Source organism: Euprymna scolopes, chromosome 42 (genome assembly GCF_053919585.1).
Source record: "Euprymna scolopes isolate OS-2025 chromosome 42, ASM5391958v1, whole genome shotgun sequence".
NCBI classification, from domain to species: domain Eukaryota; kingdom Metazoa; phylum Mollusca; class Cephalopoda; order Sepiida; family Sepiolidae; genus Euprymna; species Euprymna scolopes.
The window spans coordinates 48,145,138-48,270,137 of NC_136523.1; the positions used below are offsets into that span (position 1 = coordinate 48,145,138).

General features: G+C 34.3%; 3 protein-coding genes and 1 pseudogene across 6 annotated transcripts in view; 2 read left to right on the forward strand and 2 right to left on the reverse strand.

Moving 5' to 3' along the window:
* Positions 1 to 12,204: 12,204 nt before the first annotated feature.
* Positions 12,205 to 48,941, forward strand: LOC145267092 (uncharacterized). Of its 3 annotated transcripts, none has more exons than XR_013864823.1 (3): positions 12,205 to 12,359; positions 35,663 to 41,502; positions 48,765 to 48,941. XR_013864823.1 is itself a non-coding variant. In XM_080123088.1 (3 exons), the coding sequence occupies exon 2, from the start codon at positions 36,172 to 36,174 to the stop codon at positions 37,183 to 37,185; it is 1,014 nt and encodes a 337-aa protein (XP_079979214.1). In that variant the 5' UTR covers positions 12,205 to 12,359; positions 35,663 to 36,171; the 3' UTR covers positions 37,186 to 37,213; positions 48,765 to 48,941. The 3 variants fall into 3 exon arrangements, 2 of the variants coding, with proteins under 2 accessions (XP_079979214.1, XP_079979213.1); XM_080123088.1 differs by having other exon boundaries at positions 35,663 to 37,213; XM_080123087.1 differs by having other exon boundaries at positions 35,663 to 37,093.
* A 7,481-nt stretch (positions 48,942 to 56,422) lies between these two features.
* Positions 56,423 to 58,365, forward strand: LOC145267214 (calcineurin B homologous protein 1 pseudogene; annotated as a pseudogene). Its single transcript, XR_013864837.1, has one exon. The product of XR_013864837.1 is annotated as a calcineurin B homologous protein 1 pseudogene (transcript).
* A 14,695-nt stretch (positions 58,366 to 73,060) lies between these two features.
* On the reverse strand, positions 73,061 to 89,692 carry LOC145267093 (uncharacterized). The gene is made up of 2 exons (XM_080123089.1): positions 89,583 to 89,692; positions 73,061 to 74,786 (listed from the first exon to the last, which is right to left on the reverse strand). Exon 2 carries the CDS (start codon positions 74,754 to 74,756, stop codon positions 74,037 to 74,039), a length of 720 nt encoding a protein of 239 aa, XP_079979215.1. The 5' UTR covers positions 74,757 to 74,786; positions 89,583 to 89,692; the 3' UTR covers positions 73,061 to 74,036.
* A 33,140-nt stretch (positions 89,693 to 122,832) lies between these two features.
* The window catches only part of LOC145267095 (uncharacterized), a 39,847-nt gene continuing 37,679 nt past the window's right edge, over positions 122,833 to 125,000 (reverse strand). The window contains exon 2 of the mRNA XM_080123092.1: positions 122,833 to 123,864. Coding sequence (XP_079979218.1) covers positions 122,884 to 123,864 — 981 coding nt within the window. The 3' untranslated portion in view covers positions 122,833 to 122,883. The remainder of the gene's footprint in view (positions 123,865 to 125,000) is intronic.

The following is a 125,000-nucleotide window of genomic DNA, read 5'->3' on the forward strand; positions in this document are numbered from 1 at the left end:
ACCATAAGGGGAGGTAATCAGCGATAATTTTGACAGTTTTCACGTGCATTAGAATTGTTTGCCCTTGTCCACTGATTCGTTGATCGTACTGTTACGCTTTTTTCACCCTCAGGAGTAATTTTAATTGTCTTCAATCAAAAAAGTACTACTTCAGAAAATTACATGATTTTTTGAATTTTTCATCTTCGTCCCGTGACTGGTACGTACAGTGTCAGAAACTGACATTAATAATGCGTGATAAAAAATTGAATAATTCGACCTCCTATCTTTCCAAGCTTATAACTACTTGAAAAATGTAGTTCAAACCCTATTTTTTTTTCAATTAAAGGAGCAAAGGCCAATTTTTTTAAAAAAAATAACAGGTTTAATAGAAAATTATGCAATATTTATTTTTTTAAATCGGTTTTCTTTAAAAAAGATTTAAAGAAAATCAACGTATTTTAACTTGCTTTGATAAAATATATGTATATATAAATGGCAAAAAATCACTGACCTATAAAAAAATACTATTCAATGGGTAGTTCCATTCTTCATTGTTAAGAATTTATCTATATTTATATTTTAAATTCTATGTATTTTTTAAATAAAAGAATTTTTTTAAACAACTATTTGAAAATCCCACCATTACGTAAGCAGTATTACGGTGTTTAGCCAAACGCCGAACCGGTGTTTCTTTTTGTTTTGAACTATGGATGAACAGAAGGACGTAAAAACCACACGTTCACGTTAGCTGTCTAGCCTTGTGCATGAAGAAATTTGTGTCTCCATAGTTGAAAACTAGTCACATTTTACTTATAAGTTTTTGCCTTTAAAAAAAAAAAAAACAGTCAAAGAATTTTTTTTTTCTTTTCTCAAAGAAATACATGTGTTTTGATTTAATATATTTTATTTCCACTTTATGGAGTGAATCTTTTTTTAATATCTAAAAAAAAAAAAAAAAACTTTGAATGAAATAGAAAAAAATTTTCTTAATAAAACGAAACTTTCTGTGCAAGGTTTCACTTAAAAAAAAAATCAACGTGGTTTTAAAAAAAGGTTTAAGTTTGGACTTTACAGGTAAATTTACAAATAACTATTTTTTTGTTTTTAAATTAGCTTATTTTATTTATTGATCTTTTATCTTCAATTTGTAATATATAAATTTGAGGTGAGCAAATTAATTTCAAAATTGGGGGAGGGGGTTAAAAATAAAACTCTTGTCTAAAATATTATATTCAGTTTATTGGAAAGAGCATAAAATTTCACACTGAACCTGAAAATATCGTAAAAATTGGACCAATAGAAAAATTTTGATAGATTTTTAAAGTGAAAAATTTGGAAAAAAACTAATTTGTAAAATATTGCTTTCTTTACGTAAACAAAATGGCTGCATGAAGGGAGGTGCAGGCAACTTTGTAAACACTGTTTTTTTAAACAATAAAAAAATAATATTTCTATTATTTTTTAAACAATTTGAATAGTTTATTTTGGAAGTATATTCCATAAAGAAAATAATAATACAACTTATTAATCCTCATCTCAAAAATTCAGAAACATGGTTAACTTTGTTAAAAAATATCACTTGAGTTGAATACCTGTGACTAAGGGATCACTTTTGAATTTGATATTCCTTAGAAATTTTCTCTTTTGAAGAAAGCCAGTTGATCCCACTCAGGATACATGCCACAATAGGAGGAAAAATTGGAGGAGGAGATAGAGAATGGTTCATTTCTATTGCTCAGGGGAAGAAGAGCATTCCCTTATGAAATTTCCTATTTACATTTCCACATGATTGGTGACATCTATTGGGTGGATTTCTATCAGTATTAAAATTTTTTGATTTTTGAGCAATTATCAAGACTCTCCAGATGACCATTTAATGCCAGCCATTTTTTTTTTTCTTGTTTTTACTTAACACTCGGCATTACTTGTGTTTCAGTGTAAATAAATGCTTTAAGTAAAAACACAAACTTATCCAGGCTGGTAAAAATGTAATATAGTTTGCATTTGGTAACATTTATTTGTTATATATTTGCCTTTTTGACCATTTTTTTGTTTCTTTTAGCTATACTGGAAAATACCCCCCCCCCCCTCCATAAAACACAAAACCAAAGACATTTACTCTTATTTATTTATTTTTTTTATGTTTAAGCTTATATATAATTGAAAAAATTTGGAATAATGGTGTGTTTGTGTGTGTGTATATATACTCACAAGGGGTGGGTGCTTCTTCCGGTCATAAAATGTTTAAATATGATATTTTAATTTGTTCAGATTTTGTATATATTATTATAGTCGTAATTTCAAAAGTAAAAAAAAAAACAAAGTATTTAGGTGCCATCAGCTAGAATCGAAAGCAAAACTGTAGCATTCAAAGCTAGTGAAGTTACAACTGTACCAATGTGACATGCATATGAACTGATTAAAAATTTAAAAAATCTAAAATGAATGTACAAAATTGATAACGATTTTTTTCAATTTTGACTCATTTTTTTTTTTGGCCCCTTAAAAACTATTTTAACTGATTAAAGACTCATAAAAGAACGGTCCATAAAAAAAAAATCCAATCATTTGAGGCCCCTAGCGCCGCTCTGCGACTTTTAGTTTTGGAAGACTTAGTTTGAAAATATGGAGACAGACAGACATATAGCCTTTTATATATTAGATTAGTAAAACAAGACACTTGGTATATAAGTTGAAACATCTCAAAATGTTTTTTTGAGAAATCTCCTGCCTAACAAGACATTTACTCGTTTTATTATATTTAACTCTGCTCCGTCTGCCTGCTTCCCACCTGACTACAACTTGGATGTGTTCAAGTCCAACGTTAACAAATTCCTAGTGAACTGCCCCCTTAAGTAAACACTTCATCAAATCTCCACACTAACGTAATGTACTTGCAATAACCCTTATCCCTGAGTGGCTTCCGGGCCTTGATAAGTGGTGACCACTGTGTGTAAAAAAAAAAAAAAAATTAAAAAAAATAAGCAACCCACTTTAAAAAGAGAAATTATGAGTTTTTTATATTTTATTCGCAGTTTTTTGTTAGGGGTGTCAAAAATTCCCAAAAAATTCTGACACACCTAGTACATCAATACAGATATTTTTGTATTTTCTTTCATTTTAAATGTCGCCATAAGTACCAATCTGAATAAGCACTTGGAACAATATTCTAATTTTGGTGCTTGTGCATCTATGTTACTGTGCAATTTTCTTTTTTGAATAGTACTTTCAAGCTAAATTCAATTTTTACGGTATTTTTCTTTATTAAATTGCTAGGTGAAAGTACAGAATAGTTACAAACACCCTTCCTTCCACATGTTAAGAATGGCTTTCTGAATGATAACGTTATTATTTCAGTATGGTAACAAATACACAAGTATTATAATTTTTCTTTAAACAAAAAATTCGAGTAAATGTAAGAAAAATAATTTTTTATATATATTTATTTACTTTTATGGATATAATTTTTTTTTTTTTCAAATAAATGTGTAGCGTGGCTGTTACACTTTAACCGTGTTGTTATATTTCAAGCACTTGAGCCCACACGTTGTCTGGCACCGTCGCAGGACAAGCAAACAAGGAAAGACATAAAAAATACGACATGTTTTTTTGGTGAATACAGAAAGCATTTATTCCAGTTATTTCCAACAATGCACTTCACCCCACAGCGCATTTGTTCTACCCCACGCATGAGTCAAAACACCACTAGTCGCTTCATTTGCTCAACTACGTGCCCTCTTTTTTTCTTTTTTGTTTTCTTTTTCTCCTTTTTCTTCCCATGACGTCAGCATGTGCACACTTGCTTACTTTGAGTACCGTTAACACGGTTGCTGCTGCTAATATTTTCACTAGTCAGCTATCCTACGGCTGCTGCTGATTTTGTTCAGCAATGCTTAGTCACAATAGGAGTGAACTGCTTCATTATATATATATATATGTTTACTTTGATATTTTGATGAATGTTTAGTAGTTCCAAAAAATGAATAAATAAATATTTAAAAACAATATATTTTTTAATTATGCTACAAAAAAACATATTTATTTGAATAAAAAAACGATTTAAAAAAAATAAAATTATCTATCATATTTACTTTTTGCTTATTTTTATTTTTTTTTTTTTTACATTAAATGAAGTAACTGAAAAAAACTTTTTTATGTTTGGGAAAAAAAAGTAGTCTCATCTTTCTTTTCTTCACTTAACGTCTCAAATTATCGTATGAAAAAAAAACAAAAAAAAATCTCTTGGTAAAATAGAGTTACTTCCCTTTGTCGAATCAGCATTGTTTTTTACATGGAAGTCACCACTTATCAAGGCCCAGAAGCAACTCAGGGATAAGGGTTATTGCGTGTACAGTAATCAATGGAATAGTATCGTAGTAATCGTTAGTAATGGAGATTTGATAAAGTGCCTTACTTAAGGGGGCGGTTAATCAGGAATTTGTTTATGTTGGACTTGAAGTTGTAGTCAGGTGGGAAACAGGCAGAAGAAGCTTTGTTCATGGAATCTACGTTTTGGTTTTGGCACAGTTAAGGAGTGGGGAAAATTTTTGACAGTGGTTTCAGCTAGATGGGTGTTTATCGTGAAAGATTGTGAAGGAGGACCAGAGATTGGAGCTCAGACGAGCACTTGCCATGTAAGTAACGATAAAACAAAGACAGGCTCGCAACGTCTCTTCTGTGAGAGAGAGGTTGCAGGAAAGAGAAAAGGGCATCCCCACTAGGCCACGAAGTCTATTTTGTACTCTGTCAAGGCAGGATAGGCTGTTTTTAGCAGCTTCTGCCCAAATGTTACAGCAGTACGCCATCCTTTACGTACTTGGCTTTTATATAGATAGAGAATTGCAGCAGCAGTGAGATATCTTCTGAAATGGTAGAAGGATCCTACCATTTTTCCAACGACCTTGGCAGCAGACTTGATGTACGTGTTTCATTTCAGGTCAGGGGTATAGGTCAATCCCAGAAGCTTATCAAAACAAAGCGCCTCCCCTAGATGGGAGCCATCTATTTCAATTGGTGCCAGATGGAGATCAGAGCGTTGATGATGTTAAGATAAGAGCTTATCACCTAAATTCTTAAATATAGGGCATACTGATGAGGTTTTCCAGAGTGTGGGGAAGCACTTCTCCTTAAAGCAACGCTTAAACAGTTTTGTAAGTATGGGGGCAAGTTCTGGTTAAAGCTTTTTCAAAGCAGTGTTGTTTTAGGTGAAATTTCATAACTCTTTCCCCACGAAAATTTTTTAAAATTAAAATAAAAGAAATTTTTTATCATGTACGTGTAGCAAAAATGTAGTCAAAAATCAAAATACATAAACTCGTTTGTACACTCATAGTCTGTGCATGAACACATGTCTAAGGAAATGGCAGAAACACTAGAGGAAGACCTTCAATCTGTAGTGAAATGGGGACAAAAATGGATGGTCACATTCAATGCTGCCAAGACTAAGCTTGTTTCCTTCAATAATTACAAGAAAACTTCTCTACCACCAATAGCAATAGGTAAAAACACATTCCTTCAAACTCCTCGGCCTAACATTCATAGGGAACATGAGTTGAAACAGATACATTGAGAGCATTGCCAAGAACGCTGGCTCTCTCTACCGTGCTAGAAAACTACTTACGCCTGAAAGTATCCTGTACCTCTATAAGGCCACCGTTAGCCCATGTATAGAGTACTGTTGTCACATTTGGGATGGTGCATCTGCTATTAGTCTTACTCCTGGACAGGATTCAAAAGAGAGTCGCCTACCTGATAGGTCCTGAACTGTCATCTAAGCTTCTGCATTTGTCCCATCGATGAAATGTTGCATTCCTCTGCCTGTTCTGCAAGTACTTTAATGGTGAATGCTCGGAAAAACTACAAGCACTTGTACTCACTCGATGTGAATACCCCAACAAACCCGATAAGCAGCTAAATCCCACCCCTTCATAGTAGAGATCCCTAGGTGTGAGAAAGCCTTCTACTGCAATAGTTTCTTCCCCATAATTGCTAGACTTTGGTACTCCCTTCCGGGATTCTGCTTTCCCAACTGTACTGACATGCAGAAGTTCAACTTTAATGTGAACAGACATCTTGCTGCTCATCTTCCTTCATAATATCCCTCCAGCTTATGCCCCCGATAGTAGCTCCCTACTTCAAAGTGGTACTGTGCCTTATTCGAGGTGAAAATGATAAAAATATTGTTGTTTTTTTTTGTTTTTTTTTTTCAACCCAGCAGAAAACATTCTGAATTTATTTTAAAAGATCTTTCTAGAAGCCACCTAAACACTTTAAAAAGCCAGTTGACTCAAGTCTACGGAGCGGTGTCATTGGGCACTCCTTTTTTGGGTGCCCATCTCTGGAGCATCCATTTCCACTTACATACACATAAACATTAGCGAAAACACAGACACACACACAACTCATTGACTCATTATCGTCTGTCAATTTTTATAAACTTATTTCAGCAATAATATAAACTTTATTCATTGAAATATTTCTAATTCGAAATCAAATGAATATTGACTCTTATAAACAACTTTCAATGAAATATAATTTATATAAATGAACAGGGAAGTTTTGATTACAGTGTGGGGTACGATTTTGCTTACAAATTTTTTTTTACCCTGTAAAGCTCTTAATAGATCGATTCAGACTTCTTCAAAGTCTCAGCTAATGAATCTCTCTTGTTTTTACAAGAACTCTAAAAATATTCATGAATATTCCATGTTTTTCCTATTGCTGTAAACCTTCCAATTTAAACAAATCAAAATGCATAAATGTGTTCATACACATGCCGTCCACGCATACACTATCCTTAATAAAAACAAATAATTATATTTTGGACCAATCAGAAGATTTTCTGAATTTATTTGTGAAGGTCTTTCTGGGTAAAAGCCAGATTTTTCTTCAATAAACCAGTGAAACCCAGTTGACCTGAAGCTGCGAATCGCTGTTGCTGGGCGGTCCTCTCTGCATCATTTCTCCCACTCTCACACACAAACATAAACGAACACACAACTCATTGAGACACACACATCTCATTGACGTATTATCGGCTGCAAAATCTGCAAATCTGTATGCACTTTATTCATTGAAATATTGTAATGTTATGACCCTTTTAGGCTGTGATCATAGCGTAGTATCTGTTAACTGTGGCAAGCGGGATCAAGGGTCAAAACATTATTATTATTGTTATTGTAATATTATTAATTGACTTGAGCGATGGATGGTTACTGGATCAGTTATTATGATTAGAAGAATAAACAATTAAATTGGGGAATAAATGATTGACGTGTGAATCGCAAAAGGAATGTGAAAATAGAAAATAGATGTAAACATTATTTTGGGGTTTGAATAAACAAATACCTAGATGTGGACATTAGGTTGGAGACACGTAATTAGGTGACGTAAGAGAACACGTGATGTAGTTAGTTTTGGAGAGATTCAAAAAGTTGAGATTTGACCACCAATGCGGACAGATGTCTAGACAGGGGTGGACAGACAGCTAGGGAGTGAGCTGCAAGAATAGAAAATGTAGACGAACTGCAGATCCTGTGAAAACCATTTGAGACAACTGTAATAAATTTATATTATAAAAATATAAAGAGTTGTTTTATGCTTTCACAAGTAAGAACAGATGTCTCAATTGGTTGGTGCTGATCACTTCATAGTTCGTCACGGAGCAGCGGGAAGGAAAAAAGGTATGAACCATATATTATTCTTATTAAATATGAACTGTAAAAATATCCCCTGTGATAAGTCTGATACAACATGGCTCAGTTTACATGTCAATATCATGTCCACTTGGCTAGACAACATACATACGATTTATACGTTTATTATCTGTCTGTTAAAAGAACAATATCTCACATCCACTAGATAACACATGACACGTTTTAATATATCTCTTTGTTAATATAATCTCCTACAATATTCAACAATATCCAATCCTTTTCACTGAACTCCATATTAACTCTTATAAACATTTAAATGATATATTTATTTTAGTTGGAATCCATTACTGAGATGAGTTTTATTTATTAATTTTATTTATTGCAGACTATTATCCTCATCTTTTCTTAGTTGCTGTTGTACAACGTTTCGGCCAACAATTCCTCAGGCCTTAGTCAGGTGGTAACCGCAACGGGATAGGAACTCTGAATCTCCTGACTGCATCCACTGCAATTACTGCCTTCCATAGTTGTTGTCGTCTCCCTACGTTTTGGCCAAGTAAGTCTCTGGTCGGCTTTGGCTAGGATTGAAACCGCTATCTTCAGACAATTCTCACCTGGAATCGTAGAGATTCAATGTCTCTATCCACTGCACCACGGGCCCCGAGGGGCAATCAAGGTTGAATTTTTTGGTCTTATAAATCTACGTTTATTTATTATCTGATCTTCCATAGTCAGGTCCGTACCGAATGGTATACATATTATTTAATTGGAATTTATTATTGAGATGAGTATGATTTATTAATTTATTTATTGCGGACTAGTATCCTCATCTTTAAATGAATTTACTTCCATGGCAAGTGTTCGTCTGAGCTCCAATCTCTGGTCCCCTCTCACGAATCTTTCATGATAAGCACCCGTCTAGCTGAAAACACTGTCAAAAATTTTCCCCACTCTTTATCTGTGCCTAAATCAAAACGTAGATTCCATGAACAAAGCTTCTTTCTTAGAAGTGCACGCCTGTGGAACTCTGTTCCGTTTGCCTGTTTCCCACCTGACTACAACCTGGATGTCTTCAAGCCCAACATAAACAAATTCCTGATGAACCGCCCCCTTAAGACACTTTATCAAATCTCCAATACTAACGTACTGTACACGCAATAACCCTTATCCCTGAGTGGCTTCCGGGCCTTGATAAGTGATGACTACCTTGTAAAAAAGAAAAAAAAAATGAATTATAATTTATTAAATTGAGCAAAGAAGTTTTGAATACGATTTACTTGCCCCCTGAAACACAAGGCTTTTAATCGATCCAGACTTCTTCCAACGTCGCAGCTAATGAAACCCTTTGATTTTACAAAATTTCTTAAAATATTCACAAACATTCTGCTTTTCTTTTACTGCCAAACTTTCCATTTTAAATATACATAAATGATCTATTTTGTAAGTATAAGCCTTCTTAACTCATTATTTTGTTTTGTTTCCCATATAACAATGTCTATCATATTTTGTTTTTTTTTTCTCACATTTGATTTTAAAACCTGCAAACGTTTTTCACTGAAAATATTTCTCTGAATCCGACTCATCCCAAAAATACTTCTCCTATTACAAAACACTCTAAAGTAACACCTCCAAACTGGCGTGAAACACATTCTCTGCTAGTATATATATATAAAAGCGACCTTGTCTGTCTGTCAAAGGAACAGTCTCTACAAAACATCTGTCAATTTCTGGTCTACATATTGGAAACTTGATATATAGGGAATTTGGACTTGTGGAACAAATTCTGGTTTGGTTTTAGCCGGTAAAAATAGCTGTTAAGCGGTCAAAAGTGAAAAAAAAAACTGAAATTTGGCAGGCGTAAGTTGACTAAACATGTACCTTCTACGCATGCGCAAATATACATTTATATGTTAAAGTCGGTTCATTTTTTTTTTACTATTAATCTGATGATTAGCACAAACGTTAACAACTAAAGTAAATGTTAACAACTAAATGTTTTGGTTTCGATTCTAGCTGATGGCACCCAAGTCATATTTTATTTTTTAACTTTTAAAATCACTACTATATATTGGGTACAATATAATAATCAATAGAGAATTGACGTTATAATAATAAATATGAAATCTGCATAAATTAAAATATTATATTTAAATGTATTTTATGACCGGGCAACACCAGGGTGAGACACTGGATATGATATAATAATAGTATGGAGCAATCACCGAAATTAAGCAATGTTGAGCCTGGCCAGTACCAAATGGGTGACCATTTGGGAAGGCTAGGTGCTATATGTACATTCTGGGAAGGTTGTGCATGGGACCAGCACCCTCGCCCCGAAAACAGAACTCGCTGCAAAAGCATCTACAAAGTTGTAGATGGCCTATGCCCCTCCAGTAAGTCTGGGAGGATGGACCGCCTAGAACTACACAGAAGAAGTAGTACCCCGCAATCAACAGAGAACAGGAATGGTCTAGACTCTTTTAAATGTGGAGCTAGGGGGAGCTGGTTTTGTTGCCTATACTGTAAAATGCACACAAGTTGCCTTAGAGGAGATGAATCAAGTTCTATTTAAAGAACAGGAAAGTATTTTTGGTGCTTATGCAGTTTATGGACCACAGTGCTTTTCAGGTAGGATTTTCAAGTTTTACTATATCTATGGATAATATCATATTGGCTCTATAATAATAATAAATACCAAACCTGCATAAATTAAAACATCATATTTAACCAGATTTTATGACCGGGCAACGCCGAGTTATTTGCTAGTTAATAAATAAATACTGAAAATCTAATTACAATTGGTTGATTTTCTGAAGTTTGGTGAAACTGAAGGGAGGGATGAAAATGTTTTTAAATTATGGGGATCGACCATTCATTTTGTCTATAATTGTTATTAATTATAGATTTGGATTCTATATTTGTACTGACCTGTGTGCCCGGCGTTGCCCGGGTGTTTGGAGGTGTCTGTTGAGCAAAAAAAGAAAAAAAAGTGGTAGTAGGCAGGCAGACTAGAATCCATGCCGCAAAGGAAGAAAAGAATGTGCAAAAAAAAATGTGACGTGTTTACTGTTGCGCTCATCGCCAAACCAGAAGTGACTTAGGTTTAAATTAAGGCTAGACAATCGAAAAGAGGGGCTGACTTTCGAAAATATTGTCAAAAAAAAAGCGACCTCTCCCTGTAGAAAAGTGCTCAGTTTAGGGTGAAGGAAGTAATGTTTTTGGCCAATTTTTCAATATTTGTCGTCCGAAGGGTCAAGCTTTCAAAACGATACTGATCTCGTGAAAATCCGTCGCCTCTGTCAAAAGTTTTTGCAAGACATACATACATAAATACATACATACATTTAAACAGACAAGGTGAGATTTATATCATAGATTATATATTTGCAGATATTTGGACTTTATATATTATTTTTGGATCACAAAAACCAGAAAATAAATTTCTATCCTTCAGTCAATTTACTTTAAATTTATTATTGTTATTATTATTTGTACTCAGTAGGAGTTCTCACACAGGTCATCATTAGAGATTGCTCACTGACAATAACTGGTGATGTTCCCTGGAGTCTGGATGGCAACAAGTCTCCCCAGATTTCCAGTACTCTCCACCTCTTTCAATAACTTTTGCAAATGAATTTACATTATTGCAACAGCCACTTGCCATTGACTTCTTGCTAGCAATGACGATTGATCATCATTGGGATTTGAGTGGCATTAGTCATCTTTGCACTGATCCAGTGGAAGTCTGGTTCGTGCTTTCTCTTCTCAGTCTTTCCGTTCTCATCAACTATTTTGTGTGGTGCCAGTTGATGCCAGCGCTTAATATTTTTTCGGGGGTGGGGGATATTATTATTATCATTATTATCATTATTATTATTATTAGTAGTAGTAGTAGTAGTCTCCTCATCCAATTATAATAATAATAATAATAATAATTATAATAATAATAATAATAATAATTATAATAACAATAATAATAATAATAATAATTATAATAATAATAATAATAAAGCTTTTTATGGTTTCATTTAAGTCTATGGGTCTAATAATATATATATATATTTTTTTAATAGCCTTTATGGTTTTATGCAAATCTAATAATTTACGCACCTAAAATGTACATTTACCGCAAGTTTGTTGAGTTAGTACAGAAAAAAGAGCGGTTTTGTTATAATCATTTCGACCCAAAATAATCGCTTAAAACTAGAAAATTAAACAAAATACTAGTAAAACATCACATTTTCGCACGATTGATGACATTTACTGGATGGTTTTCTATCCGTATTTTGTTTAATTTTCGATTTTTGAGCGATTACATGGATGTAACGGGACCGCAGTTTTTTGTTAGTTTTTATTCAACACTACTTTTCTTTCAAAGTAAATGAACGCTTTAAAATAAGTTAAAACATAGCAAAATTTATCTAGAAAGGCAGAGGAGTATTTTATCTTGCCTTTGGTATCATTCTAACATTTATTTATTTATTTATTTATTTTACGTCCATTTTTATGTTGGCTATTGTATAAAATGCCCAAATACACATACCTGCCTAACGTTAGGGATTTTCGTATTAGGAACGTTAACTTGGGTTTTAATCGGATTTTATTTTCATAAGGAACGAATTCTTCGTGTACACCGGTGACTGGAATTTCTTTGTTCTCTTTCGACGTTGTGGTCGAAATTTCGAACTTTCAACTATTTATCGAACCGTGAATATTTTAAGGGTGAGTAAATAATTAGTTCTTATTATTTATTTGTTTAAGATATCGAAAATTTATGTCTGGTAGGGTAGTCTGTGGAAGGGCAGAATCAAAAGCAATAAGTAAAACGAATAATAGTGCTCAATTTCTTTTAGCAACAAGAAGTCTTCCCCCTCCCTCTCCTGTATAAAATTTAGATTTTTTTTTTTTTTTAATTTAAAAAAAAATTCGGTTAATTCTCTATTTTAGTCACGTTTATTAGTTAGAGTGAAGTGGATTTCGACATTTTCCCTACAAACAACTTATTATTTACTTAGACAACGTAAAAGACAATAACATTTCAAAGTTACAACGGTCGTTCCTCATACACGTGAAACGACCTCGACCGGAAAAATCAGGTTGCCATCTTATATATACAAGTCCGGACACTTTTGCAATATAGAGAACAAAATGAAAAATGATAAAAACAAAGGTGCTTGTTAAGATACAGTCGACGGATCGATTTTTTTTTTTTTTTTTTTTTTCTGTTTGCCCATGCATGGCGTATTGTTGCCACATCTGGACAGGTGCATATCTACCAATAGCCTCCTCGCTCCTAGACAGGGTTCAAAAAAAGAGTCGTCAACCTAATAGGTCCTGAACTATCAACTAAACTCCAACCTCTGTCTCATCACAGAAACGTGGCATCCTTGTGCCCGTTTTACAAGTATTTCAATAGCAAGTGCTCTGACGAAGTCCAAAAAGCACTGGTACCCCCTCGACGACAATACGCTTGAGAAACTCAACGAGCAGCAAAATCGTACCCCACACTGTAGAGCTCCCCTCCCTAGATGCCGTAAAAGCTTTGGGTTTGTTTTACTATACACAGAGATTCGAAAAAGTTGAAAAAAAATAAATGTTACCAAAGGCAAGATAAGTTATTTTTCTACCTAACTGGAAATTGTTTTAGTGTTTTATTTAATTAAATATATTTTATTTAATGTCAAATGTTTATTCGACTCAAAAGTGTTTCCAGATGTATTTGAAAAATACAAATGGCGGCGGACTCTGTGTTGAACACGTTAAGTTTGAGAAAATTAGTAAAAAAAAAAACTAAAGAAAAAAAAAACGAATATTTGTCAGCCTATGTCACGGTTATTGAGTGAGTTCCTAGCAGTATTTTGTATAGTTTTTTAGTTTTAACTCATTTTTCCCAAACTTAACGTGTTCAACACGGAGTCCGCCGGCTTGCCGCCATTTGTACTTTTCAAATACATCGGTAAACACTGTTTTTCGAGCCGAATAAACATTTTACATTAAATAAAAACACTAAAAAATTATCCAGTTTGGTAGAAAAGTAACTTATCTTGCCTTTTGATAACATTTGTTTTGTTTTTTTTTGTTTTTTTTTTACAACAAACCCAAAGCTTTTACTCGGATAGCTTTTTACCTCGGACTGTTGCAGTTTCGGTTACTTTTGTATTTTAGTCACATAAATTATTTTGATTTGGTTGGTTGTTTTTGTTTTATGGCATATCAACCCTTTTCAGGTTATTTAATGCCAAATCCAAAGATTTTGAAGAAAATTTTTTTAATAGAATATATTTGTTGTTTTAAAATCGGTTTCTATTTAACCCATAGTTGGGACCCTACAGGTACGACCACTCCGGGTCAGAGTGGACCTGGGAGCAATGACAATTAAAGGGTGGCTCCACACTCCCCAAAGCCCGCAAGCTGCGGCCTCACCACTGGATATAGTTTAAGGTCATATCCAGAATCATTAAATTATTTTGAATGAAGTGGATTGCGACATTTTCCCTGGAAACAACTTATTATTTGTTTCAACATTTCAAAGACGTAAGTTACAACGAGTTGTTCCTCACAGTACACGTGAAACGATCTCGACCGGGAAAATATAGCTGGCATCTTTTATTGGTTGGGTCATTTATGCAGTATAGTCAACCAAACGGAAAAGTGATAAAAACAAATTGTACCGCGCACTATTTTTTTAAAAAAATTTTCAAGTTAAATCCAAGTTTTACGATATTTTTTTGGGTGCTTAAAGAGGCGACAGATTTTTTTAAATATGTCCTTTTAAGCAAAATGGTCTTTGTTAAGATAGTCGACAGATCGATTTTTTTAAATATGTGGTTTTAAGCAAAAACAGTACTTACTTGTCATGTCGAAAATATTAATCTATCCAAAATTTACGAACATTCATCAAGTAGAACTGCTATTATGTTTTAGTAAAAGAATTTTTTTTTTAATCTATCGCTATAGGTTAAAAAAAAAGTATGGCGTCCATTACTGTAGCGAAAAGAGAGATAAGTATATCCTTTGTATTCGCAATCTTCAAGGTGTTCACGTCTAGGGAAAATGCAATTTCCTCCAATTTTCCGTAAAAATTATTTTTAACTATAAATTTTCTCCTCGATGAATTTTTATAATTTTGAATATATTTCTATTTTCGCCATGACAGGTAAGTACTGATTTTTTTTTAAACCACATATTTAAAAAAAAAATCAATCTGACGGCTCCAACTTAACAAGCACCAAAAGAATATTATTTACTGAATTGTCATGTCGAAAATAGTAATATTACAAAAATTCATCGAGCAGAACTGTTATTTTTGTTTTTAGTTTTAAAAAAATATATTGCTATCATGTTAACCGATGTAATATGCGTTCTGAGTTATGCCCCCTATTTTTGCGATCTTTACCGTCTACTCTAAAACATTACGAAAAATCAATTTTCCGTAAAAATTACTTGTAATATTCTACGCGATGAATTTTTGATATACTATTTTCGACATGACAATTAAGTATTTTCGTGTTTTTTTCTTAAAAGGACATTTAAAAAAAATCGGTCTCCACTCTTTATACAAGCAGAAGCACCCATTTTATTTTATTTTTATTTTTTTTACTCGTTAGGTGAAAGTACAGAATAGTTACAACCCCCTCCCCCCTCTCTCTCTCTCTCTCTCTCTGTTAATAATGCCTTTCTAAATAATAACGTTATTTCAGCACGGTAACATAAGTCCATAAATACCTTAAATGTTACCAAAGTCAAAATAAGTTATTCTTCTTCCTGGGTAAGTTTGTTTTGTGTGTGTGTGTGTGCACGCGCATGCGCTCTAACTTACTTTAAAGTGTTTATTTACTTTGGAAACAAAAGTAGTGCCGAGTCTTAAGTTAGAACAATTTTTTTTTTTTTTTAATGATTGCCATGAGGTGGCCATACAAAGAGTCTCGATATTCGCTCAAAAATCGAAAAAGTATTGGCGCTTACACTATCAGAACGAAATTTCGGAAATGTAAAACTGAATTTCACATGAAAACAATTGTATCTACGTATTCCTCGTATTTTTAAGATAATTATATCCAAAAATTACGAAAATTGATAAGGTAGATGAATATTTATTATAGAAAATAGAATTTGAAGAACACGATCGTATTGTCTTGAGACACAGGGTGGTTCAAAAGGGAGGTCATTTTCTGATTCGATTTATTTTATAAAAACAAGATGGCCGCAATTTTTTACTTGCTAACACGATTAAAGTTTTTTTTTTTTTTAATAATTCAGTAATATATTCAGGTAATTTCGACTGCATAATTTGGAAGTTAACTTTGTAATTTATCAGAATTGACAACAAAAAGAATCAGTAGAAACCATTGTTTTTTATCGGAAAATTCCAAATTCGTTCTGATAGTGTAGAAGCGCCAAAGTATTTTGTTTAAGTTTCTATTTTTGAATGATTATCGAGACCCTCCGGATCATGTCGGCTATTTTTTTTTTATTGTTCTAATTTAAGACTTAGTACTACTTGTTTCAAGCTAAATAAACGCTCTCGAATAAATTAAAACACCAAAAAAATGGCACTTCTGCATTACACGGACGGCACCATTGTTAGGGGACGATAACTCCAATTTCTTCTTAGTCAAATAACACGGCAACAAACAAGATTTTTTTCCACAACACTAAAATATTTGCGTAAGAAAATATAATTTTAACAAAACAATTTTTTAATTAAAGCAACATTGGAATTTTGGTCAATTTTTACGACGTGCCCCAGCGTATTATAAGCACTCTAACCCAACCTCTCCATGTTAAGAACGGCTTTCGGAATAAACACCCCTAAACCTCATAAGCCATTCTTAACATGGAGAGGTGGGGGGGTTATAATACGCTGGGGCATGTCGTAAAAATTGACCGAAATGTTTTTCCGAAACATTTTTTTGAATTAAAGTAAAATTGTCGCTGTAATAAAATATAGTTTTACTTATTTATTTATTTTATATTTATTTATTTATTTTTTTTTTTTGTGGCACCTGTTGAAGGGTCAACAAAGTTTTATAGCTTTAATTTTTTAAATAAATAAACTCGGTCGATTTATTGTCACTTTTGAATCGGGTTAAAAACTTTACAAGGGATAAATTTATCATCCTCTGTTCTTTGACCGAGAATAATCGCCACCTGGCGACAGTTTAGTGAAACGCACAAAATAAAAATGGTGCCGTCCTTGTAATGCGGAAGTACTAAAAATTTATCTAGGTAGATAAAAGAGTAACTTATCTGACCTTTGGTAGCAGTTATTTATTTATTTACTTATTTACCAAGCTTTCGTTTTGTTGTCGGTATTTATTCCTCTCCCACTGTGAGAACTGACATAAAGGTCAGAAAGCAGGATTGAAAAAGTCAGTGCCTAAGAGGTGCATTCTGACCCTGTAAAAGATACCGTGCCGTGGGGTATTTTTATATTAACTACAACTTTCCGTTCACATTCATCACAGTTAAATTTGGGGCTGATTAGTAGTTTACCAGATATGAAAACGTGTGTTATCCAACGTAAAAGCTGATGTAATTCCTGGCAGCCATTTTGTTTTCACAACCGAAAAATAACATCCACCCCACCCTCCCATGTTAAGAACGGCTTTTGGAATAAACACCCTATTTTTTCATTTTTTGAGATGGCGGGGAATATTTTCTTTGCCGCCTTCTTCGGTTGCACGCATGCGCATTACTAACTACTCGGTTGTGAAAACAAAATGGCTGCCAGGGATTGCATTAACTTTTACGTTGAATATCCTATGTGTCCATATCTCCTAAACGACTAATCAGCCCAAATTTAACCGTGATATTCGTTGTCAGCATACCGGAAAACCTATAAAAGTCTACATTTCGAATGTGAATGGTGATTGGTGAGCACGTGGGCAGCCCCGTCAGCATTTCTCGGAAGATTAGCAGCAATAAACTAACCCGTTCTCAAAAAAAGGCAAAGCCAGGGAGGGTGGACCTCCTAGAATTACACAGAACTAGTAGTACTCCGCACAATCAACAGAGAACAGGAATGGTCTAGACTCTTTTAAATTTTTTTTTTTTTTGGGGGGGGGGGGAGCTGGTTTTGTTGCCTATACTGCAAAATGCACACAAGTTGCCTTAGAGGAGATGAATCAAGTTCTACTTAAATAACAGGAAAGTATTTTTGGTACTTATGCAGTTTACGGACCGTAGCGCTTTTCAGATAGGATTTTCAAGTTTTACTATATCTTTTGTTGGCGGACCTGAAGAATCTTGCCCCCCTCTATTTTTTTAATTTTCATTCTTTCTTAATATTTTTTACAGCGAATTATTATTGAATGTACACTAGTCTACCAGATTATCAAAGGAAATGAAAAAAAAAATCAATATTTAAATATTTGTAGGGTGTGCTCAGTTTCTAATCCAACGTTCTACTAAATCGGTCACTCATTTTAAAACCACTCGACGTTTTTTTTTTTTTTTTTTTAGGCAAAATTGAGGGAATTTAGTCATTTTCTTTAAGCATTTTAGCCGTTTTTAAAGAAAAAAAAAAACAGGCTAACTTATTTTTTTGAAATTCGAAATTTTGCCTAAAAACATCGAGTTGTTCCAGAATGGATAATCAATTTACTAGAACATTGCATTAGAAACTGAGCAATCCCTACAAATATTTAAATATTGACTTTTTTTTTAACCAAGATAGCCACCAGCAATAACATAAGAAATGACATTGCTTTAACCGGAAAACTGCTTATTGGGCCCGCAACAAAAGGAGGATGGACCTGTAAATTCAGCCTTGTTCGTTTGTCTGTCCGCACTTTTCTCAATGACTACACCGTGGAATTTTTTGAAATTTTGCACAAACATTAAACATGATATGAGTAAAAAAAATAACTGAACAGATTTTCCAGGAAAAGTACGGTTGCCCCCCCCCTATGCGATATTCGTTTTCAGCATACTTGAAAACCTACAAAAGTCGTTATTTTGAAGGAAAATGTTAAGGTGGAAACCAGGTAATATTAACCAACTATTCTGTGCTTTAACCTAACATTAACAATATAATCTTTTGGCTAGGAGCAAAGTGTGGTATCTGTTCTAATGCTGCACTCCACCTTTTCTGTCCTCAATCAGTGGAGGAGAAATCCTTCATGACTGAGACAATTTAAATTTTTGTTCCTGTCCAGAGGGCCCCTTTTTGGGGAGCTGGATTTTCGCCACATTAAAAATCAACCTTGTGTCTAACTCTGCCCTCATGGGCAGGCAAGTAAATAGGAACAATATAATAAACAAAAGAATTGAATTTAACGTGAAAATCTTATCGAAAAAAAATAGCACAGTCTATAAACTGCACAAATACCAATTTCTCTTACCATTTAATTATGAATGTTCTCAACTTGTTAAAGATGGTGACTATATTTTTCCGATCGAACCCTCTCCATCTCAGCATGTGACGCTTATGCAGAAACATGCAATAATTTAAAGTACTGTAGAAGAGCCATGTATGACTTAGGTTTAAATACTGTTGCCATATTTGGGCAGGAGCTGAAGCCTCCTATCCTGCCTTGACAGAGTTCAAAATAGACTTCATAGCCTCATAGGAGATACCCTTTTCTCTTCTCTGCAATCTCTCTCCCACAGAAAAAATAAAAGTTGCGAGCCTGTCCCTGCTCTGACTATTTTCATGACAAGTGCTCATCTGAGCTTCAATCTATGGTCCCCTCTTGTCTAGTTAAAACAACTATCAATAATTCCCCTCCCCTTTGTATGTGCCTAAACCTAAACGTGTATTCCATGAACAAAGCTTCTTTTTTTTAGAACTGCCTCTGTTCCGTTTGCCTGCTTCCCAGCTGACTACAATATGGTTGTTTTCAAGTCCAATGTGAACAAGTTCTTAATGAGCCATCCCCTGAAGTAATCCAATTTTCCACTACTAACAATTACTACGATATTGTTCCATTGACTGCCATACACTCATTAACCCTTATTCTCGAGTGGCCACCTGGCCTTGAGAAGAGGTGTGACGCCTTTGCAAAAAAATAAAATAAAAATAAAAAATTATTTTTTTACTTAAAAAAAAAAAAAAGTTTGAAAATAATACTGAAATCCGTTTCACTTTGAATAATTTACATGACTGAACTAGGCATTTATCATAAATTGAGGATCTCTAAACCCCCCCCCCCCAACCTCCACTGCAAAAATGAGATTCTACTGGATTTTTTTTTTTTTTTTCTTTTAGGGGTAGGGAATACTGAGTCTCATTTTCACTACATTTTAGTTGATGTAACCTCCGACTTCTTCGGGTTTATCTCGTCTAGCTCAGGAATCTGCACGGAATTTCAAACAGAACCCTTTCTTATTTAACAGAGGTAGGATTTTCTTATTACGTCAACCATGACTGAGTAGGAGTGTCATCCATACTGAGAATTGAACCTTCAACCCCTAGAAGAGTGTAACTTACCACTGAACTTTATCCACTAAGTTACAGGTCCGCAAATTCTGTGCAGATTTCAGAGTTCGACAGAAAAATTTCCGAATGCAACAATATATATCTGAAGAAGGTTGGAGGTTACATCGACCGAAACGTTGTGAAAATAGCACTCAAGATCTAAACAGCAATCCAAATAATACAAATTATCAATCCTCATCACAAAAATGCCTTCCTGCAGTGATTTAGTCCACAATACATTGTAGTCTACATTGCACTAGAGAGAACCTAGTGTTGATTTTATAAAATAATGGCTTGAATTAAAGGTTAAAATGCAAGAGTCAAATATCATCTCTCAATTGTGCTCCAAACAGAAACATTTATTTCGAACGTGCCCCTGTCATATCAAAGAACCTACTGTTTTTATATGTTGGGTCTTTTGGCTTGTGTGATAATAAAATTTCTCAAATGCACTTGTGATGTTACGCTGTGTAAGATGTTAACTTTGGTCAAAATCGCCTGTTCCTTTTATTGGATTATCGATACAAGACCTAGCTAAGAACACTGCCAGACATGTAAAGTACCTTCATGTGAAATTTCATAAAAGTCGGCCCAGCCATTTTCGAGTCTATAGGGAATGAACTCACACACACACACACAAAGTTCCTTTTCTATAATAATAGAGGTAGACATTACCAAATGTTTTTTTTTGGGGGGAGGGGGGGCTAAAAACAGTAAACAATAAAAAAAATAATTGGTTCATTTAAAAATTAGTCAGCATCAGTGAAAACAATCTCACAAAAAATAAACTTCGTAGCCTCGTATGAGATGTCCTTTTCTCTTCTCTGCAACCTCGATCTCACAGAAGAGATGTTGCTAGTTTGTCTCTACTTTATCGTTATTTTCATGGCAAGTGCTTGACTGAGCTTCAATCTTTGGTCCCTCCTCGCCAAACTTTCACAAGAAACACACATCTAGCTGAAAACACTATCAATAATTCCCCCCACTCTTTATCTGTGCCTAAACCAAAGCATACATTCCATGAACAAAGCTTCTTTCTTAGAACTGCACGCCTGTGGAACTGTCTCTCGTTTTCCTGCTTTTCAGCTGACTACAATCTGATTGTCTTCAAGTCCAACGTTAACAAGTTCTTGATGAGCCGTTCCACTTAAATTAACAAATTTACCGAATTTCCATTACTAACGATAACTATATTGTCCAATTTGACTACTGTTACACTCTTAACCCTTATCCTCAAGTGGTCTATGGGCCTTGATAAGTGGTGATTCCTATGTAAAAAAAAAAAAAAAAAAAAAGCATCTTCCATAATGCTATACCTAACACTAAGTCCTGGTGGCAATAGACTCTTCCCATCCACAAAAATTAATGGTTGTACTTAGGATTTAAGTAAAACAGTTACATGTTTAACTATTATCTGGTCAAAAAGTGGGTGATCATTTTATATTAAATTTATATGCGAAACTAATTCGCCACTATAAATTCTTTTTTTTTTTTCTCAAAGTTTTATGTGTTCACATGTAATCGCCTAATAAAAGTATAATTTAATTTTTCTTTGGTAACAGCAATGTGCTGTACATTACTTTTTGGAAGAGTAAGCACAAAAAACTTATCCATGTAAGGAGAAAAATAACTTATCTTGCCTTTGGCACATAAGTACATAATGTTTTCACCTGAAATGTGTTCGTTTACAAGTTTATTAATCTACATGAGGAGGCCTTCAGAGCATTAATAAAATCAAGTTTATAACCCCCATCTGGTTTATTAGTATTAAAATATGTCCTCAAATAATATGACAAACGAACTAACATTTAACAAGCAAACACACAATTTTAGTAATAAGTAGTATAAATAGTTCGGGGTTTTTTTTCACTCTTTATTGATGTATATGTGTCTCTTTGTTTCTTTCTCTATTCATATGTATAAACTATTTAGTAGTAAGTAGTATAGACAGTCTTTTATCATTCTTTCGTTGACTTAGAATGAGTGCTTCATGCCAAATTGATGGTTGAATATTCAATTTGTGCTCATTTTTGCAATAATTGTATCAAATAGATACCATAACAGTTCACTGCACCTTATAGCAAAAATCCATTCAAAATTTCAGTAGTTTTGAAGAACAAATAGAACAGACAGAGAAACAGATAAAGAGGATATAATACTCCTGTATAGTGAAATAATAAAGTGAAGACCAGGCAGTTTACCCATTTAGGTAAAAGAAAAATCTGATCCTCACTCCCTAGACCAGTAGATTCATTAGTTATCGCTGTTGATTGATTCTGTAAAACAAAGATGGCAGCAGGAGATCCAGTCGGCAAAGAATCAATGTAGTCCTGATCAGTCCACCTCCCCCCCCCTTTCACAGGGGCACCTTTGTGGCCTTCGTGCCAAGATCAAAGTGTAGTATCTGTTCCGGCAGATGCTGCACTTAAGATAATTTGTACCAGTCAATGGAGGGGAAACCCTCTATACTGGGACAATTATTATTTTTGGTAACCAGAGTGACCCCTTTTAGGGGAGCTGGTTTTTACCTCACATTAAAAACGGCCTTGTGCCTAATTTGCTCAGTGGGGGAGCAAATAAACACCATCTGTTCCGGCAGATGCTGCAATCAAAGACCATTGCCCTTGTGGCAATCTTTTGATCCATGTAGGGGCAACCCTTTTCACCAAATGGACTTCATTATCCATCTCCCATTTCCCACCTCCCGGGAGGTGGTCCCCTTTTCCCTTTCTCCTCCTCCCCTCTCTCCACATTAAAAAACGACCTTGTGCCTAATTTGTTCAGTGGGGAAGCAAATAAATCCAGTCCTGATCAGAAGTGGTTTTCATTTCAAAATGGAGACTGATAGTGAACTGACTGGAATCCAAAATTCAATATTTTTATAATGAGGTCAGGGGCTTCTTATGGGTTGATTGTCTTAACACGTAGTTATAAATAAGATCATCCAAGTCCTGGGAGTCATGCCCTAACATTTAGCAAAAACATTTTAACAATCTTTCTAGTTTCTCCCTAGGAATGAAAGACAAAACTACTCGTCTTTATATAAGTTATAAACATTCATATTTGCCCTCAACCGTCTCCACAATCGTGGAGTAGCTAGCTTTGAGAGCAAATTGATCATATGCTTTCTGACCATCTCTTGGTCAACATTCACATCTGTGGAGATGTCAGTGTTCACAATGTCGAAGGGCTAGTCCACTGAAACGAAACAGATGACGAAGGGAGATTTTGTTATGCTTTCTTTCTTGTTTATGGCTTAACGCAGATTTTTAATGAACCACTGGGATACCCAATGCTGCTGGACAGTTTGCAAGTCTTTTAGATCCTTTTTAACAACATGCCATTTTTTTTTTTTTTTTTTAACATAGGCATCACTGTTATATACTGGGTGATATGGCCGTGACGTCTATTTTGTTAGCACCGTCTATATTCTAGCTATCCGAGATTTTTTAATATCTCGATAGATAGAGAGATAGTTTGTTTGTGCATATATGCATATGTTGTTGTCTTGTCTAGTGAATGGAATCACCGCTGTTCATCTATCTATGAATAACAAGACGCTTTGTTATAAAACAATTTGATTTATTTAATAACAACATATACACATCAATATGGCGGTGAAGGAAGGAGAGGGTGGCGGGAAGGGTGTGGTTGCGACCGTGACAGGCAGTTGAGCGTCGTCTGTCCTTTTCTGCTGTCACCTCTCTCTCTGTCTCTTGACTTGTTTTTGCTTTTTATGAATTTTCCCGTTAATCGATTTACGTAATCGACCCACATTCTGACCCTGTTGATATTTGCATTTGGTCTTATTTGCGGCCGAATTACGTCATCTTATTCCCGGGTTTCATTTTTGTCGGTCAGGGTTTAAGTTCATCCGAACTTTGCTCCATTCAACGTCTGACCCATAAACCGACTTGCGTCATAGGACGAGGTCATCCAATTCCAGTTCATTCGCCCCTCCCCTTCTTATTGTACATTACCACTTATAAAGGCCTGGAGGCCACTCGAGGATAAGGGTTAAAGAGTGCACAGTAATCAATTGGACGATATAGTAATCGTTAGTAATGGAAATTCGGTAAATTTTGTTAACTTAAATGGAACGGCTCATCAAGAACTTGTTTACGTTGGGCTTGAAGACAATCAAATTGTAGTCAGCTGGAAAGCAGGTAGGTGGAAGACAGTTCTACGGGCGTGCAGTTCTAAAAAAGAAACTTTGTTCATGGAATCTACGCACAGATAAAGAGTGGGGGGAAATTATTGATAGTGTTTTCGGCTAGATGAGTGTTTCTCGTGAAAGTTTGGCGAGGGGACGAGCACTTGCCATGAAAATAACAAAGCAGAGACAGACTCCCAACATCTCTTCTGTGAGAAAGAGGTTGCAGGGAAGAGAAAAGGACATCCCCTACAAGGCTGCAAAGTTTATTTTGAACTCTATCAAGGCAGGATAAGTCCTTTCTAGTAGCTCCTGCCCAGATGTGGTAACAGTGCTCCATCCTTGGTCGTGTTCATCTTCAGTTCTGTTTCTGCTAGGATCTTCTGATCAATCGGTTGTTTCAATAAAAATAACAAAATCCCTAATATCCATTTCCATCAAACAGTGTATCAATACTCGATTGTTAACGGGACGATTTCTGAATATTCGTATCAGAACCAGCCTTACGCTGTTTAAAAAGAATGAGTCGAATATAGCATCTAACTTAACTGATTAGTAGAGCTATGACAACAACATATTATTTTCCTTGTTTTGATTCTCAGATATATATCCATTGATATCTTATGTTTTTATGTAGAGTGATGTGGTTCTCGGTTGATTAATTGTGTCTAACTGTGTCGGATATATACTCAAGAGTCAAAACAATGAAAAGAATATACTGTTATAGCCCTACTGATTAGTTAGACATCAGCATAAACAGCTACATACCCTCCAAGAAATTCCAACAGAAACCAAACACCCAGTCATAATACACGTCTGAATGTGCTGCTGCCATTACACAGAGAAATCCCCACTTCAACTGCTTTAAACGTAATAGATCTTTTAAAACTAAAGTCGCTTTTAGAACTGCCGACAATCACTGCAAAAGGATTATAGAAAACGCAAGAGAGTCAGATGCTCAGTCGATCAAGTCCAAAGTTTAAGCTTGGCTCCCATGAGCTTTGGTGAATAACAAACAAGATCCTAAACAGATGCAGGTCCTCTATCCCAACGATCATCAACAGACCTGAGGTGATTTTGTCAGCATCTAACAAAGCCAAACTCTTTGCTAAGAACTTTGCAGCAAACTCGACCTTGTGCTATCAGGATCACCTACCTCCTGAATTTCTTGCTATGATCGAAAAAAAATCTGAGTTCATGATATTGCTACACCCATCAAGAACCTTGATACCAATGAAGCAAATGATCTTGAAAATATTCCAGTCATAATACTCAAAAAGCTGCAACCAGAACTAGCACCGATTCTTGCAAAGCTGTTCAATCAATAAACAAAAAAAATGCTTCCCAACACCTTAGAAAACCTCAATAGTTTGCCAAGTATTTCAAAATACTGAAGATCTGCCTTCTGCATCTCAATACAGACCAGTTAGTTTTTTGTGTGACATAAGTTGCTTGAATCTGTGTTAAACAGATAAATTGTCAACCATTTCCAGCAAAACCAACTTATTCGGTGACAAGCAATATGGTTTCTATCCTGTGAGATCTACAGCTGATGTACTGACTGTAATTTCTCATAGGATCAATGAATCTATCAGCACAGGTTTCCTCTCAAGAGCAAAAGTTCTTAGTATATCAGAGGCATTTGATAGGGTTTGACATAAAAGGTCCACTTCACAAGATTTCCAGCTATGAAATATCTGCAAATATCTTCTCAACCATCAAATCTTTTCTCTCCGATAGGTTTTTATGAGTAGTCGTTGATCAGAAGTCTGAAGCTCAAAGTATCAATGTTGGTATGCCTCAAGAATCTATCTGGGGTTCAACTCTTGAAATGTCACCCACATTTCTAATGTGATTGTCCCCTCTAACATGCTATCTTTCCTTTTTATAGTTTTTTTTTTTTCTTGTGATATTTGCTCGTTATTTGCATACGTGCCACCATACTCTGTTACATCTATATTTTCAGTATGAACAAGTGAAGCATGCCCCGTGAGTGCACAGTGAACGAGGCATAAAAAAATGATTAAGTTCTGCATTTGCTTCCCCCCCCCTCCACATTTAGCCCCAAAAGTCCCCAGGGGATGTCAAATCCTGGTGAAAATGAGCAAACGGTGCAGTTTTAGGCCTTAATATATGTAAATCCGAGTTCTGCATCATGCAAAAAAATAAATGACCAAGTCCATCATTTAAAGACTCCCCCCCGTCATTTAGCCCCAAAAGTTCCCAAAGCATTAAGATATTTAAATTTGGAGTTTCAATCCAAAAGGCACCCCTAAGGGGGCAACTGGAGTTTTCCTGGAAAATCCGTTCAGTTACTTTTTTACTCGTATCATATTTAATGTTTGTGCAAAATTTCAAAAACTTCCGAGGTGTAGTCATTGAGAAAAGTGCGCACGGACAAACGGACAAGGGTGAATTTACAGGTCCACCCTCCTTTTGTCGGGGGACCAAAAAAGAGATACTGTAGTTTAACATCCTTTGTAAGATGAGATTATTTAGGAGATTATGAGTAAACACCCTGGTCCCTTCTGTTAAGAAATTGGGGGTGGGGATTGAAACATTGATTTTGGTTTCAGATTTTTTTACCACTAACATCCCAATTCTACATCAACGATTACTAAACTACCACCTTAAATTCATTAACCTTTATCTTCAAATGGTCTTCAGGCCTTGATAAGTGGTGACTCCCTTCTAAAAAAAAAAAAAGTTCTCCTTAAGCAGTCTTCTGCCAACATGGTTGTCTTAAAGTCTAACGTAAACAAATACTTTTTTGAGCTATCCTTTTGGATAAGTTCCCCTTAAGCAATCTTTTGCTGGTTCTATCCATTGTTTCCAATCCTCTCATGGTGCTCTTTATTGTTCAACCAACAATCTTTTTGACCTTTGTCCTTGAGTATCTTGTATGCTTTAATAGGCCATGATGTAATTGAAATAGAAATTGACAGCACTCCTTTTCACTGACGCTATAATTCGTACCAACTCTTCACTTTAATGTGACTTCTCTGCTGGCAAACACTTTACTCTGTCTCCCTCAATTTATCCATCTTAACGCAGCTACTCCTCTTATTTCTGAATTAATGCCTTTTTATTCTAAAACTTCACCTTTTTAGTATATTATTTTATGATTGGGAGGTACATGTGACTAAAGACTGCTTGTGAACTTGATGTTCAGATATAGTCAACTAACATACTTCCTAACATCCAAGTGTGGCTGTTACTGGAAGCATGACAAGGTGAATTGGTTCCTTCACTTTTATTGTTCTTCAATATTTCTATTACGAAGCGGTTTATTGAAATAAAATCTAATATAATAACGGCTATATGTCTGTCTCCATATTTTCAAACTCTATCTCCTCCAAAACTAAAAGTCAGTGCGATGCTAGACGACTCAAATGATTGGATTTTTTATGGGCTGTTCTTTTATGGGTCTTTTGCCCGTTAAAATTGTTTTAAGGTGTTAAAAATGGGTCAAAATTGAAAAAATTATTAGACATCTTGTACATTCGTCTTGGTTTATTTTTAATTACTTTATATGCATGTCACGTTGGTACAGTCGTAATGTCACCAGCTTTGAATGCTACAGTTTCAGTTTCGATTCTATCTGATGGCACCCAAATACTTTTTTTTTTTTTTTAAATCACAACTCTATAATGATATATACGAAATTTGGACAAATTAAAATATATTTAAGCATATTTTACACCTGGGTAATACCGCCCCCCCCCCTTTAGTCTAAGAAAAAAACGATTGAAAAGTATACAATAAAAATTAAAATTATACAGATAAAAATAACATGATTAATCTATTTGCACTTTTAATAACAAAATCGAAAAAATATTTTATTTGAAATTTTATAAGTAATATGTTTATGAAAGTATAAAGATGAAATTATTGAAATCAAAAATAGCAAAATTTCAGACATAAAAATGTATCCAACACATAATATTCCTAAAATAGTTTCAAGTGTATTCAATAATTCTTTTTCAAAAAAGTACATAAAGTGTTTACAATAATTCTTTTAAAACATAATACTAATTTCAATAATTTTTAATTAAAATAAAACCAAAAAACTTCAATAATTATTAAAAAAAAAAAAAACTGTCAGAAAAACGTAATAAAAACAGATTACATGCAAAGGGAGAGATATAGGCATGAGAGAAAAAAAAAGCAAAGGAATTGATTTACCTTGTCACCGCTTCCAGTAACAGTTACACCAGTTGTAAGGAAGTACATTAGCTGACTATAATCTGATCTATATATAAAAGTGAAAATATGTGTGTGTGTGTATCAAATTCCTCCGCCAATTTTGGGTCTAAAGACTTGAAATTTTAGATGTAGGTAACTTGGACATGGGTCAAACTTTTTATTTTGATTTGAGACCAAAATAATAAAGGTTAAGGGGTCAAAATTGGGGTCAAATTTAAAAAAATTGACCTCTGCTGTCTCTACGAAATTACTCAGACAAATTTTGGTCTAAATATTTGAAATCTTACATAAAGTGTATTCACACGTAGAGCAAGTTATGAACAGGGCCTGAGCAAAGCCGGGCTGAACTGCTAGTATTGCCTATAAACTTCCTCCTTTGGAGGAATCTAGCTCCATCCACTCAGTGTGAATTTGACACTAGGAACCAAAAGCCTAATCTTGACTTTACTCTTGTATGAGAAATGTAAACCTCTCATCTGTGTTAGCCTCGTTTTGGCTGATGCGTGTATTGTGCCATTCTAATATGGTTATAACAAGATTTGTTTTTTTAATTTCAAGTTCTGGCCAGTTAACATTTCACCTTCTATAATTTGGAATTAGTAGTGTCTCATGTTTACCAATAGTGAAGGATTACAATTCTTTACAGGGAACAGTTTGGCCCATACTAATATATATAAAGTTTACTATAGTGTTTTTGGATTTTCCTTGTTTTAATTTTCCTGAAGATGATAAATTATTTGATCAATGATTTTTTTTCGACAAACATAATCATCTTTTGATCATGAAAAATGGTTAAAAATTAGATATATACTAGCAGGCTGCCTGGTTATAAGATATGCTTTAATATGATATTTTAATTCATGTAGATGACATATTTATTATTATAGAGACAATTCTCTATCGATTATTATATTGAACCTGATATGCAGGGTGGCTGCTAGGAAAGCAGGAAATTTGAAGGTCAGCTTAGATCATGAATAAAATGCGTGATTGCTATTTTTTTTATTGGTGCCGTGTGAGTGTTGTAAAAATAAATCGTTGTTTGACACTGCAGTAAAGTGCATGGACGACATTTTGAGTATCTATGAGTATAATTTAACATTTGTTTTTGAAAAACTTTTTAAAAATAAATCGTTGTTTGACAAATTTCCCGCTTTTCTAGCGACCACCCCGTATAATAGTGAGATCAAAATTAAAATATATATATATATATATATATATATATATAGACTTGAGTGCCATCAGCTAGAATTGGAACAAAAATATACTCTCATTTCTTAGTCTCTAAGCCACACCCATACGCACATATATATCTATAATATAAAGCTGAATGTCTGTGTGTGTGTCTGGTCACGAATAGGCTCCTATATGGTTGACTATTTTAAAAAACTGATTACATATAATGATAGATGTATCGAGACACAGGAATAGGTATGTTTGATCTGGTAGAATAGTGGTTCATTAAAATTGTGGGTTCTGCATTCGCGCCTGGTCCACAAAGTATGGAAATAAAAAAATTTTTAAATTAAAAAAAAAAAAAAAAAAAAAAAAAAAAAACGTTTACAAGTGTTTTTGATATAGATATACATAAGAATACTTTGATAAGTATGTTTTAACTTAAATAGGGATGGTATAATAAAATTGTGGGGTCTGCGTTCGCGGTTGGCCTCCATAGAATGGAAATAGGCACAAACTTTAAAGACTTTTCATATCTATCTGTGTAAGTATACTTTGATAATTATGTTTCAGTTTGAAGAAATATGGTATGATAAAATTATTCGGTGTTCGTTCGCACGTGACCTCCATAGAATGGAAATATGTCACAAAGTTTAACAAGGTTTTTTTTTTAATATAGATCCACAGAATATTGTGATAAGTGTTTCAGTGTGAACAGGTATGGTATAATAAATTATGGGGTTTATCTATTTTATTTTTACTTTCATCATATTTTGCTTTGGTTTTGATACCCCCAAATTCAACCCAAATTTACAACCCTTCCTTTTCATAACCTATCATACTTTCATAAATCAGAGTCCATTTTCTGTAGGCTGTTTTTGAACCCAGTCAGCGACGGGTACTTTTGCTAGTATATATATATATATATATATATATATATATATATAAATTAGCCTGTCATCCCTTTTTAAAAGATGGAATCGCCTGATCATCAAAGACATTCAAGCAAACAAGCGAGCAACTACATGATGGTTAACTAATTTGTATATTCCTTTACAAAAGAGCGTTAATTACTTATTAATTTTTACTGTTTTTCATTAGATGATTGGTTTTATTTCACTATTACGCTAAATTCTATTTATGCATAGTTTCTACATTCTGCATAATTGCATAGAATTTAAGATGAAAATGTTCTAGCACATGGAAAAGTGAACTTCTCGGTGTGTGTGAAAAGTTTCTACCAAACTCCTCTCTGAATACTTGATCTAGAGAGTTAAAATTTGATATATAGGACATTTGGCCTAGTAGCACGCTTTTGAGTTGGTTTTTAGTAGGCAAAACTTGCTGCTAAGTGGTCAAAATTGAAAATAAGGGTTGACCTTGGCAGAGTAAGTCAAATAAATCATTACTTTTGCAAAATGAAACATTAATAGCTTGCTTAATTTTTAACCTTTCGTATCCATCTATCGATAGCTCAGATGGTAACGACACTGAAGAGATAAATAATGACTAAAATTAAGAGTAAGTCGACTACACCTGTTACTTCAACGCATACAAATATACATTTCGATGTTAAAGTCATCGAATTGTTAGTTTTGTTATCCATCTGTTGATATCTTAAACGATGATTATATTTTATTTCGGACTACTAGTCTCATCTTTATTAGTTGTTGTTTTTCATCTTTTATTGGATTGTTTATTCACAACGTTTCGGCCAACTAATTCCTCTGGCCTTCGTCAAGTGGTAACAGCGACAGATAGGGACTTCGAATCGCCTAACTGCATTCTCAGCCATCACTGCCATCTGTAGCTGTTGTTGTCTCACCACATTTTGGCCAATTAACCTCTGGCACGCTTTGGGTGGGATTGAAACCGCTATCTTCAATGTTCATCTGGAACTGTAGAAATTCAACGTCTCTATCAACTGCGCCACGAGCCCCAAAGGGCGATCAAGGTTGGATTCTTTGATCTTATAAATCCACTTTTATTTATTATCTGATCTTCCATAGTCAGGTCCGTACTGATTGACCAAAATGTGGTGAGACTACAACAACTACGGATGGCAGTGATGGCTGAGAATGCAGTTAGGAGATTCGAAGTTCCTATCCGTCGCGGTTACCACCTGACAAAGGCCAGAGGAATTAGTTGGCCGAAACGTTGTGAATAAACAAACCAATAAAAGATGAAAAACAACAACTAATAAAGATGAGACTAGTAGTCCGAAATAAAAATAAATTAATATATATAATGCTCATCTCAAAAAAAATGAATTCCAATTAAGGAATAATGATTAGTTGCTAAATGTTTTAGTTTTGATTCTAGCTGATAGCACCTAAATCATAATTAAAAACTTTTTAAATTATTATAATATATTAGGTACAATATAATAATAATAATAATAATATAGAATTGGCTCTAATAAATATAAAATCTGCATGAATTATAATATAATTAAGCATATTTTATGACCGGAACACTATGTATTGAATACATTTTAATATTCAATAGAGGATTGGCTCTATAATAATAATAAATATGAAATTTGCATAAATTAAAATATATTTAGTCATATTTTTATGATTGGGCAATGACAGGCAGATTGCTAGCAGTGTGATGAAATCCTTTCATCATAAAATTTACAAAATAACAATTTTTTTCAAAAATGAATAGTTGTAATTTAAACATCAAGTTTTGTCTATCTTCCCATTTCCACTTTATTTGGTGGTTTTGTTTTTCTGGCATATCAACTCTTTTCCGGTTCTTTAATGCCGAATTCAGTTATTTTGGAAAAACGTTTTTATGCTTAAAGTTTTTTTTTTATATTTTTAAATCTTTATTTGTAGAGTTTGGTTGTTTTGTTTAACCAGTCAAGAAGTGGAGGAAATAGAAAGAGAAATGGGGAAAATGAGAAGGAAAACTGGGAAGGGAGGTTGTTGTTTTTGCTTTTGTTTTTTGTTTTGTTTTTTTAGTTTTGATGAATGTAATTAAGTTTTGCAAAAAGCATCGAAGTTTGGTGCATTTCGTCCCAGGAAGCCAATATCTTCAAGCAGCCTGATCAGCAGCGTTTCCACTCTAGCAGTTGTGTCTTCTTTGAATTTTTTACATTAACGCTATTTGTCTATTCTCTCATTTTGACTTTAACGATAGTCCGCTTTTCTAAACTTTAGTTTTTTTGCAGAAATTTAAAAAAAAATCTGATTCTTAGTATTTTTGAGTCCAAATCTGTAAATCTTGTGTAATGTTACACACATTTACATACTCGTTAGCGTGTAGACAAGCGGGACCCAACACATTGTAGACTCGGTCACAAAGAATACGAAAAAGGAAAGAACTTCAACTCTTGTTTCAGGTTTTAAGAAAAGACATTCATTCCTCATTCTCCTGCCACACGTGACTGCTCATCATGGCTGTGACGTCACTCACGTCTCTAACATGATCATTTGCATATGTGTGTCCTTACTGAGACATCATTTCACACACAGTTTCACATTTGCATATGCACGTCCGTGCTCTGTTACAATTAGACGAAAGTTTGTTAAAATGTGCCTCTTGCAAAAGACATTTTTTTTAACTGTGACCAATTAATTGTTTCTCTTTCAAAGAGAAAAGGTTTATTCTCCCGCAATTTCTCTTTATTTTAACGTCTTTTAATAGTCAAACTGAATTAGCATTAGCGTTAACATGTAGACACCTGGGACCCACATGCCAGACTCAGTTGCAAAGGTGACAAAGAATAGGAAAGAACTTCAACTCCTGTTTCAGATTTTAAAACACTTTTATTCCTCATTCTCCTGACACGGCTAATTTCTTGTTACAGCTATGACGTCACACATGTCTTTAATGTGATCGTGCCTCTGACCTCCGTCTTTAACATCGTTTCGAATGTGCTCTTCTGTCTTTCACACAGTGTTCCACATTTGCGTACGCACATCTGCACGCTGTTACATTTCGACCAAAGTTTGTTAAAATGTTTCTCTCGCAAAAGTTGTTTTTGTTTGTTTTGTTTTTTTTACTGTGGTCAATTAATTGCTCCACTTTCAAAGGTACAAGGTTTGTCTCTCACACAATTTCCAAAATTTCAGTTTCTGACTCCTAAATAAGGATTGTATTTTAGACTGAATTTTGCAGAAATTATAAATCCAACTCCTACTCCTTGCATTCTTATGAGTATGTGATTAAATGATTTAGTTTGGAATAGATACACCATTCATCATATGAGCCAGTGCATTGACCATGCTAAAAGAATCTTATTTGGTCTTGGAATATGTGGTCTGAAATGTTACCAAAGACAAGATGTGAAAAATTAGTACAAACCTGTTCTAAGGCAGTCGGAAAGAATGAAGAAAGAAAAAGTAATAGCCACTGTTCTGTTTATATGGCTACAGGTTTGTCAAATTTGTGTCATGATATGCAAATGAGAATGGTTAGGCATTAAGCCTAAGTTTTGAGAGATTGGGTTAGGGTTAGATTTGGACATTGAAGAAGCCATCTTGTGAGCAGTGTGTCACATTTTGAAGTTGAGTTTAGACAGCAGAATGTCGAATGCTGGTGTTGAATTTTTGACGGCAGAGTGGCGAGTGGTGAAGTTGAATTTATTGACATCAGAATCAAGAGTTGAACAAGTAACACCTGAGTGCTTTAATTTACAGAATACAACCTTGGACAAAATTTGTTGCCATGTTTTTTTTTCCACATTGAGTCTTTTTTTTTTTTTGTTCTTTATTTTTCAATATTTTATTGCTTAACATCTTAATCATATATTGTTGATATTCAGTGCTGGTTCAGCATCTTCCGGGCATTTACATAAATGGCTAAAAATGCAGATGACAAATTTACCTGTACATTGAGAAACTCGTAATGTTCTTTAATTATAATCTAATCTAACTTTCCATTAATTTAAACTAATTATAATCTAATCTAGTTGATGTCAAAAACTATGCTAATACTAAAAAATAAATAAATAAAATTAAAAAAAATTGTTAAAATTATTGTCATGTTAAAAAATGGATCAATCAGGTTTTTAAAACACCCCAGAAAAAAAGGTAAAAACTAGAGCTTTGGGTTGACGTCAATGCATAAAACAAATTTTTTTTTTTATCATAAGGTCAAGTTTTAGAAATATTGGAAAAAAATTTTTTTAAATATATATGTATATTAAATGTTTGTTTTTTTAAATGCATGATACAGGGTTTTCTGTCATTTTTTTTATTTACAAAACTTGTTTATGAAACGCAGATGTTGTGTCTCCATTGTTAAAAAATCTTGTAACTTTTAACATTCATCAATTTAAAAAAAACACTAAACTAACCTTGACTTAGTTGGGCTTTTTCCATTTCAAATGCTGTACCAATAAACAACACATGAAATGCAAAAAAATCTGTAAAAATCTTTGTTGCATTGATTGTATTAAAAAAAATTTTCCTGTAAAATGTTTTTTAATTATTAATTTCACCAGAAAATAATTGAAAATATTCATTTTTTTCATGTTTAATATTAGCTTCGTTTTGATTTTTACATCAGTTCATTTTGATTTTTTTTTTCTGAAATTTGAAATATTAATGGCTAAACATATTAATTTAACTTACTATAACTGAAATTTGAAAGTTTTAATATTATATATAATAATATATAAATACGACTTCATATAACTAAAATTTGAAATATTAGCATTATGACTAAACATAGTAATCCGACTTCTGACTTTAATTTGAAAGCTTAACATTATGACTAAACATAAATTAAAGTTTTTATGACTGAAATTTGAAATAGCATTATGACTAAACATAAAGCGTTTTTTTATGACAAATTTGAAATATTAGCATTATGACTAAACATGAAAGTGACTTTAAGGATAAAGCATATTACTGTGACATTTATTGATTAAACTTTGCGGCAAAATCATATAAAGAAACAAGAGAAAAACCTTTTTATTGTGATATTTTTGAGGTGATGTTCGTTCATAATGAAAACTTTGCAATCACTTTTCTTTGTAAATATGGAATAAAATTACCACATATTTTCCAATGATAAATTGAAAGATTGCCTAATTTTTCTGTTTTTCTTTTTCAGTTTAACTGCATTAAAGTGGAATATCTTGTCCTCATAGTCTCCCGATGTGTGGATTGTGCTAATTGCTACAACTACAGCCGACTTTTGGAAATATCCATTTATTTACTACACAAACAAACACTGTTGCTTTATATGCTCTTGGGAGTTTTTCATATTTTTGAGTGATGACTAGAATTCACTATTTAAACATTTCTAGTGCTCTAAACCATCATATGTTCTATTTCGTCAATCGTAACTTAGTTTCTTACCTTTTATTATAATGGATAAAAATATGCCGATTATAACTGCAATTTGAAAACTTAATATTATGACCAAACATATAAATGTGACTTTATGACTAAACATATAATTGTAACTCATGACTGAAATTTTAATATTATGACTAAACATAAATGCAACATTTTATGACTAAAATTCCAAAGCTAAGCGTTATGATTAACACATGAATATGACTTTATGACTAAGCATAAATGTCACATTTTATAATTGAAATTTAAAATATTAATATCATGGCTAAACAATTAAAAGATAAAACTTATAACTGTGAAATTTGCGGGTTAGTGAACCCGTGTCGATCTGCCCTTGAAAACCACGTAAGAACTCACACAGGAGAAAAACCTTTTCACTGTGATATTTGCGAGGCGACGTTCGCTCACATATCAAACCTAAAAAAGCACATGGTCATACACACAGGCGAGAAAAACTTCCACTGCGAAATTTGTGGTGTTAGCTTTTACCGAAACTCTAACCTGAAACGCCACATTCAGACACACACTGGTGAGCGTCCATTCAACTGCGAATTTTGTGGTCGCGCCTTTTCCCAGAAAAGTACACTCCGAAACCATGTCCGAATCCACACAGGTGAAACGCCTTATCACTGTAATCTTTGTGGCCTCGAATTTGGCACAAATGCGAATCTACGAAAGCACTTGCTTAAGCACGCCGAAGAAAACACAAGCAGTGATAGATCATATGAAAAATCAGAACTAACAGAAAAAGTATTAACAACGCTCAAAGAAGAGCAACCGTTTAACGGCGGCGAGGTCAAATTCTCGCAGAGTTCAAATTTCCAGAAGCATGTGGTAGCACGCACAACTGAACGTCCGTTCCACTGTGGGGTCTGCGAAGCGGAGTTTAAAACGATGTCAAAGTTGAAGTGGCATGTGATGACTCATACTGGAGAGAAACCTTTTCAGTCAGAGGAAAGCGAAACCGGATTCGGACAGGGTTCGATCCGCCATGGGAAAGACATAGCACATGCCGGGGAGAAAATGTTTCGTTGTGATATTTGCGGGTTCACATTTTCTAAAAACTCTAATTTAAAGCGGCACATGTTAACACACACTGGAGAAAAACCATATCTTTGCGAAGTCTGTGGTTGTGGGTTTACCCAGAATGCAACTCTTCAAAATCACGTTCGTGTACACACTGGTGAGAAACCATTTCAATGTGACATCTGCGGGGCTGGCTTCTCTCAAAAAACACCACTCAAAAAACACATGTTCACGCATATTTTGGTGTAACTTTTTAGTCTATGAGAATTACATAAAGGTTTCTGCAATATTTTAGCTATTATTTTATAAAGCCATCACAAAGAATGTTCTCTTTGTAAACCGACCACTGTATTTACAGACTACTGTTCTCAACATGGATGTTTTTCTCATCTTTCAGCCGATGTAACCTCCAACAGCTGAATATTACCGAAAGGTTTCTGCGATGATTTGGCTCATTATTTATACAATGATCTGTACTAGCACTAGAAGATCTTGCCTTCATTCCCTCAAATTATTATACAAAGCTATTACTAACAAACCTCAGCTTAGATGTTATTCGCAAAATGTTTTGGTCGATGTAACTTCTTTGGTGCATCTTGTTAGATTATTGCGATAATCTGGCTCAAAATCACGTCAACATATTTCAGAATAACCTTTCATCCGTGAGCATTATTCTTAGGTTTCTGCGATAATTTTTGTTTATAGTTTCAATGCATTTTTACGTAAAACACGACGCTTCAAAATCGCGTCCATGTACACAATTATTTTACAAAAGCATTACTAAGAATATTCTCAAACAACCACCGCTCAAAATACATGTTCACACATATTTTTGTGTAACCCTTCGTCCGTGAATATTGCATAAAGGTTTCTGCGATAATTTGGCTACGGTTATATACACTTTATCATTACTAGCACCAGACAATCTTGCCTTCCTTCCCTCAAATTATTTCACAACGTTTTGGCTGATGTAACCTCTGACGCTGTTTCAGAGCATCTTGTAAGGTTACTACGATGCCGTTATTAAAAACATTCTCAAAAAAATACATGTTGCCATATATTTTGGTATAACCTTACGTTCGTGAACATTACATAAAGGTTACTGCGATGATTTGGCTATTATTTTACAAAGCCATAACGAAGAATGTTCTCTTTATGAACAAATGTATTTAATTTTTAATATTATATAGACTATCATTTTCAACGTGGTTGTTTTCTCGCGTTTCAGCCAATGTAAACTCCAACAGCTGAATTATTCCCAAAATGTTTTGGATGATGTAATCTCTGCCCTTGTTTCAGTGCATCGTGTGAGGTTACTGATATAATTTGGCTATTATATTTAAAAGAAATATCTTCCAATAACATGAAGCATTTTTCTTGGCCTTCGGGACAAGATCATAGTGTAGTATCTGTTCTTCAGATGCTCCACTTCAATTTCTTGTTCTGTCAGTGGAGTAGAAATCCTTTACGACTGAGACAATTTTTATTTTTGTTCCTTTTCTCCACGTTAAAAAACGACCCTGGTGTCTAACTCTGTCCCATGGGGGGGGGCATTGGAAATAGGAACATGAAGCATAAGCAATACATAACTGTCTGCGATAATTTTGCGCTTAATTTTTATTTATTGCGGACTATTATCCTTATCTTTTTCTTTATTGTTTCACAATGTTTTGGCCAACTATTCCTCTGGCCTTCGTCAGGTGGTAACCACGACGGATAGGAACTCTGAATCTCCTGACTGCATTCACTGCAATTATTGCCTTCTGTAGTTATTGTCGTCTCACCATGTTTTGGCCAAGTAAGACTCTGGTCGGCTTTTGGTAAGATTGAAACCACTATGTTCAGACAATTCTCACCTGGAAGCATAGAGATTCAACGTCTCTATCAACTGCGCCACGGGCCCCGAAGGGTGATCCAGGTTGAATTTTTTGGTCTTATAAATCCACGTTTATTTATTATCTGATCTTCCGTAGTTGGGTCTGTACCGAATAGTATATATTATTTTAATTGGAATTCGTTGAGATGAGTATTATTTATTAATTTTTATTTATTTATTTTGACGAAGGCTAGAGGAATAGTTGGCCGAAACATCACAAAACAACTAAGAAAAAGATGAGGATAATAGTCCGTAATAAATAATTCCAATTAAAATAATATAAATTTGCTCTTGTTTTACAAAGTTCAGATTACTGTTCTGGTTTAAGCTGATGTAACCTCCAATTTTTTACAGCTGAACATCACACAAATGTTTCTGGAATAATTTGGCTACCGTTATATACTATTGATCGGTATTAACACTTCCTTCCCTCGATTTATTATACAAAACTATTACTAAAAATAACAAACCTCAACTTGGATGTCATTCCTAAAACATTTTGACCGATATAACCTCTGATCCTCTTTTAATACATCTTGTAAGGTTACAGCAATAATTTGACTCTTCTTTTACAAGGCAATTACTAAGAACTCAACACATGTTCACACATATTTTGGTGTAACTCTTTGTCCATGAGCACTACATAAAAGTAACTGCGATAATTTGGCTATTTTGCTAAACCATTACAAAGAATGTTCGTTTTATGAACAAACGAATGTATTAAATTTTTAATGCTATTTGGATTATTCAGATTATTGTACTCAACATGCTTGTTTTTCTCGCAACGTTTCAGCCGATGTAACCTCCAACTTTTTGCAGCTGAACATTACACAAAGGTTTCTGCAGTAATTTGGCTATTTTACAAAGCCATTACAAAAAATGTTTTCTTTGTAAACAAATGTATTGAATCTACAGACAATCAACCAACACGAACTTAGACTTACGAGTACGCGCTTTTTTTTTTTTAATTTTATCTTTTGTTTTCTACTACATTTTAAGTCGTTTAAAACAACACAATAAATTAGATTAACAAAAACAGTTGATATGCCGTAAAAGAGATAAATTAAACTACAAAGTGTAAGCAATAAAAACATTTCAATTAAAAAAAAAGAATCACTAACTGGAGAATCGGAGTATCGATCCCCGTACCTCTCACATGCTAAGCGAGCGCTCTACCATCTGAGCTAATTCCCCACTGCTGCCTGCTAACAGCTGCACAAAAAGTCTGATCGTATTTTGAATCGTCTTTTTATATATGTAGTAGATATCCTTCTGCAGTAATTTGGCTATGCATGCTTGATTGGTACTTGCCTTCCTTTCCTGAAATTATCATGCAAAGCTATTGTTAAGAATAACAAACCTCAACTTAGATGTCATTCTCAAAACGTTTTGACTGATGTAACCGTAACCTCTGATCTTCTTTCGTTACATCTTGTAAGGTTACTGTGATAATTTGGATCTTATTTTACAAGGCAATTACTAAAACCCTTCTCAAAAAAAACACATGTTCACACATATTTTTGTTATAATCCTTCGTCCATGAACATTTCACAAATGTTTTTTTGCGATAATTTGGCTATTGTTTTATAAAGCCATTACGGATAACGTTCTCTTTGTAAAGAAACGAATGTATTTTTAATGTAATTTTTAATATTATTTGGATTCTTCAGACTATTGTTCTCTACATGGTTGTTTTTTCTCGCAACGTTTCAGCTGTTGTAACCTCCAATCTTTTACAGCTGAACATTACACAAGTTTCTGGGATAATTTTGCTATGGTAATGTACACTGATTGGTATTCACGCTAGAGGATCTTGCCTTCTTTCCCTCGAATTATAATAAAAACTAAGAATGGTCTATTCGTAAACAAATGCATTAAATTTTCAATTTTATTTGGACTACTGTTCTCAACGTAGATGTTATTGTCACACCGTTTTGGCCGATGTAACCGCCAATGTTTTACAGCCGTGTCTTGTTGAATATTAGACATAGGTTTTGGAGCTAAAACATGTACAGCCTCAAAAAGTTAGGGAACTGCAAAGATTGGAGTTAAAAATGAACGACTTTTTCTGATCCAGAATTTATCTTTCTACATTGTCACCATCATTCTCCATGCACTTTTGTTCATGGGAGTTCAGAGCACGCTCTGTCTTATGAGAGTCATTCCAAAAGTAAAGCCTCCTATTTTTTAAAAAGGTTAAAGAACTGCAAAGAGTGACATGGTCTCTGTTAGGATGTGGCTACTGTTATATACATTTGATCCAGTACTAGCACTAGGGCATCTTGCCTTCTTTCCCTTGAATTATTATATAAAGCTACTAGCCGTGGTGTTTGGAAGTGAGTGTTGAGAAAAAAACAAGAAAAAAAAAAGTGGTGACAGGTAGGCTCGAACCCATACCACAAAGGAGGAAAAGGTGAAAAAAAAAAAAAAGAAACGTCTTTGCTGTTGTGCTCATCACCAAACCGGAAGTGATGAATGTTTAAATTAAGGCTAGTCATTCAAAAAGAGGGTATAACTTTCGAAAATATCAGCGATAAAAGTGCCCAGTTGAGGGTGAAGGAATGAATGTTTTTAGCCAATTTGTCATCTGAAGGGTCGACCTTAAAAACGATACCGATCTTGTGAAAATCCATCGCCTCTGTCAAAAGTTTTAAGCAGACATACAAATATACATACATTTAAACAGACAGGTGAGATTATAGATTACTAAGAATGTTCTCTTTGTAAACAAGCCTCAACTTGTGTTTTACTCTCAAAATGTTTCTGCCGATGTAACCTTTGACCCTGATAATTCTTGTAAGGTTACTGCGATAATCTGGCTATTTTACAAAGTCATTACTAAGATTATTGTCTTTGTTAGTAAATGAACGCATCAAATTTTTAATATTATTTGAACTATTGTTCTCCACCTGGATGTTATTTGCACAACGTTTCGGTTGATGTAACCTCTGACCTTTGACAGCTATGTCTTGTTGACTATTAGGCAAAGCTGTTAGCTATGATGACAGGAATAGTACCATTAAAACAAGTGACCTTTGTGCTCCAGAACTTATTTTTCCATATAGTCATCACCATTCACTTTTCGTACAAGTTAATCCAAAAGTAAAGTATCCTATTTTTCTAACTCAAAAATTTAAAGAGCTGCAAAGACAGGAATAGTACCATTAAAACGAGCAATCTTTTGTGCTTCGTAATTTATTTTTCTACATAGTCACCACCATTCTCGATGCCTTTTAGCCAATAACTCAATGATGTATCTCTGCTTCTGACACACGTCTATGACAGGGATTGTTTTCTTAGAATCTCACACCATCAATATGAGCAATAGAGAGATGAAGCTTTCAAATTATGAATGCATAAGCTCAATCATCATAACAATGCAATTTGTAATCCCTTCTGATCCATTTGGATGGAATAAAAAAAAAATAGGAGTCGTCACTTTTGGAACGCCCTTCATAAGGGCGTTCTCTTTGTTTACATACAAAGATATTTGATTTTTATTTGGATTATTTGATTTACTGTTCTCATTTTGGATGTTATTCTTCCAATGTTTCGAACCGATGCAACCTACAGCCTTCTTCAGTATCATCTTGTGGAACTTCTGAATTTTTACGGAATTTTAAAAGGAACCTTTTTATTTATTTTTTTTTTAGAAGTAGGAGTTAAAATCTCAATTCATTTTTAATTTTATTGTTAGTATTACAAGTAATAGATACATGGCATAATCATGTTAGAGCACCAAAGTTAAGCAACGTTGAGCCTGGTCAGTATCAGATGGATTACAATTTGGGGATACCAGTCATTGTATGAAAAGAGTAAACACCATATCTTCCTGCAAGAACAAAATGTTGTCATCTCTAACTGGGATATCCATGCAGCTAGTGACCGTTTATAAATTTGATATTCCCTAGATATTTCCTCCTTTGGGGAGAGCCAGTTCAACCCATCTAGGGTTAATGCCGCTGGCTGGCATTAATGAATGATGTTCTCACGATGTTTTAGTTGATATAAACTCCGATCTTATTGTACAGAATTTCAAATGCAGTCCTTTATTAAATCTTGTGCTGTCAGCCATGGCCAAGTAGAAGTATCAAATAACTCTTATGTATATTATTAGTATTGTGGCACAATCGTGTTGGCACATCAGTTCTTGTCAGATCACTGAAGTTAAGCAAGGATGAGTCTGACCAGTCCCAGATGGGTGACTATTTGGGGAGGCTAAGCGCTGTTTGTACCATGCAGAGTCGTAGAAATTTCCAGCTTGGTATCTAGGAATGTGTTTAATTTACTGGTGGAAGTGCACACCTGTATCGAGACAGAAAGCAATGGGAAACTACTGTCTTTATTTGTCTTCCCGAGATTATCATGGCTTTATAATTGGGAGAACTGTGGTCAACAATGCTGTTAAAATAGTGGGACTGCTGAAGTATTGTCCATGTTGAGTATACTAAAAGTATAATAAAATTTAATTAAAGCATTAAATTAAAGATAGCATGAAAACATGTAACATTGTTATTGCTTTTAAAGTAAACCAAACATTGTATTTTAAGACTTGCAAAGGAAATAAACCTTTGACACAAATTTTTTTTTAGGTGAAAGAAATATTTATTTCGTTTGTTTTCACACGTCGCCGACGTGTATTTACAACCCAACAAAATGCAATAGATTAGCTTTTTTTTGTGTCAGGTAGACATTTGCTTCTAGCTATGATCAGATGTTGTGTTACAGTAATTCTCACTAAGACCCACAGGTCAGCTGGCTCGCTTTTGAAGGGGCAGGAGGAGACTCGCATGCTTGTCAAACGTACGTTCCAAATCGCTACACCTTTTTTTTCTTTTCTTTTTCCTTTTTCTTTTCTTTTTCCTTTTTCTTTTTCTTTTTCCTTTTTGTTTTCTTTTTCATTCTTTTCCTTTTACTTTTTACTTCTTCCTTCCTTTTACTTTTTTCTTTTCCTTTTCCGTATTTTTTCTATTTTTCTTTTTCTTATTTTTTTCTTTTCCTTATTTTTTTCTTTTCCTTATTTTTTTCTTTTCCTTATTTTTTTCTTTTCCTTATTTTTTCTTTTCCCTTATTTTTTCTTTTCCCTTATTTTTTCTTTTTCCTTATTTTTTCTTTTTCCTTATTTTTTTCTTTTTCCTTATTTTTTTCTTTTTCCTTATTTTTTTCTTTTTCCTTATTTTTTTCTTTTTCTTATTTTTTTCTTTTTCTTATTTTTTTCTTTTTCTTATTTTTTTCTTTTTCTTATTTTTTTCTTTTTCCTTATTTTTTTCTTTTTCCTTATTTTTTTCTTTTTCCTTATTTTTTTCTTTTTCTTATTTTTTTCTTTTCCTTATTTTTTTCTTTTCCTTATTTTTTTCTTTTTCCTTATTTTTTTCTTTTTCCTTATTTTTTCTTTTCCTTATTTTTTCTTTTCCTTATTTTTTTCTTTTTCTTATTTTTTTCTTTTTCCTTATTTTTTCTTTTTCCTTATTTTTTTCTTTTTCCTTATTTTTTTCTTTTTCCTTATTTTTTTCTTTTTCCTTATTTTTTTCTTATTTTTTCTTTTTCTTATTTTTTCTTTTTTTCTTTTTCTTTTTTTCTTTTTCTTTTTTTCTTTTTCTTTTTTTGTTTTTCTTATTTTTTTCTTTTTCTTATTTTTTTCTTTTTCTTATTTTTTTCTTTTTCCTTATTCTTTTTTTCCTTATTCTTTTCTTTTTCCTTATTCTTTTCCTTTTCCGTATTTTTTCTTTTTCCTTTTTCTTTTTCTCTTTCAATCTTGATGCATGTTCATTCCATGATGTCGCCCTAACCCCCAGCTTAAATTCATACACAACATTAATTTGACACACGAGTCGTCAATATCCGTAAATGTTCTGGCTTGGTCATTTAAATGCTAGAGCCATCTACTACATTATAAACAATCGACCCCATGGATTTAATATAGTTTTCTCTTCAGTTCAGTATAAAAGAATTAAAGATCGGGGGTAATATTTGGATTGTGAAAATTACACCCAAGATGAGAACAGTAGTCCAAAAAATATAAATTATCTTTCTTCATCTCGGTAATTCTGAAACATTAAATTATTTTATTCACTAAAAATCAGAATTATTTTTCTTTGAATTTTTCATTGTTTCAACTGATGCTGAGATTAGATCTTTTGTAAATATACTAGCAGATGTACCCAACATTGCCAGGTATTTAACGTAATGTTAAATTCATTTTTTTTTTTTTTTTTGTAAATGAGGTAAAAAAAAAAAAACTGCATGCGAGTATTGTTTTTTTCGAAACAGTTCACTTGTAAATAAAAAAGAATACTTGAAACCAGATCAAAACCAAAACCTAAAGACAGTAAGTCAAGTACAATAACTATTAAGCCAGCTTGCCATGAACTTTAAAAAGTGTTTTCAAACCTACTTATTCTTAACAATGGAGCAGTCATGTGAACGATTCGTGCATGCACACTCATGAAATGGTTGACAGATAAAAATCTAATGATCTTCAAGTACCAAATTTTTAAATTAAACCTCTTAGCAGCCCTTTTTTTCCTGATGAAAACTGATTAAAAACTTTTCCACATGTCTGAATACCGTATATACCAAATTTAAAGTGTAGATCAAAAAAACATTGAGTATATAGGTTGAGAATTGTCCTGACTCGTTCACACAAACATTTTCACTTTTATATATAGGTTATTTGGATTTTTCTTTCTACTTGAGTATTATGTCCACAATATTTCAGACTCTGTAACCTCCAATCTTCTTCAGGTATGTGTGTGTGTGTATATATATATATATATATACTAGCATGGGTGCCCGGCATTGCCCGGGTATTTGGAGATGTATGTTGAGCAAAAAAAAAAAAAAAGTCAATATATTTTTTAACTTTGACCCCTTGAAATTTAATTGTTTTGGGCTCAAATTAAGTTATTAAGTTAGATCCATGTCCAATGAACCTATATCTAAAATTTCAAGCGTTTAGACCGAAAATTGTCTGAGTTTGGTAGAGTTCTCAAAGGCCAAATCGTTGAACTTTGACCCATTAATCGCCAAATTTCTGGCCGAAAACTGATCACATCTCAGTACCCTGTATATCAAATTTCGAGTCTGTAGACTAAAAATTGACAGTTATTGTGTAGGGAAATATACACACACAGACAGACACTTTCACTTTTATAGATATAAAGATTAGTGAATAAATGAAAAAAAAAAACATATTCCAAAATTCATGATATTGATTATCTTATAATTTATTCCTTTAATTCAGTTGACTTATACAATTCTTGACAGTATCTGTTTCGTAGCACAAAATCAATCATTTAATTATTATATCAATCAGTGAATCTATTTTGCCCTTAACTCATCAGAAGAAATACCAGCAATCAATCTGTCAAAAGGAAATAAAGTGTGATTTGACATGATTAAAGTCCGAAAATTGGAAGAGAAGCTGCAAATACCTTTAATATGTTTCCATTATGCCATTTTGAATTTTTATATAATGTGTGTGCAACTAACACTTAAGATGATAACAGTAGTCTGAAGAATCCAAATAATACAAATGATCATTTCCCATCTGAGAAGTGCAATATCATCTAAATGGTTTTGCAGTTTTCAAAATAAGTGATAATCTGAGGATGCTAGGTCAGGAGAATATGCAGGATGGAGCAAAATTTCCCAACCAAGTTCTAGATCTTTGGTCAGTAGTGTTGTATGAGGACAAGCATTATCATGATGGAAGATGACTCTGTTGATTTCAAGTTAAGATGAGTGAGATTATTGCAGAAAAAACAAATGTTTTCATAATTCGAAATAAAAAGTTATAAATTAATCATGGTCGTATGTTGAAGTACAGAGGAATTATAATTACATTTCGATCAGTGTAACCACCAACTTTCTCTAGGTATATCTTATCAAACTGGAACCCTTCATTTAATCCACAGGGGTAGCATGTTTTCATCCCACAAAAAACACTCGTCTAGCTGAAACTACTATCAATAATTTCCCCCACTCTCTATCTTTGCCTAAACCTTAACGTAAATTTCATGAACAAAGCTTCTTTCTTAGAACTGCACACCTGTGGAACTCTTCCATTTCTAGCTTTACTACAATATGGTTGTCTTCAAGTCCAACGTAAACAAGTTCTTGATGAGCCGTCTCCTTAAGTAATATCTTGGAGTTGAAAGCCATGTTTAGTTTCAGAACAGTTTCCGATGGTTTGTTGTTCTACACAAGTCCTGGGGGTGACTGGTTATTGAGTTGGAATCCACAGGAGAAAAGATTCTGTGTTGACACAAAAGAAACCTATGCAAAGTTGCTACAGAAAAGGCTTAATTTTTATGGAGCAATTCTGGTTTCTGATTGGTTGGTAGCAGAATGTGAATTAATTTGATTTGTCAGTTCTTAGCAGCATTGTTTATAAATAGAATCTCCCGACTGTTAGGAACCATACCACATTAATCAAAAATATTGCAACATAATCCAAGTTACCAAATTTCCACTGGTCCTGGATATGACCTTAAACTATATCCAGTGGTGAGGCCCCAGCTTGTGGGCTTTGGGGAGTGTGGAGCCACCCTTTAATTACCATTGCTCCCAGGTCCACTCTGACCTGGAGTGGTAGTACCTGTTAGGGTCCCAACTATGGGTTAAATAGAAACCGATGTGAAAACAACAAATATATTCTATTAAAGAAAGATTTTCTTCGAAATCTTTGGATTCGGCATTAAATAACCTGAAAAGGGTTGATATGCCGTAAAACAAAAACCAACCAACCAAATTTCCACAACTAACGAGTACGATTTTGTCCCATTGACTGCTGTACACTCATTAACCCTTATTCTCAAGTGGCTTCTGGGCCTTGATAAGTGCTGACTATTTTGTAAAAAAAAAAAGTCATGACTGAATAGAAATTCTAAATAATTTCAATTGTATTTTAAGTGTCATCCGCACTGAGGATTGAATTACTTATTACTTCTATTTGGTCATGGCTGACAGAACGAGGGCATGCTACCCCCATGGATTAAATAAAGGGTTCTGTTCAAAATTCCATTCAGATTCTTGGGTTTTACAGAATGATTCCAGAGTTCAACAACATTTACCTGATGATGGTCAAAGCTTATGTCGACCAAAACTGAGAATTGAACTTTCAATCTTCTGGAGAATATCATTTTTACAATTGAGTTTTCTAAGATACATCTAAAGAAGGACAGAGGTTATATCAACTGAAATGTTGAGAAAAACACTCAAGATGAGACCAGTAGTCCGAAGAATGCTAATATGAATAATCAATCCTCATCTCAAAAATTCCAAAACCTTCATAAATGATTTCTAATTTCTATTGCTATTCATTAAGATCAATCTATTTTATTAGCAGCTCTTCGCATTGTTTTTAGGTCATTGTGTGACACTTTGGAGTGTTTCGGATGACTGAAAATAGTTGACGTGGCCATACGACACAATTTCTCATGGAAGCCTTTACAGCAATTTTCTCCGTCTGATCATTTTATGGGGATTTTAATAAAATTTCCAGCATTTATTCGATTCTGTAGGTCTTAATTTATTTAAAAATATAAAATGTGGCACAAGACAATGAGGGGTGCTGATCATTAGGGCTGTGATAGCAGATTATTCTTTTCATGGTTTTAACTCTTTAGTTAATATCTTAATGTTTTTATATAGGCTGGTGTGGTTCTCGGTTGATTAACTGTGTCTAACTCCATCGGATATATACTCGAGAGTCAAAAGAATGAAAAGAATATGCTGTTGTCACAGCCCTAGTCATGACATTATTTCTTGTATAATTTCCAAACTTAACGACTGAAATGCAAAGTCCACAAGTTAAGAGAGGGTTGCACCATGTCATCCATCGAGGATTGAACCCAGAACGTTCCACTCCTGTTTTGGAGAATTGTTAATGCAAACTTTTTATTTATTTATTTTTTATTTTTTTTGTGAGCTTTTTCAATTATCATTGCAGATCCACAAGATAAAAGAGTAAGAATTCCACCATGTCGTCCATCAAGGATTGAACCCAGAGTGTTTCATTTACAAGATCGAACATTATTTTTATGTGATGATGAGTTTATTTATGCAAATGATCGTTCTTTTGCATGAGTCGATTTTCATTGAAATAAAAAATTCAAATGATATCTTATGTGCTTTTATATAGAGTGATGTGGTTCTCGGTTAATTAATTGTATCTAACTGTGTCAAATATATACTCAAGAGTCAAAACAATGAAAAGAATATGCTGTTGTCACAGCCCTAGTCATGACATTATTTCTTGCATGATTTCCAAACTTAATGACTGAAATGCTGTATATTTTGGTTTGGGTTCTAACTAATGGCACTCGTGTCTGATTTTTTTTTTTTTTTAACTGTTTGGTACAATATAATTATCAAGAGAAATTGTTCTATAATAAATACAGAATCTGATGAGATATTTTAATGTCATGACTAGGGCTGTGACAACAGCATATTCTTTTTATCGGTTTGACTCTTGAGTATATATCAGTTAATATCATATGGTTTTGTATAGAGTGATGTGGTTCTCAGTTGATTAACTGTGTCGGATATATACTCGAGAGTCAAAAAAATGAAAAGAATATGCTGTTGTCACAGCCCTTATGATGACACTCACACAAGAGGACTTCCATGGGGTCTTCCAGAAGTTTTTGGAACGGTACAAGTGCATTGCAGCCATAGGAGTTTACTTCAAAGGGAACTAGGGTTTCATGCGTGCACTATCAATAAAATTTAACCAGCTAACGACCCATAAAAAGATTCAATCATTTGAGACCCCTAGCGCTGTTCTGTGACTTTTAGTTTCAGAGGAGATTGAGTTTGAAAGTATGGAGGCCAACAGACATATCATATAGTCGCTTATATTATTAGATTTGTGAACCAACAAATCAACTTATTTTTTTATGGAAATCATGTTTTAGGGGAAAAAAAAGAAAGTAATAAAATTAAAAATTCAAAGTTCTAACATGTCTTTGTACACTTGAAACTTTTGTTGTATACAACCTAGGCGAGTTGACTTCCTCCAAAGGCAGAAGTGGCAAGGAATATTAAATTTACAGAAGGATTTTGAACATGACAAGGGTTTATATATTATTTTAATTGGAATTCATTATTGAGATGAGTATTATTTATATTAATTTATTTATTGCGAACTATTATTCTCATCTTTATTAGTTGTTGTTTCGGCCAACTATTCCTCTGGCCTTCGTCAGGTGGTTGATAGAGACGGATAGGAACTTTGAATCTCCTAACTGCATTCTCAGCAATTACTGCCATCTGTAGTTGTCGCCTCACCACGTTTTTGGTCAAGTAAGCCACTGGCCGGCTTTGGGTAGGATTGAAACCGCTATCTTCAGACAATTCTTATCTGGACCCGTAGAGATTCAACGTCTCTATCAACTGCACCAATTGGTGATTCGAAGTTCCTATCCGTCGCGGTTACCACCTGACAAAGGCCAGGGGAATAATTGGCCGAAACGTGAAACAACAACTAATAAAGATGAGGATAATAGTCCGCAATGAATTAAATTAATATGACGAGGGTTTTTTGTAAACCTGGGAGAAAGAGTAAAGTTGACGTGTAGTTGGGACCATGCTGAGTTTTCAACGAGGGAAATGTTTGAGTCAACGTCGTTTGTACTAGGTTACTTGATTGACGAGACTTGTGCAATAGAGAATTGTTAATTGTACTTCATGAGTCCAACGTTTTTGTGTGGTCGTATTTTTGAAAATTCTTAATACAATTCAAGAATCAAACTTGAGGGTTATCATTGTTATGTTTTGGTGAATTGTTGATACAATTTGAGTCAGACTTCATTTATTTCTTTTTGTGCGTGTTTTCAATTATCATTGAAAAAATGGTGATTGCACGGCCTTCTGATACCTTCAACCCGATCTTCAACTTCTGATCGACCAAAACGAGTTTGTAAACATTTTTTTATGTTTTCAGGGACAACTTTTGTATTTGAGTGACCCGAGAATTCAGCATCATTTGTGTCTATAACACTGCATTTATTTCCCACATGTCACCTCTTTTGGGTTCGATGAAACACAGCCTGAATAGCAGTTAATAGTAAGACACTATGCTAAAGTAATAACATCATTATTTAGAAACCATTCTGACCATGAGGAGGGTTTTCTGTAACTATTCTGTAATTTCACCTAAAAGGTTAAACAAAAGCTACCGTAAAACTTAGAAAATAGTACCAACTTATTAATCCATTGCTTTGGTTGAGCAGTATTTTTTTCCCCGGCAGAAAGCAATCTTATACCAACAGATGAAAATCAGATTTTTCCATTGGTTTTAAAATTAGCATCAGTAGTTTTGCTTAATCGGTTGGGCATAAAATACACTCTGATATATTTTAATTTGTCCAGATTTCATATATCTATAAAAGTGAACGTGTCTCTGTCTGTCTGTCTGTGCACATTTCCCTACGCAATAACTCTGTCAATTTTTAGTCTACAGACTCGAAATTTGATATACAGGGTACTGAGATTTGGGAAAATCTACGTGATCGGTTTTCGGCCAGAAATTTGGCTGTTAAGGGATCAAAGTTCAACAATTTGACCTTTGAGAACTCTACCAAACTCCTCCGACAATTTTGCGTCTAAAGACTTAAAATGTTAATGATATAGATTTTTGATTTCAAAAATAAAAAAGTATTTATGTGCCGTCAGCTCGAACTGAAACCAAAATTGTAGCATTCAAAGCTGGTAACGTTACCACTGTATCAATGTGACACACATATAAACCGATTAAAAATAAACTAAAATGAAAGTACAAAATATTTAACGATTTTTTTTTTTTTTTTTTTCAATTTTTGACCCATTTTTGACCCCTTAAAAACAATTTTAACTGGCTGAAGATCCATAAAAAAAAATGGCCTGTAAAAAAACCCTATCATTTGAGGCCCCTAGGGCCACTCTGCGACTTCAGTTTCAGAGGAGACAGAGTTTGAAAATATGGAGGCCGACAGATAAAATCATATAGCCGTTTATATATAAGATTTGTGAACAACAATCATATTGGGCTCAATAAATTTGACGCCTGCAATTTGAAGGTCAATACTTTATAAAAATTATATGGATTTTATATTAGTGTCAGGATATGAAGACAATTCGAGATAAAATATGATCATGGTCTGCATCCTAAGCTTTGAGAAAAAGATCAAGTTTTTTGGTCTCTTTGGTAAAGGAAGAAGTACAGACATGAAAGAAGTAAACCGACATCCCTATTATCTATTGCACAAAGGGGCAGTTGTTCTTTTTTTATTTTATTTTACTTTTGTTAGTTTGAAGCGATCAAGGGGTTCCTTCTTGGGGCTAACACTTGATTCTATTATAGTTTAAATTTATATCCGAAAGCTCTTTTAAGAATAGCCACTGTTCCCTTTATGGCTGTTCTCTGTATTTCCTTATAGCTTGATTTTCCAGGGATTGCTTCTAAGTATTTATGAAGGTTCTTTTTTATTAGGCCAGTCGCTCCTGTCACAACTGGTATAATGTTTATTTCCTTCAGAGACCATGTTGTTTTTAGATCATTTTTTAGGTCCTGATATTTTGTTATCTTTTCCCGTTCTGCTCTATTAAGGCCAAAGTCGTTTGGAACTGTGACGTCGATAATGAGTGCAGTTCTTTCGGCTTGTTCCATATTACTATATCTGGCTTGATGGCCTTATCTTTTATGTACCTGCCCGCCTGTATGTCTTTGTCGTAGAACACTGTCACTCTTCCATATGTGTATGTTCAGCTAAAAGTAAAAACTATTAAACAAAGACCCACAAAGTTGGTAAATTCTTAATCAGTGTTACCCTGGATGAATTTATATAATTATAAAACTCTGTGGACCATGTCGAGGCCGCCGAGATATTATTAACATTATGTTAATAATATCTCGGCGGCCTCGACCATGTACCCTTGCTTGAATCTTGTCTTCGATGATCGAGTAATTCCATCTTTTAAAAACAAGATGATAGATAGGTGATTTTATATATAAATATATATATGTGTGTGTGTATGGGTGTAGCTCAGAGGCTAAAGAATGAGGGTGGGGAGTTGTATGTTTTGGTTTCGTTTCTTGCTGATGGCACATAAATTATATATATATGATTTTCAGAATGTGAGATATTGTATATAATAAATTCCACAGCCAAACAACGTCGCAGCTCACAAGAGCCATGACAGTCAATGAACCGGAAGTCCAAGACTCGAGTTTCACCCTCATTTGGGCTCATCAGTTAGACACATCTGAACTCAGAATTCGAAACCTGAGCCTCTTGCATGCGAGGCAAGCACTCTACCAACTGAGCAAACGCCCCACACACAAGAATTTCTATTAACCAACACAGATCAAGCAAACCGCGCCAAAATCCGACTGTGAAATGAACCTACTTCGTCTCGACAAAGGACGCAGCCATCCAACCAGTCAATAACTCAAGCCGATGTCTCACAAGTAGGAGTTTTTATCTCGAAAGGACGACGCCATCCAGCAATGCTAACCAAACGAGCAACTTATCATAGGATTTTCAGAATGTGAGAGATTACCTCACGTTGCAAAAATGCGATTTTCTACGACCCTCGCTTTAAAAAATCCTTTTATTTAAAAAATACATGGAATTTTAAATATAAATATGGATAAATTCTTAACAATGAAGGATAGAACTACCCATTTAATAGCACATTTTTTTTAAGTAAGTGAGGTACATATATTTATAAGCAAGTCAAAATATGTTGATTTTCTTTATATATTTTTTTAAGAAAACTGCTTTAAAAAACAAATATTACATAATTTGCGATTAAACTTGTTATTTTAAAACAATTTGGTCTTTGCTCCTTTAATTGAAAAAAAATTTAGGGTTTGAATGGCAGTTTTCAAGTAGTTATAAGCTTCGGAAAATAGTAAGTTGAATTATTAAAGTTCTCATAATCATTCTTAATGTCCACTTTCTGATATCCCTACCGCATTATCATTGTACGTAAATAAGTAGTTTTTTGAAAATCAAGCAATGTAACTTTTTTTTTTTTTTTTTTTTTTTTTTTTTTTTTTTTAATTTTTTGTAAAAATACCGTTGGGTGATTAAGCATAAAGTTATTATATAGAAACTACAAAGTTATTATATAGAAACTACAGTTTCGAAATTATTTTTAAAAAAATAAAAATTTTGATTTACCAACGTATTCGCGACCTATTTGCGTTATAAAAAGAGTAATATTTACTAGTAGTTTTCGGGCAATTTAATTTTTTTTTTCTTTTCTTGACCGACACACACCCTATAACTAAAAGGGGACCTTAAAGGTCAACACTGATATCTCGCTTGATGTAAACATAAGCTTTTTTTTTCTCTACATTTTGACATGAACAATTTGTGTTCCCCACACATTAAAAACGGCCTTATGCAATCGTGACTTGAAAGCTTCATCCCTCTGTTGCAGATATTGACGGTGTGACACTCTAAGAAAGCAACCTTCTCTCATAGTCGTGCATCAGAAGCAGAGATGAGTCATCGAATTCCTCGCTAACATGCATTTAAAATGCAGAAAAATAAATTCAGGAGCACAAAAGGTCACTATTAATGTTATCACTTCTGTCTTCGTAGCTCTTCAACTTTTTTGAGTTAAAAAATAGGAGGCTTTACTTTTGGAACGCCCCTTGTATGACAAAGTACGCTCCTGACACCCATGCATGCACAGCAATCGATCATTGCTGGCAAAAGTGCATCGAGAATGATAGTGACTATGTAGAAAAATAAATTCTGGAGCACAAGAGGACGTTCGTTTTAATGGTACACTTCCGTCTTCGTAGCTCTTAAACTTTTGGAGTTTAAAAAAGTAAGAGGCTTTACTTTTGGAATAACCCTTGTATCTTTAAGTTTCATCTACTGCTAGAAATTCGACAATTACATCATACTTCCCATTGTATTTGTTTTGGATCAATCAAATTGGTCGATTGTATTTGCTGCGGGGCGGTTCGCCTTGGCGGGCTTTTTGCATGCATGCATTTCTTTTTCAGTCCCGACGAAGAAGGAACGGAACTCCACAGTCTGAATGAGAAACATTGTGCGTTGTGCGCCTCTTCCTGTTCGTCTCCTTGAGACTTTTATTTTAAGCCTAAATAATTAGGCACAATTTTTATTGGATCTCCAGAGTCTGAATCGCTGACCTGTTATAAGAACCTTTCCTTAAATGAACATTAATTATAAACTTCTGTAATATCGTCTCTAGGCAAGAATTGCATCTTTTCATCAGAAGGCATCAGAACGACCCCCTTCAAACGGCAGTAAACTCAAATCTTTGAAGACAGACGAACCGGCATCCAGTTCCTGATGAAGATAAAAGGCTATCACTTTTCGAGGTTGTTAACAGCTCTTTTTACAGAGGCAAAACAGGAATTCATTTTTGTAACCGAGGAACTAATAAATTTTGTATTGAATTTTAAGGTATGCCTTTAGTATAGGTACTGGTTTGTACCCACTGATAAAATATATTTAATGAACACAATTACTCTTATGATAAAATATATTTAATGAACACAATTACTCTTATGATAAAATATATTTAATGAACACAATTACCCTTATGATAAAATATATTTAATGAACACAATTACCCTTATGATAAAATATATTTAATGAACACAATTACTCTTATGATAAAATATATTTAATGAACACAATTACTCTTATGATAAAATATATTTAATGAACACAATTACTCTTATGATAAAATATATTTAATGAACACAATTACCCTTATGATAAAATATATTTAATGAACACAGCAGTACAGCACACAATGAATAACAAACTTCTTTTCAGCTGTAACAACGTAAAACTATTTATTTGCAGCGTTGTTACAGTTGAAAAGAAGGTTTTTTGGGGTTTTTTTTTACATATGCATCACCACATTATCAAGGCCAAGAGGCCACTCAAGGATAAGGGTTAAAGAGTGTACAGTAGAAATTGGACAATATAGTAATCATTAGTAATGAAAATTCGGTAAATTTGATAACTTATATGGAACGGCTCATCAACAACTTATTTACGTTAGACTTGAACACAACCATATTGTAGTCAGCCGGAAAGCAGGAAAACGGAAGACAATTCCACAGGCGCGCAGTTCTAAGAAAGAAGCTTTGTTCATGGAATCTACGTTTAGGTTTAGGCACAGATAAAGAGTGGAGGGAATTATTGATAGTGTTTTCAGCTAGACGAGTGTTTCTTGCGAAAGTTTGGCGAGGGGGGGGGGCATAGACTGAAGCTCAGTCGAACACTTTCCATGAAAATAACGATACATCAGAGACAAACTCGCAACATCTCTTCTGTGAGATAGAGGTTGCAGGGAAGAGAAAAGGACATCTCCTACTAGGCTACGAAGTCTATTTTGAACTCTATCAAGGCTGTGTTCATTAAATATATTTTATTAGTGGGTATAAACCAGTACCCATACTACAAATATGTCCGGAGGATAGGGGACGAGAGAGGAGAGGTGTTGCTAGGCTGAAAGTCCGGTCCTGACTGGCCAACGTTTCCTCAAGACTTTAGGGAGCAGATGAATCAATGCGGCGCCCTATTAGCTGATAGATCAACTTATGGCCACAGAATTCAGAGGGGGGGGGGGCATTGATTCCCTAGAGAAAGTAGTTCTTTGTAACTGCAACAGGCCTTTGTTATATTTTGTCCTATTTCGCCACTGTCATGGAGCAAACAAAAGACATGTGAGATAAAATATCTTACACTACTTACTGGAGTTTATTTACAAAAACATTTACATAAACTTTACTAAATGAACAGGTGAAAAAATTATTACGTACTTGCGTGTCATGTCGAAATTAGCATAAATTCCAAAAATTACAGAAAATGACCCAGTAAAAACAGAATCACAAGTAAAAGTAGAATTTATCGAATTATTGAGTCTTATCGTATGTTTTAATGGGGAAGAGTTGTGCGACCAATTCAGTATGACAAACTGACTTAAATTAAGGGTCCGTTATTTCTGTCATTTTTTAACACAGGTTCTCAGAACGTAATTATGGGTGGATGTTTTTTTTTGTTTTGTTTTTAATACATCTAGTACATTTACTATATCATTTTTCTTAATGTCTGGAATTTATACTAATTTCGACATGACACATAAGTATGTGATAATGCATTTACATGAAATACGTTGGTTTAAAAATATCACTGATCTACACAAGCACTCTTCCTTCTTTTGGGCAAGTGAGGGGGAAAGCGAATTCCAACGGATAAGGATATACGATTTCCCCCACTCTCTATCAATGCCTAAATCTAAACGCAGATTCCATGAACATAGCTTCTTTCCCAGACTGCCCGCCTATGGAAAACTGTTCCACTGGTCTGCTTCCCGGTTGAATACAACATAGTAGCTTTCAAATCCAATGTAAACAAGTTCTTATCATTTTATTGATCCGTCCCCATAAATATATCAAATTCTGCCCAATTTACACCATTAACGATTACTACGCTACCATCTTACATTCATTGACCTTTATTCTCGTGTGGCTTTCGGGCCTTGATAAGTGGTGACTCAAGTAATAAAAAAAAACAAAAAAAAAAACAGAGCAATTATAACTGTTTGCTTTTTAGTGTCCGTGGGAAATGCCTAGTCGCTTCACGACAAAGTCGCCACATTTAGTACGTCATCAATTCCAGCTCAATACATCACTTATCATTCGCCCTTTAATGACGTCATTCGACTTTTGTGATCAATCAAAATTCAACAATGTGACGACAGGATAAGCATGGTTTTACTTTTCTTTCTTTTTTTTCTTTCTTTTTTTTTTCTTTCTTTTTGCTAGAACCGCAACGGCGCAACATCAAATTAGATCGTTCAAATGTGATACTACATTTTACCTTGTCCAAATCAATAATAGAAGACTAATTTTCCAGTCTTTGGTTTATCCTGGTTGATCAAAAAAAAAAAAAAAAAAAATGGGCCAATTTCAATCGAGCCCGGATCATGATCAAGAGACTTTTACAGCGTTAACAAACGAAACCGGTTTCAGTTCCAAGGAGATCCAGAATATTCATAAAAGATACAAACAGCTCGATAAAGATGAGAAAGGCTACTTGACCAGGGCGGACTTCCTGCGGATTGCTGAGCTCACAATTAATCCAATCGGGGACCGAATCGTACATTTGTTCTTTATAGAAAGCCAATCAGAAATGGTCACTTTCCGGGATTTTGTTCGGATTTTGGCGCGGTTCCGTCCCATGGATACTTCCGGCCAGGGCCTTAACTCCGAAGAGGAAAAACTCAGATTTATCTTTCGACTCTATGATCTTGATGGCGATAACATCATCACAGGCGATGAACTCTTCGATCTTTTAATGCTGCTGACTTCGGAGACGATTCCTGCGAATGAGATGCACGGAATTGTGCAGCAGAGTATCTCCGAGGCAGTCGACAGCAACATTGACAACAATAAAATCACTTTCCAAGACTTTTACAAAGTCATGAAAGAGGAACATGTTGCGGATAAGATGTCCTTCAAATTTAGCAAAGGAACCTAGACACAATAAAGGTGAAATAAATTGGGTGCGTGTTTACAATGCTGATCTTTAAAAACCAACACAAGTGAAAACATTATTACGTACTTACGTGGCATAGCGAAATTAGTATAGATTCCAAAAGTTACGAAAAATAATCCAGGTGCAACATTAACTCTATGATAACGAATTCGAAATTTTTTATATCAAATTTCAAGGCAAACTAATTGTTGTCTACTTAATTGTCATTTTAGAGTAATGAACATAATGTTGGAATTTTTTTTGTACCAATAATATTGCATCCCCCCTTGTTTACATTTATTATTTTTTATCTGGTTCTTGTATTCTTTTTGTATTTCGTATCTTTTTTGATTTTTAGTTTCGTACATTTTGGGTTTGTATGAAACTCCCTTTAATTTGAAGAAAAGGGAAATGCTAGCTCCGTGATGATGTCACGAGCTCAGAGCGGATTTCGGCCTCTTTTGAAATTCTGCCAACGTGGAGATTGGACATTTGTTTCATTGCCCGGCGCTGAAAATGGAATTTTGACGAGCCTCCTCCAAAGAAGAAAACCTGGCAAGAATACCCCAGGTATGTGATGAGACATACTTCTGAAAACTACGTGGCTACGGTTTTGCACGTATTTTAGAAGGAGTGAAATTATTTTTTTAAAAGACTTTATTTTACGTGACAAGGAATTTTGGAACCTCCTACAAAGAAGAAAACCCGGCAAAGAAAACCCCAGCCGAGCGACGAGGCATACTTCTGAATCCATCTGCATGTCTACGGTTTGCACGCAAACATGGAGGGAGAGAAAATTCTAAAAGGACTTTAAACGAGAAAAAAAGAAAAAGGCACGTGCCTGACTGGCTTTCAATTTGTGAGTACGCTCCTAAAATTTATTTCATATGAAAGTGTGATTAGGAGATACTATTTTGAATCTTATTATTGTATTCGTTCATGGATACCACATCTTCATTATAAGAACCAGTGTTATTTTTTTTATTATGTTACCTTGGCGTTTCATAAATTTAATGCCCACAAAAGGAAAAATTTGCAACTAATTTTATTGTGAATAAAATCTCTTCTTCGTTTCAAAGCAAGATCTTAATATTTTATTCTTTACCCCCCCCCCCTTTTAATCCATGCTGTCATTTTTTTTTTTTTCAGGTTAGTTACTTTAGCGTTGAATTTATCTGGAAGCAAGATAAAATTCCGACATTTTGCAAATTTTTCTTCCTTTATGTAAAAGTAGTTTGGAAAATTTCTGCTTTTATTTAAAAGCATTAGGCAAATTTTGTCCCCATATTAAATGCATTTTTCAAATTTTTTATTCCCTTTTTTGGAACTCTTTGAAGAGTGTATTCCTTTTTCATCGAGATACGTTTTAATTCTCTTTCGGTAAATGCATTTTGCAAACTTTGTCTCTATATTAAATACATTTAGCAATTTTTTGTCCCTTATTTGGGACACTTTGAAAATTAAGTGTACCCTTTTCCAATTGAGATACGTTTTAATTCCTTTTCTTTCAAGGTAGGATTAAATTTAACCTCTTGATATTTCTGTTACCTCTACTAACTTATACTATCAACTTGTCTTTGATTCGTTCGACAACTGTGGATTCCTTTCATTATCTAAAGGCATTTTGCAAATTCATGTTCACTTATTTCAGAATACTTTTCAAACTAAGTGGTCTGTTATTTCGAATAATTTAGTGAACTAAGTTACTATACGCCTTGTATGATATGACTAAATGCATTTAATATAGAGTTTGCAAAATGCATTTACTGAAAGAGAATTAAAACGTATCTCGATGAAAAAGGAATACACTCTATTTTCAAAGAGTTCCAAAAAAGGGAATAAAAAATTTGCAAAATGCATTTAATAGGGGAAAACAATTTGCAAAATGCATTTAATATAGGGACAAAATTTGCCAAGTACATTCAAATAAAAGCAGAAATTTTCCAAACTACTTTTACATAAAGCAAGAAAAATTTGCAAAATGTCAGAATTTTATCTTGCTTCCAGATAAATTCGACGCTAAAGTAACTAACCTGGAAAAAAAATGACAGCATGGAATAAAAGGGGGAGGGGTAAAGAATAAAATATAAATGTCTTGCTTTGAAACGAAGAAGAGATTTTATTCACAATAAAATTAGTTGCAAATTTTTCCCTTTGTGGGCATTAAATTTATGAAACGCCAAGGTAACATATAATGAAAAAAAAATAGCACTGGTTCTTATAATGAAGATGTCGTATCCATGAACGAATACAATAATAAGATTCAAAATAGTATCACCTAATCACACTCGCATATGAAATAAATTTTAGGAGCGTACTCACAAATTGAAAGCCAGTCAGGCACGTGCCTTTTTCTTTTTTTTTTGTTTAAAGTCCTTTTAGAATTTTTTCTCCCTCCATGTTTGCGTGCAAACTGTAGACACACAGATGGATTTCAGAAGTATGGCAGCGTCGCATATCCGGGTATTCTTGTCGGGTTTTCTTCTTTGTAGGAGGTTCCAAAATTCCTTGTCACATAAAATAAAGTCTTTTTTTTAAAATAATTTCACTCCTTCTAAAATATGTGCAAAACTGTAGCCACGTAGATAGTTTTCAGAAGTAGGCCTCGTCACATACCAGGGTTATTCTTGCCGGGTTTTCGTCTCTGAAGGAGGCTCGTCAAAATTCCATTTTCAGCGCCGGGCAATGAAACGAACGTCCAATCTCCACGTCAGTGGAATTTCAAAAGAGGCCGAATCCCGTGCTGGGCTCGTGACATCATCACGGAGCTAGCATTTCCCTTTCCTCCAAATTAAAGGGAGTTTCATACAAACCCAAAATGTACAAAACTAAAAATCAGAAAAGATTCGAAATACAAAAAACCGAATACAAGAACCAGATAAAAAATAATAAATGTAAACATGGGGGGGGGTGCACCATTATTGGTACAAAAAAATTCCAACATTAGGAGGACAAATGTTGTTTAAACTGATAATTCTGTTTTTCATTCATAACGAATAACAAAATATGATTTATAGTACATGATAATTCTGTTTTTCATTCATAACAAAATATGATTTATAGTACATGATAATTCTGTTTTTCATTCATAACAAAATATGATTTATAGTACATGATAATTCTGTTTTTCATTCATAACAAAATATGATTTATAGTACATGATAATTCTGTTTTTCATTCATAACAAAATATGATTTATAGTACATGATAATTCTGTTTTTCATTCATAACAAAATATGATTTATAGTACATGATAATTCTGTTTTTCATTCATAACAAAATATGATTTATAGTATATGAAAACGGTGCACAATCTAGAAAAATACAAGTCAGATACTTTTTATTACACCGAAACAGGTCTTATGTGCTATATATTAGATTGGTGCAAAAATAATGCCCTTTTTTTACATTCAACTTCAAAAGATCATAACTTCTTTCATAATAAACTTTATTAATCGAAATAAGAACCATTAGAATTTTGTCCAATGAGAAACAAGTTAATTTATCACATTAGCATAAAAATCCAGAGTTCTGGAAGCAATGAAGTCATTGAAGGCCGATTCAGCATCATCTCAGCTTTTGAAGTATTTTTTGCACAGGAAGTTGTTGAGATGCTTGAAAAAGTGATAATCGGTGGGTAAGAGGTCCGGTGAATATGGCGAATAAGTCTCGTAACCCAATACGTTCAGTTTTTGCAGGGTCAGCTGAGCAACATGCGAGAGTTACGGAGGAAAATTGGTCCCTTTATATTGACCAATCTCGGGCACATATATTGTAGGTTCTGGTGAATTTTGTCAATTTGTCGACAGTACTTCTCGGCCATAATCATTTTGCCCAGATTCAAGACGCTGTGATGGATGAGACTGGCTGTAGATCAGCAAACAATTACCATAATCTTTTTTTTAATGCAATTTTTGCTTCCTGAAGTGTTGTGAAACTTCTCCAACATCCAACCACTGTGTCGAACATTGCCAGTTGTTTTAGAGATCCACTTCTCATCACACGTCACAATCCACTCGAGAAATGGGTCGTTTTTGTTGCGCAGAAGGAGCATAAAAGACACCTCAAAACGACAATTTTTTTTATTATCGTTCAATTCATGTGGCACCCATTTATCCAACTTTTTTGACTTCCCTATTTGCTTTAAATGGCGAACAACTGCAACTTCTTGTGTGGTTTTGTGAGGATCAGCTTCAATTAAGGCTTTCAAATGTTCATTATCAACCGCAGTCGGTCGGCCGCGACCATCTTCATCTTTGAAGCTCTCATGACCATTGCGAAATATCTTGAACCACCATTGTGCCACACGTTCATTAGTGGCTCCTGGGCCAAATGCATCATTGATATCACAAGTTGTCTCGGCAGTTTTTCAGCCTAGTTTGAACTGGAACAAGAAAATCGTGCGGATTTGAATTTTGTCCATGCTGATGAAAAGCCTACAAAAAAATAGATTAAGAACGGTAACGAATAACACGATTCGGTAGAGTGAAAAACGCGCTTCAAAATGATATATAACATGGCTTTATATCAATGAATAAATTCAGACATCATATATAAAAATAACATAGGTTAGAAAACGATATTCTTTTTGCATCAACCTAATACTTTTTAATCTGAATTTTGTTGCAGTATTATTATATTTATTGTCTACAGTTAATTGCGATTTTAATGCTATGATTTAGTAGTTTTATGACATCACTAAAAATTTTAATTTTTAGTCTCTCACTCAAGCATAATACACACTGATCATCTAAATATCGACATGTCCAAGCCCATATTATTTTCATTCAACTATAGGCAACAGGCGGCTTTGGTGGAGATGAAAAAAGATTTTGTTTTTCATCATCTTCATACCAAGAATGTAACCTGATGAAGCTAGAACAGAAACATGTACGCCGATGTGAAGCTAAAATATAATTTTAGTAATTTAGAATTTGTAGCAAAACTTTGAAAACTGTTCAAAGAAAGGTGTTAGGGAGTTTAGTAGGAGGTTAATTTCTAGTTAGGATCATTTACTCCTTTTTTTTAAATATTTTTTCTTTTGTTTTTCTTGTCTTTGAGGAAATAAAAGTTGTTTAAAACTTTAGAATAATTGCTAAAAATTAATGCAAGTTCGAAATCTATTCTCATGTTGGTTTATGAACAAATGCAAATATATAGTAGCTACTGCTAAGTCTGCTGCAAAGATGGTCAGCTCTCTGTATTGTTCTAGAAAACTTCTCAAAACTAGTTTCTAGTTAAGGATCATTATCCAGAGAAATAAAAGGTCAGATTTAGTATCAGGATAATTTTCTTACACCGAAACAAGTCTTTAAATGGCATGTACTGTTTTATAACCTAAAATTTCTAATACATTGAAATTGATCTAAATGCTGAAACTATTAATTAGAAAGCTATACCAATCAAAAACACAGGGGAACATCTCACTTTACTTTATATAAAAAAGAAAAAGATTTTTTACAAGGGAAAACTTCTCAAAACTGCCAGTATTTTATATCCATACAGTCACTATTTGCCTATGCATGGAGTATATTTTTTACATAGGCATCACCACTTATCAAGGCCCAGAGACCACTCAAGGATAAGGGTTAAGCATGTACAGTAGTCAATTGGACAAGTAATCGTTAGTAATGGAAATTCGGTAAATTTGTTAACTTAAGTGGAACGGCTCATCAAGAACTTGTTTACATTGGACTTGAAGACAATTAGATTGTAGTCAGGTGGAAAACAGAAGACAGTTCCACAGGTGTGCAGTTCTAAGAAAGAAGCTTTGTTCATGGAATCTATGTTTAGGTTTAGGCACAGATAAAGAGTGAGGGGAATTATTGATAGTGTTTTCAGCTAGACGAGTGTTTCTTGTGAAAGTTTGGCATGGTGGGACCATAGATTGGAGCTCAGTCGAGCACTTTTTTTTTAATTACATTTTCACCCCAAACAAGGCACATTGCCACTTTGGTGTAAGGGGCTACTATCAGGGACATAAGCTACTGGGATACTATGTAGGGAGTTGGGCAGCAAGATGTTGATTCACGGTACATTTGAACTTCTGCATGTCAGCACAGTTGGGGAAGCAGGGACCCGGAATGGAATTCCAAAGTCTAGCAGTTCTGGGGAAGAAACTACTGGAGTAGAAAGCTCTCTTACATCTAGGGTTCTCTACTGTGTAGAGGTGGGATTTAGTTGCTTGTCAGGTTTGTCGAGGGTATTTACATAGTGGGGGCACAAGTGCTTGCAGTTTGTCAGAGCATTCACCATTAAAATACTTGTAGAACAGGCAGAGAGATGCAACATTTCATCGGTGGGACAGAGGTTGAAGCTTAGATGACAGTTCAGGACCTATTAAGTGAAAATATGAAAATAATGATAAAGCAGAGACAAACTCGCAACATCTCTTCTATGAGAAAGTGGTTGCAGGGAAAAGAAAAGGACATCTCCCACAAGGCTACGAAGTCTATTTTGAACTCTATTAAGGCAGGACAAGTCTTTTCTAGCAGCTCCTGCCCAGATGTGGCAACAGTACTCCATCCTTGGACGTACCTGGCTCTTATATAGAGAATTGCATCAGCAGTGAGATATCTACTGGATCGATAGAAGGATCCGACCATTTTTCCAGCGGCCTTGGCAACAGATTTGATGTACGTGTTCCATTTCAGATCAGGAGTAAAGGTCAAGCCCAGAAGTTTGTCAAAACATGAGACCTCCCTACTAGAGCCATTCATTTCAATTGATGTTAGATGGGGATCAGAGCATTGATGATGTAAAGATAAAAGCTTGGTTTTAGATGTATTAAAAGTAACCAGTGCCACATTTGGGCTGGTGCCCCAACCGCTTTTTTTCAGAAAAATAACATCTAATCTAATAGGTCCCATATTGTCTACCAAGCTTCAACCCCTGAACTTGTAAAACAAGTACATCAAGGTTTTGGAAATAAAATGAAATGAGGCTTTTAAGCAATAAAATTTAATTGAATTTTCATATCAAATATCAGTTTATTAAACGAGATCTTTTTTTTTAAACTAAAACTTGAAAAATTTAATTTGAACATTTTTAATAAAAATATATTTATGAAATGAGATTTTGAACCGAATATTCTGTATTGGATGCGTTTTTTTATGATGTTTGATTTATAAAAATCTCATTTCATAAACATGTTTTTTTTTATTTAAACGTTAAAATAAAGTGTTACTTTTTAAGTTTTAGTCTTTTGAAAAAAAAAAAAAAAAACTTCGTTTCATGCACATATTTTTATTAAAACGTTCAAATAAAGTGCTACCTTTTTAAGTTTCAGACTTTTTTAAAAAAAAAATTATTTCATAAACATATTTTTATTAAAACGTTCAAATAAAATGTTACTTCAAGTTTTAGTCTTTTTAAAAACTGTTTCATAAATATAGTTTTATTTTTATTTATTTATTTGCAAACTATTATTCTCATCTGTATAACTGTTGTTGTTCCACCACAGTTCGGCCAACTCATCCTCTGGCCTTCTTCAGATGATCAACCATGACAGGATGGAAATGCTGAGTGTCGTAATTATATCCCCAAGTAATTACTGCCTTCAATACTTGTTGCATTACATTTTAGTCTGTTTGGGGTAGAATTGAATGCCTTTATCCACTGGCACAGTGAATGGAGATATTGAATTTCTACGGTTCCAGGTGAGCATTGCCTGAAGATAGCGGTTTCAATCCTAGGGACTATTCTGAGTGTTCACTGCTTCTGGAACTAATATTGCAAGAAGCTTCCAAGGATTTTAGTTGACCATAACCATATATTCATATAAATCCGTATATTACATATGAAACATGTTTTCAAGTATTCAAGTTTTTCGGTTACTTATTTCATCATCCATCACAGCAGCATCATTTGGAATCCCATCATTTATATTAATGATATTATTATATGAAAATAATTTTCTAAAATCATGCATATGGTGGCCATACTGAAAAGGAAAGATGCATAACATTGCATATAAAAGTTTTGTTAACAAAGAAAAAAAAGAAATTCGACAGACTCAAGATTTTTTTTCAGTTGAAAGAAAAGATATTTATTACCGGTCGTTTTCACACCAAACTGCCTGACATGTATTTTCCAAGCTAGCAACAATATGGTTGCATTCCTTTTACCCTCAGGGTCAATTAACAGTTTCTTAATTTGCAGCCATAACCGGTTGTTATGTCTCTAATTTGTTCCACGGTATACAGTGATCTGAAAATCTTATTAAAAGTTTGGAAGATAAATGAGTGTTTCATCTTGTTTAAATGTTCATGCTGTGCTGCCACATGGTTAAAAATAAAACCCTGCCATGTCGACACATGCTTAAAAGTCTTTCTCTCTCTCTGCTACATGCTTTTTCCTCTCCTTCTTTTCCCCTTTCCTCTTCTTCCGATCCTGCTGTGGCATCATGCTAGCACCAAGGCTTGGTCATTTGCACACGCGTCTATGGCTTCATTACAGATGCACCAGTGCTAGTGTATGAAAGGAGCCCCAAATTTCTGGCCTCAGAAAATTTAGCTTATGTGATATTAGAAGACCAGTGTAACATGAAATGATATAGCAAAATAAAATTCTTTTAACTGTCTTTTATTATTTTTCTGTTTGATTTTTAAGATCAATAAAATCACAAAGTTACAAAAAAATAAAAGTAACCAATTAAAAAACAGAAAAAGAAATGTTTTTATCTAAATGTAAAAACAATCAGATCTTTCTGTTTGAGAGGGGGATTGAAAAACCACACAAACCAACAAAGAGAAGGCTACTACATTTGATATTACATTTGATGTTACATTGGTCATCTAATATCATGTGACCTAAATTTTCAAAGGTCAGAAATTTGGTACACTAGCACAATCACTGACACACAGGATCTTGCCAGATCACCAAAGTTAAGCAACGTTGAGCCTGGCTAGTACCAGATGGGTGACCATTTGGGAAGACGAGGTGCTGTATGTACCGCAAGGTAAAATACCAGGTTGGGAAACTGGCGCTGTCTTTCTCTCGAGGGTAGATGGGCCTCTCTTAAGTCATGGTAGGCAACCCATCTAGTGATGGTGTCATGATACAAAATACCTTTGAGAGCCCTGGTGAAGCAACAATTATTCAGCTACGGACAAGATTTTAATTACACTACAAACTCGTGTAGTGAGTTCAATCCTGGCTGCGGCCGCATGTTACGTTATGGTACACTAGCACCAATGCACCTTCAACAGATGAGAACAGTAGTTCAAAATATCTATGAATGTTTTATGTTTGGGATTCTTCAGACTACTGTTCTCATTTTGAGTGTTGAACTTTGGGGCAAATCTTTTCCATTGAACATGGGAATCTGCATGGAATTTGGAATGGGACTCTTTATTTAATCCATGGGGGTAGCATACTCTCATTCTGTCAGTCATGACTGGGTATAAGTCCTATGTAATTTGCAATTATATTTTGAGAATCATTTGCACTGAGATATTAACCATCACCTGTTATTTTCACAATTTAGTCGGAGGTTACATCAACCGAAACATTTTGAAAATAACACTCAAGATGAGAACAGTATTGCGAAGGATCAAACTAATACAATTCATCATACATTACATTGGATAAAAATCCTAGGATGAAGTACAGAACACCCATACCAAGTGACTTCAATGCAAAAAAAATAAATAAATAAAAAAGGAGACATATTGGTTGAGATCAATTTACCTTGACCTTCACACTCATAGTCTCTACACAACTTTAATTAAAATTTGGATTGATATTTTTATTAAAAAAATAATGAAAATGAGTTATATTATTTAGTCGTGGCCAAGACCGATTTTTATGTAGAGTGAGTTTATATATTTACAAAATGTTTAAATTTTCGATCAGATTTTGTGACACAGAGCACGTTTATATATTTACAATCTGTTTTAATTTTTGAGTAGGTTTTCACAAATTGATATTTTTATTTAAAATATCAATCCAAACTTTAGAGTTGTGTTAAAAAAAAAAAAACGCACTCTTGTTGTCAAGGTAAACTGATGTTGAGTAATATGTGTCCTTTTTTTTGTTTTGGTTTTTCACACTGAAGTCGTTTGGGGTCTGTATTCCATACTTCATCCAAATCCGACAGTTTCTTTCCACAATATGTGAAATTTTTACATTAACAGCAGATTATTAATTAAAATAAGGTAAATTTTATAGAATCACTCCCTTCTACAATAGGGAGAGGGAACTTTTTTATAGTGCCAAACTGTATGCTTTTTTTTCCTGACTGACAAATGTAATGCAAGACATTACTTACACAAGTGACACCTCTATCCTGTCAGGTGATAGGATCAGAGTAGAAGAAAAATAGAACTTTCATTAGTATATATATATATATATATATATATATATATATATATATATATATATATATATACAGGGTGTCCACAAAGTCCGTGTTCAATTTTAAAAATGAAGTGATCCAAAATCGAATTCTCTTTACAGATTATTTCTGTTGCAAACACAAATAAAGTTATAAATATTTTAATGTACACCCTGTATATATATATATATATATATATATATATATATATATATATATATGTCATTAATTTGCATATGAGAGGAGTGGTGGTTTTAAAAAAGGACGAATTGGAGAGGACAGGAATTGAGTTTTTGACAGCCGTTTTTGACAAACGTTGAGAATTACAGTTTAACTTGGGGGAGTTGGTGAAAAGTTCAAAATTTTTCTTTTGTTACACACCAACATAACTTAAGCCAAACTGGAGAAGGGGTGTTTAGAAGACGTGAGTAATTCTTTATCTCTATGTATATATCATCTTGCGTATTATTCTTACAACAGTTTCCATGTTCAAAAAGATACACTTGAGATGAGAATAGTGGTCCAAATAATCTAAACCATCACATATTACATCGAATAATCTGAATTTCATTTCCACAATATTCATGTAATACATTATGTGGCATTTTCATGCGATGTATTATGTGACATTTTCATGTAATGCATTATGTGACATTTTCATGTAATAAATTATGTGGCATTTTCATGTAATACATTATGTGGCATTTTCATGTAATGCATTATGTGACATTTTCATGTAATGCATTATGTGACATTTTCATGTAATACATTATGTGACATTTTCATGTAATACATTATATGACATTTTCATGTAATACATTATGTGACATAATGTGAGATTTTCAGGCTAACAGCGAGTCATTAATTAAAGTAAAGGCATTTTATAAAATCATTTACTTCTACAATGATGAAGGTGGACATTGTTATAGAGCGCCAAACTGTGTGCTTTTTTCCCCAGCGTAACTCTAAACTTAATCGAAGGAGAGAAAAAAAACGGTTATAAGACGTAATATATATATATCAGAATAATTAGATGCATTGGATCACAGATTAATGAATCTTGTAGTTTCAAGTCTTACGAAATACTTTTGGGTGGTAATACATTATATAAGACAATCCCAGCCAAATAAAATTGCTCAATATACTAGACAGAGCAAATTAAAATTTACAGATTTTATATTTAAATTACATTCAGAAAAAAATATAATTTTCAAAACAAAAATTTATTGCTTCGAAAATTATATTTTTTTCTGAATGAAATTTAAATATAAAAACTGTAAATTTTATATATATATATATATATATATATATATATATATATATATATATGTGTGTGTGATTTTTCAGAATAGATAACAAAGGAAAAACAGCGTTATAAAAGTAAATACACAACAATAAATGTCAACAAAGGTAAGCAATCTGCTATTGCCTAAAAAAAGTAAAATCTCATTTTGAAGAGTGAATTAGCTTAGACTCGTCATTTACAAATTTTAAAAAATTTAGATTCGTCATTTACAAATTTAAAAAAAAAGATAAAGAAAATAAATAAAAAATTTAAAAAGTAAGAAACTTGTTTACAAAACTTGCCCTGACCAAAACGTTGTGAAAATAACATTCAAGATGAAAACTGTAGTTCAAACAATGCAAATAATACAAATCCTCATCTAAACAATGTTGAAGCAGGTTTTTCACTTAATTATTGCATAGTTATTAGTGTTGGGACGATTAATCGGAAAATTTTTCAATGCCAAAATGATTCTTTTGACTTTTTTTTTTGATTTTGTTTAAACCAAAATCTTCCATTGCTGTTAATAATGATAAAATAATAAATATTTATTGATTTTAAATTACCAGTAAAGCTAAAATCAATAGAGCATCATCCACACGTGTAATTTTACGTTTAGGAAAATATCTACATATTTAACGTTTTTACGAAAATTAGGGGAAATAACAATCTTATAGTTAAATAATTAGAGATTTATAAAGAATCGGAATCGGGAAAAATATTGGAATCGTCCCATCACTAATAGTTATCACAGCATTATTTATATTAGTGGCATCAAAACGTGGAAACAATTTTCTAAAAGTCATGTTGCATAGAGCCCGTTACTCAGAAAACTCTCTTTCATAATTTTTTTTTTTTGGGGGGGGGAGAAAATCTACCTTTATAAACTCGGAGAAGTCATCGTTGATTTCATTTTACTTTAGTCGAACTTCTCAAGGAGCCCCATTCCTAAGGGCTTAGAATTGATTTCTATACAAGATATATGCATTTGAATATTCCATTAAACCTCCTTTATGTCTCAGTTTTTTGATCGGAGCACTATATGTGCTCTCCGCTTATCTCAACACTGTCTCGAGTCGTTCTGAACCTCTAAAGGGTGGAACGATAAAATTGTCGCCCTAGAAAAAACATGATTTCATTTCCGTTTGATGAAAACCTGATTTCTTTTTTGTTGCAGACCATTTACTAGTTGGCCAGTTGTGTACAAATCCTAAGAACGATCGGACTCTTCTATCATGTCTGAAAAGGACACAATGTTCAACAAGCAAGATCGGAGATGTGCCTCTGTACAACTCATGCTCTCTACCGATCCAAGTTATGACAACAAGGCCATTGCCAGCATCCTCAAAATGCATCACTAGATTGCCATGAATAACAGGGACGTGCCCAGGGTGATGAAAACAGTTTCTGGCTATGGTTATGGTCTTTGGTGTTATTTCAAGTGAGGGCCACACCACCTCACATCTTCAAAGTTGGCTTGAAAGTCAACACTAATGTGTACCTAGATGTGATTCCTTGGTGTAATCAGGTGACTGCTGGCACACCCTGGGTGCAGCAGCAGGATGGCACCTGTCCACAAGTCCAAAGCCGGTTTGATTTCAGAAGGAGTACTATGATTTTGTACTCTTCTCTCACTGGCTCCTCTTCCTGCCCCAACCTAAACCCATTGGACTACTTCATTTGGTCATACGTCAAGAACATCACCAACATGACCTCCCATAACACCAAAGTAAGTTTGATTGGCGTCATCTGTTGAGTATTGGCTGAGCTCCTGCTGGTAGTTGTAGAAAAGGCATGCTCCCAGTTCCAAACCCATATCGAGGCGGTGATTGAGGCTGAAGCTGGCTATATTGAATAGATAGCTCTACTACATAATCAAGTTACCCAAATTGATTTTTTCAATAAAAGTTTTAAAACAAAGCTGTAGTGTTGTTTTCTTTTGGGCAACATTTTTATCTTTCCACCTTGTCCTTGCCACAAATATTTAACAACACAGACTCAGGATAGGTATGGCTGGAGATTGCGCAACTCATCACAAAAAAAAAATCCATGCGCAGGCACCCTTACAGCAGGTATTCAGTCTGTCAAGACTGGAGGAAAGCTACCATGTCCGGCTAAAAACTAAAAACAACTAAACATAAACTCACAAAGTTGGTATTTTCTTGATTGGTGTGGCCCTGGATAAATAATATATAAAAATTTAAAAAAAATATTCATTCTTTGACCATAAACTGATGCAAATTTGGTTGGGGATGACGTCGGTTTTCCAGTCAGATAATGTACTAAATAAAGAGAAGTAACTCTGATTTTTTATCAAAGAGTTAATTCCCTTATGCATTATTAGTTTTAGTAGTGCTCTGAAGGCATCCCTAATTTTCCTTTCTTAAATTGATCAGTTATTGATTAGTTAAATTATAGTATATTTTTCTTGTAGTCTCTTGATGTTAATAGATTCCAGGACAAGAATTTATCTAGTCCGGTGGAGTATCCAGCTTAATGTTGTGAACATAGGAAACATCACTTGGAGAAGATGCACTATTCCTCTATTGTGCGTTAGTCATGCAGAGATCTTATTTGGGCTATGATTACTATCGAAGACAGTGTCTAGTAGGCATTCAAGTTCTTTCTAATATACATTCAAGTTATCTCTGACAGTCAATGCTTTCAGCAAATAATTGTTTACCAGAAAATTTTTGAAAATTCAATGCCAGTGAAATGGTTTGGTTGGGTGTAGGTTATGAAGATCCGATAAAAATTAAAAAGAGGAAGCTATATCATTTGATGTTACACCAGTCATTCCATATCATTTGATGTTACACCAGTCATTCCATATCATTTGATGTTACACCAGTCATTCCATATCATTTGATGTTACACCAGTCATTCCATATCATTTGATGTTACACCAGTCATTCCATATCATTTGACCTAAATTTTCCAATGCCAAAAATTTGGGGCCCTTAGGTAGACTAGCACCTATGCATCTTCAACAAGCCATATTGCATGCATCCCGTTATTTAAAAATTCCTTTCTTGCACCCTCTTTCTCTGACTGTACTAATGTATAAAAACTTCAATGTAATATGGACAAAAAAAATCTTGTTGCGTAGATAATGTTATTATATAAAAATAACAGAATGTTACAGTGCAGTCTGTCGGATTACAAGTCATATTGCATGCAAACCTCTACTCAAAAAATCTTGTCACGTCTTGTAACTTTTTGACAAAATCTACCTCTATAACCTGTGAGAAATGCTTTAACAAATGAGTTTAAAATTTCTTTAAAACTCCAACACCACTGAAATAATTCAGTTGAGGGATGATTGAAAGACCGCTAAAGATAAAAAGACGAGGCTACATCATCTGATGTTACACCAGTCATCTGTCATTTGACCTAAATGGCTGGTTAGTATCAAGGTACCTTCAACAAAGTTACAAACGATAAAAGTAACCAATCTAAACGGAAGAATAACTATTCCTTTGTTTCTAAAATTAAAAAAATCAGACTTTTTGGTCTGGTTTGAGGTGAGGGGTAATTAAAAGACCGCTCCAAATCAAATTATCTAATATCTAAATTTTCTACGGCCAGAAACTGAGGAAGGGGAGGTTTTGGTACATTGCACCTAAAATTTAAACAGAAACTAATATAAATTTTTTTATAAGTCTTTTTCGATAATCATGTATAAGCCACAGCCATTTTTGCATATTTAAATGATTACCTTAAACCCTCCCACTAACCCTAAAATCTGGATTTCAATATAAAATTTTCTAAGAACAGAAATTTAGGGCCCTCTTTGGTACCTTAGCACTGATGCACTGTCAACAGAACAGTTCGATTACAAACCGCATTGCATATAGCTCATTACTTGAAAAATCATGCCATGTTTTTGAAAAAAAAAACCCAAATTGTAAATTTTACAAAAAGTCATCACCTGTGTGCATCAGTAAATGATTCGTTACTTGAAAAATCACGCCATGTTTTTGAAAAAAAAAAATTGCTTTAAAAATCACGCCATGTTTTTGAAAAAACAAAATTGCTTTAAAAATCATGCCACGTTTTTGAAAAACAGAAAAAAATCTATGTCTGTAAACTTTGCAAAACGTCATCACTTGTATGCTTCAATAAATGATCATTCAAAAGCAACTTCTTTGAGAACCCAACACCACAGTTTTCACAGCGGAAAGGTTTCAGTCCAGTGTGTGTCACCATGTGTCGCTCCATGCTTGATTTCCGAGCAAATCTGTTCCCACAAATCTCACAGCGAAACAACTTCTTGCCAGTGTGTACCATCTTGTGTTGTTTTACATATGTGTACCTAGCAAAGGTGACACCACAGATATCACATGCGTAGGGCTTTTTGTCGCTATGTACAGACATGTGCATCGTCATGGTTGCCTTGTGTGTGAATCTAGCACCACATGTGGCACACTCATATGGTTTTTCTCCTGTGTGTGTTAGCAAATGAATTTTGAGTGTCGACTTTTTTGAAAATCTATCGCCACATATTTCACAGTGAAATGGTTTTTCTCCAGTGTGGCGTATCTTGTGTCTTCGTAGACTGGAGATGCGCGAAAAACTAACTCCGCACGTCATGCAAGGAAATGGCTTTGCATCAGAGTGCACTATCATGTGCATTTTGGAAGATGATTTCTGAGAGAACCGAGCTCCACAGATGTTGCAACAGAAGGGCTTTTCCCCAGTATGCATTCTCATGTGTTTCTCAAGGGCACTCTTGCAGCGGGCGGCAAATCCGCAGATGTCACAGTGCAAAGAGTTTTCTTTTTTTGGAACATCCATAATGCTCTTCAAATACTGTCAAGATGCACTCTGTAAAAAAAAATCAAATATTAAATTATTTAAATTAGTGAGCAATGTTTTAAAAATTCATATAATCGGTCATCTCCCTCTCAGTACAAACCAATAAGTCTCCCATGCATTATAAGTAAGTTGCTGGAATCTAAGTTAAATAGAGAAGCAGTCAACCACTTCAGCAAAAATAACTGCCTCAGTGATATACAATATGGTTTCCATTCTGCTAGATCTACAGCAGATGTGCTAACAGTTATATCTCATAGGATTAGCAAATCTCTCGATGGAAACTTCCTTTCTATGGTAATTGCTCTTGACATATTAAAAGGCCTTTGATAGGGTATGGTATAAAGATCTACTCCACAAGATCTCCAGCTACGGTATAGCTGGAAATGTCTTCTCAATTATTAAATCAGTTCTCTTTGATAGATTCGTAAGAGTAGTTGTTGATGGGCAGAAATCAGACACTCGCAATATTAATGCTGGAGTCCCTCAAGGGTCCATCCTGAACCCAACTCTTTCTCATCCACATCAATGATCTCTCAAATCACATTCTAAGATCATTTGTAGACATTTATGCTGATGACACTACCATCAATGGCAACACTTCAAAGGCTGTAAATGACCAAGTTCTCTCTGATTCTCTCTTCTCTGATCTTGAGTACATTGTGCATATGGGAAAGAAGTGGCAGGTTAATTTTAATGTATCTAAAACCAAATTCTATCTTTACATCATCATCAGTCTGATCCCTATCTGGCATCAACTGAAATGAAAAGGTATCATCTTTGGGAGGCTCCATATTTTGACAAGCTTCCGAGTCTGACCTTTACTCCGGATCTAAAATGGAACACTTATATCAAATCCATTGCCAAAGTCGCTGGAAAAATGATGGATCATTCTACCACTCCAGTAGATATCTCACTACTAATGCAATTCTCTACTCATACAAGAGCCAAGCATGTTCAAGGATGGAGTACTGTTGCCACATCTGGGAAGGAGCTGCTAGAAGCACTTTATCATGCCTTGATAAATTCAAAATAAGTTCAAAATAGACTTTGTAGCCTATTTCTCTTCACTGCAATTTCTTTCTCACAGAAGAGACGTTGCAAGCCTGTCTCTTCTTTTATAATTATTTCCATGGCAAGTGCTCGACTGAGCTCCAATCTATGGTCCACCCTTGCCAAACTATCATGAAAAATATTCATCTAGCTGAAACCATTATCAATAATTTCACCCATTTTTTATCTGTGCCTAAACCTAAACGTAGATTCCATTAATAAAGCTTCTTTCTTAGAACTGCATACCTGTGGAATTCATTTCCATATCTCTTCATTCCAGCTGACTACAATATGGTCGTCATCAAGTCCAACGTAAACAAGCTCTTGATGAGTCGTCCCTTTAAGTAATCAAATTTACTAAATTTCCACTAGTAACGATTACTACAATATTTTCCCATTGACTACAACACACTCATTAAACCTTAACCTTGAGCGGCCTCTAGGCCTTGATAAGTGGTGACTCCTTTGTAAAAAAAAGTGGATGGATTCCAGATTTCAAGATGCACCCTGCAAAAAAGAAAATAAAGATCAAGGTTGGGTTTTTTGGTCTTATAAATCCAAGTTTTTGTTATCTGATCGTCCAGAATAGTTGGTCAAAACATTGTGAAACAACAACTATGAAGATGAGGATATACAAATTACATATCTCAAAGAAAAAAGAATTCCAATAATTAAATAATATGAGATTGAGATTTTATTCTGTCAGGATTCATGACTTCAGAAATTTAAGGAGGTCACTGGTTTAATAATGATGGAAAAATTGTACAAAAAACAAATTATCCATAAATGTTTCAAAATGATATAATTTTAGCAATGAAAAAAAATAACTTACAAGAAAAAAATCTTTACAAAAATGTTAATGGAGAAGTTTTAGGTAGAGTCACTTTTAACCATCCTTTCTGCATTCCAACTTGCATTTGGTACTAATAAACTTCAGGTAATGTCTGACTTGTTCACCAATTTTCAGTCACATAAAATATACATATACCATCACCATTAATCATGAGTGATTTCAAAATGGTAATTAAAATGTCTGATCTATAAAGGATTGTATTCATTATCAAAAACAAGATTGGTACCAGTTTTCGACTTATTAAACATATCTACCTACCGATATATATATATATATATATATATATATATGTATCAGAATTGGGAAAAATATTACAATCATCCCATCACTAATATCACTATGTATATGTGTGTGTGTGTGTGTATATGTTTATGTATACAGCATAATCGTGTTGACACACCGGCTCTCATCAGATCACCAAAGTTAAGCAACGTTGAGCCTGGTTAGTACCAGATGGGTGACCATTTGCAAATTCTAGGTGCTGTATGTGCTCTCCGCTTATCTCGGCATTGGTTTCCAGTCATCCTGTACAATGTATATATATATATATATATATACAGACTCCTTCAGTCTTTGACAGACTATGGATACTCACGAAGGGGTGCCTGCATGTGAAATTTTTGAGGCAGGAGGTACACAATCTCGAACAACATTGTACAGGATGACTGGAAACCAATGCCGAGATAAGCGGAGAGCACATACAGCACCTAGAATTTGCAAATGGTCACCCATCTGGTACTAACCAGGCTCAACGTTGCTTAACTTTGGTGATCTGATGAGAGCCGGTGTGTCAACACGATTATGCTGTATACATAAACATATACACACACACACACACACATATACATAGTGATATTAGTGATGGGATGATTGTAATATTTTTCCCAATTCTGATACAATTATCGATTCTGTTCTAAATTCCTGATTCCAATACAATTATTGATTTAGATTTTTTTTAAATTTCCAAATATAATATATATTTTTTTTGTTTAGATTTTTTTGAGTGGGGTACATCAAAAATTCATGAAATATGTGCAGATGTTTTTGCAAATGTAAAAATTCAGTTTTTGTTTCGTACCTACAGAAATTTAGCTTTATAAGTCATTTAAAAATTAATACATATTCATCATATCAGTACAAAGAAATAAAAACAATAAAAAGAATCGGTTTTGGCATCAGAAAATAGGCACTGATACCTCCAAAAGTTCAGATTTTTTTGATTCACCGATTCCAATTCACTATCCCAACACTACAGAAACAATATATTTTTTTTTAAACAAAAGTTATTTCAAAAAAACATCTGAAGAAATTTGAATTTTTATATTTTCAAGTCTCAACATTAAATTCAGTGCTTATTTAGAATTACACTTATTAAAAAAAAAATACAGAAAACTCTTCGGTGTACATACTTGTCATGGAATGAAGAGGTCATATTCCAAAAATCACATGAGTTTGGCCAGTAACTTTTCTATTTGGCTAGTAAACGAAAACATACAGTTGTCAAAGGTTAATTAAAGACACATTTGTCTGTAGAGCCCAGATAATGTAGATGTTTGAGACAGCATAGCCATGTGAAATTAAAACTTTCAGCATAGGTTAAACAAAAATAAAAATAATTTGCAAAAAAATTCCCATAGAATGATAGAACATTTTCGATTGGGGACATTTGTTGGGTTGATTTCTACCATTATTTTGTTAATTTTCGATTTTTAAACAATTATCAAAACTCAGCAGATGGCATTTTGCAGTAGAGATAACAAAATGAAAAGGCAATAAAAAACATATATATGACAAACAAATGTTACCAAAGGCAAGATAAGTTACTCTGTCGCCTACCTAGATAGTTTGTTTTGTTTCAACTTATTTTGAAGCGTTTATTTACTAAAGTAAACACATGTAGCATAGAGTGTTATGTTAGAACAGGAAAAATATTGGACATGAGGCAGTCTCTATAATCGCTAAAAAATCAAAACTTAAAATATTGATAGAAATCCACCCAATAAATGTCACATTTGTTATCTTAACTGCAAAATGGCCATCACTTACATAAGAACAGGGTGTTAGTTTGTAAGCATCCAGGCAATACACTGCAACCCAACTATAGTCATAAATTAGCTGCCATAGTGGAGTGAGTAGATTTTATCATTTTTAGTATTACACAATTTGAATCAAACTTGTTTTATCCAAATCTAACTTGATGCTAATGTATTAGAGTGGTACCAATTTGAAAAATGTATTTGGGACGCTAAAACACAATTGAAAATTGGTCTCTAATCCAACCACCGTGGAATAAAAATACCAAGTTGGGAAACTGGCGTAGTCTATTCTTCTCTCAAGGGTACATGGGCCACTCTTAAGTCGTGGTAGGCCACCCATCTAGTGATGGCGTCACGATAAAAATACCCTTAATAGCCTTGGCGAAGCATCAAGTAGTTCCAGCTAATAGAAAACATGTGAAAGATTCTGCGGAATTTGTTCACGTTTCATCTATGCTTACAGGCATTGGATGAAAACAACATCATCATCAATCCACGGTGTGCCTTTGCTTTCATTCTGCACATATAACAGAGTGCAGATGCATGCACACAAAATGCGAAATGACATCACTGTAAGGAAAAGACTAAAAAAAAAAGAGCATGTTAGAGAAGACGATCCCGTTACAGAGGTAAGAGATGTCACAGCCATAACCAGAAATTATGCATGGTAGGAGAATGCGAAAATAAATGCCATTATTATATGAAAAAGTGAGTTTAAGTTACTCTTTGTCTTGTTCTCTTTTGCGATGTAGACTGCATACAACATCTTGGGTCCCGTGTGCAACATTACACACATTAATTATTAGTTATAATAAGTTTTAGGCAGACAATGTTTTTCATTCTTCAATTTTACTTTTTAAAATTAATTTTAATTAATATAAAGAAAAAAAAGGCACATGTTTGATTTCAAGTATTCTTTGATTTCAAGTAGGTTTTAGTGTTCCAAAATCATTCGTCTATCTATGTAGGTAAATAGAATAACTTGTCTTGTCTTTGGTAACATTTGTTTTATATATGTTTTTTATAACTTTTTCGTTCTGTTATCTATACTGCAAAATGCTATTTAATGAGTCTTGATAAAATTGAAAATCTTTCAAATAGGTACCTGTCTGATATATAAGCACCTTTGAGTTTTAGATTTAGTTCGGCAAAAGTCTGTCTGGTTAGATTCAAATTCTGCAGAAGCACCTTTATTTTTTGCCTTGCCTGTAGAATTCATTTTTTAGTGTTGGAACGATTAATTGGAATCGGGAATTGGAAAAATTGGAGCTTTTTAGAGTATCGGAATCAGAAAAATTTTAGCCTATTTTCTGATGCTAAAACTGATTCCTTAATTTTCTTTTATTTCATTTTGGTTTAAGAAACGTCTTCCACTGCATGTAGTAATAATAAAAAATATTTATTGATTTAAACTTCCAATAGGACTAAAATCTCTAGACCATCTCCTCACAAGTGTGTTTTTACGTTTGAGAAAATATATGCACATTTAAGATGTATTTTTACAGTAATCAGGACAAAATAACAATTTTAGAATTAAACATTTAGATTTATAAAGAATCGGAATTGGAATTGGTAATTGTATCGAAATCGGGAAAAATATTGGAATTGTCCCATTCATTTTATATATATACATATATATATATATATATATACATATATATATATATATTAGTGATGGGACGATTCTGATACAGTTACCGATTTTGTACTAAATTCCCAATTCCAATACAATTAACGATTCTGATTTTAATTCTTTATAAATCTCTTGATATTAAACTATAAAGCTGATATTTTTTCCCGGATTACTGTAAAAAAACGATGTATACAGATATTTTCTCATACGTAAAAATACACGTGTGTGTGTGGAGGGGGTATCTATAAATTTTAGTTTTACTATCAGTTTAAATCAATAAATGTTTATTCTTTTATCATTACAACCAGCAGTGGAAGATTTTGCTTTAAACAAAAGCAAATACAAACTACAATTAAAAGTATCATTTTAGCATCGGAAAATATGGACAAATTTTTTCAATTTCAATACCCCCAAAAGTTCCAATTTTTCTGGTTCCTCATTCCAATTAATCTTCCCAACACTATGGGAAAAATATACTTATTCAATTATATTTTGTGCTTTATTTACACCAGTCCTTTTATTTATGAAGCTCGATGTATGTTAAATATAACTACAGAGTATATACAAATTAATGACAAAAAATCTATATTCCAAAATCCAAGATGTTGTTCATCTTACCATTTATTTCTTCCAGCATGTTAAAATGTTCAATTCTTGACAGCACCTTATTCAGTGTAATAATTAGATTAAGGCTGGCTGTATTTTTAGATTTTATGAAATAGCACAAAAAAGTCTATGAATTAAAAATTAATTTTGTATAAAAAACTAAATACACATATACATGTAAGTATTATTAACATTATCTAAGACAATAAATATAAACTATTAAATAATGAATTTAAAAAAGTATTATAGGAGATATTTTTAGTGTTAATTATAACAATATAACCACATTATATTAATATGTAGTGAATTAAATTATATTAATGACTCTGAATTAAAATGATGGGACGATTCCAATATTTTTCTGATTCCAGTACAATTACCGATTCTGTACTAAATTCCCAATTCCAATACAATTTCTGATTTGGATTCTGATTCTTTATATATCTCTAAATATTTTACTTATGAAGTTGTTACTTTTTCTCAGATTACCGTGAAAACACATTAAATGTGCATATGTTTTCTTAAGGGAGGCTATCTATAGATTCTAGTTTTACTGGTAGTTTTGAAATCAATTCATATTTATTGGTTTATTATTACTACTAGGAGTGGAAGATTTTGCTTAAAACAAAATTAAAAAAAAAAGATAATTAAATGAATCGTTTATGGCATTGGAAAATAAGCACAAATTTTTCTGATACCAGCAAAAGGCCTGATTTTTCTGATTCTCAATTAATCAACCCAACACTAATACATATATATATATATATATACATATATATATATATATATATATATATAGTCTTTGAAGTTTTTAACCTTTAAAACTATACAAAAAAATATTTTTTATCATTCGTTAGAAAACCATCTAGTCAGTAAGTCATTTAATCACCTGCAATCACTGCATCAACTCGCTCTCGAATTTACTATAATACCAATAATTTATTTTTCAAGGGATCATCAGTTGTTTACCATGAAACACTGTTTCGGGGATTTAAAAACAAAACAGTATATTACATCATGGCTCCCCAACAGTGTTAATCAAACACCACCACCCTTAATATATATATGTATTAGTGTTGGGTTGCTCCCTGTTGGGTAGTTCCCTGGTTAGAGTGTTGTTATCATTTGGGGTTAATCATGTGGTTGGTTTCCGAATGTAGTGTTGTTTTTCAATAATAATTCCTGTTGGTACATATCAACATTCCAATTAAAGGTATGCATGACCATAGACTATTTTAGTTAAACATCTTTGGATGTTTAATTATTGAGTATGTAAAGTGCACTCACCTTAATCGGTTGAATCAGCTACAAACTGCGAGTACTAAGCTATGCTTTAAATAAACAATAAAAAAACTAATAGCGACCCCCTCACAGTAGTAACCGTAAATTCATAACCTCTCACTCCCAATATCTTAATACATGAACCAAGGTAAAAGGAAATTGGATACAACGTGGTTCCGATACACCACTAATTAATAACTATATTCAATATAAACCAACCCATGCTTCCGTTCAGTCTTGAAAGACAAAGGATACCCCTTAGGAGCAGTAGCGCGTGTAATTGTGAGGCAAGGGTTGTGCAATCCACAACCACACCTCTCCTGAATCGGCACTGTTTGAGTCCAGTGACAAGAAGGCCAGGACAACTGGAAACAATGCAGAGATAAGCGGAGAGCACATACAGCACCTGAAAGTCCCAAATGGCTACTCATTTAGATTTAGTACTGACCAGATTCAACGTTGCTTAACTTCAGTGATCCAGCTGGAACCGGTGTGTCAATGTGATTATGCTGTAATAAACCAACACTCCCCTAATTAATAATAACACTCACCTAATCATGGAAGAAGATGCTAACATAAAGCAACTTAGCTAATTTTAAGGTAAGGACTATCCCCTATTTATCCTTCAGCTTCATCTCAAATGTCCACCGCTTATACTAAACTAACCGAGCAGCAACACATTTTGCCAACAATTATATTAAGGTGAGTGCACCTATATATATATATATATATATATATATATATACTATGCACAATTATCTGAGCTGGATATACTAACCACCATCGATGTCTCCAAGGCAATTGACAAACTCCCATTGGGGAAGGCTTCAGATACCAATTCCATCTCAGGCAAAGTGATTAAGAATAGGAAGTTCTCTCTCTCTCAAGCTATTATATCAACTCTTGCTATGTTGTTGGGAAGAAGGCGCTGTTCGCTAGGACATGAGAAATGCAAACATAGTCACCCTATACAAGAATAAAGAGGACCGGGAGCAACTGAAATATTTATAAGGGTATAATCTTGCTATTAAACATCATTGGCAAATTGTTTAGTTGCATCATTCTGATGAGATTGCAAGTTCTTGCTGAGAGAATATATCCTGAGTCACAGTGTGGCGTTCGCTACCAACGTTCCACCATTGACATGATCTTCTCACTACGCCAACTCCAGGAGAATTGCATAAAAACAGGCCACTGTACTTTGCCTTTATTGACTTTACTAAGGCATCCGACCTAGTCAGTAGAGATGGGCTATTCAAGATGGTGCCTCTCATTGGCTGCCCTCCCAAACTCCTGAGCCTTATAGAGTCATTTGATGATGGTATGATGAGCACTATGCAATTCAACAGAGACACCTCTGCTAGGTTTGGTGTAAAAAGCAGTGTCAAACAAGGATGTGTGCTTGCCCCTACACTATTTAGCATTTTCTTTGCCTTTCTCCCGAGACATGCTTTCAATTTATCAGAAGACAGCATTTACCTTCGCTCCAGATTGGATGGCTGCCTCTTTAACATCAACTGCCTTTGGCCTAGGACCAAAGTTCAACAAGTTACCGTCAGAAAATTGGCGTTTGCTAATGCTGCAGTAGTAGCATTTCACACTGAAGAAGGGCTTCAAAGACTCATAGACAGGTTTTTCAAATGCTTGCAAAGAATTCAGTCTTACCATCAGCCTGAAGAAAATCCAAGTCATGAGCCAAGGAACCTCATCCTCTCCCTTCATCATTATGAATGGGCAGAGCTTAGATGTAGTCCATCAATTCTAATATCCTCTCCATGTTCACTCTCCACTGTCAAAGACGCTGATGCTGGATAAGCCATGTGCACCACATGGACAATGGGAGAATCCCAAAAGACATTCTCTACGGTGAACTCACCACTGGCAAAAGGAAAATTGGTCATCCTTACCTCCACTATGTCGACATGTGCAAACGCAACATAAAAGCATGTAATATTGACCCTACCAGCTAGGAGTCCAAAGCTAAAGTCTGCAACATCTGGAGACAAACGGTAACCCGAACCCTGACCACTAGTGAAAGAGTCATTGCAGAATGGGCAGAAAGCAAAAGACTATTCAGGAAGGCCAGTCAACAAAATTCAACAGACCACCAACACGACGCAGTGACCTTCACTGCGATGTCTGCAACCAACAATGTAGATCGAAGATAGGCTTATTTAGCCACAGAAGACAGTGTTCAATCACCTCTACAGTCTTCTAGACTGACGAAGACCAACAACAATATATATATATATATATATATATATATGGTAATTGAGCATAACACAGTAGCCTAATTTTCAAACATGTTGATAGACTGTGCTCACATCATTCAATTGAAGTATGGAAGCACAAAATGGAAACAATACCTCCACTTTTCTCCAAAACTGCTTACTTATTTTTTTTTTTGCATACATATTTTTAAATAACTATGTTTATTTAACTTAATGTGTTATATATTTTGGTAAACTGTTTAGATATTTAAAAAAGAAAAAATTTATTTACAGAAATAAAACAATGAATGTGTCGCATTGTGTTCCAGCTTACATAAGCTTTTTTTTTTTTTTATAGTGTTTGCTTCATTTATCTATTTTCAAACTATATTTCTTAGAGAAACGTGAAATACTCTTTTGAATTCTAATTCAATTGTTGATGTCTTTTTATTTTGTAACAGTTAAAACTGTAAAAAATGTGATACGTTCATTGTTTTTTCATGTTTTTGTAAATATATTTTTTAAATATCTAAATAGTTTGCCAAAAATAAATAAAAATGAATAAAAAGAAATGTCTACAAATTCAAAACAATATTTCGCTACACATTCATTGTTTTTGTTGATAAATAAATTTTAAAACATAAATATATCAACACAAAATGTCTTAATATTTTGCTAAAATGTATATAAGTAAGCAGTTTTGGAGAAAAGCGGAGGTACTGCTTCCATTTTGTGCTTCCATACTTTAATTGAGCAATGTGAGCGCCCTCTAACGAGATCTTTGAAAATTAAACTACCGTGTTATACTAAATTACCAACAAAAAATAAAGCAGTAAAAAAAACAATAATAAAAAGAATGGTGCTTGTACAAAGAAAGTCGGCAGATAGATTTTTTTAAAATTGCAGAAACAAGGGAGATAATTCAGATTGCTTATTTTAGAAAGCATATTTAAGATTACTTTCAATTTTTGTTTATTGGTCGTTATTTAATTAAATTAATATTTCAAATATTTTTAAAATAAATTTATGAAAACAGAACTGGTAAGTATTCAAATTTTAATTAATTTAATTAAACTACTGTTCTTACTGTTTATTTTAAAACTAAATTGATACTTATGGGCTTATTGTACCACGCTGAAATAATAGCATGATACTTTACGGGTAACGCGGACCCTGCATAAAAGTTTTTTTTTTTAATGGCTGCTCCCTGAAATGCGGAAAGGGTTTTCTTTCACTTTCTTCGTATATATCTTATAGACGTTTTTTTTAATTGCGTGTATTTATTTTATTTTTTAATAAATTTGATTCATACTTTTATTTCATACTTGTTTTTGTTTTAATTTATTTTTATTATATTTTCCCCACTAAATATTTTTATTTTTTGTTACATTTATTTTTTCATACATATTCCTTTTGGCCTTTTTTTTTTTTTTTTCTTCAAAAAGGTTTTTGTGCATGCGCTTTTAGAGAGCAGCCATTCCCGTCAAGTACCAATAATGTTATTATTTACAAAGCCATTCTTAACATAGAAGGGAGAGGGTGTTTTGTGATTATTCTGTACTTTCACCTAACAATTCAATAAAAAAAAATCTCATTTCTTCCACGATTATCTCCCTTGTTAGATCTGTTGCCTTTCTTTGTACTAGCAACAAAGTAACTAAACTCAAAAAATTGAATTTCCATTAAAAATAAAATGTTATCTACTTAATTGTCATGTCGCAGTTAGTTACATATTGCTGAATATCATGTTGGTGCAAAAATAATGTCGCCTTTTTTATCAGATATATATATATATAAAAAAACGACATTATTTTTGCACCAACCTAATATTACATAAAACATGCACTTTCACAATTTCACGATTCATTGATTGTCATCACTTTTGAGGGAAATGTTAACAAGACCGGATGCAGTTACCCCATCACCACCACCACCTTTGCCTATTTTGTTTATTATTTAGGTGTTTATTAAGATATGGTCGACAGATCGATTTTTTTAAATATGTCGTTTTAAGCAAAAACAATATTACATACTTAATTATCATGCCAAAAATAGTAATATATCCAAAAAATTAAGTTGCCGGAATGCCATAAATTATTTAAGGGTACTACTACAGTTTATTGCCAAAAATGGAGACACCATTTTGTTTTTCGGCCACCTGTCATCAGAATCAGAGGGAGAAATCAGTATTTTAAACTATGACCGAAACATGAAATAAACAACAACAAAAAAATTAAACTAGATAACGATTACTTCCGGAAAGAACTAATTACTATTTGCCCCAGCGTAGTATAAACACCCTACACCACCCCTACATTAAGAACAGCTTTCAAGGTTGGGGGTGTTTATTCCGAAAGCCGTTCTTAACATGGGGAGGTTGGAGATGTTTATACTACACTGGGGCACGTAGTAATTAGTTCTTTCCGGAAGTAATCACTATCTAGTTTATTTTTATTTTTTTTTTTATTTATTTTACACTTTGTTCATAATTTTAAATACTAATTTCTTCCTCTGATTCTGACGATAGGTGGCCGAAAAAATGGCGTCTCCGTTTTCAGCGATAAACTGTATTAGAACCTAATTATGTTTTAAGTATTATTATTATTATTATTTTATAAAACATTGTTACATTAAATAAATTACTTGGAAAAAAAAAAAAAAAAACATTTCATAACCGTTTAATATTTATCTCTTGTAACTTAACTTTCTTTTTTATGTGAAACAGTCTTAAATAAAAATTAAAAAAATTTTTTTTACAGAAAAATATTCTTACACCAAACTTCTTATAAATACAAATACTACAAATAATTCGTCTAAGAATGTGATAAATTTCTTCAGTTAAAATATCTGTTGGAAGATATTTTGTTGGGAACGCCAAATCAGCTATCACCGTCTAGAAAACAGGGGAAGTAATGCAAGAATAATAAGTCTCGAGATATATGCCGAAATGCCTAAAAATGATTAACACGGTAACATAAATGCATAAGCACCTTTACTTTTTGTGCCTTCAATTTTTACCCCTTCCCCCTTTTCTTTTTTGTTTTCTTGGCTATTTCGGAAAATGGGCATGTTTTACTGCTCACAGTTCGTTCAAAAAAGTGATCAAAAAATCAAATATATAATAAATAAAGGTAAAACTAGAGGAGAGCGCTCTGTTTTGGGGTTGTTTTGAAAACGGAATGGAAATTTAAATTTCGTTCCATTTTAATCTTTTTTTTTTTTTTTTTGGTACTTCTACAGTTTATCGCCGAAAATGGAGACGCCATTTTTTCACGCACCTGTCGTTAAAATCCGAGGGAGAAATCAGTATTTTAAACTATGTCCGAAGTTAGAAATAAATAACAAAAAAAATAAACTAGATATTAATTACTTCCGGAAAGAACTATGAAAAAAAAGTAAATAAAGAAAGTGTAATTGTTTAATTGAAAATGTTTCGATTTAATTAATGAAAACGAGAAAGTGTTTCATGAGACATTTTTTTTTTTTTTTTTTATATTAAAAACAGAAAATGAAAATGACATATTCATAATTGTCTAAACTGGACGAGAACCATTTGAAAACCAAAACATTTACTGTAGGGAAAAACATTTATTGAAAAGTTTGCATGAGAAAATATAATTTTGATAAAACAATTTTGTAATGAAAGCAACATTGGATTTTTATAAAATATTTATTTTTTTGAACAAATAAATAATTTTAATGAAACATTTTTTTTTGTTTTTTAATTAAAGCAATTTTGAAGGGTCAACAACAAATTAATTTAAATGAAATCGAAAAATCATTATCTAGTTTATTTTTTTTTTGTTTGTTTGTTTTTACTTCATGCTTCGGTGATAGTTTCAAATACTGATTTCCCCCTCGGATTTTAACAACAGATGCGCGAAAAAAAAAAAAAAAAAAAAAAAAAAATGGCCTCCATTTTCGACGATACAGTATGCGCCAATACAATCGAAAGTAATGGAAAGAATAAAATTCAACAATTGTACTTTATATAAATAAATAAATAAACGAAAGATTTTTTTTTTAAATAAAATTTTATTAATAAAAACGAAATTTACATTTTAAACGAAAAAGTCAGTTTGATAAAAAAAATTGTATTAAACACCCCCAACCTCCCGATGTTAAGAACGGCTTTCGGACTAGACACCCCTTAACCTCCCGATGTTAAGGACGACTTTCGGAATAAACACTCCCAACCTTGTCAGCATACCTGAAAGCCTGTAAAAGTTGACATTTCGAATGTGAACGGTGAGTTTTCGATTTTGTTGGAGCATGCGCAATTAAAAATAAATAAAATGGAACGAAATTTAAATTCCCGTTCCATTTTCAAAACAACCCCCAAACAGAACGCTCTCCTCTAGTTTTACCCAAATAAACGTTACCAAAAGCAAGATAAGTTCCTCTTTCTACGCAACTGGGTGGGTTTTTTTTTTTTTTTTTTTTACGGTACTAGTACAGTACACTTATTGGTTCGTGCTGAAATAATAACGTTATTATTTAGAAAGTCATTCTTAACATAGGGAGGGGAGGGTGTTTTTTTGCACCTATTTTGTACTTTCACCTAACAATTTACTAAAAACAGATATCATAAAACTTTAATTAAACTTGAAAATAATATTTTTAAAAAATAGCGCGGATCAATAAGTGCACTAGCACCGTTTTTACTAAAATGTAAAATTGTTTAATCGGCTCGAAAAACAAGCAAGTTCGAAGGATACGCGACCACAAGAAAAAGTAACCACATTGTATTTGTTATGTAGCCATTTTTTCTTGTGATCGTACTCGTGTCGTATACCCTTTGAAAACGCTTGTTTTTCGAGCTGAATAAAAACATTAAAACCCTACCTAGTTATGTAGAAGAGTAACTTATCTTGCATTTCGTAGCATTCATTTATTATATATTTGATTTTTTTACCACTTTTTCGAAGGACAGTGAACAGTAAAACATACTCAAAAATATTATTGCAATGATAAAAAACGACGCGTAAAAATAAATAAAATTGTTTAAAAAAAAACAAACTGATCTTAAATTTCGACCTGTTTTTAAAAAAAAAACACTTGCTAAAACATGCGTGTAGTAATTATTAATTACAATTAATTATCAAATATTAATTATTATTAATAAATAATACTTACTTTATTAGTATGCCTTCGGATATTGACAATCTAAAGGTGCTTTTTTCAATATGGCGTTTCAATATTTTCTGATGACAATGAGATTTTCGGTAACCGGTGTAAAAGAAGAACATGTCCCTCGTTATTAAAATTCCGCCTTTTCAGTTTCACATATTTGATCAATAACTCGATTATTGATAGTTATGTTGACTTGCCCACCCCCAAGAACAGTCAGTTCACAGTATCAAAAGTGCCAATTTATATATGCTTGAGAACACTTTATTCCGCATGGGGATCGCACTTTATTAAAAAATATGGCGATGCAAGTCTACAGCTTAGCTCAGCCTAATCTACATACCTGTAGCGACGTCCGTGGCCCTGGCCCTCTTGCAGTTTAGGGAAACAGAAATATGAGGAAGAAAAGAGACATACGTCGTGTCACACCAGTAGTAAGAATCACACTTGATTGGATAGTAAAATTGGCGTCATTTTATTAAAAAAAAAAAAAAAAAAAAAAAATGAAATATTGAAATTGATAATATTAGAAAACAATAGGTTTTTAATTAAATGACTTTTATTAAATACAGGATTAAAAAAAAAAAAAAATGAATTTTAGCAGTTTAGATTTTTTTTTTTTCATTGAATCACTCCTGCGTAATTTTATAAATAAAATGACAAACGAATAAAAACAATTAGAAATGATAAAAAGAAACGATATTGAAATTAACGGTACTCATGCAGAGAGTGATCCGTGCTGAAATAATAACGTTATTATTTAAAAAGCCATTCTTCACATGGAGAGGGAAGGGTGTTTTGTACCTATTCTGTACTTTAACCTTACAATTGAATAAAAAAACAAAAAAACAATAAAACTTTAATTAAACGTGGAAATACGATTTAAAAAATAGCGCGGATCACTCTCTGCATTAGCACCAAATTAACAACAGTAGTAATCAGTAAAAAAGGAAGGTCCAGAACTCGGAGACGGGTTATCAAAGTCTTTATCTCAAAAGAGTTAACACAGGACAAGAAAGAAACATTACTCCTCCAGGGAAGTGTAAGCCATTTTGAGTTTCAGAACAGTTTCAGATGGTCCGCTGTTACACACAAGTCCTGGGTCCTGGGAGGTGACTTGTTTGTAGAAGACAGTTCCACAGAACAAAATATTCTTACCGTGTCAAAACCCGAGAAAAGAACATGTAAAATTGCTCCAGAAAAGGTTTAATATTTATGAAGCAATTCTGGTTTCTGATTGGTTGGTAGCAGAACATGAATTAATTTTATTCGTCAGTTCTTAGCAGAATCGTCCGACCAAAATATTGCAACAGTTCTCAAAACAAAGGGGCATAACTCAGGATGTTAAGGATTTCCTTTTCCGCCACACCCTTGCATTTTCGATTTTTTAAAGATCTAATTCATTTTTTTTAATTTAAAAATAAAGTAAAATGTTTCACTTTTAATAGCCAATCGAATTGTGTATGACTTTAAGTTTTTAAAAATTCTTTTACAATAATTCTTTTTTATACTAATAATTATTAAATACTTAGTAATTAAGTTATTTTTAAATAATTTCAATTATTAAATTCTATCAATATTTTATAGTAATAACGTCAATTTCATTACCCAATCTAGTGGAATTCTTACTACCGGTGAAACACGACTTATGTCCCATTTTCTTCCTCATATTTCTGTTTCCCTAAACGTCTGCTACATATGACAGCAGAGACATTCTCATAGCAATCACCGTTTTCAACATGCACACATATGAAGAATGTGCAAAGACACAACGTCGTAATTTGTCCATCCGCACACATGCGATAAAGAAAGTATGTTGCGTTCCACGCTTAGTGATACAACAAACAGACTAGAATGTTCTAGAAAACAAATATATATGGTTTGGCCCGCAAAAATCAAACCAGTCTAAGATGCAGTTTTACAAGTAAACATCACTGCTGCCCATCCATGGCACATACACCAGACTCCATCCTTGTGGGACGTAAAACCACTCAACATGACCTTGCACACATCATGCACCTTAAATTCTCATCATGGAAAGTTACCATATCGAACGAGAATTATGCTTATGTAGCTTAATGACTTTCTTTTTGTTAACGTTGAGACATGTTGAACAGAGTGCAGTCTCAATACTGAGTGTGAAATATTTTCCAGTAACAAAGATGACGGCAGTAATTGCTAGTAACAAAGATGGCGGCCAAGAATCAAATGCGGTACGTGACATAGTTAACGGCAAACTGACTGAATCTAAAATTCAATAATTTTTATAGTAACTTTGGAAGATTTTCATTGGTTGGTTAGCACAGCCGGTGGTTATAAAAACGATTGTCAAAGTCGTTAGTGTCATACCCCCATTAGTACTCTGATGGGGAAGGTCTCCTAGCGGCTTCGGCTGCAGGGAGACTGGGTAGTACTTGTCAAGGATTCCTCACTTGACACTCAGCCCAACAGGTGAGGGGCCGGGAACTGGCCCAGCACCTGTTGGACTGAGGTACGCCGCCTGGGTAATACCTAGGAGGTCCAGCCTCCCAGGCCTTGCCACTGGGCTTTCCGGTGGAGCAAGTTTATTGCTTGCTGCCTGAGGCATCTCGACCGGGGAATGCCGACGGGGTTACTCAGGCAATTTTTAAAATTGCAGGAGTGCCCCTTCTTTAGGAGAGCCTGCAGGGTTCCCACTTTCCGGCCTTGTGCCACATAATGCTGATGTGGGCAGCATTTAAATATATGCCCCCATTAGTCCTCTGATAGGGAAGGTCTCCTAGCGACCTCGGCTACAGGGAGACAGGGTAGTACACATCAAGGATTCGTCACTTGACACTCAGCCCAACAGGTGAGGGGCCGGGAACTGGCCCAGCACCTGTTGGACTGAGGTACGCCGCCTGGGTAATACCTAGGAGGTCCACCCTCCCAGGCCTTGCCACTGGGCTTTCTGGTGGAGTAAGTTCATTGTTTACTGCCTGAGGCGCCCCAACCGGGGAATGCTGACGGGGTTACTCGAGCAATTTTTACAATTGCAGGAGTGCCCCTCCTTTAGGGGAGCCTGCTGGATCCCCACTTTCCGGCCTTGTGCCACATTTTGCTGAGGTGGGCAGCAAATAAATCTCTATCCCCATTAGGAGTCAAAATCACTTTACACTTTTCCCTCTAGAAAATAACCACGTTTTTTACCTCTGTTCATGAAAATCTCCAACCTCCATGCATATTCTGCATGAAACCCTTATATAGTGAATCCTTTTCAATGAACATCTTGTTACTTTGCAAACCCTAATGTTGGGAACATTTTGCCTTGATACATCCAACACGATCATAACTGTTGCTCATCTATAATAGAAATCTCACCTGTCTGTTTAAATGTTTATATGTAAGTATGTATGTATGTATGTATGTATGTATGTATGTATGTTTGTATGTCTTCCCAAAACTTTCGATAGAGACGATGGATTTTCACAAGATCAGTATCGTTTTGAAGCATGACCCTTCGGATAACAAATGCTGAAAAATTTGGCTAAAAATATTAATTCCTTAACCCTCAACTGGGCACTTTTCTACAAGGAGGGATCGCTTTTTTTTTGCCGATATTTTTGCGAAAGTCATCCCCTCTTTTCGATTGCCTCGCCTTAATTTAAACCTTCGCCACTTCATGCACACATAAGATGCTCACGTAGTTTAATGACTTTCTTTTCCCTCCAGAAAATAACCACGTTTGTTACTCTGTTCATGAAAATCCGTGTATTCTACACGAGACCCTTATATAGATTGTTCGTGAACCCACCCATATGTCCAATACTGACGGTCAGTATGCAAGTCTCTGAGATCTTTTCCTCACAACTTTCCCTGAGCTATGTTCATCTTCTTTTCTGTCTCCACTGGGATCTTCCGACCACTCTGTTGTATCAGTTAAAATAAATAAAAATGAAATGTAATAAGTCCTCAGATGTACCTCTCCATCATAAAGTATATCAATACCCTATGGCTGACTGAGATAGCTTCCATTGATTTATATCAGATCTACCTCTGCGTTCCATGTTTAAAAAGAATGTGTCGTCTATAGTATCAGACCTGACAGAATGGTTAATTGTAGGTATAGACTGTTTCATACCCTCGCAAAAATTCCAGCAAAATCCTAACAGCCAGCCGTGGTTCTCTCTGGAATGTGTTGTTGCTATTGTGCACAAATCACTTTTTCCATTGCTTCCGACATAACGGATGTACTGAGACTAAAACCGCTTTCAGGACTGCCAGCAACCAGTGTAAAAGACTAATGAAGAACTTGAGAGAGAGTTGTATGCTCAGTCCGTCAAGTCCAAAGTGGTTGAGCAGCAGCTTGGTTCCCTCCAGTTTTGGCAAATAGCAAACAGGATCCTGAACAGAAGCATGTGCTCTATCCCAACCATCATCAATAGACCTGAAGTAATCTCATCAGCGTCAGACAAAGCCAAACTCTTTGCCAAGAACTTTGCAGCTAATTTTACCCTATGCGACCAAGGCCGCCAACCCACCCTCCGTATTTCCTCCTGTATGAGAAAACATGCAATGTGACATACAAATAGCTGTGTGTGATGTTGCCAAGCTAATCAAAAACCTTGATTACAATAAAGCAACTGGCCCAGACGGCATTCCAATTATAGTGTTGAAAAAGCTTCAATCAGAACTAGTTCCCATCCTTACAAAGCTGTTTAAGTGTTGTCTTAAGGAGAATTGCTTCCCAACACCCTGGAAAATCTCATTGGTATGCCCTGTATTTAAGAATTCAGGTGATCGGTCATCTCTTTCTCAGTACAGACCAATAAGTCTCCTGTGCGTCATGAGTAAGTTACTTGAATATGTGTTAAATAGAGAAGTAGTCAACCACCTCAGCAAAAATAACCTTCTTAGTGACACACAATATGGTTTCCATTCTGCTAGATCTACAGCAGATGTGCTTATGGTTACTTCTCATAGGATTAGCGAAACTCTCAACAGAGGCTTCCTTCTTAGAGTAATTGCTCTTGACATATCAAAAGCCTTTGATAAGGTATGGCATAAAGGTCTACTTCACAAGGTCTTTTCAATTATTAAATCATTTCTCTCTGATAGGTTCATAAGAGTAGTGGTTGATGGGCAGAAATCAGAAGCTCATAGTATTAATGCTGGAGTCCCTCAGGTCCAACTCTCTTCCTGATCTACATTAATGATCTTCCAAATCACATGCATTTTTGCTGACGACACTACCATCTATGGCAGCACATTAAAGGCCGTAAACGACCAAGTTCTCTCTGATTCTCTCTCCTCTGATCTTGAGCATGTGGTACACTGGGGAAAAAAGTGGCTAGTTACTTTTAATGCATCTAAAACCAAGCTTCTATCTTTACATCATCAACGTTCTGATCCCCACCTGGCATCAAGTGAAATGAATGGCTCTCATCTTGGGGAGGCTCAATGTTTTTACAAGCTTCTGGGCTTGACTTTTACTCCTGATTTAAAATGGAATACATACATCAAATCCATTGCCAAGGTTGCTGGAAAAATTATGGGATTCTTCTATTTATCCAGTAGATATCTATCTGCTGATGCAATTCTCTGCCTATATAAGAGCCAGGCATGTCTAAGGATCGAGTATTATTGCTGTCACATTTGGACAGGAGCTGCTAGGAAGACCTTATCCTGCTTTGACAAAGTTCAGAATAGTTTTGGAGCCTAGTGGGGGATGCCCTTTTCTCTTCCCTGCAACCTCTTTCCCACAGAAGAGACATTGCGAGCCTGTCTCTGTTTTATCATTATTTTCATGGCAAGTGCTCGTCTGACCTCCAATCTATGATCCCCCTCACCAAACATTCACAAGAAACACTTGTTTGGCTGTAAACACTATCAATAATTTCCCCCACACTTTATCTGTGCCTAAAACTAAAAATAGATTCCATGAACAAAGCCTCTTTCTTAGAAGTGCACACCTGTGGATCTATCTTCCGGTTATCTGCTTTCCATCTGACTACAATATGGCCGTCTTCAAGTCCAATGTAAACAAGTTCTTGATGAGCCGTTCCCCTAAAGTAATCCAATTTACCTAATCTACACTTCTAACGATTACTATATTGTCCTTTTGATCAATGTACACTCTTTAACCTTTATCCTTGAGTGGCCTCTGGGCCTTGATAAGCGGTGATCCCTTTGTAAAAAAAAAACATATATATAGCAAATCCTTTTCAATGAACATCTCGTTACTTCACAAACCCTAACGTTGGGATCATTTTGCCTTAATACATCTACCACGATAATAAGTGTTGTTCATCTATAATATAAATTCTTCATGCGACCTCGGCGCTCCCCACGAGGTGACCTACTCGGGCACAACAAGAATCACTCATTTTGGATAAGCATTACTAAATACATAACAACGCCAAAATTCAGTAAAACATAGCTCCTGCAATATACAAATTGCGATCAAAGAATTACCGAACAATAGGAGCAGATCAGAACACTCGCGCACCAAAAATGGAAGATGTCTCAGTGTCATCAAATTCGACTATGCTTCCATTGGTTAAAATCCCATCTTTTGGGATAGACAACACTACGCTTTGGTTTCCCAACTCCAAGAAGAAAAGAAAAAAAGAACAAAAGAAACTAATCTTTCTTTCCCAACCATCTAATACAACGTCATTAAATCAACGACATGCGTCTGCACAGACCTCCTTAAGAACTAACGACACTGGTCTCAATAAAATTATCGATTTATGCGAATAATTGTTCAAAAATCAAAAATTAAACAAAACACAGCTTTCCTACAAATCGAACTCTGACGACAGTGAAATAGCACCAAAAACACTGTCCGCCTACAGATTAATGTTCCTGTAGTCAGCACATTGGAAAATCTGCCAACCAACAGGATTTTATCTACATCGTTGCCAGCGGTGATTATCAACACCTATTTAACACCAAATTTTCCATGAAACTTGCAATACAAGCAGACAACTGCTCTTACATCAACCATGGACATGCCAAGCATATCAGAGACACCACTATTTCCGCACATGCGGAATTTGATAAAGCACCCCACTCCCGGGCCAATTATGCTTGATACGTTCAGAATGACTGCATTACAAGCACATCAAATTTTTACACAATGTCAATGCACCTTTTGATTGTGCATATTCACATGCATCCATCACTTTAGATGCTGCAGACTCACTTGCAGACTTATATGGATCTATGACAGATCTCCATGAACCAGAGGAGTGACAAGGAATTATTACCTACGGCATTATGCTTTTGTTTTTTTTGTTTTTTTGTTGTTTTTTTTTTTTTACATAGGCGTCACCACTTATCAAGGCCGATAGGCCACTCAAGGATAAGGGTTAAAGAGTGTACAGCAGTCAAAAGTAATCGATAGTAATGGAAATTTGGTAAATTTGTTAACTTAGCTGGAACGGCTCATCAGAAACTTGTTCACGTTGGACTTGAAGACAACCATATTATAGACAGCTGGAAAGCAAGAAAACGGAAGACAATTCCACAGGCGTGCAGTTCTAAGAAAGAAGCTTTGTTCATGGAATCTATGTTTAGGTTTAGGCACAGATAAAGAGGGGGGGGGAATTATTGATAGTGTTTTCAACTAGACGAGTGTTTCTTGTGAAAGTTTGGCGAGGGGGGGACCATAGATTGAAGCTCAGTCGAACACTTGCCATGAAAATAACGATAAAGCAGAGACAAACGCGCAACATCTCTTCTGTGAGATAGAGGTTGCAGGGAAGAGAAAAGGGCATCTCCCACCAGGCTACGAAGTCTATTTTGAACCCTATCAAGGCAGGACAAGTCTTTTCTAGCAGCTCCTGCCCATATCTGGCAACAGTATTCCATCCTTGGACGTATCTGGCTCTTATATAGATAGAGAATTGCATCAGCAGTGAGATATCTACTGGATCGATAGAAGGATCCGACCATTTTTCCAGCGGCCTTGGCAACAGATTTGATGTACGTATTCCATTTAAGATCAGGAGTAAAAGTCAAACCCAGAAGCCTGTCAAAACTTGAGGCCTCCCCAAGACGAGAGCCATTCATTTTAATTGATGCCAGATGGGGATCAGAACGTTTGACTCCTCTGTATGCTCCAAACAGATACAAACATCCGTAATGCACTTCACAGATACAGACGGCTCATTTCTTTCCAAATTACACCATTCATCACACCCAGGCAACCACGCAACTCAAAAATTGACAAAGTTGTTTTTCTTTTGGACTGCTATCAACTTGCAATAATTTAATTTCTTCTTTTGAGATCGACTTTTCATCTAGGAGGAGACTCATATAGAGTCCACTACATAGAGCCGGAACAAATCTTCGGCAGAGACATTTTCATAGCAATCATCATTTTCAACTCGCACGTGTATGAACAACGCGCAAAGACACAACATCATAATTTTTCCATTCACACACATGAAATAAAGGAAGTGTATTGCATTCCATGCTCAGTGATACAACAAAAAGACTGGAATGTTCTAGAACACACATATATAAGATTTGGCCTGCAAAAATCAAACCAGTCTAGGATGCTGTTTTATGAGTAAACATCACTGCTGCTCGTCCTTAGCACATATGCCAGACTCTGTCCTTGTAGGACGTTAAACCACATAACATGACCTTGCATATAAATATATATATATATATATAAATGTATAAACGAAATAAAAAACCTATTAGGGTATGTTAGTAGGGCTCCTCCCCACCCTTGCTAGATATTAGAACTCCCATTGTTTTCTGGGAAAATGAAAACAAGCAGTACGTTCTCTAATTGGGAGCCCAAAGGCCAGATCCTACTTTTTCTACTTAAAAATTATGCAAACGAAAATATGCTCAGTCATGGATATGCAAGCGACTTCATGAACGTTAACTAATTTACATATTCCTTTGAAAAATGAGTGTTCACTAATTAATTATTCATTGTTTTATGGTTTCTTATTAGATCATTGGTTTCATTTATCTATTACGCTTAATTCATTTTATGCATAGTTTCTACATTCTGCATAACTGCATAGAATTTAGGATGCAAATGTTCTATAGCACACTGACATTTTATATGAGTGAGATTGTCAGTGTGTGTGCGAAACGTCTCTACCAAACTCTTCTCTGAGTATTTTGTCTGCAGACTTGAAACTTGATATACAGGGTATTTGGATCCTGTGTTATATACTGGGTATTATGAAGATGGCGTATATTTTGTTGTTGTTGTTGTTGTTGTTCGTCTTAGGAAGAGTCTTAGTGTTTCATCTAGAGACAGGTTACATTCTACAACATAAGCACCAAGCCTGTAATTTAACTATAAGAGATTTTTGAATATCTTGATAGATAGACTGAGAGATGGTGCATTTGACATTTACGCTGGCAGTTATACATATGTTGTTCTAAATCGTCTAGATTGAAATGACCACTGTTCATTTATCAATGAATAACGAGACACTTTGTTATAAAACAACTTGGTTTATTTAGTAAACATTCATATATACACAATACGGCGGTGGAGGTGGTATTGGGAGAGGTGTAGGTTGCAAACATGACAGGCAGTTCCTCGTCGTCTGTCTCTCTCTTCCCGTCTCCATGTCTCTGCCTTATTTTTGTTTACCATCTCACTTTTATGGACTTTCGACCTGGTAACCCATAAACCAATTGATGTCATTGACCCATATTTTGACCAGCCCGGCGTTTGCTTTTGGTCTTACCTGCGACCGAATTACGTCATCTCCAGGTCATCCCATTCCCGGGTTTCATTTTTGTCAGCCAGGATTTAAGTTCATTCGAACCTTGCTCCATACAACAGCCTGGCCCATAAAATGACTTGCATCATAGGACCAGGTCATCCAATTCTCGGGTTCCATTTTTGTTGGCCCGGATTTTGAGTTCATTCGCACCTTGCCTCTCCATAACACCTGTGAATATTTTCGATTTAGTTTTTAGCCTATAATATAGCTGCTAAGGAGGCAAAATATTAATTTTAAAAAACAGCTGATCTCTGCATGAATAAATCGACTATCTTCTAAGCATGCATACATTTAACAATGGCTCGGACAAAAATGACGAAGGCTAAAGTGCTAAATAACGCCCATGTCTTAAGCACTGAATATTTTAGTCTCGATTTCAGCTGATGCCACCAGAATCATTTTTTTTTGTTAACTTTTGAAATTATTACCACATATATTGGGTACAATATAATAATCAACAGAGAATTTGCTCTATAATAATAAATACGAAATCTGCATAAGCATATTTTACGACCAGGCAACACAAGCTGGTTTGCCCGTTAAAAAGCAAAAATGTACAAAAATCTTTCTGGTGTACGTACACGCCACAGAACGAAAATGTTATATTCAAAAAATCACATAAATTGATCAAGTAGTTTTTTGTTTGTTTGTTTTTATCAAGAAAACCACATTTTATGTGGGAGCGAAGATGATGTGTCTCGCACAGCCATCTTTAAAATTCATCATTGCTTATCTCCCTCTTAACAACCTCTTTAGAAATAGAGAGAGACGAAAATCAGCCTTCTTGCCCTTGCAATGGCTACGATTTATGTGTAACCAAACTCTGACATTGCTCTTCCTAGTCCTTTCTAAATAATTCTCCAGCAGAATAGAAAGATAACTTATTGTAAGATGGCGCCGAATAAAGTTTCTATTATACGCAGTTCGCAGTTCTGTCGTCCACATTCCTATATAAACGTATGTATGTATGAACGTAAACACGATTTACTATTGATTGCCATAAATCGTTAAAAAATATTTTCAATATAAAAAAAAATAATAATAATCAATTAACGTTATTTTTGGAATATGACATTTTCGTTCTATGACAGGTACGTACACCATAAAAATTTCCTAAATTTTTATTTTCTTCAATTTTATTTTTTTAATTAGGTTGATTTATGGCTAACAATCAAAATAGCTGCCTAAGAGAAAAAGTGGAGAAAGGGAGGTAATTCACTTTTGAAGGGCATAAAGGGATGTTTCCCCACCACCTCTCTCAGCTTCAAATTATGTCACGCTTCAGCGTAGTACGTGTGCGCAGCTCGCCTTCCTCAAAACAAACTCTCCCTGATCCATTCTTCAAACGACTTGCTGTTATGTTACTTCAAGATGGACTAATTTGCATATGAACGGCGATAGTTCGCGCAAGCGTTGAGAGTAAAATAAACTGCGCATCGCCGTTTTCTTTTCTTTTTTTTCCTACAAGACGCAGCAAGACGCGTGGGCGTTTTTAGGCAAGTAATTTTCGTGATCACGACAATTTTCGGCATTCCGGCATATTTCTCGAGATATTTCATTGTTGCATTGGTTCCGCTGTTTTCGAAACGATGATAGATGATTTAGCGTCCCCGACGAAACATCTTCCAACAGATATTTTAACTGAATGAATTTATTAAATTCATAGACAAATTATTATTATTATTATTATTATTATTATTATTATTATTATTATTAAACACATTTTCATTGAATGAATTTATGGTTAGTCGGGTTAAATTTTTTCGGCAATACTGAATTAGTACTTATTACGTTAGCGCTTTTACACTATTGGGACGAAATTTCGAAATCGTAAAACTGAATTTTACATGAAAACAATGGTATGTACGTATTCCTCGTATTTTTAAGATGATTATATTAAAAAATTACGAAAGTCGATAAAGTAAAAAATTATTTATTAAAGAAAACAAAAAAGAATTTGACGAAAACGATCGTAAGACAGTTCAAAAGGGAGGTAATTTTCCGTTTTGAGTTAAACAAGATGGCAATTTTTCACCTCCTAATACGATTAATTTTTTTTTTTTTTAATAATTCAGAAATATTCAGATAATTTCGACTGCATAATTTGGAAGCTACCATTGTAACTTATTAGAATTGAAAAAAAAAATCAGTTGAAACCATTGTTTGTTTGTTTTTTTTTTTTTTAGCTGAAAACTCCATTTTTTCGACTACAAAATCTCGTCCCAATTCTGTAGAAGCGCCTATTATTTATTATTTATTAAGTGTATGCCAATGTGAAAAATTCTTATTTTTATTTAACGTGTAATGTTTATTTCTTGTACCTGTTAACTTTCTTTTTTATGTGAAACATTCTAAAACGTAAATAAATATATTTTTTACAAGAAAGTATCGTTATTTAGCAAAACTACTACTACTACTAATAATAATAATAATAATAATAATACAATTAGCAGAACCCGTGGAAATTGCACGGTAGTTGAAAACATCATCATCACATAAACAAACAATAGAATATCCTTCAATGGAATAATAATTAGTGTAATATTATATCCGATCAGATCATGAATTAAAAAATAAATATTTTTGAAGAAAAATGTTGTACTTCTACACGTTATTGCCGAAATTGGAAACGCCATTTTATTTCACGCACCTGCCGATAAAATTCAAGGTAGAAATCAGTATTTTAAACTATGGCCGAAGCATGAAATAAATAACAAAAGAATTAAACTGGAGAACGATTGCTTCCGGAAAGAATAAATGAATCTAAAGTTAAATGAAAAAAAAAAAAAAAAAATCCCGTTTTCACTAATTAAATCGAAACATTTCCAATTAAACAATTATGGATATATGTTCTCTTTCACTTTATTTACTTTTTTTTCATAGTTCTTTCCGGAAGTTTATCTAGTTTAATTTTTTTGTTATTTATTTCTAACTTCAGCCATAGTTTAAATACTGATTTCTCCCTCTAATTCTAATCGACAGGTGCTCGAAATAAAATGGTGGCTCCAGTTTCGTCGATAAAATGTAGAAGCACCAAAAATATGGATAACTGCTTGAGATACATTGTGATCTGCAGTCTGCACTGCATCCACCATACACTGGCTGGCAGTAAATTACTTTTTAGTATTGTGATCTTTACATACCATAGACTGGCTTGACATAAATAACTTTATATTGTTATCTGAATCCACCAGACACTGGCTGGCGATAAATAGCTTCTGAGTATTTTGATCTGTAGCCACCAGACACTGGCTGGCAATATTCCATTTTTATAAAAGAATTCAGTATAATAATGGTTGGTGCGATTTGGATTATTACGATTTTATTTTAAAGTATGTTTACGAATACAGTTATAATAATCGAAGCGACAAGCGTAATAGTAGTAGTAATAATAATAATAATAATAATAATAATAATAATAATAATCATCACGATGATGATGATTTGTCTAAGAATGTGATGAATTCCTTCAGTTAAAATACATGTTGGAAAAGGTTTCGTCGGGGACACCAAATCAGCTATCACCGTCTAGAAAACAGGGGAGATAATGCAACAGTGAAATATCTCAAGAAATATAACAGAGAATGCTCAATTTTCTCTACACTGTTAGAGAGGGTAGAGGCAGAGAACCCGTCATCATTCAGTACATCGGTGAAGACAAATTGTCCCGTGTAAAAGGATTTGGCAATCTGAACTTTCATAGGTTGAATAGCTAAGATGGCCAACCGATGCTGACGTCACTTGCTAATTTAAAATTGCCCCCCCCCCTTTTTTTTTTTTTTATTTCATCAGATTTCATGGCGGACGAAAAAATTACGACTCGTTTAGTTGTAAAACTTGATTTTCTTTAATAAAATGCACAAGCACACACGCATGTCTCTTAAACATTAGACATATTTTATTTTTATTGATTATTTCATTTTCCTTCCTACTTGATAAATTGTAAAAAATTTAATTCATTTTTTTTTTTGTTTTTTGCTTTAATTTGTAAAACAACATGATTCGCTCAGTTAAGAAGGATCTCTCACTTCCAGTTTCGAAGCAGTAATTGCCCAAACTCTACTTGACTTTATTTGATGTTTATCCGAACTAAAGTCCTCGTGACTTATCAAGTCTGTTACACATAATTCTGAACATCTAACATTTTTTTAAAAAAACTTTATTATTTCCAGAACCAAAAACAAACTCTAAACTTATCTAATTGCTCAATCTTTTCTCTTGTGTTGACAAAACACACATATATAAAAAAAAAATGATTTTCTCTTAAATAAAATATTAAAAAATTGAAATTCGTTTTCACATTGTACTGATTACTGACACCTGTAACGGACCAGGATATAATACCCTAGCTCGCTACAAGAAAATAATGAAACGAATGACATTGAAGGAAACAAAGACTCAATTGATGGATAAGATAAACGTGTCGTTTATTTACTGTTGAAAGAATGAATGTTTTAGATATTAGATAGCTCTCTATTTATTTATAATATATAAATATATCACTTTCTGTTTTTCGCTCCTTCTATCCGTAGTGTTTTTTTTTTTCTTAAATAAATAAATAATAATAAAAAAACCCAACATTATTCTAGGCATTGTAAAACCGGACTTGAACTTGCTCAACAATGAAATCAACACTCGTCGCTCAACAAGGATTAATTACCAACGATTTCTAATAAGGATGCATAGATCATAGATAGGTATCTTCCTTTATTCATAACACATCAAAAGATGATCTATGCATCCTGAAACACAAACAGAACAAATACAGTGTTAGAAGTGCAGCACTACTAGACATATCTAGTGCGTATCTATCTAGATATAACATGTTGTTTATGTCCGCGCGTGTGTAACCAATGTTCGTTGCGGGACTGGTGTTGTAGAAAGAAAAGGAAATGTGTGTTCATCTCAAGTTCGGGTCACTATCGTTTGTTCGCGCGTGGGAAGAGAAAGGAGTAACATAGTGAAAATGAGAATGATAGTCCAGCGTGTAGACAAAGAAGAGGATAGAGAGTTGACGTCAGTTAGCAGTCAGCTACGCGAAGGTGTTCTCAGGGACCAGTAGTAGATAGAGAGAGAAAGAGTGAAAATGTGTACGTACGGTCTGTTAGCTTTTTGTCCCACATAGTAGTAAGTGGACGTGACGTACGAGTGGTCGGTCCGTAGACCGACCAGCTCGAAAACTGGGCCTAAAAAAGGAAGAAGCCGCTTATTGCTCTTTGTTTTATACTTGTTTCCGGTGGTCTTTGCACATGTCTGGATTTCCTTTGAAAGCGGAAGTGACGTCGTCCATGTGTGCATTCGTGTGTGAGTACATGTGTGTACGTTAGCTTGTGTGTATATACACGTGAATGTGAGTATGTACACGAACGTGAATATATGTACGTGTGTGGACGTGGGCGCGTATGTTTGTGTGTGCGTATGTATACGACAAGTAATATAGCTTTAAATGTGAACGCGTGTTTTTTGTGCGAGACTAGAAAAGGCTCGCACACCCCTTTTTATTTTATTTTTTTTATTGTTAAGGTTTGGGAGATGTTTACCTATGCTCATGTCGCCACTGCGATACAAATATCAATGAAAATAGACCAGCCTTTATAGAAGTAACTCTTCACCCTTTGTTATCTGTCTTGCGATAATATGTACATTGACTTTGACTTGAGGTGGCATTCACCTAGGATGGATTGAACCAGCTACTCCTAAAGAACACACAGCAGCATGAATGCAGACCATGCACAACTGTCTGCAGCGGCCAGCCAGTTTTGGAACCAATGGTGGACACTGTAGACCTGTGGACTAAAGTTAGGTTTAATGCTAGCTTTGCTGGTGTGTAACCATGTCTTCTGCTAGTCTACTGGATGTTTTCATCAACTTTGGAGTGGTTCTAGAGCTATTAGCTCATGGATAAACCCTCTTGTTTTTTTTATTTATTTTACTTAATAACTTTTTAAGAGATCAAGGGAGTTAACACTTGATTTTATTACAATTTGAATTGATCTTCCAGGGATTGTTTCTTCAGGTGTGTAAGTTGCCGTGTTTAGTTAAGAAAAAGGAAGGTTAACGCTACACTTCCGAAGTTTCATATTTAGTTCCAAGTTGAAAGTAAATTCATGTATACACATTGATATCCTGTCAAGCCATAGAAGGAGACAGCAACAGCACTAGTGTTTGACATTAATAATAAATTTATATATATATATATATTACTTAATATATATATATATATATATATATATATGTATATATATATATATTCAGCCACTCTGATGAGTCGTAGATGACGAAACACGTGTCAGTGGATAATTATATTTTAAAAATAATATATATATATATATATACATATATATATATGCCGCTCCCCATTTAGGGGGTACCAAATTGGTCAAAGGGAAAATTATTCCCAACTCGCATTTAGGTAAAAATGCACTTTCGTATAAATAATTGAATTCGTTCAATTGGTTCTCTAACAAAAACAAATAAAAACATATATATATATATATATATATATATATGCTTGGTAAAAGAAAAGGAGGGGGGTTCAAGGGAGATAACACATGATTGTTTCTTCAGTACTTTAGTTTCGTAAATTTTAAAATATTTTTAGAACTCAATTGGTTATTGGTCTAATTAAACTTAAACTCTATTTATTTTATATGCATTGTTTGAATTCATCGGACTAAAGTTCTTATCTTGAGTGTTATTTACACATTTCAGTCGAAGTAACCTCTGACTTTCTTCTCACTTTTTTTTAATTCATTTTACTTGATTTAAGAGATCAAGGGCGCTAACTACTCCCGGAACTAACACTTTATTCCATAACGATTTGGATTTATATCCAAGGGCTCTTTTTAGAATAGATGTTGTTCTCTTGATGGCTGCAATCTGTATTTTATTACAGCTTGGTCTTCCAGGGATTGTTTCCAGGTACTTCTTATTCTTTTTCACTAGGCCAGTTGCTCCTATCACAACCGGTATAATGTCTATCTCTTTCAGAGACCATGTCGTTTTTAAATCATTCTTGAGTTCCTGATATTTGGTTATCTTTTCTCGCTCAGCTCTATTAAGGCCATAGTCATTTGGGACAGTGACATCGATAATGAGTGCAGTTTTTTCAGGTTTGTTCCATATCCAAATGTCTATTCCATATCCAAATGTCTATTCCATATCCAAATGTCTATTCCATATCACAATGTCTATTCCATATCACAATATCTATTCTATATCATAATGTCTATTCCATATCACAATGTCTATTACATATCACAATGTCTATTACATATCACAATGTCTATTCCATATCTAAATGTCTATTCTATATCTAAATGTCTATTCCATATCACAATGTCTATTCTATATCTAAATGTCTATTCTATATCATAATGTCTATTCCATATCACAATGTCTATTACATATCCAAATGTCTATTCCATATCACAATATCTATTCTATATCATAATGTCTATTCCATATCACATTGTCTATTCCATATCACAATGTCTATTATATATCTAAATGTCTATTCCATATCACAATGTCTATTACATATCACAATGTCTATTATATATCTAAATGTCTATTCCATATCACAATGCCTATTACATATCACAATGTCTATTATATATCTAAATGTCTATTCCATATCACAATGTCTATTACATATCACAATGTCTATTATATATCTAAATGTCTATTCCATATCACAATGTCTATTCCATATCACAATGTCTATTCCATATCACAATGTCTATTATATATCTAAATGTCTATTCCATATCACAATGTCTATTCCATATCACATTGTCTATTATATATCTAAATGTCTATTATATATCTAAATGTCTATTCCATATCACAATGTCTATTACATATCTAAATGTCTATTCCATATCACAATGTCTATTCCATATCACAATGTCTATTCCATATCACAATGTCTATTCCATATCAAAATGTCTATTACATATCACAATTATTACATACAATGTCTATTACATATCTAAATGTCTATTCCATATCACAATGTCTATTCCATATCCAAATGTCTATTCCATATCACATTGTCTATTCCATATCACATTGTCTATTCCATATCACATTGTCTATTGCATATCACAATGTCTATTCCATATCACAATATCTATTCCATATCCAAATGTCTATTCTATATCATAATGTCTATTCCATATCACAATGTCTATTCCATATCCAAATGTCTATTACATATCACAATATCTATTCCATATCACAATGTCTATTCCATATCTAAATGTCTATTCCATATCACAATATCTATTCCATATCATAATGTCTATTCCATATCACAATGTCTATTCCATATCACAATGTCTGGCTTGATGGCCTTGTCTTTTATATATTTGCCCGCCTGTAAATCTTTGTCATAGAACATGGTCACCTTTCCATTTGATGTTATCAATGGTGGTTTATGTGCTCATATGTTTGTCGGTCTGTCGAGCTGCATCTCTCCTGTGGTGCACAGCATGATCAATCAAGCAAAGTCTTGATTTTAAAAGAGATTGGTGATGGAGGACAATCCTGCATCATGTCTTGACTTAAATATTGGAAACGAAATGGCACCAGTGGACCTGCAGAATTCAGTGCAGGCTAGAAGTTTTTGACCATGACTACCTTAAAAAAGAAATATAAATTGGAAAGCAGAGTTATGTCCTTTGCAGTTCAATAGTGGCTTTTTGCACTATCAACTAAACTCTAACCTCTGTCCCATCACTAAAATGTTGTGCTCTGTGTTTACAAGTATTTTAATGGAATGTGCTCTGACAAACTTAAGGCACTTGTACCCTCATGACGTAAATACCCTTGATTAATCCGACAAATAGTGGATTAATGTGACTGGACTTAAACTAAATATAATTAGATCTTTCTTAGACAATAGAAACATATAGGTTGTCATTGACAGACGTACATCCAAGCAGCATAAAATTAATCAGGGGGCGATCCTTGGACCATTATTATTCTTAATATTCATAAACGACCTCCCTGATAATATTGTGTCCGAGATGGGTATATTTGCTGAGGATACAACGCTCTATAATATGCATGAGGGAAGAACATATGTACATAAATCTAAGACAATGGCAGAATTGTTAGAAAATGATCTCCAAACCGTAGTGGAATGAGGCCACAAATGGATGATAACATTTAATGCTAGTAAAACTAAGCTGCTCTCCTTTAAGAATTTGAAGACGCCTCTCCAACCGCCTATATCTATGACAAATAGCACCCTACCTGAGAATTCTACCTTCAAACTCCTCGGCCTAACATTTGTGGGCAATATGAACTGGAACAAATACATAGAGGACATTGCAAAGGCTGCTGAAAAGAAGGTGGGTTCCCTATATCGAGCTAGAAAACTACTCACACCTGAGAGTCTGCTGTACCTCTACAAGGCCACCATTCGCGTATGCATGGAGTATTGTTGCCACATCTGGGCTGATGCATCTACCACTAGTCTCTCCTTCTTAGATAAAGTCCAAAAAAGAGTTGTCAATCTAATCGGTCCCACTTTATCAACTAAGCTCCAGCCCCTGTCCCATCGCTGCAATGTTGCACCACTGTGCCTGTTTTATAAATATTTTGATGGAATGTGTTCTAATGAACTTGTTTCACTTGTACCCCCTTGACGTACATATCCCCGACAAAACCGTTTAGCAATAAGATCTCACCCTTTCACTGATGTCCCTAAATGCCAGAAAGCTTTTTATTCTAATAGTTCCTTCCCTCGAACAGCTAGACTTTGGAATTCCCTTTCTGCTGTCTGCTTCCCTGGCTGTACTGATATGCAGAAGTTTAAATGTAACATAAACAAATATCTTGTTAATCTTTCCTAGATATGACCCCAAAATAGTAGCCCCTTACGTCCAAGTGACGATATGCTTTGTAAGGGGGTTGACATGAGTAAAGTTTTAAAAAAATAGTAAAATCCCACTCCTACATTGTAGATATCCCTACATGCCAGAGAGCCTTCTACTCTAATAGTTTCTTTGCCAAAGCTTTGGGTCAAGATCAAAGTGTAGTATCTGTTCCGGCAGATACTGCAAGCAAAGACCAGATGTGGGGGCAACCCCACATACCTGACCTTTAACCAGCTCCCATTTCCCACCTCTCGGGAGCTGGTCCCCTTTTTCCCTTCCCCCTCCCTTCACTCCTCACATTAAAAATTGGCCTTGTGCCTAATTTGCTCGGTGGGGGAGCAAATAAATACAATCTGTTCTTTAAATGCTACACTCCAATTTCTTGTTCTCTCTCAGTGGAGGAGAAATTCTTTACGACTGAGACAATTTTAATTTTTGTTCCTTTTCTCCACGTTAAAAAAACGACCCTGGTGTCTAACTCTGTCTCTTGGCGAGACATTGTATTGTAAACGTTAGGGGATTCATGGTCAGCCGAATTACTGAAACTAGAAAGATTTACAGACATAAATGCTTAATAACTCAGATAAATCACTAATACATATATACACATTTTATTTGCTCGTTGACAAACATGAAAAGTCATACAACATTACAAATCCAGATACTTACTCAGAAGTGGGTGACGGTGTCTTGTATCGTAGTGGGAAAAGTTCACACCCGAGTAAACCCTCACGTTTTCGTTTAGACCAAAAACATTTCTGTCCTCTTGTTCTTCCAAAGGAAAACAACTCCCCTGGTGTCTACCCACTCTGGTGTCTACCCACCCTGGTGCTCCTTACCCAAATTCCACTACAATAGGAACTGTTGGACTTTGGAGTTCCATCTCTGGTCCCTGCTTCCATGATTGTACTGGCATGGAGAAGCTCCAATGTAATATAAACAGAGATCTTGCTGCTAAACTCCCTACATAGGGAGTAGATTTGGTCTCAAATAGCTCCTTACATCAAAGTGGCAGTGCCTTGTTTGGGGTGAAATAACAGTAGAAAATTCTAGTAAATAAAATTGAATTAGGGCAGAAAATCTCAAAATGACGGTCATTAATTCCAAGCCTGGCAATCATCAAAAAAGAAAAACATAAACAAAAAAAAAAAAAAAAAACATAATGAACATTCTAGCAATACAAAAACTAATCTCATTGTTATAAAGTTTTTTCATATTTCACTAACAGGGGGAGGGGTCAAATCAAAATAAATGTAGAGACGTCCGTTCACAAATCGGAGATATTATAGTTCTAAATGTAACGTAGTCGAGAAGCCCATTGAAAAAAAAGCCTTTCGTGGACATACAAAAACGCACGCAGCTGTTTTGCCTTTTATATATATATATAGATGTTTGTTCACACATTTATGACAGCCGATTATCATGAATATTTCCACCTCCATTAAGGGAACAGCGAGGATACTAAAAAGAGCTCTCGGTTGGTTACAAGAAAAAGCAGGGCAATGTTGGCAGCTGGTTTGGCTGCCTCATACCCAGCTTCCAGCTTTACAATCTTCAAAGGAAGAAAATTTAAAAAAAAAAAAAAAAAAAAAAAGTTAATGTTTTATCTAAATTTTCTCTATTCCATCTCTTTATATATAAACTAGCAGGCTTATCAAGCATTGGCAGGGTATCAAACACATTTAGCATGTTAGCTATTATATAAAAACTCAATTGTCTGTGTCCACCTAAAAGTTAGAGAGCATTGTCAGAGAGAGGGTTGTCATTCATTCATACACCATTCCTGTCTGAGTTACAAACATAAAACATACATTATTCAGAACTTTGTAGATGAAGACTGATAATCTATATCAATAAAACAGTAGATGTATGTGTGTCTGTCTGTGTGAAAATATTTAACCGATAAACTCTTAAACTACTGGTCACATAACACTGAAATTAACAGGAAATAGCAACCATACACCAAGAAGGGTTTATCATAAGTCCGAGTACTTTCCGATCCTTCAGGATTCATCATCAGAGATAAAATTAATCTGACTGGTTTTGCATAATTTATATACGTTGTTTTTTTTTGTTTGTTTTTTTTTATTTTTTTTAAGATTAATTTATCCCTGACGATGAATCCTGAAGGATTGGAAAATACTCGGACTTATGATGGTGTAAAATCTTTGTTTGGATGGATAAGTAATGTGTACAGAAATATGTCAGCAAGTTGAAATGCAAAAATGTTCATTTCAACTTGCAGACATCTTTCTATTACTTTTGCACATGCAAAGTGACGCATAGTGAATGAAGGACTTGGTAAAATTCAGTTGCAAAGTTACACTCTTTTGGAAGTTAAAGGTTCAATCCTCAGTGTGGGCAACACTCAAAAATACAACTGCACATTACTTGGGGCTTCTACCTAGTCATGGCTGACGGAAGGAGAGCATCCTACCACTGTGGATTAAATAAAAGGGTTTCAGTTGAACATGAGTACAAAAAAAGCAAAAACAAGCTCTTCAAAGAGCAATACACATCCAAAAATTTAAATTGCTTATAATCTATATAAATAAAACAGTAGATGTATGTATGTATGTGTGTGAAAATATTTAACTGATAAACTCTTAAATTACTGATTACATAACACTGAAATTAACAGGAAATACTAATCATACAACAAGGATAGTTTATAACGAGTTAAATCTTTGTTTGGATGGATGAATAACGCGTGCAGAAATATGTCAGCAAGTTGAAATGCAAAAATGTTCATTTCAACTTGCCGATGTATTTCTATTACTTTTGCACATGCGCAAATTCATTCATAGCGTGAAGCGGTTTAATTTTAAATCTTATCTATCTGTTGATAGCTCAAATAGTAGGGAATGCAGCTGGAGTGCTAAATATTTGGGTTTTGATTCTAGCTGATGGCACCCAAGTCACATTTTTTAAAATCTTTTGAAATCAGTACTATATATATATGTATTATAGATATATATATATAGGCAGCATTTTTTCTTTTAGGCATATTTCATTAAATAAAAGAGACATTTTTTGTCTATTAATTCTATTTTCGATCTTTTCCAACTTTCGAATAACAGTCTTCACTTCTAGCAGGAAACTGGCTGATGTAATCACCATATTTATCATAAGTCCAAGTACCTTCCAATCCTTCAGGATTCATCAAAAAAAAAAAAAAATGTATATAAATTGTTCAGAAGCAGTTAGATTAATTTAATGATAAAATAGACACTTTTGTCTATTGATTCTATTTTCGATCCTTTCCAACTTCCAAATAAGTCTTCACTTCTGCCGAATTAATCAGCGGTTGCTACCCTAAGGCTTTTTCCTAGATATAAATATATGTATATTTATATTAATCACTCCAAATACATGTTATATTTCTTATTTCTGGGATTGAGTTATGTTAAAAAAAAATAACTGTTCTAATAAGTTGTAATATTGCAATTTATAATTGAAGTTTCCCACCTCTTACTAAATATCTGTCTATTACTCTCACCCTCTCTTAATCTATTTGTTTGGCCCTCCCCCATTTTATCCACTCCCACTTCTGTCACTCTCTTGCTATTACCACTAAAAATGTAATAAAAGAAATAAAAGAGATGTTCTATCTGGTCGTGACAGTTGTCATTTCGGGACACGGTATAGATTGTTGCTGTAAGAACACAACAACAGTCCTTTTCCTGTTTTTTTGAAGAACTTAACCTTGTGTAGCATACAGCCTGAACAAATCTCTAGCGGGGACATTTTCATAGCGATCACCATCTTATGAAGAACATGCAAGCACACAATGTCGTGATTTGGCAACCCACACACATATTAACAAAGGAACTATGTTACGTTTTCTAATGTAGAGATACAGCAAACTGTCTGGAATGTTCGAGAACACCTCTATATAAGGAATTAACCACCAAAATTCAAACAGTCCATGATGCAGTTCTACAAGTAACCATCACCACTGCTCGCGCTCTTCACATATGCCGAACTCCGTCTATTTAAGCGTAAAACAGCTTTGCCAAGAATTTCATAAAATCAAGTCAGTTTATTTCAGTTTATTTCCTGAAGACTGGATGTCAATGAAACTCCGCTACTGGGAGGTGTTAAAATCCTCCATCTTGAATTTGCACGCCACACACATGGACTTTAATTCTCATCATGGAAAATTACCACATCGAACGAGAATTTAATTATTTTTTAAACAATGTTATTTCAAACTACTGTTTCTTATGTGATGAACACACACACACACAAACACATGCATTTCGCTTAATGACTGTTTTTCTCTGATAATCACATTAATTTCAAGCCACGTGTGACATTCTGTTCATAAAAATTAGTAATTTTAAACTGCATGCTATTCTCATGAAATCTTCATTTAACTAGTTTTGCATAATGAACACTCGTTACAAGAAAGCACTTACGTTGGAACGAAATGAACTAATATTCCTTACACATAAATAACTTGTTTATGTCATATTTATACAGTGATTCAAAGTTCTTTGTAAAGTGTTGTTATTTTCTGGGGTTATTTCTATATTTTTATTTTATGTATGTGAGGATGTGATCTGGTGACATTTTTCTATTAATCGGTGATCTCGGTAAATTTACCTTAAATGGTTCTGCGAATACTCTACTACTTTCAACTGCAAGAGATTCCTGCACATCTTGGTCCTAAAAATTGATAGATCCCAATTATAAATTGGTGAACACTGACTCACACCCTTACAAATTAGTGACTCTTGGCCAGAGTTCCTATAAGTGGTAACCCCTCTACTGCGTGAGTTACTATAAGTTGATGCAGTAAAACAGTTGTGTGCTTAAAGTCTAGAGTATATGTAACCCACTGACATATAGATTGGCTCTGGTATCAAGAGAATTTTCTAGAAAGTTATTCCTGATAATAGTGCCTTTCATGGGTCTCAAAGGATGTCAAATGATATGTTGGATATTGGCAAGTAATCCCGAGAAGAGAAACATTCGTTGGGTTGCATACACGCAGATGGATTCCATGTGAAGAATGCAGAACTTTCCACCAATGTCTATTGGAATGCATAATTTGACCCAGAAATATGTGAGAGGATATCGGTCAAAATATGAAACAATAGACAATGGGAAATATTAAACATTCCAATAGGAAAAAAATGTTTATATAAAGAAATCGTCACAAAAAAAAGTGGAAAATCGGTCAGAGAGAAGCAAAAATTACACATTTCTTCACCATCAACATCCAACCCAACCATGCACCCACCTTTCAGAAATATAAAAACACCAGTAATAACTTATAATCAAAAGCTTATTTTTCGTTGTGAGATGAAAACAATATATTTTTATAGATCAACTGTGTTGTGATTTTTACTTGCTGTTAGTGTGTATATATCTTGTACCGGCGACAAAAGTAGATGTTAACATTTATATAGACTGGACAAACACCAGGTCGCAGTGAATACATAACAGGTGTGGTGCTTTAACATACTGCAACAAAATGTGTATGAGGTTAAAAATAACTACTCTGTAATCACATCAGAGAGTTTATGGTGGCTAAGTGATTAACGGTACAATTCATTTCGTTACACAGAAGCATTTAAGGATATTGATCTGGTCTGGTTCTTCTTATTCTAACTAGAAAGATATCAGGTAAACTAATGCCAATCATTTAATTCATTCAAAATGAATGATGATTAATGGCAACAGGAATGACGTGTATGATATTAATGATAAATTAATGTGCATGAAAGGGATTATATACGACCATAGGTTATGATTAAAGCTATGACAACAGCATATTCTTATCATTGTTTTGACTCTTGAGTATATATCCAACACAGTTAATCAACTGAGAACCACATCACTCTATATAAAAGCATATAAGATATCAATGGATACACACTCGAGAGTCAAAACAAGGAAAAGAATATGCTGTTGTCCTAGTCCTAGTTATGATCTCCACAAAATCAGGCCACATGAAAAATTCACAATTAAAAATGATTTAATCTTCAGTAACCAATCAGAATACTTTTTAGGCGATGTGCTTATTTTACAAGTGTTTTAATGGAAAGTGCTCTGACAAGCTCCAGGTGCTTGTACCTCCTTCACGTAAATATCCCGACTAACCCGACAAGCAGCAAAATCCCACCTCTACACTGTAGAGATCCCTAGATGCTGGATAGCCTTCTACTCTAATAGTTTCTTCCCTCGAATTGCTGGTCTTTAGAATTCGTTCCTGGGTTCCTGCTTCCCTGACAAGCAGAAGTTAAAATGTAATGTGAACAGACATCTTGCTGCTCAACTCCCTACATAATATCTGTGTAGCTTTGGTCCCAAATAGTAGCCCCTTACATGTAAGCGGACGCTGTGCCTTGCTTGGGGTGAAAAAGCCGTAAAAAAAAAAAAAGAAAAAAAAAAAAGGTTTTTGAAAACCCTGACTTAGTTAAAAGAACGAGACCCATTAACTAAAAATAGTTCCAGAGAATGAAAATAATGTAGGCATCAAGATGCAACCTTAGTCTCTTGCATCCAATATGGACCTAGTGAAATAGTAATACACAAAACTTGCATCACTTCAGCAACATTATAATTATGCAAATTCAATGTGAAATAAAAAACAAAACTTTATTTTCCTTCATTTCACTTCAGACTTTCATTAGCTTATATAAAATGGAAAAGGGGCTTACATATAAGCATAGTCTATTTCCACAAGTTACCCAACAATTTTTTCACACTATTTTTTGTTTTAATTTTCTTATCACTTTGTTTTGCCTGAGGACGGGGCATTCTACCGGATGCCAAACATTCTCCCATTAGTTTAGTTATTCCAACCAAGAGATCTTTTTAAGATTCCAACTGTTCGTTTTAAGTGCTATTGTTTGTATTTCTTTTGCACTTGGTTTCCTGGGTATATTTGCAAAATAGTTTTTGAAATTCTTCTTCATTAGCCCGGTTGCTCCTATAATGACTGGTATGATTGATACTTTCTTAAGATTCCAGTTTCTTTTCATGTCGTACATAAATTCTTTGGTATTTTGTTATTTTCTCCCTCTCTGCTCTGTTAAAGCCAGCATCCTTAGGGACGCACACTTCACACTAAAATATGCATAAACATGTGTTTATTTAGTGTTGATTTTTGAGGGAACCTCATTCAGCAAATATCACATTGAAACAGATTTTTGCCAATATGCATCCATACAGTTTGGGAGTTGTGGAATTCTAAGAAAAATCTACCACCACAGACTTCGTAAAGAAAACACAAGATATGGGATAAACAGAATCTACAGTAACCAATAAACAGGATTTATTGAAATGGTTATATACACACTACCATAATTTATAAGCAATTTTAATGTTAAGGAAAGGAAAAAATTCATTTTTTCTACCTTTATAAAGCTTAGATAAAAATGGAATCATAGTCTACAATATTTTGCCACATGACAAATTCATAATTAATATCATACATGCAATACAAGTAGACCATCAGCTGTTTCCTCACCTACAGGATTGTGGCCTCAAGAAAGGGATGAGTTCAGGGTCCCTTTCTATGCACGACATGGCACTACAATCATCCCAATATTATACAACTGTTGATGGAGCAGCCAGTTTAAACGCTAACAAAGAGTTAAGGCTCCTGTACTATCAGTCGGAAACAGCAGCCAGGAACTGTCAATCCGATACCCTCAAACCATTAAACAAAAGTCAACCTAATCAAAAAAAAATAAGAAATAAAAATAAAATTGATAGTGTTTAGTACTATAGGCTGGGGTGACTCTGGCCATGCGGGGTGATATTGAGCAATTGATAAAAATGAAAAATAAAAATGCATAAATAACTCCACAATAAATATTTGTTGCTGCACTAGAATGTGTCTGTAAAATTACAAAATCGTATAAAACCGGGAAAATATGTTTAAAATGCAGGTATCATATATTTTTCACGCATTTTTATTTTTTCTTTATGGCTTAATGTCACCCTGGGTGGCCAGAGTCATCCCAGCTTATCGTAACCCATCAAAACGTTCTTCAGCTGATCTCATCAAAATGCTTTTCAGGTTATTCCTACACAACAAAACAAAAAAAAAAGAGTTCTAGGAATTTGCAAACGATACAGTATGTTAAATAACCAATATTTATTGCATGATTATTATTATGTAATTTTAATGTGAAGGAAAGAAATTTTTTTTTTGTCGTCTCGCACTTTCGTATTTTTCTACTTTCATATAAAATTGGGAAAAAGAGAATCATAGTCTACAAACTCCAGAAAGAAAGGACTTGTCCTGCCTTGATAGAGTTTAAAATAGACTTCGTAGCCTCGTAGGAGATGTCCTTTTCTCTTCCCTGCAACCTCTATCTCACAGAAGAGATGTTGCTAGTTTGTCTCTGATGTATCGTTATTTTCATGGAAAGTGTTCGACTGAGTTTCAGTCTATGGTTCCCCCCTCGCCTAACTTTCACAAGAAACACTCGTCTAGCTGAAAACGTTATCAATAATTCCCCCCACTCTTTATCTGTGCCTAAACATAAACGTAGATTCCGTGAACAAAGCTTCTTTCTTAGAACTGCACGCCTGTGGAATTGTCTTCCGTTTTCCTGCTTTCCGGCTGACTACAATATGGTTGTGTTCAAGTCTAACATAAATAAGTTCTTGATGAGCCATTCCATATAAGTTATCAAATTTACCGAATTTTCATTACTAATGATTACTATATTGTCCAATTTCTAATGTACACTCTTTAACCCTTATCCTTGAGTGGCCTCTTGGCCTTGATAATGTGATGACGCCTGTGTAAAAAAAAAAAAAAAAAAAAACTCTGGCCACATGACAATTCGCCTAATCTGTCAATTTTGAGTAGTGGGGATTCATATTCAGATCACCGAAGTTAAGCAACATTGAGCCTGGTCATTACTAAAATGGGTGACCAATTTGGAAATTCCAGGAGGATGTCGACACCTCCCTGCAAGAGTTGCAAAAACCTAACGTCGTCATCTCCTCTTACAGGGATATACATGCAACTGGGGACCGCTTGTGAATTTCATACTGCCATGAAACTTCCTCCTTCAGGAGAAGCCGGTTAAACCCGAATAGGGTTAGTGCTGACTTTAAAAAAAAAAGAAAAAATATTGAAGACACATATAATGGGTGACTTAGAACAGAAGATAATAATGACATTTTCAACAGAGCCGTGAGAGAGATGTGAATTCATTATTGAATGAATGTGTAATACAGTTCTTTTATATCAGAGGGGGAGAATCATTACTGAAGAAGGGGACAGCCAATTAATACTTGAAGGCGGTTATACAAATGTTCGTTTAAGATGACATTTACCTTTCAGTTGTAATGAAGACATGAAGACAAACAGTTACAAAATATTGATGGTGATTATTCATCAGCCGGCTGATTGATGACTAAGGAATTCAAGCTTGTATGGCTACATGGTCTCCTCTTCTCCCCCTTTGCCTCTAAGGGTATCAGCTTCACTAAGTCGCTGTCTGACTCTGGTCTCTTACTGACTATCACTCTGACTGTGATTTTCTCTAACTCGAACCCTGTCTCAATATATTGAGAATCTCCTTTCTTTATGACTATCACATTTCAATTTACCCGTGCCCTTTGTACATGTATCTAACACCTCTCATAAACAAAAGAAATCCGTAAATTAGATTGTATCATTTAACCTGTTGTTGTCCATTCTTTTAACTGACATATTTAATATCCAGTTATTTCTAAAAGAATAAACAATTAACTGAATTCTTAAATTAATTCTCAATCTCTGACATAAATAATATTTAGTTATTTGCAAGAACAATGACAATCGTTCTGCATTCCTCGGATTTCAATATCTATTATCTTTTAACACTTGCCTACTGGGTTCGATTCCAGCCTTTTCCTAATATCAGTTTCAAACTTATCTAGTTTTGCTTTCTTACTTAGTGGGGTCTGTCGCTTTACATAACCTATCAGAACACTTCTCAGGTAATGCCTACTAACTGTGAATCGAGTTCACAGAAGTTGCAAGTGAATAACACAGGATGCAAGATAACAAAAAATCTACCGCAGTTGATATAAACCTATTGAAGTAATTATACACACTTATTTTGACATCAAAATTTCAATGTTACAATTCTAAATTTTTTAGATGAGGAATGATTGTATTATGTGGATTAATTGGACCAATGTTCTCACCTTGAGTCTTATTTACACTCTGTTTTAGAAAATGGTGACTTATCTACCTGAAGAAGATCGAAGGTTACACTGAACGAAACATTGTGCAAATAACATTTAAGATGAGATCAGTCCAATTAATCCAATTAATACATTTATAATATAAAAGCGAAAATGTGTGTGTTTGTGTGTGTGTGCATTTTTTTGTATGTCCGCCAAAGGTTTTTTGGGGGGGAGGGGGTCGCTTAAGAGGAGTCACTGTTTCTTAGAACTTTTTATATACTCCCTAGATTATAATATGTCCGATTTACAAAACGAGGCCATCTGTACCTTTTATTATGTAAGAAAATTCGCGCTGATTGCATTTTCTCTACTACTATAGCATGATGTTTAACCTAGAAAACCACACGTTGACATTCATTTAACCACCTGCTTTTTTAAATGTTTATTTTAAACTGTTCTCAATTACCTGCCCTCACAGCGTCATGGTAAGTCATCAGGCTATTCACTTCAAGGCTTTGGGTTCGAGCCTACTTCTCTCCCAAAACTTTTTCTTTTACACCCGGGCACCCCCGCTAGTCTATAATATAAATCTCACCTATTTAAATGTCTGTATGCATGTATGTTTGTATGTCCGCCTAAAACTTTCGACAGAGGCGAGGATTTTCAGTTGATCGGTATCGTTTTGAATTTCATCACTTTGGGCAACAAATATATAAAAAAATTGACTAAAAACATTAATTCCTTCAATATCAACTTTTGGCCACTTTTCTACAAGGAGGGGTTACTTTTTTCGCTGATATTTTTAATAGTCTTTTCAATTGACTAGCCTTAATTTAAAACTTTGCCACTTCTGGTTTGGTGATGGACGCAATAGCAAAGATGTTACTTTTTTTATGTTCTTTTCCTCCTCCTCCTCCTCCTCCTCCTCCGGTACTGCTAAACACACAGTCGATATAGAAATAATTATACACACTTGTTGAATATTGAATCTTTTAGTGGCTTTATCTGCTATTTGAACCCTGCACATGTAGAACTGAATCTGAATAACCATCTTAGATTCCATTTCATATGCTTGAATCAATGACTCGACAATATTATAGTTGGTTTAATGTTCATTTTATATACTGGCATGTGTCACAGCTTTAAGAAATTCAGTTCCAAAGTAACCTTATCTCTGCCCAAGTCTTTATCCCTCAAGTTCATTTTATCACTTCCTCCCATGTTTTCCCTGACTTTCCCCTGTCAACTGACCCTGTTACCTCAACTGTTCTACATCTATTAAACCAAGCATTCTCATCCATTCTTTCAATGTGACCAAACAAACAAAGTCTCCTGTTCCGCATATATCTCCATATACTGTTCAGATGTAATATTCCTCCTTACTTGTTATGATAAAAAATTCTTTTTCACCTAGGGGTTGAATACCGAACTATATTCATGAGTGCATAAGCATGGGGGCGAAAATAATTATTTACTTATAAAAATATCATATTTCCTCCAAAACCTCTGGCTTTGATGGAGGGGAGACTAAAACTTGATGTTATGGTTTCAAATGATCTGAAATAACAGCAAGGAGATACTTGATTCCAAATATTTCTCATATGTTATATCTCCCCCCCCTTTTGGAAATAGGGTACAATTATGAATATCTCCGGTATCAAATAATCCTTATACACTGTGAAATTTACTTTATATATGAAAACCAAGGAGGGGAGATATAACATATTATAGCTGGTTTTACGTTCATTTTATACACTGGCATACGTCAGAGCTTTAAGAAATCTGGTTCCAAAGTAACCGACTCTGTTACCTCAACTGTTCTACATCTACTAAACCAAGCATTCTCAATGTGACCAAACTAACAAAGTCTCCTGTTCTGCACATATCTCCATATAAACATTGTTCAAATAACACTCAAGATGAGTATATTAGTTCGATTAATTCAAATAATACAATTTCAATGTGACAAAAAAAAAACAAAAAAACTTCATTCTTCTTATTCCATCTCATATATTCTTTTCTTTCTACCTTCAAAAATCTTACATAAACATGGGAAAAGAGATTATATGGAAACATAGTCTACAATATCCGACCACATGATGGATTTGCAATAAAAAGTAATCTTGTGTTCAATAACCCATCAGAATGCTTTTCAAGTGATCTCTACTAAGCATAGGACGCAGGCTGCGAGTTAATAAAAATTTAACGCAGCCAATACAAACCTATAGAAATAATCCTACGCACTTATTTCAACATAACGATTTATATGATTTCGATATGGAAAAAAAAAGAAACATCTATTTCCACAGGTCTTTATCCTTTTTTTTTTTTTTTTGGTGGTCACCACTTATCAAGGCCCGGAAGCCACTCAGGGATATCATTTCCCCCCATGATTTCCTCGACTTTCCCCTGTCAACTGACCCTGTTACCTCATATGTATATATTTATATGATTTGGGTGTGAAAAGAAAGAGCAAAATCTATTTCCACAGGTTACACGATAATTTGCTCAAACAAATATGCGTAAACATTTTTTTATTGTTGGTTTGAGAACAAAACTCATCGCGTAAATATCACAATATTTTTTAAATTCTAAGACAAATAATTGTATATATATAACAAAATTGCAATTTGGTCTCTTCATATTAAATAAAACTTTACATTCAGAATTTTGTCATATTTTGAAGATATTATAAGTTTTTTATATAATAAATGCATAACTTTTACCGATAGTCACTAAATCACACATGAAATTATTGAGAAAAATATCCGTGAAACGCAAGATATTTTTGTTTTAGTTTTTTAAAATATTATTCCATGAGTAACCTTTTCAAGATAAAACCGACTGAGTAATATGCATTTTAAATATGTAAAAATTAGATATATACCCCTTAGCTATCCAAAATATCCGGCAACCTGGGCAATATTAGAGAACTAGGTAATGTTTTCATATTTAATACCTGCATTTCTCAATAGATTTTATCACGATATGCTTTCTCATAGAATAATTTTTAACAGAAACAAAAAGCGTAAACATATTTTCCTCACACAAAACTCCTACTAATTCAGAAATAGAGTTCAAGATAGGAGATATCCTTATTATATCCAATATATTAGGTTATGATCACTGAAAGTAGGAAGGTTCTACTTATAGACACTGACAATAGGGACTGGCCAATGAAATCAAATTGCTAGCAACCAATCAGAAACCAAGATTTCCCCATAAAAATATTGAATCTTTTAGCATTCCGACACATAATTTTTTTCATGTCAACACGAGAAGGATCTTTTGCTCTTTGTCTGCAAAATTATAAAGTCCGAGACCTATACAGAACAGCTACCCACCAAAAACTCTTCATCTCCAGGATTTATACAGAATAGCAACCCATCAGAAACTCTTCTGAAATTAAACATGGCTTTCAATTCTAAGACCTACAACCACCAATATGGATTTATAGGAATGGTTTCACACACTTGTTTCAACACCACGTTGTATATGTGATTTGCACTATTTATTGCCACAAGTTACACGATAATACGTTCACACTAAAATGTGCGTAAACATGTGTTTTTTTAGCGTTGATTTGTGAGCGAAACTCATTTGGCAAATATCACATTGAAACGGTTTTTCACCAGTGTGTATTCGTACATGTTTTTGTAGTGTGGAATTCTGGGAAAATCTACCACCACAGACTTCGCAATGAAATGGTTTTTCTCCAGTGTGTGTTAACATATGTCGTTTAAGATTTGAATTCTTAGTGCAAATGACGCCACAGATCGTGCACCGAAACAGTTTATCCCCGCTCTCAAGTATCACCTGTTTTTCGAGAGTAGAGTGTCCGGCGGATATCATTTCGCGTTTCACTTCAGCTGGGAATGGTGTCTCTCCAGTGTGAGTCATCATATGCCACTTCAGTTTCGAATCCTTGCTGAAGCAGAGCAAGCACAGCTCGCATTGAAAAGGCCGTTTAGCATCAGGATTGGTTTCGCTTTTTACTGTTTTTTTTCGAGTATGGGTGAACGAGTGCTTTCGTAGGTTTGAATTATAAGCGAATCTTGCCCCGCATGTATTGCAAATAAAGGGCCTTTCACCTGTATGTGTCCTTACATGGTTCTGCAGCGTTGAATTGTGTGAGAATTTGCTATCGCAGAATTCACAGTGGTATGGCTTTTCCCCACTATGTGTCAATAGGTGGCGCTTCAAATTCGAATTTCGGTAAAATCGGGCATCACAGATGTCGCACGGGAATCGTTTTTCCCCTGTGTGAATCACCATGTGTTTCTTGAGGTTCGAGATGTGTGTGAATTTCGACGGACACACTTCGCAACAGAACGGTTTATCGCTCAGGTGTGTTTTCATGTGTGATTTAAGGCCGAAGCCCGAAGAGGCTGTGTACCCACAAACCTCACAGTTCAGAAACATATGCGTTATAGGAAGATTTGGTATTGGAACATCTGTTATGGGGATATCCATTATAGGGGTATCATCCATGATCGTTTTAAGAAACAGCCAGGTCGCAAACTGAAAAAAGAAAAAAAAAACAGAAAAATTAAAACAATATTTTCTGATAGATGTGAATGGTACACCCGCCTGCCACTACATAAAATAACAAGTGAAGAATGCATGGTCTTCCGTGAGTGCATAGTGAATGAGGCATAAAAAATGACTAAGTTCAGCATTGGTACCCCCCCCCCCCATTTAGCCTTAAAAGTCCCCCGGGGACGTCAAATTCTGGTGAAAATGAACAAACGGTGCAGTTTTAGGCCTTACCATATGTAAATTTGAGTTCTGCAAAAAAAGAAATGACTAAGTTCATCATTTGCCCTCCCCCCCCATTTAGCCCCAAAAGTCCCCAAGAACCTAACAGATTTTAAATTTGAGTTCAACACCATGCAAAACTGCTAAATAGACATACACAGAAAATTTTGGACAAATATGGTAAAATATTTCCAAAAATGAAGTGTTTTTATTAGCCCTAAATAGCCCCTGGGGCACACCCAAGAGTTATTGCGAAGTATAGACAAACAAAATTATATAGAAATCAGTTAGTTACAATTTTTAAGAAAGTTTTATAAAAATTCAAGGCATCAATTTTTTTTGATAAGCACAAAAGTGTTAATTTCAGTCATTTTAATCTGAAAGGCACCCCTGGGGGGGGGGCAAACAGAGTTTTCCCGGAAAATCCATTCTGTTACTATTTTACTCATATCATGTTTAATGTTTGTACAAAATTTCAAAAAGTTCCAAGGTGTAGTTATTGAGAAAAGTGTGGACAGACAAGGCAGAATTTACAGGTCCTCCCTCCTTTTGCAATATAAAAACGTGTTCAAACAGATCTTGTTCATTTGACTTTTTACTCTAACTTTGGGTCTGTCTGGATGAGGACTGAGTGTTCCATTTTTCAATAGGTGCCCTAAAAACTTGAGTTTGGTTATACGATATTCATATTTTTCAGGATTCAGTTGCAGATCAAGACGATCAACAACTTTTCCAAATGCTTTCATATTTTCGTCCAATTCTTTATAAGTTTTTCCTCCGATGACAATGTCATCTATGTAGGCAAAGGTGCCTTTGAGTTCGGGTTTCTAGATTATATTGTGCATAATGTGTTGGAACACAGCTACCGAATTCGTTAACCCAAAAGGTAATAGGCCTTC

Excerpts from the sequence above, each read along its gene's own strand:
- LOC145267092 (XM_080123087.1), top strand. The coding sequence starts at position 36,172 with ATGGCTAAACAATTAAAAGATAAAACTTATAACTGTGAAATTTGCGGG. Across the intron at positions 37,094-48,764 it reads TCACGTTCGTGTACACACTG|ATCCACAAGATAAAAGAGTA; the intron begins GTGAGAAACCAT and ends TTATCATTGCAG.
- LOC145267093 (XM_080123089.1), bottom strand. The coding sequence starts at position 74,756 with ATGGATGTTCCAAAAAAAGAAAACTCTTTGCACTGTGACATCTGCGGA.